Source organism: Mustela nigripes, chromosome 5 (genome assembly GCF_022355385.1).
Source record: "Mustela nigripes isolate SB6536 chromosome 5, MUSNIG.SB6536, whole genome shotgun sequence".
In the NCBI taxonomy this organism is placed as follows: domain Eukaryota; kingdom Metazoa; phylum Chordata; class Mammalia; order Carnivora; family Mustelidae; genus Mustela; species Mustela nigripes.
Genome location: NC_081561.1, coordinates 63,993,154 through 64,112,091, shown reverse-complemented (window position 1 = coordinate 64,112,091; position 118,938 = coordinate 63,993,154). Strand labels below are relative to the sequence as shown.

At 45.5% G+C, this 118,938-nt stretch overlaps 1 protein-coding gene across 1 annotated transcript; it reads right to left on the bottom strand.

Annotated features, from left to right (window-relative positions):
* Window positions 1-6,840: 6,840 nt before the first annotated feature.
* LOC132018083 (kinesin-like protein KIF6) lies at window positions 6,841-108,646 on the bottom strand. The gene is made up of 9 exons (XM_059400542.1): window positions 108,538-108,646; window positions 97,384-97,439; window positions 49,096-49,146; window positions 28,987-29,071; window positions 27,279-27,414; window positions 24,760-24,857; window positions 14,674-14,763; window positions 13,004-13,110; window positions 6,841-7,794 (listed from the first exon to the last, which is right to left on the bottom strand). Exons 1-9 carry the CDS (start codon window positions 108,642-108,644, stop codon window positions 7,784-7,786), a joined length of 741 nt encoding a protein of 246 aa, XP_059256525.1. The 5' UTR covers window positions 108,645-108,646; the 3' UTR covers window positions 6,841-7,783.
* Window positions 108,647-118,938: the final 10,292 nt, after the last annotated feature.

Sequence of the window (118,938 nt, the reverse complement as noted above, 5' to 3'; positions counted from 1 at the left end):
GGCCTGGTGGCAGAGTGTGGCCTGACATCCGGCAGTGATAAGGGACTTTCTGAGGCTGAACTAATAAGGAGATTGGAGGAAAAAGAAAAAAACAAAACCCCTCTCAGATCAATTTTGTGTACAATGGGCAGAGAATGCAGAGTAAACAGAGCAGCTGGGCCTGGGGCCCCTTTCCATCTGAATGAGCCCCGAGATAAGGAAAAGGACAGGCCACCACCCCACCAACCAACATCGGCATTCGCTTGGGAAGTCACTCGATAGGCACATATCCGCACGAGCGAGACAGGGCACGTTCCAAACCGGAACTGGAGGGAAAAGATAAGGCCCACCCGCCCCAGGGACGTCCCCTGTGGGGAAAAGGGCAAGGGGAGGAAAGGAGCGCGGGTTTCAGACGCCGCCTCCCTGTGCCCACCGGACGGGCAGCACCATGGGGCCAGAGCGGCAGGTCAGGTCCCCTGTGTGGATGTCCCCCACAGTGAGGGGTGCGGGAGAGCATCATGTCTGGGGGCAGGGGCAGCGTGGGTTTGTGTGGGGCTCTGCTCTCATGGCCAGAGAGTGGGACGGCAGGGAGGCCCGGCCCAGCTCTGTGGCCGGCAGAGAGGAGGGAGAAAGCTGAGGGGTGATTTGAGGGAAAAGATTAAAACAAACAAACACACCTGGTACTGACCTTGTTCAGATTTTCCATTGTGTTTTTTCGGAGCAGCAGGACTCCTTTCGCACATGAACTCTTTCCCTGTGGCCCAGCATGTGGCACCGTGAAGAGCAGGGCTTTGGTTGAAGTTGGGGACTGGACTCCGTCGCTACCAGCCCAAAGGCTTGGTTGCAAGAGCGCCCCCTACCGTGACTTTGAAGTAGATGCCCTTGTTCACCTTGGGCTTGCTTCAGAGCAGACCCTGACGCAAAATCTGGGTGTGAGCGTTTCACGGGGCAAGTGATGCCAGGAGGTGATCCCAAGAGACTGGGGAGGAGAGACAGGGGCAGTCAATATAAGGTGAGTTATCAAATAGGTGACCGCGGTGTGCCGCTGGGGAGCTCTGGGACACTGTGTGGGACATACTTCAGAGCTCTGTTGTCCCACAGGGAGGCGAGGAAGCTGGGGGTGTTTATCTACCAGCCCCTCCCCAACTCATTAGTTTAGGATTATTCCAGGAGAGACTAACTCCTGGGCTGCTGGTCTGCCCTGCATGTGGGCCGAGAGAGCTGCCAAAGAGAAACTTCGGGTAGAGACAGATGGGTACTTGAGACGGAAAGCCGTTGGTGTGGATGGGGACTGTTCACATGGGACCTCCGGGGCGGGGGGCGGCTGGGGAACACTGCCAGGGTCTGTTAGACTTTTGGTTCTCTGCCTCTTTTCCTGAGTCATTATAGTTGTCAGTTCTGCAGGGCAATAGCTCATCCGTGGAACTGAACTGGAGTCGTTCAGCTTGTCAGACAAATGCCCTTGGGAGATGACAGAAGTGGGAAGATCATGCCTCTCTCTTGACGGCCACTAAATTTGAGCAAGGCAGAGGGATTGGTAAGGGCTCCATCAGATACCCTGTATGAAAGAAGCCCTCCCACACCCCCTAAGAAACCCCTGTGTCTCCCTACATCTGCCCTGTGTCTCCCTACATCTGCCTACTATGGAAAAACCCAGAGCTGTAAGATGCATTGGAGCAACAGCAGAAATAAGCCCAGGAAGAATGGACCAGGGTGTGGACGTGGAGTGTTGACCAAGGTAGGGCCCATCCTGGCTGCAGGGAGGAGCGGAGCCTCCCCAGGGCCCGAGAGACATAGTGAATGGAGGAATTGAGAGTACAGGAAAGGCCAGGCCTGCTCCTGTTCCTAGAAGCAATTCGATTAAAATTGTCCCATGTGAGGTATGACTTATTGGTGAAGATTCAGAATGGAGCAGAGAGCAGGTACTCATGGATTTGTTTGTGGAGCTGTTCTTACAGCTCTGGGTTTTTCCATTGAGGGCATGTGGAGATTCTTTGTTCTACGTGAGAGTCATTTAAGTGAGTGGGTCAGCACCACTCTGGTGGCCCGGTCTTGAGCAGGGTCATGAGCGGAATGCTGCACCGCTCAGTAGAATGACCTGCTCACCAGGCTGTTCTCCTGGAACGAAGGATTGCTTAAGGGACCCCAGAACACCTCCATAGGCATGAATTCTAGAGTAGCTTGGGGCATCTGGTCAACCACCCCATGCAAGAATGATCTGAAAAGGGGCGCCTGGGTGGCTCAGTTGGTTAAGCGTCTGCCTTCAGCTCAAGTCATATTCCCAGGGTCCCGAAATCAAGTCCCCCACTGGGCTCCCTGCTCTGAGGGGAGCTTGCTTCTCCCTCTCCCTCTGACTGCCTCTCCCCCTGTTTGTGCTCTGCCAAATCAATCAATCAATCAATCAATCGACCAATCTTAAAAAAACATAACCTGAAGAAAAGGGAACAAGGCCCACATGGGCCTTGTTGATGACCCTGTTGGTCGTGGCAGGTCCCAGCACTGGAAGATTTAGAAACTTTCTGGCAAGATACTTCAAAGTGTCGGCTACTCTGAGGCATGGCCAAGGGCATCTCCTTGCCTTGTTTCTTTTTTTTTTTTTTTTTTAATTTATTTGTCAGAGAGAGAGAGAGAGAGCGTGAACACAGGCAGACAGAATGGCAGGCAGAGGCAGAGGGAGAAGCAGACTCCCTGCCGAGCAAGGAGCCCGATGTGGGACTCGATCCCAGGACGCTGGGATCATGACCTGAGCCAAAGGCAGCTGCTTACCCAACTGAGCCACCCAGGCGTCCCTCCTTGCCTTGTTCTAAGGAAAGTCATGGAAAAGGCAAACCCAAAAGATACTTCCAAGGAGACATGACACTAGTATCTCATGCCGGGGATGGAGTGCAGGCAGTATAGGGCTGCTCTAGGGAAGGGCTGCTTTCTCAAGACAAGGAAGTGAGTGAAGTGAGAGGGAGGGATGCCTCACCTGCTTTTTGCTTGCTGGTTGTTCTGAATTCCCCCTCAGTGTGCGTAAAACGGGCCTAGGCCTGCTCGCCAGCACTTGGCCATCGAAACCCAAACAGAGCAGTTAACCCTAAAAAAGTTTGCTACTTCCTCCCTTGCCCTGACAGAAGCACTGGGGGCCGTGGTCAGTGGCCACTTGCCACATTGGAGATAGAAATGCTGTTTTTCCTCCCATATTTTATATGGATATTTTCAACTTCCGACATTCACAGCCAAGCTTTCCACACCTCCTCTGCCTGGCTGCCCTGGTAGACCCCTGGACACACATCATGAAATAGTCTCCCTCCATAATCTTCGATGGCTCAGATCCCCAAAGGGCCCCCTTTGCCATGCTCCACATTCCAAATCCACAGCTCAGCCCCAGGCCTCTTCACATCATTGAACCCCTTACCTACCATTCTAGTCCTGAGCCTGACTCTCCCACCTTCCTTTTGGTACCCCGCCCTGGCTCTCATACTCTGACCTCTGACCCACCTTGACATTGAGCCCAGGCCCACCCTATCCCTTTGCAACTCTTTCTTAGCTCAGTTTCCCTTGCTTATTTGTTGTCCGTCTCCCTAATTAGAACATAATTTCGAAGATGGTTGTCACTTTCTCTGTCCTGGTCACCTCTGAGTCATTGGAATTTAGCACAGTGGCTGACACATCCTTGTTAAAAGAATGACCAGATGATTGAGTCATGTTTACATTTAAGGAATTACAAGGTACATCTTTCTCCCTATAGTTTAAACATATACCCATTGCATTAAAAAAAAAAAAGTCCCTGTCTATTAATTCAATTATCTGTGTCACTCATGGGGCTGTTTCTAATTCTTCTGACTGGTTTTTCTATGGGCTGTACTTTCTGCCTCAATGAATGCTTGGTAATTTTTTTTTTTTTTTTTACTGGGTGTCACTTGTACATTGCTAGGGGTTAGATTATTTTTTATTCATTTAATTACTTTTTTAAAAAAGATTTATTTGTTTGAGAGAGGGAGTGAGCATGGGGAGGAGCAGAGTGAGAGGGAGAGAAAAAATTTAGCAGACCCCTCACTGAGTGTGGAGCCTGATGTGGGGGCTTGATCTCACAACTCTGAGGTCGTGACCTGAGCCAAAACCAAGAGTCAGATATTTAATTGATGGCGCCATGCAGGAGTCCCTCCTTTAAATATTTTTGAGTGTTGTTTGGAAACTCACTGAAAACAGTTTGCCTCTCTTGAGGCTTGCTTTTTTGATTTTATTAGGCAGGACTGGAAGAGCTTTGATCTACAGCTAATTTGGTCCCAAGTGCATGGCAGCACCTTTATGGGATTTCTGTTCAATGACTCTTTTGTGAGAAGGTTTCTCCATGGCAGCTGTTGGGAGCACCAACTATTCCCAAGCTTGTGTTATTTCTGGAAATTTTTCTACTTGCTCCTTTCTGGTGGTTCTTTCCCCAGCACTGAGTGATTTCCTCCCCCACATGCACGGCCCAGCTGTAAGCTGAAGACCTGAGAGTAAGCTCTGAGGATCTTCGGAGTCAGTCTGCTCTCTCACTCTCTGTGGCTCGCTCATCCCTTGCCCCTCACCTTGCCAATGGAAGCCACCTTCGCCTCCCTGGACCCCTGGTACCAGTTCCTCAACTCAGGAAACTACTAGGCGCCCCCTGGTGGCCGTTTCCTGGACTGAGGCCCAAGCCCTGTGGGCCGCTAAGTTCCACCATCTTGGGCTCACCTATCTCACTTGTTTCCCTTCCCTTGGGGTCCGTGTCCTGTAACTGCCTTTTTCCATTGTTTTATACATTTTGTCTAGTCTTAAGTTATTTCAAGCAGGAGGGTAAGTCAGGTCCCTGTTGCTCTATCATGGCCATTAAGTGATGTCCTGCTTTTTTATACACAGCTTACTCTCAAGTGCAACTCTCAAGTCCTTACTCTCAGTAGGCAGCATGGAAAGAAACAGTGAACTCTGAGAAGTCCTGCGTCTAGCCGTATATCGATTCTGGTTTTCAATATCTGTGTCTGTTAGCCATTGCTACAGTTAATGCTCCATAACATATCACCCCAAGTCTCAGTGCCTTATGTCACAAGTGTTTATTCTCCTGATAGTGGAGTGTTTGGGTCAGCCGGGGTTCAGCTCATCTGGGCTAGGCTTGGCCGGGAAGCCCTGCTCCAAGCTATGGGTCAGCTGGGCTTGGCTCCAGTATGTAGGCTGGGCTCGGATCTGCTCTCCAAATGTTCTGGGATGGAAGCTGAAGGGGCAGCACCTATTCCGGGCATGTTCTTCTCAAGGCAGATCCCTGGAGTGCAGAGAGGCAAGCCTGAGCACTCAAGACTTGAATCATGCATGTCTGCTAACATCCCATGGACCAAGGCAAGTCACAGGACCAAGCCCAGATTTAAGGGGTAGGAAGTAGACCCTGCTGCCGTGAGGCCATGGCGAAGCTTTGAATGTGTAATTTTATTATAGGGGGTAAAGCCTTAAAACTGGCTATTCGATCTACCCCAGTTTCTCTATCTACCTTCTAAAAATCCCTTTTAGTAAGATCTGGGCAAGCCCTCCTCCTAGCATCATAGCCGCCTTCCTCCTCACATCCCCTATTAAGTGAACAGCAGAGCAAATTGAATTCTAGTAGGGACAGGGCTAGAGTCACTGGCCAGGCTGCTTTCCAGAAGATGGTTTGGAAAGCTCCACAGTTTGGCCTGGGGTGAACTCAGGCTTGCTGGACAGTCTTTCCAGAGCCTTGCATCCATTTCTCCCCTTTCAGAGGCCAGTGAATTTTGGCGAAGATGCACTATGGCCACGCCTGTGTCCATGTCCAAGGGCCAGCCTCCATCAGGAGGGGAAATTTGGAGAGAAGCTCCCTCTCTAGGGGCTGCATATGCTTTGTATATGACTCCCCGCAGGACGCCATGGCCCAGCTGTCTGTTTTTCTCTCTTCTTCATTTCCTCCCTTGTCTTTGTGGGTTCACACCCTGCGTGGGGCCATACCACACATCTCTGTCAATAAGGCCTTTGGATCCTGGAGATAAGTTCTCAGCAGGAGATCTAAAGTCAATAGACTCTAACCAGCTCTAGAGGGTGGCAGGCCCTCAGGTGTGCTAGGTACACTGAGGCTGTCTCTGCGGGGCTCTGGCCAACACCATGCTGCTCGCTGCACTCTTGAGAGTGTGTGTGTTTGCTACGTGTCTGCCCTGTGGCTTCGGGGAGGATTCGAGGATCATGCTGCAAGGGCTCTATAGGCTTCTATAGGCTTTATGGAGGACTTACTATGTGCCACAGAACCATGAGGGCTGGAAGTTGACCAGGGAGATTGGACTCTGCCTCAATGGGCCTTGGTCGCAGAGCTAAAGGCATGGGACAGATGTGAGCCTGAGAAATAGGAGGTCTGGGCTCCGACTCTGCTGCTCATTAATTGAAGGAGTATTTATTTGGTTCCAGCTTGTGCTGGGCACATGGCAATGAGCAAGACACACAGGTCCCTGTTGTCATGGAGCATTTAGTCTTGGGGGGATGGGGGAAGGTGGCAGGCCATAAAGAAATAAGCAAATAGAGAAAGATGATATGTCACGTAGTGATGGGCAAAATGAAACAGAGAAACGGTGGTGGCTCCTGTCAGGGGGTCAGGGAAAGCCCCCCAAAGAGGGGACACTTGCCGCTAACTAGCTCTTAGAAGCCAGCCCCTCCACTCTGTTTCAGGTTTCTAATATTATCAATGAGGGTATGGGTTAGAGGGGCTCTATGGGCGGCCTGGCTCTGAACTGTCATCATCAGCTTCTCCTGCATGATCCTTTTACCCAGTCTGGGCAAGGGGAGAAAATAAGCCACTTATATTTATTTTCTCTCAGCACTCTCTCCGGGGTGGTAGGTCTTGTATTCACAAGACAGAGACAGTGGGGGTGGTAGACGAACACTTTTATTCACTTAGCTTCATCGCAGGTGCCATTCCTCTCCCGACTCCACACCCCTCCCCACCTACAGCTGACCTGGGACCTTGCTGCTGCTGTCCAGATGCAGGCCAGGCGGCGGTTCTCCAAGGGCCCCTTGTATCCTGCAGCCAGGCCCTGGAGTGTTGGAAAGGCTCACAGAGGCAAGCCCCCAGCAGCTCTGTTTCCCTGGTGGGAGTGGGAGGTTTCAGCCCAAATCCTACAGAGCCCCAAGTGGCTGGGTGAGGGTGTGAGGCCCTAGGTGCCCATACCACCCCTTCTCAAGCTCTCTGCAGAGCTCTTGGGAGCCGTCTCCTGCTCTCGGGGTGCAGTGATGTCCTTGGACCCTACTGGGTGGCTCTCTGGAGATACGGCTGTTTCAGGCACTGCCTATGGTCACCCGGGCCATGAGGGTGATGGTAGAAGTTTGGTTTGGGAGATCAGGACTGGTCATCAAGATGCTTTGTATTCTTCTGTGTTGTATTCTGCTACCTGGCTTGCCCTAGCCATTCCTGGGCTCATACAGCTGGCTGGTAGGTAGCTTTCTCTGCTATTCTACCAGCATGAGCTTCCCCTGCCACTACGTTCTGATGGTACTATTTCATAATGTCTACTATTTCATAATGTACTGTTTATAATCAACCGTGGGAAGCATCACTACAAGAGTGAGTAGAAGCCCCTGTCCCACCCCTAGCATCCTGGCACTATCTCCAGAACCCACAGCAAGGACAGCACCCTAAGTCCTAGCCCCAGGCTCACTGGCGGCCTCCAGGACAACATCTTTAAGGAAACACAGCCCCTTCTATTGGAGCCAAAATCACTAGAAGCTCTCAGCAGCCCGCAGATCACATCTGAAGCCAGGCTGAGTGAGAAAAGGCGCCTTTCTTCATCCGTACTCCGTTCCTGCAGCTGGACACCTACTGGAAACCTGAAAGAAGACGGGATGTTCTCGGTTAGGATGTGTATCGGGGCACCAGTTTCTCTGCGGATGGAAGGGCAAGGAGCACGGGGAGGAGGCTGTAGGTCACTTCCCTCGGCTCTGGGGTGGTGTGCCTCCCAGTGCCCCGACTCCCAGGGGCTGTCTTTATGCCCCAGCTCTGCAGGATGACACCTCCTTTGTCCTCTGCAAAAGCTTAATTTCTCTGAGCCAGGACCAGTACTCCTTGTCTAAGCCCATAGTTTTCACAGACACCCCTGCTCGATTCTCCAAAAGAGTCTCTTTTTGCTTTTGGCTCCTGATGCTCATTTTATTCAGGGTGGCTCTTTCTCACCACACAGCTGGACAAGGAGAAGGGTTCTCTGGGCTAAGAGCCAGGGCCCCTGAATTGTAGCCAGGACAGTCCCCAGCCCGTGGTGTGGCTGGGCAAATCATGTTCATTCTCTGGGCCTCCTTTCGAGTATCCAGATTGACAGAGCAGGTGAGGTCCCCGGAAGAAGCAAGCTAGCTAGCATGGCTCCTTGCTTCTCAACATGTCCATCAGCAGCACTGGCATCCCCAGGAAGTTTGTTAAGAAGTGCGGAATCTCGGCCCCCAGCCCAGACTTACTGGACCAGGACCTACCTTTTAACAAAACCCCTAGATGTCCTGGCATATTAACACGTGAGAAGAAATGGTGTGAGTGACAAGCAGTTAATTTGTTTAAAGTTTGGCTATCTTAATAGGCCAGAGGGCTTGGGAAGAGAGTGTTTCAAACAATTGCAGTGGGCAGAGAGCTTGAAGGCAGCGGCCATCTGAGTGTGCCCACAGGGACCTGGCCTGGGGGCGGCCAGGGGCAGGGAGTATAGGGCGGGCACGATCTGTCTGACATTGCAGAGGACGACCAGGTCATTCTCAGTGACACACTGAATGTGGCAGGTGATGGGGAGGAAGAGGTTGAAAACAAGTCAAGGCAGTGAGCTCTTGGTCTTTCAGATCTAATTCTGAGTGCAAGATCCCAGGCTGTTTAATGAAATAGAGCTGGTCCTTAGCTTTCAGACATCCCTCGTTGTTCTTACTAAATCTTAGGGCAGGAAGGAAGACCAGGCACCCCAGGGCATCTGAAGGGATGCGTTCCAGGCACTCTGGACCCATGGTTCCCAGCTCTGCTGCACATTGGAAACCCATGCCCAGGGCATGGGGCAGGGGTGGGTGGGGGACAGTTAGTACCCATGAGGAGCCAGGGCTGAAGCCCACTGTCTTTGGCTCTCTAGTCCAAGGATGGTGAGGGCAGGTACTGGGGCTCAGCAGGCACGTGGGTCTGGCCACGTGCAGCCTGGGCCAGGATGCGTCAGCGCTGCCAATGGAAAGGGGCCTAGGGTCTGAGCCAGCTCCCGGCCAGACACTGGCCTGCAGTGGTGACTGGGGCAGGGGCGGGGCTGGGGTGGAGCGCCACAGAGCAGGGCTCGGAGGGCCCCTCAGACACAGACCTCCACCCCAGATAAAAGGTGCCCTTTCTTGATTTGATGAGCCCCGGGAAGTGGTGGAGCTGTCAGACTGTGCTGGGGTTTCTTGACTGTAGGTTCCCAGACTGGAGGGTATTGCCGCAGAGAAACCACGGACAGGAAATCATCCCTTACCGTGTGGGGCCAGTTCTTACCACCAAGGCCAGTTTCCCCACTAACGGCTCCCTGGTGCTTGGCTGCGTAGAGGGGACTTTTATGGACGTTATCTCAGGAGGGGCTGGCCAACGCAGATGGAGGCAGAATCTGAACTTGATAGATGTGCAAGGGGGCCGGGGGAGGTGATGTGCCCAAGGTCACACAGGGCTGAGGGCTTCAAGGAGTCCTGCCTTTGGGCCTCCTCCCTCACCCAGTTCTAGGTTCTCTCCATTTCACTGGGATGGATCCAGCACAGAGGAGAGCTGGAGGGTTTCTCTGGCTGGGGATGGAGGAGTTGGGGGAGGGGGCAGGAGGCTCTGAGGTCTTTGGCAGAGCCTCTTCCTGGCACCAGCTAGAGAAAAGGGCACAGTGGTCATGGGGGTCACACCAAGGTTCCTGTCCATATGCAAAAAGTTCCAAACGTTTTGCAGGGATTAAGGAAGTTTTTTTTTTTTAAGCACTCTAGAAAGGGGTTAATCTCATTTTCTCAGATTTTAAAGCCGTGCTCGGCAGTTAGAAACAGCAGATTTGACACCATGGATGACAAACGCCCCATAGGGGGGATATATACCTGTCCACACGTGCCCCTGGCAGGGATTTAAACGTTCCACAGCTTTTCCATGAATCCTAAATCAACTAGATTCATCCTGGCCCTTGGTGGAGTGCGAGAGCCGGCGGGCGAGGCGTACGTTAAATCACCTTTTCTGGGCTCCTGCTCCCAGGCTGATAGTCACAAATTCCCCATAATGAGCACTGCTGAAGAAGCCCAGACAGACAGCGCCGCTAAATTAAGAGCAGAGGGAGCCCAGGGCAGGGGAGAGGGAAGTGTTTGCTTTGGCTGGGGAAGGTGCCTGGGGCCGGTCTGCATGTTTGCCTGACGGGGAGGCCTGATAAGGGGGCTGCATGGAAAGTGCTGCCTGTTGGGTCCTGGCCATCTGCCGCTGGGCGGTGAGGCCGCACCTGCTGGCCCTTTGGCCCTGACCTGGCGGAACGGGGATCCCCCGTCACCCTTCTTCAACTTCCTTTGCAGCCTCATGGTCACTTATTTATTTTTTTTCCCTTAAGAATAAAAATTGAACCCTTGAACTTTTGTTTTGATGGATTACTTCCAGGCGACTATTTGTTTGGAGAACAAAGCTCCCCAGCTGCGGGGATGGTGGGGGCCAAGAGACTGACACCAGGCGGCCGCAGAGCGGCTTTTCAAGACAGTGTGGCCCGGGGGTTGTCCTGGCTCTGCCAGGCAACTGCTGTGTGCCTCAGTTTTCCCATCTGCCAAAAGAGGGTTTGGACTCTTGGCTCAGTACATGAAGAGGGCTCTGCCTTTCAGCCCAGCTTTCTGTACCATCTGGGCACTGTGTACGTAGCAGGACCCCATCCTCACATAGGCCTTGAGTTAATGCCTTTCCTTCTGGGAGAGGGCTGGAAAGGGCGTCTTTATCATCCAGGCAAAAGCTTGGTAAACATAACTTAACAATGTTGCTACATGTTGGCTTCCTGAGGGAATGAATGATGGTTGATGTCTACGCATTTTCTCCAGGCAAGAGGAGCCTCCCAGCTCCTAATGCCAACCGCAGCTCCACTTAAGTCCCGGCTGCCACGCCCTCTACTTCCCAGAAGAGTTTCCCCTGTAGATCTGGTCCTTGTTCCCACTTCACCCACCTCCTTTCTCCCGCTGGCCCATTCCTCTCAGCGCGAGAACACGGCTGCACAACCACTGCTTCTCCTTGGCCCCAGCTCCGGGCTGCTCCTCCTCCCAGCTCAGCCCCTGGGACAGCTGGCCCCATTCCCCATCTCCACTCAGGCTCCTTTCTTTTCTCAACAACAACCTTGGGCCTGCCTGAGGCCATGCTCACTGGATCTTCCCGCTCACCTCCAAACATCAGATTGCCCAGTGGTCTGAGCTAGACATTAGAATAACCCTATTTCTCTCTTCCACAGGGATTTCACTCAGGATGTGGCGCAATACTCCACCCAGACTCGTGTTCAGAGGCCTACTTACCTCCTGTGGGGTCTCAGAGGGCTTCTGAAACTTTGAATGGGCCAACTGGAACTCTGAATGCCCCAGCAACTTCCCTCTGGCGTCCACCCTTGCCTGCCTTTCTGTCAGTTGACATTGCTGTTCTGTTAGTTGCTCAGAGCAGCTGCCCACCGGCCCTCCTGGCTCTCCTCTCCTTCATTCACACTCATGGCCGACCTGCTGCTGGGGTCAAGCTGCCCTCACGCCTTGCCTGGACCTCCCAGGATCTGGAAACTGCTATTCCTGGGCCTCTACGGTCTCTGCTGTATACAGTGGCTGGAGTGAGCCTGCCAAAGCTCCAGTCAGACCACATCACGCCATGGCTTAAATTCTTCAGGGAGCTCTCAGAACACCTGGAATAGAAGCCAAGCCCCTTGCCCTTGCCCACAAGCCTGTGAGCTGTCTCCTGCTCTCTCTCTCAGCACCTCAAACAATCTTACGTATTTGTTGATGTCCTTTCTTTTTTCAACAAGGAAATGGAGGAGAGAAGGCAAGCTATGGTGTAAGGGGGTTGGTGGCAGAGCCAGCCTATCTCAGGTGTCAGAGGAACCCCACCACAGAGAAGCTGATCCCAGTGGTAGAGAGAGAACAGTGGGCAGGCTGGCATTTCAGTGAGGGTGCCTGCTTGCTGCTGGAAGGATGACGTGGCATGGCCATCCTTTGCTTGTGATGCTCCGTCCATGTGCAGATCTCCTAGGGTCTAAACTGCAGAGAGTTGGCCGTGAAACTGACTGTGGGCCTCTCGGGGCAGGTGTCAGTCCTGATTATGATCCAAGTCTGCCATTTCATCCATCAGAGTGTTGGCACAGGAAAGCAATGCTTGGCCCATCTGGTAGCTTTTGGCTTACTACTGGGACGAGGTTAAAAGTAGGGCTCGGGTAAGGGGTCTTGGGTCTTATCCCTGGGGGTCTCTAGGGAGAGGGGAGGCTGGAGAAGAGAAGGCCTGTCCACAGTCGGGGGGGCAGCTGCCAAGAGGAAGATGGGGGGGTGGGGGAGGAGGTGACAAAGGCCAGGGAGGACCTTTTCTTTCTCTTCCTGTTGTCTGACACGCCACCGGTATTTCTTCCTTAACTGTTACAGGTGTCCTCAGGCCTGAGCCTTCAGATGGTGATTACGTCTACAACTCACTGGTAAGAACCAGGCTCCAATAGGAGGGTGATATTTCTAGGTGGGGATTCAAGTTATCAAACCATCACTCAGCCTCTTGTATGGAAAAGGCTAAACAGAGGTGAATGGCTTTGGGAACAGAGAACACAAGGAGCTGAAGATCTGGAAGAGGGCCGGAGGCTTTGCCAGGAAGAGTGGGAGGGCCTGGGCTTGCTGCCCCCTTGGGTCTGTCCTGGTGTTTGTGATGTCGCCTCCTGGAACTTTTTCCTGGAGGAAGCAGAGGCCAGGCACATGTGAGGTGATCACAGGGTCAGTCCTGTGGTTTCAGGAATAGGCAGGAAGCTTCCTACTTCCTTCTCAGCCCACTCTTTGCTCTGGCCTTCCTCCTCCATTCCCGAGGGCTGGTGAGCAGAGCTGTGGAGGAAGGTGCACTTACATTTCTTCTGGAGAATGCTCTGTCTGGCCTTGATGAATGCCAGGATGTCGGAGTCCGTCTGGCTGTCCCCGGTGAGAGGGATGGATGACGCTGGCCTCTCAGAGATGCTGAGGACAACCACAAGTCACGCATCACTGCGACTTACATTTGGACCCCACGCTTACCTTTCCAAAGTGCTTTGCGTAGATCAGTGACCTGATCTCACCCAGGAGGTCGTGGGATGGCAGTCTGCCTCCTCATCCCTCCACTGTATCTGGGCAGAAGCCACAGCAATTCCTTCATGTGCAAACGTGTCATGTGCTCCCCTAACCCTAACCCTTAAACCCATTAGTGGCTTCTCACATCACTCTTGGAATGAAACTCAGACTCTCTTCTTGTGTGATCTGGCCCCTTGCATACTGTGTTCTGGCCACCCTGCCCTTCTTTCTGTTATTCTGTTACTCAGTAACATGAGTTCCTTCTGGCCTCAGGACCTTTGCTTTAGCTGTTTCCTTTCCCTGGACTGTTCTACTTCAAGACTTTTGCATGGCTGAATGTGCTTTGTCTGAGCACCTTCCCCATCCCTCCCAACCCCTGCCTCCACCAAGTCTGATCCACCTGGGGCTTGACTGTCTCCTTCAGCACCCAACTTAGATGGCACATCCTTTAGGACGTCTCCCCTATGTGTACCCTTACTCTACCATGGCTTCGTTAGTTGCTCCTGGGACAGATAACTATTCTCTCCTCTCTTCATAAAAACGTATTTAGCTGAGTATGTTACCATGGCTGAAAAAAAATACTACATTTCCCAGCCTCCTTTGCAGCTATGTGTGGTCAGGTGATCAGGTTCCAACCAATGAGATTTATGAGAAGTGTGGAAGTTCCAAGAAATCCCCTTAGAAAAAGGAAGAATGTTTGTGCTTTCCTCCCTCTTATTTTCCCATCCAACAAATTGTCCCTATAGAAAATTCAAAGCAGTTCCCTCCTGACTCGCCAAGCATAACCCACATCCTGTCACTCCACCCAGCAAGTGACAGTATCCACTCTCTTAGAAGGCAGTGAGGACAGGACATAATAAAGGGCTGTTCACGATCACAAGTAATTGTGTTGGCATCCAGCTGCAATCCAGAAGTGGTCCCGCGAGGCCGGCGGGGGTATAGCTTCTGTCTGGGCTCCAGGAGGAGTGTGGCTGGACCTCACCCTCGGACAGTTTGGGGGGTATGTAGGTGAAGAGGGGTGCTCAAGCCTTCTAGTTAGAGGGCACAAAGAGCACTGCTGGGGAGAGGTCTTGTCAGCTTTGTTCAGTCTGCAGTGAACAGTGCACAGGGCCTGAGGCTAGTCTTGTCAACTCTCTGTCCTTCCCTGCCTGGGGACACTGTGGTGGGACTGGAAAGACCTGTGAGCCAGCAATTCTTTCCTTTAATGGCCCTGGGTACATCTCTTTACAAGGGGACTTGAAGCAAGTCTGCCTGCATGGAGCCACCAAGACCTCTGGGAGAAAATACTCCAGCTTTGGCACTCAGCATCTATGAGAGACTCCATAGGGTACCGGGGTAGACCAGCCCTGAGCTCTGTTTGTGTGGTTACCACACAAGGGGCTCCTCGGGATGTGGGAGAAGAGAACTGGCAATTTTGACTCATCCCACGCATAGCAGGGACTGTCACAGGCATCAGAGGAGGAGAAGACAGACCTGCTTTCCAGGGAGGCGCTGGTGCTGTTGTGCCCCCAACTCTGTGGGATGGGGTGAGGCGAGGGCAAGATTTTCCTGGTGTTCACATCACTGCAAAAGAAAAAAATGACAAAAGGAAAAGGAATGGGAGGAGGTTTACAGACAAGAAATTTAGGTTTATATTAGGAGATGTATGGGTTGAATGCATGTGTCTCCCCAAATTCATCTGTTGAAGCCCTAAACCCCAGTGTGATATATTTGGAGTGGAAGACTTTGGGAGGTAATTGGGCTTGATGAGGTCATGGGGGTGGGTGACTTTGAGGGGACTGGTGCTCTTACAAGAAGAGGAAGTGAGATCAGAGTTCATTACCATGTGAGAACACAGCAAGAATGTACTGTCCGTAAGCCAGGAAGAGGGTCCTTGTCAACAATTGAATTTGTTGGACCTTGATCTGGGAATTCCCGCTTCTAGAACTGTGAGATATAAATACGTTCCTATTGTTTAAGACAGCTTGTCTATGGTATTTTGTTATGGCAGCCTAAGCTGACTACGAGAGGAGCCAGGAATCCCGTGTCATGGACAGTGTCGTGGTCAACTCAGGCTGCTGTCACAAAACATCCTAGACCTGTGTCTCACACAACTGGAATTCGCTTCTCAAAGTTCTAGAGGTTGGGAGTCTGAGGTCAGGGTACTGCATGATCATGTTCTCAGGCCGGTCCTCTTCCAGCAGATCGCCAAACTCTTCCTGTGTTCTCACAGGCAGAAAGAGAGTGAGCTAGCTCTCTGCCTCTTATGAAGGTGCTAATCTCCTTCATGAGGGCCCCATCCTTGTGATTTAAAGACCTACCTCCAAATATCATCATATGTGGGATTAGGTTTCAACAAATCAATTTTTAGAGGACACATTAAGTCCATCACATACTAACCTGCCCTCTCCTTCCACTCCTGGAAAATTCATGTCCTTCTCATGTGCAAAATACATTCCTTCCATCTCACCAGCCCCCAAAGCCTTAACTTGTCCAGCATCAACTCCAAAGTCCAAAGTCCCATCTAAATCTGATATGGGTGAGACTGGAAGTCATATCCTCCTGAGGTGGAACTCACCAGCTGGGAAAACAGACATGTGATGTGCTTCTAAAACACAGTGGTGGACAGGCATAAGTTAGACATCTCCATTCCACAAGGGAGGAAGAAGACAGAAGGAAGAGCTGTGAGGTCCCAAGCAGATATGAAACCTAGCAATGCAAACTCCATGAGCTCTTAAGGCTTGAAAATTATCCTCTCTGGTCCATTGTTCTGCCTTCTGAACTCACTGGCATGATGGTCCCGTCTTCTAGATTCACTGAGCAAAGGCCCTGCTGGGCTCTGCAGGGCTGGGGTCATGCCTTCATGGTTCTGCAGGGAGGCCCTGCCCAGCAACTTGGATAGAGGCTATCTGCTCTGTTGAAAGCAAGGCAATGCCCACCACTTTTGAAATGGAGGCAGCCGGGATGATGTCTCAATTGCCTTTGGGGTCATTCTTCCCTGAACTTGGAAGAACAGCACACGCTCACAGAACAGATGGCATTTATAGACGCTGTCTACTCACCAAGTCTTGGAAAGTGCTCTGCACACATCATGCCATTTTCTCCTGCCAAGAGCCTCATTTTCCCCATTACACAAGTGAGAGAATGGAGGCTTAGGGAGGTTAAAGAAATTCCTTACCAGCTGGCTAAGGGCAGAATCTGAATCTGACCCATGATTCTGTGAGGGGTCAGGATCCGTGCTCTCAGCCATGACACTTTATCAACTGGACTCGGCTGGAGATGCATAGCTCACCCCTTGCCACCCTAACTGACCAGCCCCTGCCCCTGAGTGATGAATCAGACCCAATGGCGCAGGCATCTGATTCATTCAGGCTGCCTGATGGGTGCGCCTTGCCTTGGATTCCTGCTTGCAAACAGCAGAACCCAACACTGCCGCTTGGGAGGTGAAGAGGCCAATGCTGTCCCAGGTGCCAGTGACAGGCTGGGATTCTCTCCTTTGCTTTGGGATGGTCCTGTCTAGGCACCATATCAGAGCTGGAAGAGACCTGAAAGGTCACCTGGTCAGAAACTTCCTTTACAGATGGGGACACTCAGGCTGCGAGGTGGGTTGGGGTTGGACAGGGGGGCTAGCTTTGCCTAGCCTGAACCAACAGTTTGAGGTGCTCCACAGGCCGGACCACCTGCTGCCTCACCCATAAATACAACACTTTCCCTCACTCTAGCCTTCTACTCTCTCCCAACTCAGCTAGCTGCTGGACCTCTTTCCCTGGGCCTGCCTCCATAGGTTCGAGACTGGGTCAAACGCATGGAAAGAGATATCAGGGCCTGCGAATCCGAGCCACCCTCACGCCTATTTCCCTGCATCCCAGAGACTCCACTGGGTGGTGGGGAGAGAGGAGCATCTGTGCTTCTGGTTGGGGTGCTGTAGAACCAGAGGCAGCCACAAGGTGGCAGGCTCTGCACGCTTTTCCTTGGAGAACAGTGGCCAATGATCAGGACTCCTGAATGGTTTCTGGTGCAGGCCTCCAGGAAGGAAGGAGAAAGAGCTTTCCATTCTATAGGAGCTTGGATTATGCCAGGCCAAAGTCAGTGTGGAAACTGTAGCAAGTCTTGCAAAATCAGGTCGCAGGCACTCAAATGGCTCATTAACTCAATGGATTCCCAGTGGGTCCCCAGAGGCTCCTTTATTTAAAAATCCAGGGAGGTCTATGGGTACAAACTATTAAGGGTTGGCAGTGGATGGCAGAGGGGTGGAGATGGATATGGACAGGGCATCAAGGTATCATGATCACACCGTGGAAAGATGGGGGTGTTCAACACCCTCTGCCCGAGCCCAGTTGCCCAGTATCTTGCCACGACTGTGCAATAGGACGGCACACCATGAAGGCTTGGGGGTCCTAAGGGAGTTGACTCTTCCAGTCTTGAAGCTACTCGAGTGCCCCTGGCTGCCACAGCTCAGTTTCTGACCCTCGGGATCCCACCACAGATTATTTTTTTTCCTCTTTCCTGACCAACCAGCCTTGCATAGTGCATTCATTTCTCATGTTGACATGCCTTCTGGAGAAAGAACACACCAGCCATCAGAATTAACTATCTTTTTCTTAATAAGGATTAATAGGTAGTATTAATAATAGGTCTCCTGGGTTGCCAGTCAGAGTGCTGGGAATTTACTGTGATTGGTCCGCAGGCCCTGGGCATCCCTGAGGAAGTTTCTTCCAGAACCTGAGGAGCAGAGGACAAGCCCCAGGCTTGCAGCGAGTCCATCTGGAGCAGGCGCTCTGGAGGTGGGGGGAGGACAGCCAGCAGACTCTGGCTCTCTTGCCCCTGCAGCTCTTCCATTCCCTGGCACATTTGTCTGTTTGTGGTGTCCCTGCAGAGGGATCTTGATGCATCTCAAAGATGAGTCGAGGAAATCCGCAAGGGGGTGTGTGGGACTGTCTTGCACAAGAGCATGCTGCTTGAAAGAACTAAAATGATGATTTGTTTCAGACATCCTTTGTGGAAGTCTAAACCGAGGGAACTCCTTGCAGGTAACCCATGGTGATGTGATGCACCCCTCTGAAATCCACTGCGCAGAGCTTTGGGGCTAAGGCTCTCTTTCACCTGAAATATCTAAGGCATGTTCAGGAATGACACTACTTCTCTCACAGGTCGGTGCTAGGAGGGGAGCATGATTCTTGGTTCCTCAGGAAGATTCTAGAAGGCCCTGCCCAGTGGCTGGTTCTTAGCCTTTTCCATGGTGGGCACTCCTTCACAGAAGCTGGCAGGTAAAGGCTGGTGGCAGAGGGGACAAATGGAAAAGCAATATGGAGAGGCAGCCTTGGCTAATGGAGAGCATGGGAGAGGGACAAAAGGTCTAGGGAGAAGGGAAAGGAAAAAAGAAGAGGGAGGAGGGCAATGGAAGTTGGGGATAAAGATGAGCAGAGCAAGAAAGTGGGAGAAAGGAATGGGGAAGAATAGAGTGCAGGAGTGAAGCCAAGAGAGGAGAAGAGGCAGGGAGGGGGTGGGGGGAGGGAAAGTAGGATGAAAGGCAGCACCACCGCTCAGCCTGGAGCCTGAAGTTCAGGACTAAGCTGTAGCTCTTTGCATTATCAATGACAGCCAGAGAAACATCCCTTTTCCTTTCTGGGCCTCAGTTAGTTAAATGAGGGGGGTGGAAATCAGGGCTTCTTGGCAGAAATGGTGGGGGCAAGTAGCACGAGGGCTGGTTTTCCAATCAGAGGTTGGCTCTGTAGGCAAGGGTAGATTTACTTTTTGAGAATCCTGGCCCCTTGAGAAAATTAGGCTGTGGACACATGGAAAGAGCAGAAGGCCCAAGCAGGAGGACCTGGCATGTGGCACAATACAAAGAAAGCGTGGTTATACAGAATAGCACAGAATATGGGCTGGAAAATGCCTCCTCTTATTAAGCAACAGAAAATACATGTGCCTCTCAAGGGCAGTCATTGAGGTGAGGAGTGAGCAAGTAGCTGGAGACTGACAGGCCTGGGTTCCAACCCTGCCTTACCACTGATTAGCTGGGAGACCCTGAGCAAGTCAGTTGACCTCTCAGTGTTCTCATCTGTAAAATGGGGACAATGATTTATGTTGCACATTTGCTCGGTGCTTGGCCTACAAGGCCCAGGAGAAGAAAAGAGAAATAAAAAGAAATAAGAGAAGAGAGCTAAAGCTGGCTCCTCAGGGGAATTTAAGGACACTGACAACTCATCCTCCACTGCTGGGTGTTGGCAGAGAAGGTCTGAGAAGCCATGATGACGTGGGACATCGTGTCCTTCCTGTCTCACTCCTGCTAGAGTCCTGTGAGTTCTTTTCTGCCAGCATTATAAAGCACGTGACAGGTGATTTCTTTGTCAGAGGTGGAGCCCCTATACCTTTGCCTTTTCAGGCTCTAGCAGGGAGCTTTTCCTCTTACCTATTGCAAACTTTCTGACTACAATTTTGGGTATCCAAACTGCTGCGTGGAGGGAGTTTAGGGGTGCCAACCACCTGCATTTGAGGTGTCTTAGCAAACACCATTCAGAACACTTGGTTATCTCAGAGGGTTAGAAGACAGCCAGAGCACTGGCTGCCACTGGGGTTGAACAGCACTCCAAGGCCTATCTGGGCCATCTCTCCAAAGACCTTCCTGCCAGCAGTCAGTGAAGGGGCTTGGGGTAGTGCTCTGGGAGCAAGATTTTGAGAAAAGCTCCCATGGGTAATCTGATACACACCTTTGAAATTCAGGGTTCTGAACTTTACTTGGAAGGCATAGTCTATTTCCACCTTATAGTCCTGGAGTGTGTGTACTGGGCCTTTACACACACACACACACACACACACACACACACACACACATGCTCACAATGCATTATCTTTGAAACTAAAGAAAACTTAAAGTTGGAGCTTCCTATTTGTTGGACAGGATATTTCTATCAGTAAGGAAACATGCAAGAGATCTGGAAAAGTGGCTGGGGAAATAGCCAGGGGTTCTGAGCCTCATCATTGGGAAGAGACCTTATTAATGCGTGAAACACACAACAGGTTCGGGACTGAGCCAGAGCAATGACCAAGGAAAGGCTGGGTCAGTGTTTTTCAGACACGTTCTGTGCAGTCCAGGAGTTTCAGGGGAAGGAGACAGCTATACAGGGGTTACAAACTCAAGTGTCCCAGAGGTTGGAAGGTACCTGAGGGAATGCACAGACAGGACCAGTGTAGGACATTAGTGCTAAGCTGCCTGTATTGCCGTAGAGCAAGTCTACTTACACTGACGTTTTAAAAAATTTAAATTTTTTAAATTTAAAATTTAAATTGATAGACTAATTTTTTTGAGAAGTTTTAAATTTTCTATAAGAGAATTTAGATCTCTGTAAGAGGTCTTGAGGTAAGAGAATTGAGCAGATGGTACAGAGAGTTCCCATATAACTCCCCTCTTGAGCCTTGTGGTTTCCCCTATTATTCATATCTTGCATTAGCTTTGTACATTCGCTACAACTGATGAACCAATATAGATACATTGTTATTAACTCAAGTCCACAGTTTATCTGGGGATTCACCCTTTTAGTTGTACAGTTCTATGGATTTTAACAAATGGGTGTTATCATATGCCCACCATTATGTATCACACGGAATAATTTCACTGCCTTAAAAATTCATGGTGTTCCCCCATTCCTCCTTTCCACCCCTCCCTTCTCACACTGGCAATCACTAGTCTTTCTATTGCCTCCACAGTTTTGCCCTTTCCAGAATATCATGTTGGAATCACACAGTATGTAGCCTTTTCACATTGGCTTCTTTCACTTAGTAATATAAATTTAAATTTCCTCTATGTCTCTTCATGGCTCAATAGCTCATTTCTTTTTAGCACTGCATAGTAGTTCATTTTCTGGATATACCACTGTTCATATATCCATTCATCATTTGAAGGGCATCTTGGTTGCTTCTAGCTTAGGGCAATTATGAATAAAGTTGCTGTATACACCCACGCATAGGTTTTTTTGTATGGACATAAGTTTTCAGCTCATTTGGGTAAATACCAAGGAGCATGTCTGCTGAATCGTATGGTAAGAATATGTTTCATTTAATAAGAAACCACCAAACTGTTTTCCCAAGGACCACACCGTTATGCATTCCCACCAGCAAAGACAGAGTGTTTCTGTAGCTCCACATCCTCTCCAGCATTTGTGGATGTCAGTGTTTTGGGATTTTAACCATTCCAATAGGTTTGCAGAGGAATCTCATTGTTGCTTTAATTTGTTCGTTTTCTCTTTCTTTCTTTCTTTCTTACTTTTTTCTTTTTAAATAAACATATAATGTATTATTAGCCTCAGGGGTACAGGTCTGTGAATCGCTGGGTTTACACACTTCACAGCACTCAATATAGCACATACTCTCCCCAATGTCCATAACCCTGCCACCCTCTCCCTACCCCCCTCCCCTTAGCCACCCTCAGTTTGTTTTGTGAGATTAAGTCTCTTATGGTTTGTCTCCCTCCTGATCCCATGTTGTTTCATTTATTCTTCTCCTACCCCCCAAACCCCAACATTGCATCTCCACTTCCTCATATCAGGGAGATCATATGATAGTTGTCTTTCTCCGATTGACTTATTTCGCTAAGCATGATACCCTCTAGTTCCATCCACGTCGTCACAAATGGCAAGATTTCACTTCTTTTGATGGCTGCAATTCCACTGTGTATATATACCACATCTTCTTTATCCATTCATCTGTTGATGGACATCTAGGTTCTTTCCATAGTTTGGCTATTGTGGACATTGCTGCTATAAACATTCGGGTGCACGTGCCCCTTCGGATCACTACGTTTACATCTTTAGGGTAAATACCCAGTAGTGCAATTGTGGAGTCATAGGGTAGCTCTATTTTCAACATTTTGAGGACCCTCCATGCTGTTTTCCAGAGTGGTTTTTCCAGAGTGGTTGCACCACTCTGGATCTTGACTGGATTATTTTTTCTTTGGGTGTTGAGTTTGATAAGCTCTATATAGATTTTGGATACTATCCCTTTATCTGATATGTCGTTTGCAAATATTAATTTGCAATTTCTTAATGCCATATGATTTTGAGCATTTTGTCATACACATATGTCTGTAAATCAACTTGGGTGAGGTGGCTATTCAGACACTTTGTCCATTTTTAAATTGGGTTGTTTTCCTTATTTGTCAAATTTTAAGTTTTTATGTATTCTGGAATACAAGTCCTTTATCAGATTCATATTTTGAAAATATTTTCTCCCAGTCTGTGGCTTATCTTTTCCTTCTCTTAGCAGTGTCTTTGCAGAGCAGTGTTTTAGGTTTTAATAAAGTCTAGCTTAGCAATTTTTTCATTTCTGTATCTACACTACCTTTTAAAACACCAGTATAACTAAACAGAACACACTTTCCCTGCTGTTGACCTTGGATTTAGGGGCTCAGATAGGAGGTGTTTCCTAAAACTGGGACATAAGTGGAAGTGCTGGCACGTAGGGCCAGCTTTGGGGGGAGGGGTGAGCAGAAGCCCAAGGAAAATGTCGATAAGGTGATGGAGGGCTCACTGGCTGACTTTTTAAATTTTCTTTTTAAATAATAGTTTCAGATGATAGCATAAGGTATAGACTTATGGAATTACTACGTTGTATACCTGCATTAATTTAACAATGTAGTGTGTCAACCATATTACAAACAGCAACAAAAACATAGTTCTAGGTTTACAGAAAATTTGTCAAGATAGTACAAAGGGTTTCCATGTCCCTCATACCCAGTTTCCCTTATCATACAATTTTACCTTGGTATGGTACACATTTTCCAACTAATGAAACAATGCCGATACATGATTATTAATTAAAGTCCATGCTTTACTTAAAGTTTCTTAGTTTTTCCCTAATGTGTTGTTCTGACCTAGGACCCCATCCAGGCTCGCAGTTTGCATTTTGTTGTCCTGTCTCCTCAGTTGCCTTTTGTCTGTCACAGTTTTTTACATTTTTCTTGTTTTTTTTTTTTAAGATTTTATTTATTTATTTGACAGAGAGAAATCACAAGTAGATGGAGAAGCAGGCAGAGAGATGGAGAGGGAAGCAGGCTCTCTGCTGAGCAGAGAGCCTGATGCGGGACTCGATCCCAGGACCCTGAGATCATGACCTGAGCCGAAGGCAGCGGCTTAACCCACTGAGCCACCCAGGTGCCCCATACATTTTTCTTGTTTTTGATGGCCTTGACAGTTTTAAGGAGGACTGGTCAGGTATTTTGTAGAGTGTCCTCTGGTTTTTTCCTCATGACTGGATTGGGGTTATAGGATTTTGAGGAAAAGAGCATAGAGGCTGAGTGCCTGGGTGGCTCAGGTGGTTAAGAACTGCCTTCGGCTCAAGTCATGATCCCAGGGTCCTGGGGTGGAGTCCCCTGTTGGGCTTCCTGCTCAGTGGGGAGTCTGCTTCTCCCTCTCCCTCTGTCCCTCTCCCTGATCATTCTCTCTCTCAAAGAAATGAATAAAATCTTTTAAAAAAGTCATGTGACATTCTCATAACATACATTAAAGATACTGACACAACCTGCCCCCCTGAACCCACCACTTCTTCCCTCCTTCCTTCCTTTCTTTCTTGATTTTATTTATTTGAGATAGAAAGCGAACATGAGAGAGACAGAGAGAGAGAGAGAGAGCACCAGTGGGGTGAAGGGGGTGGTGGGTGAGAGAGAGGGAGAAGCAGATTCCCCACTGAGCAGGGAGCCCAAGCAGGGCTCGATCCCAGGACCCTGGGATCATGACCTGAGCCGGAGGCAGACACTTAACTGCCTGAGCCACTTACGTGCCCCACTACCTCTTTCAAAAGCTCTATTTCACATTTTCCACCTTGAGAGCTCAGTCCCTGTTCCAATCCAGTCAAAGGATTGCTCCTCGGTGGCAGAGGCCAATGCCCTACTTGTGCCTCCCTGGCCTCTGTCCTGACAGTAGTGGATCTGTCTGGGAGAGGGAGGGTGGTTGAGGCCTGCGTCCTTGGCCTTACCACCTGAGTTGTGTGGTTGGAAAGGTAATCGTGTGGATGGCATAAGAAGGAACCTACCTTCAGAAGTGGGCGTGGGGTCAGAGGAAGTGGAGTCCCTTCTGGATCATGCCAGCAATCAAGGAAACTGGCTCTGGGCTGTCCTCGGGTGGAGGCTGTTCTCATGGGAGGCTGCCCACCTCTGTCCTGAGTCTGTGCTAGGACAGAGTCATTTCCCAGAGCTCCTCTGTATCCTGGCATGCCTGCTAACCTCTGATCTACCACCAACATCCCCCTCTCTCTCCCATGCCACACCCCCCCTCTACTGCCAGCCCCTTCTTCCTACCCAGGGGGCAGGACCTGGGCTTCGTACAGTTAAACCACTCGTCTCTTGTTGCCATGGCAGTAGGTCTGCTGGCTGTCAGAGCCAGGGGAGAAGGACCAAGGAGGTGTGCTCAACAACCTTTGCTCAAAACATCCGAAAGCCATTGGCCTGACGCCAACGCCACAGTACACGCGATTCATCTCCCTGGGTCAGGAGGTCTATAGAGACACACTTAAAGCAGAAAAACCGATGGGGAAGAGGTGAGGAAACTTTCTTGCAGCCTCCCTCTGTTGGTAGAGTTCTCTCCTTACCTCCTGTTAGAGACAAGCTGAGACCTTTCCTGCTGGGACTCAGGCGTCTGGGGAAAGGGCCTCATGTGGTTGAGTGAATTCGTTGCTGGCGAGTTTACCTGTTGGACCAAGAAAGAGTTTCACAGTATGACCTTTTCCCTGACACGGAAAAGAATTCCCCTAGTCAGGGAAAAGGTCCTTGATGTATTTTTTAAGGTGAAAAAACCTGCTTTCAAAGTTGCTATGTACAACATGTGTGGGAGAAAAAAATTAAGCTAGACATTGCATGGCTATGATGATGGGCATCAAAATATTGTCTCTGGTTGGCGGGATTGTGGATAATGGTTGATGTATTCTTTGTTCCTTTCTGTGTTCCGCCTTCCAAATTGAGCATGTGTTCATTGTTTGTAGGTAGGAAAAAGGGTTTAAAATGCGATCTGACAATTCTCCAGAAGTCCTCTCTGCTTTTGCCTCCCCTCGTCCCCCGAAGAGATGCTACTGGAGGCAGGAGAAATCCATTGAGCTCTTCATCTACAGGAAGAGTGGCGCCCCAGCAACCCTGCATGTCTCCACACAGGGCTTGTGAGCACGGCTTCAACGGCAGCATCTCCGAGTCTTGGCAGAGTGCCCTGTGATCCTCCCCGAATTTGAGTGGTTATTCTAAGGCCCATTCCCCACTTGCCTTCCTAGCTCCCCAGGAGATGGTCAGGGGACAACTGAGGGACAGTTTCTCATCACCTCTCATGTTCTGATGAGGTTTAAAGCTTTCTGCCTCGCTCCCCTCAGGGTACATTTGCAGGCTATAAAACCGCCTAGAGGCAGCATAGAATCGACTCCTCAGCAACGGGGTGCCCCATCTTCCCTATTGCAGTCATCTGGTCTGTTTTGTTTCAGTGACTTCCTGTGGGGTGGAGGACACGCAGAATGGACATTTTGGCGACACTAGTTTTCACTGTCTCTATGAGCAACACGCGGCCTAAATCCAGCCTTGCCTTGACTCCCTGCGTCACCCAAAGTGACCCTCGTCATCTACTATCCAGTGACTAAACGCCCCTGGGCACCAGCAGCGGTTGATGGCCTCTCCTCGAAGCGTTCTTAACCAGAGAATGGACAGAATGCAGGGCGTGCTGGGAACATGGATAGGAACCAATGACATTTTCAATTTTCCCAACTTCCACCTGAGATTTAGCATTTCTTTCAACAACACAATGTGGACAACAGACCATAGCAGTATATGTAGTATCAGTGACTTGTCACTGGTTAGAAAGCACAGATATTTTCATATCCTATTACTCCATTGCAGAAATCTTAAAATACTCTGTTCCCCATTACTTTGAAATTATGTTAAATTTTGAGCCCACCCCCTAGATCTTATTAATACATTTGTAAAGTGGTTTACATCTTATTATACTATGACTTTGCTTTAAGAATATTTTGATAATTTATTTCCATCTTACTGGATTTGTCATCTCATGTATTAAATTTTATCCAAATATTCTCTCTAGTGTCTAGTAACCATGGCTATTGGTAACATACTGGTTACTGCTTGGCTGTGTGTCATTGGCTAAATAACTTCTTGGGCTCTCTGCTTCCTTGTCTTTAGGATAAAGGGATCAGCTGTTCATCTCTGAGCATTCCACCAGCCACACTGGTGATTGGATAGTATGAATCTTGTCACTTCCATTATACCACAGCTGATGAATTACAGGACAATTGGAATTGGGGTTTTGTATTAGCTTCTTATTTTACATTTATTTAGCCATTTTACTTTCATAGTATTGTAGAGAACTTCCAGGAATCTGTCTAGTAAATGTGTGAACATTTATCTATAAATATGTCTCCAGTGTAAAACTAGAAACAACCTAAACATTAAACAGTAGAAGATTAAGCAGATTAAAATAAATTCATAGGAGGGAACAATGATGGTCACTAGAATGATACAGAAAAGTATCACAGAAGAGCAGTCATGCAATGCAGTGAGATCCACAAGCAAAAGCCATTTATGATACTTGAAGACCAATATGATTCTATATTTATAAAAATAAATGGAAATGTATGCATCAGAAAAAAGATAAAATAATCTAATCCAATAAGATAATATTGGTTATCCTTAAGTGGTGATGATTTTTACTTTGTGTTTTCCTCTATTTTTCAAAATTTCTATAGCTTATATATAAATTAGAGAAATATATATTTACATATATGTACATTATGGATACAAACACACATATGACTCTAATAAAAAACAGTTGATATTGTCAATGAGGTATTACACAAAGCAACAGTGGCAAATCTGCCGGTCTGGGCACCCCTTCCGTCCCCCACCTTTCTACGTGTCAGGCCCCAGAGCACGGAAACAGGGAGCCCCTGGCTGTGGCATTGTTACAAAGATAAGCACTTGCCTCGCGAACCAAGGCTGAGAGCACGTGGCCTGTGGGTCGAAGCCCCCACTCTTCAGCCTCTCCCCAGCCTCCCTAATATTCCCTGGGCCCTAGGAGGAGGGCGGGCTCTGGGGCAGGGAAGGGGACCTTCACTAATACCTGCAGGTTGGTGGCTTCCTCTGTCCACCATGCTTCAAACTCTTTCTGCAGCTTCACCTTGGCTTTGTCCATGAGCAGCTGCAAGTGTTCAATCTCCACCTTCAGGGCCTTCAGGCGCATGAACATTATTTTATACCTACAGTGGAATCAGGGAAGAGCCTTGAAAGTCACTGGTAGCAAGGAAAGGCCGGGAATGGAGTGTTACTGTGGGGTTTGTGTCTTAGAAGTCTGTCAGTGTCATGCTGGAACCAGGGATAGGGACCCCAGGGCAGTCCACGGAGGCCAGGGGCTGGGGACCTGGGCTTGAGACCCTCACAGAGAAGCAGACCCCATGGGCTCTGTGTATGAGATGAATACCCCCTTCTTCCAGAAGGATGGCTACCATTACTGAGCACTTACTAGGGGGTAGGCATTGTTCTAGGCACTTGGCATAACAATGGATTCAGTCCTCTGCACTGTCCTGTGAAGAAGATGCTCCACTTTACAGATCTGGGGCCTGAGGCATGGAGGTCCCATAAGTTGCCCCCCCATACATAACTTGCTCTGTGGCGGGGAGGCTAATAAACAGAGGGGCCAGGATGTGAGCCCCCACCATCCGGGTCTAGAAACCACAGTCTCAGCCACCTCTCTATTCCATTGGTTCACTTTGTACTGAGGACAGAAGTCACTCTACATTTATTACTGTGCGTATAGATTTGGGGCATGTGGCCGTGAAGCAGAAGTTGTCCAACGGGAACTGCGGACACAGTGTTGCTCCTGAGGACGCTGAGGTTGGGAATGCGGACCAAGGAGAAGACACAGGGTGGGGTAAAGATACAAGAAAAGTGGGTCAGAAAGAAATGGGGAAAAACAAACAGTGAGGAAGGAGAGCAACAGTGGCACATCTGAGAGGCCAGCCCAAGGCTTTCTGGAAGGAGGATGTGGGGAGGCCAGAATGCCTGGGTTTGCTCAGGGAGCACAGCTCCCTAGCCCAGCAGTGGCTCATGTAGCATTGACACCCTCAGCAACCCGAGGGCCCGGAAGGTGACTTTTTGACTCTCCCCAGAGCCTCTCTGTGGCCTGAAGGGCATAGCAAACATTGGTCAAATGCATCAATCAGGGAATGAAGGCCGAAGCTGGACTGTGGCGTTTAATGAGATTCTGGGGCCATCCTGAGGATCAGTTACGGCCACGTGTCTGCCGATGCTGGAGGTTTCTCGCCGCTTTGTTACTGACGTCATCTTGGGAACCTGACTGGCTGCAAGAGGGTGTGAGGTTCTCCGGATGCCCTGCAGGTGAGGAGACTCCGGAGGGAAGTGGGGGCAGACATGCAGGCCGGAGGGAGCCCTCCATGGTCATACTTCTGGGCTCCACTAGATGGCAGCAGTAGCTAAGCCTAGTTGCTCCTGAGGGGCAGCCCAGGACCTTGGGCTGGCGGTGGGTAGGATGCCAACAAGCAAACCTCCCTATGGGCTCGAGGGCCTGGCTAGGCCTTCTGCTCTGGAGATTCCAGCCTCATGCTGCTTATGGTCCCTGCATTCCATATCTGTCTGCTCAAAGGCAGCATGCCCTCCACCTACTTGAGGACCCAACCACTGGACCTGCTTCCCAGAGCAGCTCCAGACCCAGGCTGGGGAGTGGCCACCCCGCTTGGCCTGGGCCGCTCCAGGTCATCCCCGAGGGCCCTTGCAGGCTGGGGTCAGGGTGTGTGAGGTGAAAAAAAGGGTACCTTCTCTTTTCTTCCTCCAGTTGGGATCGAAGCTTCTCTTCCAGCGAGTCTGGCATTGAAGGCAAGGCTGTGTTTTCTGAGAGGCCTGTGGAAGGGAGATGGCGATGGGTTACTCCAACAAGGCAGAATGGCAAAAGATGTGTGAGATTCAGGGCGAAGGACAGGGAAATGTGAGCCCCAAGATGAAAGGGGACTCTGTGAGGACCTTCTGGGGCCTCTGGGTGAGAGTTCAGCCCCCTCCTCTGGATGGCAATCTCTGCTTGGTTGAAAGCCTCCCAGGAGAGGCTTCCATGATGATTTCCACCGTCCCTCCCCCAGTCCAACATCTGTCGCTGGAAGAGAACCCGTCCTTACATTGCTATTAATCCTTTTACTGTGGAGTTCACTTATTTCCTCTTGAATCCTCAGGGAAGATGCAAAATAGCATTTTCCCATCCTCTGCTCCCGAGCCCCTCACAAATGGGAAGACATCACTAACCCGTCTCACATCTGTCACATCTGTCACATCTGTCCCTGTACCAGTTGAGGTGCTGAGGGTCTCTGGCCTCCAATCATGTCTCCAGTTTGTGACTTCCCTCCCAAGAGGAGGTTGCCAAGCTTGATGACACTGAGCAAGGGTAATATGCAGCCAGAGCTGAGAACAGGCTCAGACCCCTGCCATGGGTCTGTGAGACCATGGCAAGGTCCTGATGAGGGCCGTGTTCCCAGGCATGCTGGGAACCCCTGCTGCTGGTTACAAAGCTGCCCACTGTGGTTGGTTGCTTGTTGGGGGCCTGGCCCCTCCCTAGCGTGCTGGGCAGTCTCTATTTATCCTCCTAGCAGTCTCCGTGGCTGCTCTGCTTTTCCTAGCCTCAGAGAGGGTGTCTTGGAAGTCACACAGGTCTGCTTTTTTACTCCAAGTAGGCGAGAATCTACTTTGGGCCAGGTGCTTTCTGGACATGATCGGACTTCATCCTTCTAGTACTCATTTGAAGCATTATCATTCTCATCTGGCAGAGAAGGACACTGAGGCTCAAAGACGTTAACTTGCCCCAAGGCCATCCGGCTAACTTCAGGAAACCGGATCCAAAGCCAGCTGTGTTTGGTTGCAAGGGCCTTGGATCCAGAAATTTCTTCTGTTAGCTTTTCTGACAGATGGTCATCTATTTTCTGCCCAAATACTTCTAAGGGTGGGGAGCTCACTTTTTGGCACCATAGCGCATTTCATGATGGGTAGCTCTGTTTCCTTTTCCTTTGAGCTGAGATCCACCCCAATCACTTCTTTCCACCTCGACTTTGGGTCTTAAGAGCGGCATAGCTTGTCTTCCTTCCTCTGATGGCTCTTTAGAGATTTTCACAATGATGACAAAAATATAATTTACCAACCATGTTTTTGGAGCTTTATTCTCAGGCTAATTCTACCCAACTCCCTCATCAAGGGCTCAGTGACATGGTTGCTTTCTGACTGACCTTAAGCATTAAGGACTAAATCTGGACATAATATTCCAGAGAGCTTTTACTCCAACTTTTAAAAAATGTGCGTTCTCTATTTCTCTAGCAGGTAAATAATGAACAATGACTATTATTGAATGCCTGTTGTCTGCCAAGTTCTACTGGGTACTGGGCTAGGTGCCAACTCACGTTACTGATTCTCAAAGTAACCCAGGAGGGAGGGTCTTATCATCTCACTTCAGTTAGATTCTGAGTTTCAGAGAGGGCGATGAATAACCCAAAGTCACACAGCTAATGTGCAGAGCTAGGATTTGGACTCAGATTTTTCTGTTTCCAAAGAGCTCATTGTGTAGACCAGGCATCCCCCCCCACCCCATGCCATTTTTGTTTTTCTGCAGTTTTGTCATTGTCATGGCCTGTCGGTTTGTCACTGGCCTCTATTAAGCTTGTGGTTCGTTTCAACACTTTCATATTTTTATGAGTGGTTGTCAAAACACATCCTATTTCAGTGCGATTGTCCTTTGACTCTAAATGCCACACTTTCGATCTATTGGGGGTTAAGCCTTCTGAGAGGTCCTTATTCTGCCATGCCTTTATTCTGTCCATTCTGTTGCCTTTTGTGCCATTATCTAACTCATTGATAAACATGCAAAGCAGATCAGGAGTCTGTCCTTTATCTTCTGGGCACTGATACTCTCTCTTCCATAAGCCAAGTGACAACTGTCTCTTGGAAAACTGATTGGATAAGTGTCTTCCTTACTCCATCTAAACATGGGAGATGCAGATACCACTCGACTTGCCAACTCAGAATGACATGTCACCTGGGCTAGTGTGATTTTTGGCCCTGATGATTTGGCTGCCTGTCTACATTGCCCATGCTCCCCCAGGCATAGGCACTGGAAGCCCCTGGAGGGCGGGGACCGGTCCTGCTGTGCATCGTATCTCCCCTGCTCTCTGTTCAGGCCCCATGTGCAGGGGACACTCAGTGCTATATGCGTGCACCAGCCCTTGCTCTCTCGGAAAAATGGTAGCTGCGATAAACCAAAGATAGTATCTTAACATCAAACTGATAATGGTAGGACTTGAAATGGACAGAATGTTTCGCTGTCTCCTAACAGTTTCAGAAATGAGCAAATCTATCTTCCGGCCTGTTGAAAAAGAAAAGCTGTGGATCTCCTTCTTCCTTTTAACACTTTTTGGCTCCGTGCCCAGGGAACCCCTGAGAAACTCAGCGAAGACCCTGCTCCACAGTGGCTGGCCGGGCAGCCCACAGATGTACTCTGTAGGAGAGGTCACGGGAGGGAGTGGGGCATGGCAGGGCCGCTGGATCAGCACAGAGACGTCTCACCCAGCCTGGAGGAGGCTGTCTCTAAGGACCTCATGCAGGGAGCCCGAGATGACCTGGTCTCCCACCTAAGGGCTGTGGTTGCCCCAGGAGGAGTGTGGAGCTCATATGCAGGAGAGGGCTCTCACCCTGCCCCATTGCTCACTGTCTTTTCATCGGGCACCTGGCAGGCTCCCCTGGCAGATCACAGTGGCAGGTGTCTTGGAGATGTGTGGGTGTCCAGGAGCCTAGGGCAGGTAGAGCATTGTTCCGAATGCAGGTGCCCCCAGAATAAGAGATGATGTCAGCTCCCGTGTGTGGGGCATGTTCTGGATTCTATCCTCTGTACTGCCTCATTTATTCCTGTAATTCTAGCTAGCAGATATGATCACCGCTGTTTTCCAGACAGGGAGACCAAGGCTTGGGGGACCAGGTGGTTTGCTTGCACCTGCCCTAAAGCTACCAAATAGAAAAGGCAGCTTCGAATGCAAGGCTGGTCATTCATTCACTCATGTAACAAATGGGCTGCCTCCACAAGGGGCAGTCTGCTGGGGAATGTGGACATTGAACCAACGAAAAACTGAGCTGACATAATGCCAGGGGCTGAAGGGCACCACGAGGAGAGAAAGCTGGATAAAGGGTGGAGGGCTGCGATGTTAGGTAGAGTGGTCGGGGAGGCATCTCTGAGGAGGGGGCAAAGACCTGAATGAAAGGAAGGAACAAGCATGCAGAAATCAGGACAGAGAGTATAGCAGGGGGTGCAAAGGGCCTGAGATACATCTGCTTGGTGCTTCTGAGGAACTGTGAAAAGGCCGGGGTGTCTGGGAAAGTTGGTAGGGCAGAGGGGTGGAAGCTGAGGTCAGATCACATAGGACCTGTAGGCCCTGATAAGGATCTTAGCTTTGAGAGAGTCAGAGGCTAGAGCATTTTGAGGACAGAAATGGCTCCATCTATTCCTTTGATAGCTAAGCCAAGCAGTTTTTTGCTGATCAAGAAAAGCTGCCCCAAACTAAAGAATGGTCCTTGTGAGTTGGTGCCAGGATGCTGTAAGCCTATTGAAAAAATGTGGGAAAGAGAGCTGGGACAAGGGACCTCGGGCAGCCAGAATGAGGGCACAACATATCCCCAAGACACAAGCTGTCCATGTTGTCATGGCAACCAATGGGTTATTGCCAAAGGTGATGTCTACTTAGTGAAATGCATTGTAACCCCAGCAGGAGACAGCCCCTGGCTGCTTCTGATGCTTCCTGAGGTTGGGCTTATCAGTCTTGTCTGAAGAGAAAGAGGGGCTGGGAACTGAAAGGAAAGGGAACAAAAAGCGGCTGAGCAAGAACAGAGGAAGAGGGAGTAACTGAAGGGCATTCGGGCTTTGTAGGTCTCCGTGCCCACTGGGACCGGGGCCAGGGACAGAGCCTCCAGTCACCTGACAGGAGGCACCGGGGGCCATCCTTTCAACCACAGGATTCTGGCTGGGACAGGAACACAGGGGGTCGTAGTCCTGAGTGGCCTATGAGGTGACACAGTGACTCTGCTCAGGCAGCCGGCTCCAAAGCAATACAAAAGAAAGAAAGAAGGGTTTCATTCCAGCAGGCGCAGACCTGAATGTCACACAAGGAGGGAGCCCTGAGTGGTTGAACAGTGTATGAAACTTCAAACAGGGCACCCCCCCGTCCCAGGCTGGCCCTGTGTCTGATGTGTCAGGTGTTCGGGAACCAGCAGCACCAGGACAAGTGAGGCCTCTGCTGGGCAGGCCGGCCTATGGTGGGCCCCCTCCTACCTGATGGGATCTTGGGACACTGAAAAGATCATTAGACACTGAAAAGATCTTCCTGCTTCCCCACACCTTCCTCATGCACCCCAAACTCTCCTACAGTTCTTCAGTGTCTGAAATGTGCAGAATTTCATTTTTTTTGGTTTAGTGGCTCTCTATTGGATGTGCACATGAGAGGCTGGTAAAAGTACAGAGAGAGTGGGGCCCTGCACTACACCTACTGAACTAGAATTTTCCAGTAGCTTCCTCAGAGACGCAGATGCTCAGCTCTGGTTAAGAACACTGCTCCAGGTTTTGAGACCAGGTTCAATGCAACAGTTCCATGCAAGCGTTACAAGGAACAAAGAATCTGCAGTGGTTTAGATGGCACAGTATATGGGGCTAGTGTGTCCATTTGCCCCCATCTGCTTTCCAGACTTTTGGGAGCCCCATTGGGGAAGAGGGGCCCAAGCGTTTCCAGGAAGACGACACACTCTTTGCAGGGCTGGAGCTGCTTGCACTTGACTCTTGTAAAGGGTAGACAAAATGTGAGCTGTGAGATCCCCGACCAGGCTCCTCTGTGGGTCAGATACTTCCTGCATCTTATCTTATATAATCTTCACGACCCCCCACTACAGATGGGGAAACCGAGCTCTGATGGGGTAATAATCCACCCAGGATCACACTGCTAGTCAGTAGAACTGGAGTCAGGACACAGCTCTGTCTCACTTCAAAGCTGGCACTTTCTCCTCTGGAAGTGATTCTGATAATGAAGGAAGCCATGGGGGAGATCATTGACATCAGTATTGACTTGTCCTTGGTATTTGAAGGCAATGCCCTTTTTCCATGAATGCCCTTCATATCTGGGGGCTGGGGCTGAAAGAAAGCCTCAGCCTCTCCTCGAGTGCTGACCTGTGAAGACTGGCCTTTACTAACCAAAACCATGGCCTGCAGCCTGATCTCACTTGGTATTTGCTGCTCACCTGCTGGGTGTGAGTTGTCCTTGTTGGAATCGGCGCCTTTCCTAAGTTTAGTTGCTGGAATACTCAAAGCCAGTCTGCGCATCTCCTAGACTTGGTGCTAGGGATCCTAAGGAAGGCAATAATGAAATTTCCAACTGGGCACCAGAGCCAAAAAGGCCCCCGAGGGCTTCTGGAGGCTTCTGTGGAGCAAAAGCTACAGGGTCCAACATGCAGTTGCTGGTCCAGTGCCCTGCATGGAAGGAAGCCATGAGTTCTGTGGCTCTACCATGACCAATAAGACCTCAGGGCCAGGGAGGTGTTCTAGCTCATCTCCTCAGCTGTCCAATAATGATTCATTTGCTGAACACCCACTCTGGGCCTTTTGGGGCTAAACCATCTCATAGAGCCATAGATCACTCAGCCTCACCTGTTTGAGAGGTCAACGTGTCTATTCTTACAGAGATTGATGGTGTCACTAGCTCAATTACTACAATGGTCAGCGGCTCAGAGGCAAAGATTCTGGCTTTCCAATCGGACCATTTCCTGTTAATGGCTCAAATTTATTGTCAGCTGGGGTGATCACGCACTGACAGGTGCTCAGAGCCACCATCCATCTTGGTGTTGATTTTGTAACACCTTAGCTGCCTGTGGCACTCTCAGGCTTAAGGGTGTGATGAATACCCTGAGGACCGATAATTTCTTGGGCACACTCACCCCTACAGACACAGGCCCACAGTCACTCAGCAAATCCAGAGAGCAGCCATGCTTTTGGACAACTGGAACTGTTGGGTAAGGCTTTTTAGAACAAAATGCAGACATACACACTCCCTGAGAAGGCTGCTGTCTCCCGCTGCTCGAGTAACCTCCCCTGTTCTACTCTGGGCTTCTCTGCCCAAGATCTGCTGGCTCTGGGACGGCGGCCCCTCTCCTGCCTTGGTTTCTTCTCTCCTTCTGTGTTCCCTGTCGGGGGAGGTGAACTGCTCAGAGAGTCAGTGTGCAGCAGAGACGGGGTGGACTTGCAGGTACATCCCGGGAGCATACTGCAGACACAGGAAAGACATTTCTATTGCCATTACTTGCTTAAGCTTGGCACCGGGTCCTTTCCATGTTCACCTCTGTTCAAAGAGGATCTCCTCTCTCTCCACCGTCCTTTCTGTTGGAGCCCCAGATCCATCTGTGGTTTGCAGTCAGTGTTCTCTGGCTGCGACCACTCAGAGCCTGGCATGGTGTCTCTCCTTTGGAGGGTCCGGATGCTGCTCCCACCTGCTTACTGGCCCATCAAAGCTCCCCACTCCTCAGAAGCAAGCTCATATTTCGGAACATAGGATTTCTCTCAAAACCCAAGTCCCTTGGTGAGTCTACTGTCTGTCACTGCAGCCTCCCTGACCAGTGGTGTCCTCAGTCTGAGTGGCTTTTCCAACAGAAGTTAGCAAGAAGTTGGCATCCCTAAAACTCAGTCACATCTTTGTCACACTGGAACAAGCCAGTCTGGAGCATTCTCGGGACACATACGGTCTTGTGGGAGGGCAGATTTTCTCATGCCTCTAACAGTAAGCATGGGCCTTCCTCCTCTAAAAACCCCTAATGATGATGGTTTGCAGGATTTAGTTCAACTCGGTTGATTGGCTTAAAAGAGACGTTTTAGGACTTTTAGGAATTGAGTTGAGGATCCTTAATAAAACCATCTCCTGCCACTTTGAGGAAACTTATCTGCTACTAGCCAATTTGTAAATCATCTGTTCTTTTCCAAAAAGTTTATTACACACTAGAGTCAGAAGTGAGTTCTAAGATGGACCACACAGTCAAGCTGGCACATTTTCAAAGTACGATGGCAAGAGCTTGCAAGACAACCAAAATACCCCACATCGAGACAAGGGCCAAAAGAAATTTTTGGAAAGAATTTCTCTAAAGAAAGTTGGCAGATTGCTTTAAGTCTGCCTTACCTTCTTCATGGGGGGCAGTGTGTGTGGAGGTCCTTCTCCCTCCCTCAAAGGTCTTGAGGGGGTTTGAAGATGCTCAGAAAGATTGGTTAGAATCCTCAGGAATCTGTGCATGTGTGTGGGGTGTGCTGTGTGTGTGTGTGTGTGTGTGTGTGTGTGTGTGTATACATGCACAGTGGACAGAAATCTGATTCCCATTCAAAAACTCTCTAGCAGGGCATAGGCTGACGTGCTGGGAGCAAGACCAGAGCTGCAGCTGTGCTCCTGTGGAAACAATGTGAGGTGTAAATACTCCCATTATAGCTGATTTCAAGCTACCAACATGATGTTCCTGAATTCGGGGCTGAGAAGAGATGTACACGGTCAACTCTCACAAGCCAATATAAGCTGACTCTGCACACCACTTACACCCTCTAGCACACACTTAAAACTCCTATCAGTTTTTTTTTTTTTTTTTCAGTGCAAAAATCTCAGATCCTTTTTAGTGGGACAAGTCAGAAGGGCAATGGGACCTGGGTAGAAAGAAACTTGGCAGTGGACCACAGAATGCTTGTGGGCTGAGTCCTGTACCTATCTATTTTTCTCCCCTAAGTTCCCCCTCCATCTTCTTCTACTCTTCTGCTACTTGCCCTGGGAGGCTGGCTGGTGGAACAATGGGCTCCTTTACCCCTCACTTCTGGCTGGGCTCAGCCAATGGTGAGCATGGGCAAGTGACTGGAAGTGGGGGAGGGGAGAGAGGTTGAGGGGCCATGAGTTGGATGCACTGCTTGACTGAAGGTCACAGCTCCTATCAGATGGCCTGAGCCTTTCTGCACAGCCCTTTCTGTCTTTGGGTTCAGGTAACTGCTCACTCTTCTTGCCCCCTCAGGTCTAGGGGCAGCAATGTTTCCTGTCCTGCTGGTTATGACCTCTGTATTTCCCTGTACTCTGCTAAGACCTTTGTTAATAGGTTTTTATTCAACTCTCTTTACAACATCTAATTTGAATTTTTTTTCTTTTTTTGAGAAAGAAAGAGTGCAAGCAGGGGGAAGGGACAGAGGGAGAAAATCTTAAGCTGGCACCACTTCAGCACAGAGCTGGAGATAGGCTCCATCTCCTATCTCTGAGACTATGACCTGATCTGAAATCAGGACACCTCACTGACTGAGCCACCCAGGTGCCTCACATAATTTGATTATTGATTTGAGTAATCTGTTTTGTGTTTAGAACCTGACCCATAAGGCTCAAAGTGGGTAAGCAAATGTCCAATCAGGTACATTCCATCAGGTCAAGGGACCTGCTGCTGAGGGACCTCCAGGGACACAAGAAGGTACTCAAAGTGAGGAGGAGTCAGCTTGGAACATCTGCCTGGCCCAGAGAGCACAAAGCCATGTTACAGAGTACCAGTCAAGTAACAACTTTACCAACTGCCCTTCCTACTTCTCTCCAACTCCTTCTTTGGAGTCAGGGGAAATTGAGCTCATCAGACTGAGGAAGGAAGTGTCTTAGAAAGAGAAGGAGCTGACTGTATCCCTTTCCTCCCAGGATACCCTATCCTTCCAGGAATACCTCCTCCTGAATTCGGAGTTAGCCTTAGCTGGGGAAAAGGAGAGAAGTCTTAGCGTTACGTGAAATTTGAATTGTTGAGACTGTAGTTAAAATATAAAATGACCAATATTTTTTGGTACTTGTTTGCTTTGTTTGTAATTAGCAATGAAAGAGCAATTGAGTTACTGAGCTGTCCAGTTTCCAACCAGGGCAGAGGCCAAACTGTCACGACTGTGAGGACTTAAAGAGATGGTAGAAGAACAACAGAAGGTGGTCTTACAAGCACTTCCCCCGCATTGCTCAGTGGGTCAGGCACACCTTCTTTAGCTATGAAGTCCCTCCTAGAGGACACAAGGTACCTAGAGAAGGGAATAAGAAGTGGCAAATTTTCTGTTCCCATCTTTAAGTGAAATGCTCCTGACACAAACGGTAGTGAGGAAATGAAGGTTAATCAGAACTGAATAGGGATTTGGGTTTTATAACCACCGCTATTATGGGGATTCCACTAAACAGTAATTGTTTGATCTCTGAATCCTTGGAATCTAATCCTTCATCGAGTTCTGGAAATTATTATAAACCATTTCAAACATAAAAAAATTTAGAGAATGATATAAATAACACCCACATACCGCCTCCATGTTTTGAAAAATCCCTATAGTACACCATAGGTGCCTCCATGTGTGTGCATATGTGTTGAACAAGAACGGTGCAGAGCTGGGAGAGGCCTCCGTAGCCCTCCTTCCCATCCACTATCCCTGACCCCCAAAGATAACACTATCCTGATTGTACTGCAGACCTCCCCTTCCTGCTGGCACTCTCTTACCCTGTATCTCGAACATCCCTTAAAATTACTTCATTACTTAGCTATTTTTTGACCTAAGGGGAGGTGACAGAGGGGTTCTATTTGTAAGTATTTGTTGGATTGTACATCTGTACATATGTTTTATGCATTTTTCTGTACTTACATTATCTTGCACCATAACACAAAGCTCCCACTCCCCTCCCCCTGATACACAATATCAGCAATTTTAGAATTTACATAAAATGGCATCATTCCACAATATCCTTCAGCAATTTTCTTTCTTGCAATCATCATTGTGTTTCTGAGATTTATTCATATTGCTACATGTAGTTCTAGTTTATTCATCTTTAATTCTCTATGATGTTCTATTATATGAATATGAATTATATGCATATATCATAGTCCTAGATCATTTATCTACCTGCCTACTCAGGGGACCTTTGGGTTATCTTCTGTCTTGTTTGTTGGTTTGTTTGGCTGTTTGCTATAAGAATGATGCTGGTTTCCTGTTGGTAGGTCTTCCCCAAACTCAAACTCATGATCAACTTCTTTGGGGAAATGAGTGAGCTTTTGGGGAAATGAATCTTACCTAGCTCCATTACTATGCAACAGAATTGTTCCTAGGGAACCCCAAGACTTTTCTTGGGCTGGTACTTGTCAAGAACAAATGGTGATTTTTATCACCATATCTAGCTGTCTTATGTCAGTTAGAGGGGCCAGCCATGATACATTTTAGCCTACCAGATGACATCAAGAGGTTAGAATTTTGTCTTCTATATATTTGACTGGTTATATGTTTATTATCTGTTATATATGTTGCACATATTTGTAATATATTATATATTTGGATATGATTGTCTGTATGTTTGTTTGTGTAACCCCAAAATTTATATGTTGAAATCACATCCCCAATGTGATGGTATTCAGAGATGAGGTCTTTGGAAGGTAATCAGGTCATGGGGGTGGAGCCCTCATGAAGGGGATTAGTGCCTTTATAAAAAGAGTTCAGAGAGCTAGCTCACCCCTGTTCTGCCATGTGAGGACACAATGAGAAGCTGGCAGGGTGCGACCCAGAGGAGGGCCTTTACTAGAACGACCATGCTGTCACACTAATTTCCAGCTTCAAGCCTCTGGAATTGTAAAAAAATAAATTCCTGTTGTTCATCGTGCAACTGGCCTACAGTACTTCGTTAAAGCAGCCCCAACTAACTAGGACATTGGTCAAATGCCTCATTAATTCAAAGTATCATACATGGTTCCCGCACATTTACATGATGAATAAAACTGCCCTGGCAACTGGTGAGAGGACCATCCTTAATCAGTGCTCAATGGGAGAGACAGTGACTGTATTTTTTCAGGGTAGAGTGATTAATGGGGCCTGTGAGCATATGTGGGTGGAGGGATGTGGTGAATGCAGAAATGTGGCGACCTTCACCAGTTATGCCAACTGGTGCTGTTGGCCCAGAGCTGTGGTCTGTTCTGTAGCTGGGGACTGTGTCTGCTGCCTGGCATCTGGTTGTCTGGTTCCTGGCACTCAGAGATAGGTTCCATGTAGATTTGCTGAGCATCTACTCTGTCCTCAACTCTGTCACACACGCATTTCACCTGGTACTCAGACCAGCCCTGGGGAACAGATATTCTTCTCTTATAGACAAGGAAATGGAAAGTCAGGAAGGTTGATGGACCAAGGTCACATGACTAGCAAAGGGTAGAGGTATGATACAATCAGGTCCCTCCTGATTCCAAGGTGAGTGTTCTTTTTAACTATACCACAGCTGTAGTTCAAGGCCGGCACTAGGGCTGATGCCCAGAGCCTCCTTCTGTTCTCCAGAATGGCTGGTGGGGAAGTCTGGAACTACTCAAAGGGACTGGAGCCTTGGAAATTGGGAACTCGGCAAGGAATTGGGGTGGGAACTCTGCAGGCTCCAACTTGAGCCTGGGAATCTGGCCAAATTTGGCCTCATGTCACAGAAGCTCGTCCTGTATTCACAAGCTACTGTGTATTAGGATTGACTCAGGTGGACAGAATTTATCACTGTTCTCTTACAGAGCCAACTGAATCCTTCTGGAACCAACTGTGATGTCATCTCAACCTCTGGGACAGCTGCTTCCTTTACATTCTGCCTTACTCCAGGGGTTCACATTTTGATCATTCCTTTCTGAGAGGAAGAAGACACCTATAATCCAAGCCTTCATGTATCTTTTCACCAAGGCTACCTTTCCTGCATGTCTTAAGGAAGTGTGCATTCACAAAGAAGTAAAATCATGGCATCTGAGGGCTGAGGAGTGTTAGATTTGTTTATTCATTCAATAGGCAACCAGCAAACGCCAGCCCAGTTTCAGGATGTGCTGGGCACAGGATGTCAGTTGGTCCGACCACCTCATATTATGGATGTTGGAACCTTGGTGCAGAGCAAACCTTCATGGAAGACCTACTGTGGGCCTACCACTGTGCCCAGTGTTGGGGAAATAAAGATCCTCTGTCCAGTGGGGGAAATGAAAAAAAAAAGGCTGATTAGTTATCACACAATGTGATAAGTCCTATCAGAGAGGTACAAGCAGAATTCTGTGTGAATCCAGAGGACACTCAGAGAGTTCTTGGGAGGGGAACTGGGTATTTGCCTCTGGAAATATCTTGGAGCCACAGGTTTGAAGCAAGATGTGTTAAACGCTGCAGAGCCTTTTTTTTTTTTCTTCAAACAAAGGCTTCATGGCAAAAAGAGAAATAGCAGTTGCTTTGGTTGAATCACGGTGGACAAAAATCCTGGGGTCTTGCCATTTGCCTCTCTCCCCTTTGCCTCATGCTCCCCAAAAACACATAGGTCCCAGAGAACTCATTCTGAAAACCACTGAGCTAGAGAATGCAGGGAGGCCCCTCTAGTTCCATGCCAATCAGTGGGTCCTCCCCACAGCCTGGACTTCCTGCTTTCACACGCTGTCTGGACCATCGGAGGTGCTCAGTGAAGTCTGATATAGAAATGGATGACTCTCACGTTTGTTATCCCCAGGAACAGAATTCCAAAAAAGTGCCAGATTCAGTCTTTAACGACAGTTCAGAGGGGCAGAGGGATGGCAGGGCCCTCCTCTAGAGAGTGGTGGAGATGGCTCAAGAGGCCACTGTGGGAATTCTGTTTGGGAGAAGAGAACCCCTCGGCAGACTAAGCTGGAACAACATGGTAGAATAGGCTGCCTCTGGCCTCAGTGGCTCTCCCAACCCTCCTCAAGTCCCCTGCTGGGGACGAGGAGCTGTCACTGCCCCATTTTCAGGGTCAGGGAGCATACACCACCCAAGGAGCAATCCAAGGGTCCATGTGGCACTGCAGCCACAACAGACTGTTCTTGGGGGCTTCTTTTGTTCAAAGGATCTCTGCTTCTAGGGTGCTGAGAGGGATGGGGGAGGGGAGAGGAAGACTAGTGTTCAAGAGGCTAGTATTTGGGGTGGGGGCAAACTCAGGATGCCATTTGGAACCTGCCAATGCCATGTTCATGAATTTTTATTTATGAGTCACTATTATTTTTATCTTCTGTAACAGTATATAAAAAAACATGCCTACACATAGAGGTAATGGAATGTTCCAGTAGGTTATGTTTTCACAGAAGCTGGGTCAAGGGATAAATGCAGAGAAAGGTGTGGTGTTACCCAACATGGACAGCTTGTGTGGGGCACATCTGTGAGCTTCTCAAGGGCAGTGATCTCCCACTTCCATCAACCACAGAACAAAAGAATGGATTGACCACCTACTCACAAAGGACTGGGCCAGTGCTCAGGACAAATGGTCAGTGTGCCACTCCCCGGGACATCATTATATCCCAGGGGGTGAGGTTGCCAACAGATTTACTAAGATAGCCAGACATCCTGGAGACCCTCCCTGAGCTTGGGCCAGAAGCATGTGTGCCCAGAGGAACAGCTATCGTAGGGCAAGTAGGCAAGGGGCTGGGGGTGGTGTGGTACAGATTATTTACTCATCAGTGAGTCAGAAATGCTGAAGGATTGGAATGGCTGCTTGGGGGCTTTTTTTTTTTCTTAAAAGGCCTCTTTGACCAAACATTCCTTGCTAAAATGATCAGATTCAAGGCTCTCAGTCAACTGGCCCAACTCCCCATTTTAGATTTTTGCCTCCACTATTTCAAATAACTTCTCAAGAAAGTCCTCTCACTCTACCCCTGACACACAAAAACACATACCCCACACAAAACATACAGCCCCCACATAACCGCACACACACCCTCACATACCAACGGCACACCATATACACACATACCACACACGCCAGACCTGCACACACACACTACACACACACACACACACACACACACACACACACACGACAACTACCTCCCCACTCCGCTCTGAAGTTCTGAATCCTGCCCGTTCTTCATGGTTTGGCCTAGACCTGTGGCCTTGGTGACAACTGCTGGGGGTCACTCCCTCTGGGAAGTTCCCAGAGCTCTCATGGCCTGGCTCTCTCACCTGACACATTTCATATACTGCTAGTACCATGTGTCATAGATCTGAATCACTGGCATTTGGTAGAGTTTGGACTGTGAGCAAAGCAAGAGCTTGTTGCTGACCAAATATTGCTCAAAAGAGACACTTAAGAGAGAGGCCATGGCCCACCTTCCTGGGGCTGGCTTTTCCTGGTTTTATTCCTGCTCTGTGCAACCATCAGAAACCAGAACACCTGCAGCAGAGGACTTCAGCCGCTCACATAAATGTTTTCGATGAGTTATGCTTTAATGTCAGGCCTCTTGCTTTTATTGAGGGTCGATATAAGAATCATCTGGTAGAACAACATTTCGGTATCTTTTTAAGACTGCGGCTGAAGACATTGTTCACTGTGTCACTCAGTGCCTTTTAATAAGAATCTGCCCAATAAATTCTGGTTTGTGTTTCGTTCCAGGAAGAAATTTCATTTCTGCAGATAAATTAATTGGTACGCTTCCTGTTGTCAGAAAATAAAAACTATGTAATACTGGGTGCTTCTCGTTTTGCTTAGTGACTAGATAAGAGGGAGTCAAATTTATTGCTCCTGTATTGTGATCAGCTCAGCTGTGGGGTCCAAAAGCACTTACTCCTTCTACTTCTTTTAAATGGGCTTATTTTATTTTATGTTCAAATGCCTCATTATACTTTTGCAAGATATGTGAGTCTGGCAGTCATCTGGAGAAGCACTGATTCGCCCTATTTATCACCTGCACTGGCTGCGAGGGGTACAAAGATTAATTCGAACCACCCAGCTTTCCAGGAGCTCATGTTTCAGCATGGAGAATACAGCTATGGAAAATATACATTACAAAAAAAGGCTGATGCCTTTTGGAGGTGTGTGAGATTAGAGGACAAAGCAGGCTTGGGGAAAAGGGGCCAGGCAAGGCTTCATGGCAGAGGCCGAGGCTGAATTGGTTTGGGGCTACAGTGGGATGAGCACAGTGAATAGCATAATATGTGTAATTAAATACAAAATTGGATAAAGAGTTACCTTTTTATGTGTATTTCCCCTTAAGCTGGCTAGAGTAGAAACCCTCTGAGAGTGGACCTTGTATCTCCGTCCCTCTGTGAATGCTACGATGCCCTTCACAGGGCTGAGGGCAACACGGTACGGGGGTTACCGCACAGGCTCTGGACATGAGTGTCCATTTGCATCCCTGAGCTGAGCAAAGTTAGGCAGGTTCACATAACCCCTTTGGGATTTAACTGTAAAGTGTGGGTAACAGTAAAGTCTCCCTCATGGGGGTTTGAGGAACATTAAAGAAGAAGCTACACATAGAGAGCTTAGATCCACGCCGAGCACACACCAGGTTCTCAAGGAACATTAGCTGACCAGCCTCGTCTGCGTTACCGACAACATTAAACTGTTCAGGGCGGCCAGTACAATGAAATGGGAGAACAACACACAACTAAATGAAGCAAAGCCTGCTCAACCCAACCTGCTGAATCTAGTTCAATCAATACCAGTTCCAAATGAGGCCTGGTTAAAAAGAGCACTGTTTTCTTGTTTCCTGAAATGATGTGTGGGAGTAGGCTCTCCTCTAAGACCAGGGGAACATGTGTTTGTTGATGTTCATAGAACTGATCATTGGTATTTCTCTTAGAGGTCCCAAGACTCTGGCTGTTACATTGAGGGGCCCTTTGGGGCCAGTGCTTCTCCTGGCCCACATCTGTCTTCCCTGGTTTCTCTGTCTACTCATTTTCTAAAGGGCCAGGTTTCCCCAGGGTAGGCAGTAAATGGAGAACTGTCATCTAGATAGTGAACCAGGAAGAGGAGAAGAAGTCTTCCCAAGAACATACATGTGCACAAAACTGTCTTCAAATGGGTGCTTATCAGGATGCCATGGTGGGGAAAAAAGTGCCCCAATTTATAATAAAATTTGTCAATTTCTGTGGTGTAACTAGTCCCACGAGGCTGGTTTCAAGCTGCCGGAGTGACGTTACTGCATGCAAAATTAGGAAGAGGTGCACAGTAGTGCCCCCTAAGACAGTATTTCCATGATATAGACACAGTGGCAGCAAATAACCCCAAGGGCAGAAATAATAGTAAAATGTAATAAATAACAGATGGTCACTAACTTACCATGGTTCAATTTAGGACTTTTTGGCTTTTGGATGGTGCAAAAGCGATGGCCATTTAGGAGGAATACTACTTTGAATTTTGAGTTTTGATTTTTCCCCAGGCTAGCGAGAGAAAGCATGACGGGCAGGCTTTTGTGATGCTAGGCCATGGCAGGGAGACCCCAGCTCCCAGACTGCCCTGTAAACACCTGGTAAGCTTGCAACCACCCTGTACCAAGACACCCATTCTGCTTTTCACTTTCAGGACAGAATTCAATCCATTACAGGAGCTACTCAACACTTTATTATAAAATGGGCTTTGGGTCAGATGATTTTGCTCAACTGTAAGCTAATGTAGGTTTTGTGAGCATGTGTAAAGCAGCTAGGCTAAGCTAGATGTTTTGTAGGTGAGGTATATTAAACACATTTCAAGTTAATGATATTTTCAACAGATGATGGGGTTATCAGGATGCAACCCCACTGTAAGTCGAGGAAGATCTGTAATTAGGAGGTGATACATTTTGAGATTTGTTGCCTTTGTTTTTTAATAGAACTAACTTAGTTGTAAGTTTCTATAATTTAATTTTTTAAATGATTTTTAAAATTTATTTGAGAGAGAGAGAAAGCATGCGTGCAGGTGCAGGATACGGGGATGCGGGGATGGGGAGAGGAAGAGAGAGAGAGAGAGAAAATCTTAAGCAGACTCCCCGCTGAGTGCGGGGAGGGTCGATCCCAGGACCCAGAGATCGTGACCCGAGCTGAAATGAAGAATTGGATGCTTAACTAAGCCACCTAGAAGTCCCTCTCTAATTTAATTTTTAACAACAGTCGTGTCTTATCATGGCTCCCCAAATAGCTGAAATGGTGACAGTCGCTTCTCCGATGGGTGCAGAGCTGGCTCCAGCACATCACTGGCCGACAGCTTCTTACACGTGGCGTTTCTCATGCTACCATGAAGTCTGTGCTCCATTGAGATATGAGATTGCCTTCACACACGTCTCTCTGGGGCATACATCCCCTCATCCATACACAGATCTATTCTGACACAAAATACATGAGGAAACCTCTCTTGCTCAGCCTTGCTCATTACCTCCTCTGTTCTTCCCCCCAGAACAACCAACCAAACTGACCTACACTTTCATGGAAACCTCAGAGCATGGAGGCAAAAGAAAGAAACAGTACCGAAAGGGAATACTTAAAATGGAGGGGAAGTAGAGAGAAGGAGACAAAGGAAAGAGAACAGAGGGCAGGGAGGGAAAGGTCAGATGTCATGCCTGCCCTGTTCCTCCAACTGGAAACCCCAACTATGGAACACCAGGACATGCGGAACATCAAGTACACTGAGCTGCTTTGTGTCTCACTGGAGCCCTGGTTCCCAGCTCTCAGCCCCAGTGTGGGCCTGAGGGGCGAGGGTGAAGGCAGGAAATGACTCTGGAAACAGTCTGTTGCAGTGAGAGGTTTCTCCCCATGAGAAGAACTCTGAAATGTGGTCGCCAGGGAACCTATGAGCGCCGGTGGTTCCAAAGCTCTGTCAGACAAGCTCCTGAGAAGTGTGGACTAAAAACATGACATTTAAGCTCAAAATGGCAGCTGGGAGATGTTAACACTTCTTTTCTAATTGGGATAGTATGCTTTTAAAATAAATAGGTATTTCAAATGCTCTTAATTAGACTTCCATCCAGAGTGTTTTCCATTTGAAGTCTGCTGATTACTTCAGGCAAAGCTGGGCCCTGTTGAACCTGACACCTGCTGTAATTCAAGAGAAGGCTCCCAGACAGAGGAGCAAGAGGAATTGCGGAGAAGACATGCAGCCGTTTCCCACAGGCCCAGGACTGTCTGGGATTGGGGTGGGGAGGCGGTCAGAGAGGATGGAACATCTCTTGCTCTGACGGCCCCAGGAACTGACCAGTGTTTTCCAGTCATTGTTTCTAGTCACACAACATCATGAAGACTGGAGAAGAGGCCACACGGCAGCCCTCAGATACAGGGTCTAAAGGCAGTCCTTAGAGATGCTGCCCTACCCAGTGACTTACTGGTGAGGCCCAAGGATCACCTTGGCACAGCTTCCCAACAGAGGTCCTTAAGACCTTCCCCAGCCCAGCCCTATGAGCTGGGGCCCTGGGGGAGTCCTGGCTGCTTCCTGAGAAGCAGTCAGGAGCATCTCAGCTCTGACTCCCTGCTTGCATCTCTGGCCATGGGAGGGCCAGCCTGGCATGTTGACCTGAGCTCTCAGCGCCAGGGTCAATGGTGGGAAGCTCAAGTTCTGGTCAGTGTGCCTCAGGCTTCCTTCTTCCTTGTTTCTGATGCAACCAGTGGCTCTGTGATGTGTTCATTATTATTACTGAAACTAAACAACCCACCTTCCTAATAATCCAAATTACTGGAGTTCAGTAGGTCATCTCTCTGACTCTGGGGCTCTCCTCCATCTCCCCTCTAGAGGTCCTGGGTGTTGGAATTCTCTAATTTCAGGAGGTTCCAGGGGCCAGGCCATCTCAAGGGAACCCTTTGTTTGGAGTACATGAATTGCTTATTTAATCAGAGCACTCTAAGCACTTGGTCCCAGGCCAGCTGGAGAGGAAACAAGGTGGTCGTGCCCAAATACCTGCTCCACCAGCCTTTCCGGGAGCTGAACTCTCCCCCCAAGTGACTTCCTTGGGTCCCCTATCAAAAGGGGGGAGTTTTCTGCAGAGGTCCACTGCTTGAAAGGGGCCAAGTTCCTCTTAGAATATCACTGTTTTGGTTAGCGTTTGCATTATTAATGTATTAAGTGAGCCCATCATTGTTGGCAGTGAATAGCATGGGGGCTGAGAGCACCAGGTGTGTACTCAGAGACCTGGGTTCACATTCTAGTTTCGATGATTTCTAGCTATGTGACCCTGGGCAAGTCATTGAGTCACCTGCATCCCAAAAAATGCACTTACTTCTAAGGACAGTCGCAAGGCAGAAAGGAGGCCGTGCATACACAGCAGCGCCCGGGGTGGTTCAGAAAACATGATTTCTTCATCACCCATGGTTGCTGTTAGGATTAGTTAGTAGCAGCTCTGGAAAGCTCAGAGTAGAGCCCTGAGGAGCTGGGACCTAGGGGTGAACTTAAGTTGGGGTGTGGGGTGGAAAGGTCAGGGGGATGAGGCAGCAGCTGGGAAGGTGGAGTGCCAGGCTGGAGGGCTGGGAGCAAGCACACAGGATGGGGGTAACTAGTCCCAGAGAGGAGGGACATCCAGAGGAAGCTTTACTGACAGCAAACCTTGCTTTCCTTAACCTTCTTGAGGGTTCTAGATGCATTTCTTTTTTTAATTAATTATTTTTATTAACATATCATGTCTTATTTGCCCCAGGGGTACAGGTCTGTGAATCATCAGGCTTACACACTTCACAGCACTCACCATATCACATACCCTCCCCAATGTCTATAACCCCACCACCGTCTCCCTACTCCACTCCTCCCAGCAACCCTCAGTCTGTTTTGTGAGATTAAGACTCTCTTATGGTTTGTCTCCCTCCTGATCCTATCTTGTTTCATTCTTTCCTTTCCTACCTTCCAAACCCCTCACCCTGCCTCTCAAATTCCTCATAGCAGGGAGATCATATGATAATTGCCTTTCTCTGATTGACTTATTTTGCTTAGAATAATACCCTCCAGTTCTATCCACGACATTGCAAATGACAAGACTTCATTTCTTTTGATGGCTGCATAGTATTCCACTGTTTATTTATATACCACATCTTATTTATCCATTCTAGATGGATTATCTTTTAGCTAGGTTTCCAAGACCACACAGCTTGTCTTACCTTCACCTTTTTCCCGCAGACTTCACTTTGTACCTACCTAGAGCTACCTGCTGCATATGTCGCTGGGTGATTTCTTCCTTCAGGCGACCTGTCAAAGACACAAAGGAAAACCATTAGTGAGTTTCCTGCAGGTTGGAGGAAGACTTTGCCTCCAAAGCATGTAAGCAAAAAAACAAAAACAAAAACAAAAACAAACCAAAACCATCCAAACAAACAAAAAACCCCAAACAAACAAACAAACAAACAAGGTAGAGTAAGGAAGATAAAAGTGGGCATAGCTTCCAAGAAGAGCCCTCCATGCACTGGATGGTGTTGGAAGAACAGGCTGGCATGCTGGATTCTTGGCACATCGATGCAAATACACATTTCACTTTTGGGTTCAATTCATCTTTGGGTTCAGTTACCGTAGGCTGTCACTCTCAACATTTGTTGGGGTCCTAGTCTCCTCAGTAGTTCTGTCTATTATTAATGAGAGGGGTGGCAGGATTGGATCTTGTAATAATGTACAGGGCTATTTTTAAATCTACTTTTTTTCAAATCTACTTTTTTTCTTTTAGGCTGTATGAAACTGTGTCAAGGAATAAATATGGTGGTTTTAGAGGTCTAAGGTCTAAGGTCTAAAGGTCTAAGGTCTAGTATCTAAGGTCTAGAGGTCTAAGGTCTAAAACCTTAATATGAACACAGCAGTTGATCATTTACTATGAAACATATATTATTCTAGGTTGCATTAATAAAGGTATAGTGTGCAGTTGAAGGGAGGTGATGGTGGTAGACCCTGCATATGTACTCTGTCATGGTCAGACCACAGTTGGCATTTGTTCTGGGAGTTTATTCTTCATAAGGAATACTAGTCAAATAGAAAATATTTATAGAAAATGGTTAGGGGTCTAAAACCATGCTATATGAGAAATATTTGAGGTAATTTGAGATGTTCAGATGGAGAAGGAAAGACTTGGAGGGAGAAGAGTCTCAGAGATAATGGCTGTCTTTAAAAATCTGAATGTTGTTGGGGTGTCTGGGTGGCTCAGTCAGTTAAGCATCTGCCTTTGGCACAGGTCATGTTTCAGGGTCCTGGGATTGAGCCCCATACGAGGCTCCCTGCTCTTTTCCTTCTCTCTCTGCCTTCCCCCCCATACTCATGATTTTTCTCTCTCTCCCAAATAAATAAAATCTTAAAATCCAAACCTTGTCATCTGGATGAGAGAAGAGATTTTTGTCCCACTGCTGAGGGCAGAAGTCAAGTTGAATAAAGACCAAGTAGGGGCTCCATATGAGGAAGAAACAGTTCACAACAAACACTGTCTCCACATGGATTGAGTTGTCTCTAACTGGACTACATTTCCTGGCAGAGCAGCGAGGGCCTTCCTGACAATGTTAGAGCACAGGCTGGGGGACAGTTTGTGGGGTGTGAGAGCAAGAACTCCTGCCCTGGGGAGGACTTGGGGTGAAGTGGCCTTCAGGCTTCCTCCATCTCTATGATACGGCTATGAATTCCTGCTGGATGGTGGAGTGAAGCATCCTCCCCCACCGGGGTTTGTTCATATCCAAGGGCTCAGAAGACTTGTTAAAATGTCAGTGCCGTCTGCATCACGTGTCCCATTTGGGAGATGTGATCAGGCTCCTGGGGACCCTGAGAAAGCCTGGGAATTTCGCTGCTCCCTGGTCTAATGTATTCATTTCTTCACATGAGGTACATTGGACACCTCAAAGGTGATGACTGACCTGAGTTTTCAAAAGATCAGTAGACAATGAAGCAGTCACAGAAGACCCCATCACTCACAGAAAGTTTCTACAATACTGTGACTGGGAGGCATGGCAGAAGTCATTCACTTTAAGGTCTCACTCAATTCAGGAGTCCCTGCTACTTGTATGTGTCCAGGCTGTTCCACTGATTAAACTGTATATAAGGAGTTATTGATATGATATTGACACCTGCTTCCCTGTAACTTCCAGATTTGGACCTGGTTGGTTCTCTGGAACAGCACAGAAGAAGGATCCTCTCTCATTGAGAGTGAGGGTCTGAGGATGCCATGATTTCTTCACTTGGACTCGTCCTCTCTGGGTTAAATGTCACCTGTCCCTCAGCTCCTGCCAGAGTGCGAGTCTGTGCCTTGCCTTTCATGTGTCCCCACTGGAGAGGACTGTGAAGAGAGGAATCCAGGAATTGGGCATATGCAATATTGCACCCTGATTCGAAGTGAGGGTGAGTAAGAATTTAGGGAATGTATTGGATGGGGTGGGGGGAGAGGTGGGAAGTAGCAATCTGGCCCATGGGTGAGAATTTGACCAGCCTGACGCCAACAGGAAAATGACCTGAAACCCAGGCCAGCCACAGCCACAGATGGGATCTTGTTCCCACTCTCAGCAATATGACCTTTATTGTCTACATCAGTAGAGAGAAGAAGATGGGGGTGCAGGGTGGTGCTGGGCTGAGATTCCAGTCTATGTCCAACACCACTGAACTGAATTGTAAAGAAGCATAGCACATGTGTTTTTCAATAAAAGGAGGTAGTGCTGTGACAAATGCGACACACCATTTAGACACAGCCCTTGGTGGAGAGTAGGTCATTAAGGGCTTTCTTATGCCCACAGCAGGAACAGCGAATGCCGCTGTGGTGCCTGGTCTGGGTCCTGGGTATCTGGCATAGGCACCTGCCACCACAAGCCTCGTCTGTGCCTGGCTACCTCCTTCCTGCTGACACTGGATGGGGACTTGCTCCTTTGGAGGACACACTGGGCTGCGTTCCTCCTTGAGAAACTATCCCCCTGACATACTCCCGACAGCTTGTCCCCCTGACCATGGGCCTCCCCAGCAGTAGGTCTCCCCAACTACGTAGCTCCCATGCTCATGCCTCACCCCTGTAGGTACTCAGTCTAGTGTGGCATGATTTCCCCTGCTCCCAGCAGAATGATCCACTGGGCTCCCTTCTGCAAATCCCGGGGAAGCAGGGTTAGAGATTTTCCGGCGGTCCCCAGCAAGAGCTGCTCCGGTAAGTAAACAGCGGGATTTGCCCCCAGGACTGCGGTTCTATAAACTCCGCAAACAGAAATATCTATTTCCAGAACAAGGAGCCATCCTGACGGGATGGGTGGGTCTTTATAATGCTTTATAATGCCCCTATTGAGAAAGGTAGGTTTAAATTGTGCGTATGGATGTTCAATTTGGGTGGCTCGGATAACATTGGCCTCCACGTGGCGATCTTTGTTTCTGAGATGTTCCCAAACAAGCATCTAAAAATAGCCTTAGAGCTGATACCTAATTGCATTTTCTACCAGAGCCATTCTTCATGTGAAGATAACAGTCTCTGTAATCGGCTGGATCTTGCAGTTCCACAGGTTTTGGCAAAAGAAGGAGTTGAGGGGGAAAGCAGAATTCACTCAGCATGCGGCTTGCTGTCATTAGCATGGTGATAAATTTGCTGGTTTTGGCTGGGGTTCCTGGACACATCTCCATCCTGAGGTATGGAAAAGAGATGAAACGGAAACAGAGAACTCCCAGCCTGAGGCAGGACATGGTCAAGGAGGGAAGCTGGGGTGCGGTGGGGGCGGGAGGGAGGCTCGGCTTCTACGCAAATGGTGGTAATTAGTAATTTTGTCTCCAGTACCTTACAATAGCGTATGCCAGAAACACATTCTCTCCCTTTCTGATTCACTGATGGCTGGAGTTGGGGTGTTAGCAGGGGGTGGAGGGGTACTTGGAACACGCAATCACCCACGGAGAGCGCCAGTGGAGATGCCTGGCCTTTGTAACTGCCACATGTTGGGTAGCGTGGTTTAGTGATTTTCTGTACCAAGTAGTTCATATGAAAAGTATTATCATCATCGTGAAGAAGCAACACTTATTATTATTTTTTACAATGATAGTCTTTTGGATACAACAATTTTCCTTACATTTCACATTTTATTTTGCATGCCTGGTAGTTTGAAGTTGGTCACCAAGGGAAAGCTGCTTGAGTGGGATCTGGAGCAAGCCCTTCACTTTGACCCCCACCCAGAATAGGGCCCTCAGGCAGGATGCTTGCACAATTTGTGTGATGTGGTGCCTTACTGAGGATGCTGATGTCACTACCAGGCAGTAAATATTTCTCGCTCATGAACTATATGTTAAGCACCATGTTCTAAGTGCTGTGGAATAAATAGACTAGTCAAGAAGTCTCTTCTAGGGTGCCTGGGAGGCTCAGTGGGTTAAGCCTCTGCCTTCGGCTCAGGTCATGATCTCAGGGTCCTGGGATCGAGCCCCACATCGGGCTCTCCACTCAGCAGGGAGCCTGCTTCCTCCTCTCTCTCTCTGCCTGCCTCTCTGCCTAATTGTGATCTCTGTCAAATAAATAAATAAAATCTTAAAAAAAAAAAAAAAGAAGAAGTCTCTTCTAGTTTGAGAAAGTTAACCTGATACAGGGGACCATAAACAGGGCACCTGCATGTTCTTCCTGTTAAAAGCTGGACCCCTGGCAGACCTTGCTCTTCCTTCCTGGACGGTTTGTGTTCCTGCTGAGCCTGGGTTTGGCTCTTCAACACAGCACTTTGGGCAGCTATGTCTGATTGCTGAGAGTTGGCATTGAGATGAAGCGAACTTCTTTGCCATTTTGGTTAAACTAGAAGATAATTACAAACTTGTAGTTCTACAGATTTTAAGTTCAAATCCCAACTCTGTGACTTCTACTAGAGTACGTTACTTAATGTCTCTGAGACTCCATCTTATCACTTGAAAAATGGGTCACAGTAAAATAACTGGGATAATATCTGTTTTACCATCTCTCAAGACGTTTGGGAGGATAACGGATAATGTGTCAGCATATGTGGCACACCAGACTAGTTTTAGTCATGAAGGCACTTTCAGACATATGGAAAGGTTATTATAGTTACAAGATGACTGGCCTGAAGGACGAGTGGTTAAATGTCAAATCAGTGGTAAACCTGAGTTTAGAGGAGGAAAGGTAGGTTAGCAGCATTAGGAGAGGCATCATCACTAATGGTGAGCCTTGGGTGGATTGTGAAGGGAGCAGAGATGTTAAGGTGAGGCTGGGGAAGGCATGGCAGTCAATGGCAATGGTGGGGGCCACAACGGTGGAGAAGGCCAGGCATGCCCTTGGTTGGGGTGGAGGTTGGAAGGGAGGGCTTGAATGAAGGAGTAGGGCTGGGGGGAGACTACAGTTCAGGGTCCAGGGTCATCCCTAAAGGGTCTGGACCCCAGTGAAAATCTGTTCTTCTATTTGACTACTACTACAGCAATTCAGTAAATCAAATTAAACTTCAGTAGCAGGATTGGGGTGTGGGAAGAGGACACAGAATTGTGTTGCCTGCCTGAGGGTCCTCTTTGAAAGGAAAGTCTAGTTTAGTGGGTATGAACTCAGAGTGTGGATTATAGCTGTGACGTGGGATGCCAGTTTCTTTGTATTCTAACACAGAGGACTGTGATTACAAAAAGGTTAGACTCCCCAAAGACCATTTGTAAGTCTATTTGTAAAATTAATGGGCCCAGCATAAATTATGTGTGTAATGCTTAGATGAATTTCCAACAAACAAGAGTATGCAAATCCTTTGAAGTCTTAAAATCAGGCACATTCATCTCCTTCTTGCTACTCTTTCATCAGGTTGTACCTAAACTTGTTTGGATAATTTGAAAATCAATTGAGGCAGCACCCACCTCTTCCCACCATAGCAATAGTGAAGAAAATAAAACAAGAGAATATTAAGGAGACTTTGCTGGATTAGCTTTCAAGACAGATTTCTGAAGATTTGAAGTGGGACAGAAATGAAGAATGGTTGGAGGAGCCCAAGATTTTGGCTGGCTGGGTTCCAGGTCCAGAAGCAAGAAGGTGACTAAAAGTGCATCTGGCAAGCAAGACACAGTCTGAAGCAGCAGGGTGGGGTGAGAGTCCCCCACCACCCAACCTGTGCCTGAAGGGGGACTGAGGAAAAAACGTGCTGCTAGATGTTGCCTAGGGCTATAGTTCATGTCCTACTGCAAGCCCAAGGAGGAAAATAGGGTACACCTGCAGCTACCTTCAGTTGCCCACCAAGCTGCCCACTGATAGTCTGTCTGCCCAGGTGGGCCACATCCCAACATTGCCATGGAGCAGTCACTCCCAATTGTCTTCCTGATGGGGGGCCTGGAGGGCCTGTCAGATAGAGAGGGATGAGAAAAAATGGACAAAGGGAAAGAGAGAGAAATAAAATGGGTTTCATTAAAAATGGACCTGGCCACAAAAATGCCAAAATGTATGAATAAATCTAATGCTAAAAAAAGATAGTAAAATTAATAGCTGGAACATGAATTCATTAGAGATGAAAGTAATTTTCTGGATAGACAGCTACAGACACTTATTGATGCAGAATTACAAAGGGTTGAATTAGTCTTATTCTTTAGTTAACAGCACATTATCCTTGTCAGTATGGATAAAGCCCCGCGTGTGTGTGTGACAGAGAGAGAGAATATGTATATATGTGTGTTTATCCCCATACCTTATGCCCCATCTGCAATTCCCCTACTGTTATGCCTCTAATAGGTGGCCATTCTGATTGGTTTGATACATACTCTTTTATCACATATATTCTTATAATTTGTGTTAATGTTTTCTGTGAAGTTTTTAAGCTATGAAAGAAATACTGAGCTACAGATCTCATTGTGTTTCCCATTTATTTGCTAGCACTGTGTTTTTGACAACTACCCATTTTGCTATATGTGCATCTAGTCCTCAGTTTCTAACTATTGCATACATTGCATAGTGCATTTTACTTCCCTTCCTCAAGTGTAGGACAACTGGATTGCTTCCCACTCCTGCTAACACCAGCAGTGCTGTGATGGCCATGCTGGAATATGAAATCTTATAGGTCTGAGAGAGAAGCCCCTGCTGGGTCTCAGCAGATCCGTGTTAATTGGAGGTGTTGCCTCCATAATGATCGTACCACTCTAGGCTCCTGAGATAGACTTCAAAGTAAGTATGATGAGAATACTCAAAGAGATTAGTGACAGCTTATGTTTTCTTTGAAAAGAATAAGAAATCATAGAACAAATAGGTATGAATAAGAATGAAACCAGAATAATAGGCAGATAGGAGAGATGTTTTGAAATGAAAAATAGAGTCATTGACCAACAACCAAGAACAATAGAGAGAATAAGGGAATAAACCCCAGACTGGACATAGCTTTTAAAAAGACATTTATTTATTTATTTTTTTAGAGCGCTAGTCAGGGGAAGGACAAAGGGTGAGGTGGGGGCAGAATCTCAAACAGGCCCCATGCTGAGCATGGAGCCCAAGGGGGGGGATTCACCTCACAACCCTGAGATCATGATCTCAGCCAAAACTAGGAGTTGGCTGCTTAACCAACTGAGCCACCCAGGCACCCCCAGATGTATTTTAAAGGTGAATTAGCTTTTCACCTTTTTTAAAGGTGAATAAGCTACTGAATGGCCCTGTGCCTCATTTTCTCTTCTATGAAACAGGGTTAGTACCAATATCCGGTGTGAGGACTGAATTAAGTCACCTATGCAATATCTTTAGGAGAGTGCTTAGGATATAAGAACCAAATAAGTGTAAAAAGTTATTATGATGATCAGCAAGAAGAAAAATTAATACAGAGAAATATGTAGGAAATATGTAGGAAAAAGAAACAGTGATGAGCATAAAAAGAATAAGTAAGAATACTTAACTACTGACCACTACTAACCATAAAAGCCCTGTATGTGAGTGTGTGTGTGTGTGTGTGTGTGTGTATGAAAACTAAAACATGAAGCCATAATAATAAGATAGAGATACAGTGAGGGGATGTTCAAGCTACAGCCCTGGAGGTAGATGGTGGAGGGTATATTTGCAATAACTATAGGCATCGTTATAGTTACTTTTAAACTCTAGAAGAAAAAATACATACTCTAACAACCAAATCAATAGAGGATCAGGAAAAAGACAGCAGGGAGGACTGTAGGGAAGGAATGCCAAAATTTTGATGATTCAGTAGATCAGGGAAAGAGAAAAATGAAGCAAAGAAGACAATGGGGGAAAACGGTGTAAAAGATCCTGCATTTGATCAAACAATGGATATAGAACTCTCTGTGTGTGTGGCACATACACACATATGTGGCCTTATTAACATGGAAGCACTTTTATTTTTAATTAGTCAATTTTTAAGAGAAAGTGCACAAGGGGGTGGTGAGGCAGAGGAAGAGAGTAAATCTTAAGCAGGTTCTGCACTCAGCATGGAGGCTGACTCAGGGCTCGATCTTATGATCCTGAGATCATGACCTGAGCCGAAATCGAGGCAGGCACTCAAGGGGACCCTCAACCCACTGAGACACCCAGGCATCCCTGGACATGGAGGTATCGTGAATGGGTCCCCATAAAGCTGTTACAATGAGTTACCCGAGTGTGGAGGATGAATTGGGTCAGAAAGGTGAGAGCCGAGAGAGATGAAAAACAAACAAACTGCTATGAATAATATTATGATTTATGTAGAAGTCTGTTTATGTGTATTTATAAAAAGAAATTAAAATTTAAAAAACCACTACAATTTGCTTCCTTAAAAGGGAATGGGATGTTCCTCCCGCATGTTGACAGTTGTTTTTGGGTACTGTCCACACAGTGACACTCATCAGTCCTGTGTGCTGACTGAAGATGGTCACAGCCTGAGTCCCACCCACTGCCGGGCTGGGGGTGATGAGGAGTTCCAGCTTATCCCCAGAACTCTGTTCCAGGTTATCCTCAGCACACAGGACCATGTGCAAGAAAGGTGAGGATTGAAGGAGGATAGTCAGAGGAAACCCAGAACAGCGGCAACAACCCAAGGGATTTTGACAAGCTTAGGCTGGGGGAGGTCCCCGAGAAGCCTTCAACCCTCCCTGGGAGAGGGAGGACAGGTCTTTTCCTGGAGTCCGTGAAGAAAAAGGTTCAGTGACAGGGCACTGAGTGGGAGACCAGGAATGGTCTAAATGTTGGGCAAATGTTTTTAAGCCTTCTCATTCCAACATGACATTTCAATTTTCCAGATTCCAAGACTTTTCTTCCACTTGGTAACATTATTAAGTCACGGAGAGAGGAAAAAAAAAGCAGCTCATTCTTCATATCAGTAATTTCAAGAAAAACACATTGTAACCTGCCTTGATTTCCCCCCACCAGGATTTTCTCAAAAGCACCCCATCACCTTGGCCTTATCTTGCAGAGGAGGACATGCCCTGTAATTGATGAGCATTTCAGTTCAGGATGAAAACACCAGACCGCAGTCTGGGCTTCAACACAGCTCCTTTCTTATCAATAGGACAGTACATGATGATCACATTTTGGGGGAATGCTCTCATTTATAAAAAATGACCAAATTATACCATGTCTGGGAGACCTGATTCTTTTCCTGTGGGATATTCATTCTGGTTACCCACGTAATCATAATAATCATACGAGATTAGCACATTCTGTCTGAAGCTTAGGCATTTGGCTATTGTATCCACTTAATTAAGCTAAGGAGCTTACTGGTATCACTATTCCAGTAGGTGATAATATTCCATAAACATATTTGGAGAATTAAGTAAATAAGCACATTTGTTAAAAGCTCAAATAAATGTGCAAGTAGGTAAGCAGAAGGAAAATTTTCAGCTCAGCAACCAGCATGAATTGTTAAATACTAAACATCTTAGGGAGCTGAGGGCTCATGATTGTGTTGGCTTCCATTCAAAAGATGTTACTTAGGTGCTTGGAAGTTCTTAGCTCAGCAAGGGAAAGATCTAACCACCTTTCAAGACCTGCCCTGGAAGAGTAACATAGATCACAATCCTTCTTTCCATTTGAAGATGTGGCTCTGGTTGCCAAGGCTGCTATCTGGGGCAAGGAGAGGGTCCACAGCATGGCCTCTGACTTCCATCCCAAAGCTCCAGAGGTAGCCCAGGGGACACACCCAGGGGACACACTCAGGGGACACTCCCAGAGGTACCTAGGCACATTCAAGCCTCTTCTGCTCCAGTGTGGGTGGAGCAGGTATATTCTACTTCTTAGTGCCCCCAGCCCACACAGGAGGATAGTTTGTACAAGCCCCTTATTAACTGTGGATATAGGGAGCAGGGCTCATTTAGGAATATAAAGTAAAGCCCAGGCACTAAGGTGTTTGATTTGGCAGTGTGTTTAGTTTTCAGATGAATTAAAACATGAAAATTTTTTTAAACAAATGTAGGGATCCCCCATTCTAAACCTCTACCTTCTGATCATTACTCACCCTCAAATTCACTATTACTTACATTAATATCTGGGTCTTTCATATTCCTTCATAAAATCAAAGATGATTGATTTCCGTAATTGGAAATAAACGACTTTTTAATAAGCTTGCTTGAAATGCTGGTGGTAACAGTCTTGTTTTCAGAGCCTGGGATGATTCCTACCCTCATCCTTTTATTTTATTTTTCTTCCAGAAAATAAGCACCAGAAGTCTTCCTCTTTTTGTTTCTGTTATGGCTAAATATTCTCAAAGAGGAGAGGGGAAGAAAGAGAAAGGAAGAGACTTGCTGACCATCTTGCAGAGGATGCTTTACAGAAATGACATGGTTCAGGGAGAATATAGTTTTCCCTCCTTGAACTTGAGCTCTGCCTACATGAAATGCTCTATTTCTGTCGAGATTTCTATCCCAGGTACGCATTTGGGGGATAAGTGGAGAAGAAGGAAACCAAGGGACTTAGGACTAGAGAAAGGAGGAAAGCAGACAGCAAAACTGGAAGGGAGGTTTTGCGGAGAAGCTTTGGGAGAGATAAAGGAAGTTGAATGGTAAAGTCCACCTAGCCTGAGAACTACCTTCTTCACTCATCAGAATGGGTGAGGAGAGGGACTGGGGAGTTGGAAGGGGTGTGAGTAGGATCCATGGCACACGTTTTGATGCTGTGTCTCTGAGGAGTACTGCTCCAAGTGATAACAGCAGGCAGGGAACACTCAGAAGAAAAACAGACACAGAGAAGGAATTGCCATAATATGCAAAGATAAAAATAACTTACAAGCTTCATGTTGAAACTTCTGGGGAGAGAGATCCTGAAAAAATTTCAGCGTATTAAGGAATGATAAGTGGAAGTTAAATATACACAACCCATTATGACAAGTTGAAGATGAATTAGATGCTCTTATATGCTCTTTGGTGTCTTGGTTTTACTGTTTTGTTTTGTTGAATATACAAATACTGTAGGCCTTTCATAAATTTACTTGCAGACTCCATCTTATTTTTCATATAAAGGCTTACTCCTTAATTACGGCTTTTCTTATCACAGGGGTGTTCTGGTCCCTCACGGTTGGGGATGGATGGACAACTGCACTCTACAAATCAGAAGACAAAGACAGTGTATATCCTAGGGTCCAGCAGTTGTTGGGAACTCTCATTTCATCAGAAGCTGTTTTCTCTTCAGCTCGTGGAGTGTATTGGTCATTAGCTGCCCCAGGGGACTAACAGGGGCCAGGGCAGAAGACCTTCATATTCTTTGAACTTGGGGAAGTTAAAATTTTCAGAATTAGGAGCAGTTTCTGCCTCTTATGGGGGAGTCTAGATATCATTCTCAAGGCAAACAGTGCTGTTTGAGATAATCTAATCATTTAATGGACCATTTGAGGTCCCTACATATAAGGCTAAGCTCCACTATTCTTGGGGAAGATCTAAAAATGGGATAAGCCAAATGCAGGTGTTTCAGGGTAAGAATTAGGTGCTCTATGTTCAGAAACACAATGGATCTGTGTTTCTTTAGCAGAACTGTGTCGGCGCAGCTACAGAATTTTATCCCCCTCCTAAATCTCAATGTAGGTTGTCATATGCCTTAGAAGTACTGTTTGTGCATAGACCATGTGATGGCTCATTTTATGGGCCAACTTGGCTGAGGTATGCTGTCCAGATGTTTGGTCAAACACCAGTGTAGATGTTGCTTTTAGATATCAGCAGAGTTTGAATAAAGCAGACTACTCTCCATCATGTGGATGGGTCTCACCCAAAGTTTAAGAGGAAAAAGACTGAGGTTCTCTGGGAAAGAAGTACTTCCAGAATGCCTTGGGTCTTGAGTTGCAACAGCAACTCTTCCCTGGGTCTCCGGCCTACAGACTTAGCCTACAGATTTGCACAGCCTCACAATCACATGAGTAAATTTCTTAAAATAAATCAGTGTTTCGCCTCTCTCCCTCTCTCTCTCTCTCTCTACACACACACACACACACACACACACACACACACACCTCTATTAGCTCTAAGTCTCTAAAGAACTCTGACTAATACAGGTGGCGTGGGTGTGTGTTCTTGTCCAAGCACTTGCTTTAGCACTTTGGAAGCAGAAGACAGACCACGGTGGGATAAATGTCCAGGCCTATTCTGGTCCTCACCTTGCACATGAATGGTGTCTCTCATTTAGAAGCCGAACAATGATCATAAGACCAGGGGACAGACACAACTAGTGTTTAGTGAGTGGAATCTGGTCCTGTGCAGCCCACTAGGACTAGCCACTTGCTTGTGTCCTTTAAGACTGAATAGCCCAGGTGTGGGGAAACCAAAGTGCTATGAACTATTTGTCAGGGCTCTGAGTCAAGGCAATGACCTAGAGAGAGTGAGTATGTAAAGAGGCAGTTGGGCCTGGAGGCCAAAGAGCCCAGAGCCATGGGTGACTGCCCTCTAAGAGCCCCACTTCCAGAAAGAGACATTATCTCCTGTTCACTAGTCTCTGTTAGCGCAAGCTCTGGTAAGGTCTTATAAAAGTCTTCCTGGCCTAGTCAAATGTGGTAGTCAAGGAAGCAGGGTGCCCAGGGCTGGAGCAGTGGCCCGCAGTGATGCTGGAGAGCAGGCCCAGCATATAGCAGTCCCTGCAGTGCGTGGAAAGGTGAGGAAGCCAGGGAAGACGAGCGATCCTGGGCAAGTACCTGGGCATGAGAATTCAAGAGGCCGTCCTTGGAGACCCTCTCAGGATCAGTTTGGGGACTTGTTTTGAGACAAGTGACTAATTTTTAGCAAGAAAGCTTCAGAAACTTCAACCTTAATAATTTGGGAATAAAAAGGAGACCCAGCTTTGTTGGGCCATCACTGGCTGGTGAGGCCAAGGGTACACGAGACTCACTGGGAGGGGTGTCCTCTGATGCTATCCCCTCCAGAAATGAGAATGGAAGCCTTCTAAGGGCAAGTGAGATGTAAGAAGGCCATGTGAAAAGGACAGAATCTTCCAGATATGGCTGGATGATTCCATTCCTAACCAGCACCAGTCTGCACTCCCTGACTGCTGAAGAAATGAGATCTGGTTAAATTTGTTCTTTTTCACCCTCCTTAGAAATATCAGAAGCTTATATTTTGCAGATGGCTTTATGCTGGCCACGCTGGCCAGGCTTGGTGAGGTCCAAAACAAACATACCTGACCTACATTTGGTCAGCATTGGGAGGCCCAAGGAGGCCAAGGAATTAACAGAAGAATTCAAGGATTGTTCCTTATCCTGAAAGTCCTCAACTTGAAATAGCTCTTGCTCTGGAGGACTTGGGTGAATGTGTGGCAAGGAGAGGGGGCAGGGCTGTGGGAGAGAAGCTTGTGAATCCATTCAGGTTCATATAAAAGGATTTTGATGCTGATCTGTCATTGGAAAGAGATCTGACTCCTTCTTCATGGGGATGAATATAATCTTTTTACTTCATAGTCAAGGGTGTAATGAAGAGTGAATATGGGTGACATGCAATTTTTGGTGGGAACTTTGGTCTGGGCCTGAGGATATTGTCTACTGCAGACAATATGTTTGAGGTAATAATTTTCGGTACCCCAGAATCACAGAAATCTGTTTTCTATAGAAGACATGTTAGCAGACTAACATGAATGATCCTCTGGGGGTTGTTATTTTAACAATTAGGGGGCGTTTAGTGGAATTGGTGGTCTTTACCTAGATCTCAGGAACTCACCAACTATGCCAATACAACAGATGAATGATGGTTGAGTTAAGATCTTTCACGTACTGAGGAAACAGCAAAGCATCTGGCTGGCAAACAGGCACCCTAATTTCCTAACAGTGTGATATTATCAATACTGACAGGACTTCTAGGAAGCTCTCAAGGAGTGCCTGAGGCCTTCCTGCAGTTTCCCAGTCCACTTCCGTGCTCCTCCATCCAGCCTGCATAACCCTGATCACAGTTTTTTCTGTCTTCCCTTGACCATTGGAGTCGTGGAGACCCCCTGTCTTAACGTGCAGTGGAAGGAAGGCAGTGATGTGCGGCTATGGCAGTAGAAGTCACTTTGGCCTACCCTTGCAGAGGTGGACACCGGCTGGGGGCATGAAGGACCAAGCCATTTCAAGGACTCATCTCTTCCAGGAGCAGACCCCAGGACAAGTAGCTTATTTGGAAAGTGAGCCTTGGACAAATGGATAAGAAAGAGGGGAAGTGAGTCAGGGAGGGAGAGCAGTGAAGGGAGCAGTAGGAGCCCAGCTGTCAAGTATGGGCAATGCAGCTCAATCGCACTGGGCGCCTCTGGGGGACAGTGCAGGACCCACATCTCCAAGTTGTCCCTCCTGGGTCCTGAGGGGGGCGGAGTGGGGAAGGTGTTAATTCCCTGGCACTAGTCTTTTCTAGATGGCCAGGGAATGCTCTTAGGAAGACAGGAAGGTGCTAGCAGATGAAACCATGCTAGTGTACACACATTGTACCCAAGGGCATATGGGTTAGGCTCTGACAGCATCTGGTCTAGCCTTTGTTTCTCCTTCTTCATCCTCCTTGGCTGAGAAAGACCAGTACCTCCTGCTGTTAGTATAGTTTCTTACAAACAGAGCTAATTCTCTGGCAACCAAGCCAACCAATCGAGGAGTGACAGGTAAAAGAAATGAACTATTCTAGCCAGTCCATTGCCCGATTCCTTATAGGCCTGGCTAGTATCTTGGGGCCAAGTTTATTTTCTGACCTGGCAGATAGGAATGCCTGTAGCAGCCACTTGTTTTCTACTGACCAGATTTTAATAGAAACCAGATGTCTATGGGTGCTGGGGTGGCCCAGTCAGTTAAGTGTTGGCCTCTTGATTTCAGCTCAGGTCATGATCTCAGGGAGGTGAGATTGAACACAGAGTTAGGTTCTGTGCTCAGCAAGGAGTCTGCTTCTCTCTCTCTCTCTCTCTCCCTCTGCCCCACCCCCATTCTCTCTCTCTCTCTCAAACAAACAAATAAACAAATATTTAAAAATTTACTCATTTTCCAAGTATGAACTTTGGAGGGTTTATATTATTTATTTATTATATTCTGAATATAGGTCTTTTATCAGATATGGTATTTGAAAATATTTTCTCCCAGCCTGTCACTTGTCTTTTCATGCTCTCAACAGCATCTCTCATGGAGCAAAAGCTTTAATGATGATAACTGCAGTATAGCACCTTTTTTTCTTTTGTGGACTGTACTTTTGGTATATCTAAGAACCCTAGTCATGAAGAGCTTCTCTAATATTTTCTTCCAAAATTTTGTCGTTTTACATTTTATATTTGGATCTTTAATCTATTCTGGCTTAATTTTTCTATGTGGTATAAGAACATAGTTTTGTTTTGCATCTGGATGTCCAATTGTACTAATATTGGTTGTCAAAAATGTGATTCTTCCCTCTTGCACTGACACCTTTACTGAAAAGTCAATGGATCTTCAATGTGTGGGTCAGTTGTTCAGTTTCTGTATTTTCTTTTTTTTAAATTTATTTTTTATTTATTTTCAGCATAACAGTATTCCTTGTTTTTGCACCACACCCAGTGCTCCATGCAATCTGTGCCCTCTCTAATATCCACCACCTGGTTCCCCAAACCTCCCACCCCCCCACCACTTAAAACCCCTCAGATTGTTTTTCAGAGTCCATAGTCTCTCCTGGTTCACCTCCCCTTCCAATTTCCCCCAACTCCCTTCTCCTCTCTAACTCCCCATGTCCTTCATGCTATTTGTTATGCTCCACAAATAAGTGAAACTGTATGATAATTGACTCTCTCTGCTTGACTTATTTCACTCAGCATAATCTCCTCCAGTCCCGTCCATGTTGCTACAAAAGTTGGGTATTCATCCTTTCTGATGGAGGCATAATACTCCATAGTGTATATGGACCACATCTTCCTTATCCATTCGTCCATTGAAGGGCATCTTGGTTCTTTCTACAGTTTGGTGACTGTGGCCATTGCTGCTATAAACATTGGGGTACAGATGGCCCTTCTTTTCACTACATCTGTATCTTTGGGGTAAATACCCAGTGGTGCAATGGCAGGGTCATAGGGAAGTTCTATTTTTAATTTCTTGAGGAATCTCCACACTGTTCTCCAAAGTGGCTGCACCAACTTGCATTCCCACCAACAGTGGAAGAGGGTTCCCCTTTCTCCACATCCCCTCCAACACATGTTGTTTCCTGTCTTGCTAATTTTGGCCATTCTTACTGGTGTAAGATGATATCTCAATGTGGTTTTAATTTGAATATCCCTGATGGCTAGTGATGATGAACATTTTTTCATGTATCTGATGAACTTGAAAGAAGTTGCTGTGGCTGATATCAAAGAGATTACTGCCAGTTTTTGTATTTTCTAACCTGTCCCATTGATCTGCATGTTAATCTTTTTGCCAATGTCAAAATTGTCTTGATTACAGCAGCTTCTCAAAGTCTCAAACTTGGATAGTGCAGCAATACTCTTTTATAAGATTGTTCTGGCTATTCTAATTCCATTGCCTTTTCATATAAATATTAGAATCACCTTCTTTGTAACTACAAACAGTTCACTCAGATTTGATTAGAATTGTATTAAATCTAAAGATAAGTTAAGGAGAACTGACATCTTTTCTTTTCTTTTTTTCTTTTTCTTTTTTTAATTTTCAGCATAACAGTATTCCTTGTTTTTGCACCACACCCAGTGCTCCATGCAATCTGTGCCCTCTCTAATATCCATCACCTGGTTCCCCCAACCTCCCACCCCCCACCACTTCAAACCCCTCAGACTGTTTTTCAGAGACCATAGTCTCTCATGGTTCACCTCCGCTTCCAATTTCCCCCAACTCCCTTCTCCTCTCTAACTCCCCTTGTCCTCCATGTTATTTGTTATGCTCCACAAATAAGTGAAACCATATGATAATTGACTCTCTCTGACATCTTTTCTATATTGATTCTTCTAATTTATGAACACATCATGTCTCCATTTAGTTAGTTCTTTTTTGATTCCTTTCATTAGAGTTTGGTAGCTTTCCTTCCATATGTTTTACTAGTTTTATACCTATTTCTTTAGTTTTCAACATCTATAATCATGTACTAATTAATATATGTTATATAACTATGTATTTTAAGGTATGAAATGATAAATATTTGGTTTTTGTTGTCAATTATTTGTGATTTGTATATAGAGTATAATTAAATTTTTAAAAAGAGATTTTATTTATTTATTTGGCAGAAAAAGAAATTACAAGTAGGCAGAGAGGCAGGCAGAGAGAGAGGAGGAAGCAGGCTCCCTGCTGAGCAGAGAACCAGATGCAGGCCTTGATCCCAGGACCTTGAGACCAAGACAGAGAGGCTTAACCCACTGAGCCACCCAGGCACTCTAGAGTATAATTAACTTTTGTGCATAAACCTTGGATCATGCAACCTTGTTAAACTCTATTGCTTCAAGGCAGTCTTATAGATTCTTGGAATTATCTAAATAGACAAATATGTCACATGTGAATAGGGACAGTTTCATTGTTTCTTTACAAATTTTATGCCTTTTTAATATTTTTCTTATTAAATTGCACTGGCTAGAACTTTTGGTATTAAACTAAATTTTGGTGTTACATGGGCATGATCTCAATTGTTGCCAATTTTAGAGTGTTAAGACATCCACCAGTAAGTATGATGCTAGCCATGAGTTTCTCAAGAGTTGCCCTTCATCAGACTTAGGAAGGTCCCTTCTATTTCTAGTTTCCTAGAGTTTTTGTTGTTAATGAATGTTAAATTTTATCAAATATTTTTCTGCTTCAATTGGTATGATCATGTGTTTTTCCTTGGCTTGTTAATATGGTGTGTTATATGGATTGATTTTTGAATACATCAAAATTGTTTTCCTGAGGTAAACCTCATTTAGCTGTAGTATGCCATTCTTTTTATACATTGCTGGATTTTATATGCTGGTATTTTAAATGTATGTTTATAGAGGATATTAGTCTATAGTTTTATGGTGATGTCTTTGTCTGATTTGGCATTAATACTGTCCTCATAAAATGTGTTGGGAAATGTTCCTTCTTGTAGTTTCTGGAAAAGGTCGTGTGGAATTGTATTATTTATTTTTTAAATGTATGACAGAGGGACGCCTGGGTGGCTCAGTTGGTTAAGCAGCTGCCTTCAGCTCGGGTCATGATCCCAGCGTCCTGGGATCGAGTCCCACATCGGGCTCCTTGCTCAGCAGGGAGCCTGCTTCTCCCTCTGCCTCTGCCTGCCATTCTGTCTGCCTGTGCTCGCTCTCTCTCCCTCTCTCTCTCTGATAAATAAATAAAATCTTTAAAAAAAAATAAATGTATGACAGAATTCTATAGTGAGACAATCTGGGCTACTAAATTTCTTTTTGGAAGACTTTTAACTACGAATTCAATATTTAAAATAGATACAGAAGCATTTAGGGTATCTAATTCTCCTTGTGTGAGCTTTGGTAGTTTGTGGCTTTCAAGGAATTTGTCCATCTTATCTGAATTGTGAAATTTGTATAGATTGTTTGTGATGTTCCCTTATCCTTTCAATAATGTAATGATATCCCTCCTTCATTCTTGTTATTGGTTATTTATGTCTTTTTCTTTGTCAATCTAGGTAGATATTTATCAATGTTACTGATGTTTGATCAAAGAACCAGTTTTGATTTCACTGATTTTCTTAATTTTCTTTTTCATTGATTTTTGCTCTTATTTTATTTCCTTCCTTCTGCTTGCTTTTGAATTATTTTGTTCTAGTTTCTTAAGGTGGTAGCTAAGGTTGTTGATTTAGACCTTTTTTTTTTAGCCAATAATATATGTATTTAATGCTATAAATTTCCTCCAAAGTACTGATTCAACTAAACCCAGAAATTTCTATGTGTTTTATATTCATTTTCCATCACTTGAGAATATTTCCAATTTCTCTTGAGAATTTCTTCTTGATTCAGAGGGAAGCGTATTGTTTAATTTCCAAGTTTTCAGAAACCTTCCATTATCTTCTGTTATTGATTTCTAGTTTAATTCCATTACTTTAAGAGAATATCTATTGTATTATTTCATTCATTTAAATTTGTTAATGTTTGTTTTATAACCTAGACTGTGGTCTCTCTTGGTGAATACTTCATGCACACCTGAAAACAATATATATTGTATTATTTTTGGGTAGAGTGTTCCATAAATGTCACTTAGATATTGGTTGACCAAGCTGTTCAATTCTTCTATATCCTTGTTAATTTGAAGTCTATTTGTTCTGTTGATTACTGAGAGAAGAGTATTGACATTTCCAACTATAACTGAATTAATCCAACTCTCCTTTCAGCTGTACCAGTTCTTGTTTCATGTATTTTGAAGTTCTGTTTTTAAATATATATGTGTTTAGGATTGCTAGGACTTCTTGGTGAATTGTTTCTTTTATCCTATGTCATGTTCTTTTTTTAAAAAAAATTTTTATTTTTTAAATTTCTTTTCAGTGTAACAGAATTCATTGTTTATGTACCACACCCAGTGCTCCATGCAATATGTGCCCTCGATAATACCCACCACCAGGCTCACCCAACCTCCCACCCCTGCCACTTCAAAACCCTCAGATTGTTTTTCAGAGTCCATAGTCTTATGGTTCATCTCCTCCTCCAATTTCCCTCAACTCCCTTCTCCTCTCTATCTCCCCATGCCCTCCGTGTTATTTCTTATGCTCCACAAATAAGTGAAACCATATGATAATTGACTCTCTCTGCTTTACTTATTTCATTCCACATAATCTCTTTCAGTCCCGTCCACGTTGATACAAAAGTTGGGTATTCATCCTTTCTGATGGAGGCATAATACTCCATAATGTATATGGACCACATCTTCCTTATCCGTTCATCTGCTGAAGGGCATCTTGGTTCTTTCCACAGTTTGGCGACCATGGCCATTGCTGCTATGAAATTTGGGGGTACAGATGGCCCTTCTTTTCAGTACATCTGTATCTTTGGGCTAAATACCCGGTAGTGCAATTGTAGGGTCATAGGAAAGCTCTCTTTTTAATTTCTTAAGGAATCTCCACACTGTTCTCCAAAGTGGCTGCACCAACTTGCATTCCCACAAACAGTGCAAGACAGTTCCCCTTTCTCTACATCCTCTCCAACACACGTTATTTCCTGTCTTGCTAATTCTGGCCATTCTAACTGGTGTAAGGTGGTAGGTCAATGTGGTTTTAATCTGAAACTCCCTGATGGCTAGTGATGATGAACATTTTTTCATGTGTCCAATAGCCATTTGTATGTCTTCTTTGGAGAAGTGTCCTTTTTATCCTTGTAATTAAATCTGAGTAATTTCCTTGCTTCACATTTGATATGAATTTAATATAGCCATGCAATATTTCTTTTAAATAGTGTTTTCATGCCATATACATTTCCATCCTTTAATCTATCTCCTATTATATTTAAAATAGGGTTCTTGTAAATAGAACAATGGTTGGATCTTTTTTAAAAATAGATTTTGCCAATTTCTCCCTTTCAGTTGGTATGTTCAGGCTGTTTATATTCAATGTAACTACTGACATGTTTAGATTTAGGTATTCCATTTTCTTGTCCTTTGTTCTTTCTGTTTTTCATTCTCTCTTCCCTTTCTTACCTAATTTTAATCTGAGTGTTTTTGAATTCCATCTTAATTTATTGATTCAATGTTTGATTATATTTCTTTGAATACTTTTTTAAGTGACTGGTTAGGGGTCACAATATAGTTACTTCATTTTTCAAAGTATACATAGAATTAATACTTTACCACTTTGAGTGGGATTTGTAGAAACCTTATCAACAGCAAGAAGCAGTGAATCTCTGGTATGCTAAGGTTCTATACATATAAAAGGGGTGAGGCACTGCAGTGACAAAACAAGCTGGAGAATGATGGATTAAACAAAACTGTTGCATGGGGAGATTTCCCAGAGAGACTTTGAGTAAGTTAGTGTACAGTATGACTCTTTAATGGGGAGGGTAGACTATTTAGCATCTCTCAAGCTTTCTGATCAGAGAAGCCCTGGCTTATGGATTTTCCCCAGGACTATGCTTTACAGAAGGCTGCCTTCTATGTGGGTAGGTGCTCCATATTTTTTTTAACTGAATTGACAAAGGACAAGTCTTACCCCTTTCATTTGATATTTAAGGACAGCCTATTTCTCCTTGTTTTTTTTCTTTTCCATATTAACTATTCTCTTTAGACTTTCTTCCTCTGTAATTATTACCATTCTTTCTTATCATTGCCTTATTAAGTCTTTCTGCATTCCACACTGTAAAAACTGGGAAGGCAGTTTCACCACTTATCCCCATGAGCTCTCTCTTTTGGGTATGTTTATGAACAACCTTGAAGAACTGGGTATCCAGAATGAACCTGCCATGTCAGAGGTGATCCAACCAAGGCAACCCAATGGGTGAAAATGTCACTATTGCCATGCTTTGGACACTGACTTTCTCATCTGTCCAGGATCATTTGGCTTTGTGGGCAGCCATCACATGATCCTGCTGACTCACACAAAGCTAGCAGCTAACTGGGATCCCTGGCCTTTCTATATAGGGAGCTGCTTCTCCTGATACTCCTGATACTTCTCCCTACTTTTGCCATTTTCTTTTTGTTTGTTTGCATGTTCAAAACAGCTTTATGGAGATGTAACTCACATAGCATAAAATTCACCCACTTGAAGTATATAACCCAATAGGTTTTGGTATATTCACAGTTGGGCAACTATTGCCACAATTAATTTTAGAACATGTCCATCATGACAAAAAGAAACACTGTACCCTTCAGTTATTACCTCTGAGACCCCCCAGTCCCTCTGGACATAGGCCACCACTAATCTACTTTCCGTCTTTATAGCTTTGCCTATTTTGGGCATGTCATATAAATAGAATCATATGTGGTCTTTAGCGACTGGCTCTTTCACTGAGCATAATGTTTTCCAGGCTCATCCATGTTGTAGCATGTATCAGTAACTCATGCCTTTTTGAATAATATTCCATTGCATGGCTGGAGCAGAATTTGTTTATATATTCATCAACTGATGGATATTTGGATTGTTTACTTTCAGCTATTGTGGAGAATGGTGATATGAGCATTTGTGTACAAGTTTTTATGTGAACATATGTTTTCAATTCCTTTGGGTATATACCTGTGAAATGGAATTTCTGGGTCCTGTGGTCACTCTATGTTTACCTTTTTGAGGAACTGCCAGATTATTTTCCAAAGTGACTGCTTCATTTTTCATTCCCACCAGCAGTGTACCAGAGTTCAAATTCCTCTACATCCTCTCTAACACTTGATGTTTTGGAGCTGAGCTGTTGTAAGATGTGTGATGTGGTATTTCATTGTAGTTTTGATTTTCTTTTCCCTGATGATTAATGATGTTGAGTATCTTTTTATCTACCTATTGATCATTTGTACATCTTCTTTGAAGAGATGTTCATTTTAATCCATTGCCCATCTATTAACCGAGTTTTTGACTTTTTATTGCTGAGTTAAAGTATTCCTTTTACATTCAGGATAACAGACCTTTCTCAGATATTTCATTTGCAAATATTTCTCCTATTTTTAAAAATTTTTTCTCTTTCTTGTTTGTATCCTTTCAAGCACAAAAGTTTTGAATGCTGGTGAAGTCCAATTTATCTTATTTTCTCTTTTTCTGTTTATGTTTTTCATGTTATAACCCCCAAACCATTGCCAAATCCAAGGTCATGGAGATTCACTCCTATGTTTTCATTTTAGCATTCTGATCCATAATGAGCTAATTTTTCCATATAGTGTGAGGTAGGGTTCTAACTTCATTCTTTGTAATGTGAATATCCACTTGTACAAGTGCCATTTGTTGAAAAGACTATTCTCCCACCTCTTTAATGGTCTCAGTACCTTGTTGAGAATCAACTGACCATAGATGCAAGGGTATATTTCTGGACTTCTAATTCTAATCCATTGGTCTGTATGTCCATCTTTATAGAATTACAACACTGTCTTGCTTACTGTTGCATTGTAGTAGGTTTGAAATTGGGAAATGTGAGTCCTCCACCTTTGTTTTTTTCTTCCTAAGATTGTTTTGGCTAACTTCATCCCTTGCATTTCCCTATGAAGTTTAGGATGAGCATATCATTTCTACAAAGAAGCCTGCTGGGATTCTGATAGAGATTGCATTGCTTCTGAAGATAAATCTGGTGAGTATTACCATCTTAACAATATTAAGTCTTCTGATTCATAAACATAGGCTCTTTATTTAGATATTTCTATTTATTTAGATCTTTAATTTCTTTCAGCATTGTTTTGTAGTCTTGAGAGTATAAGTTTTGTACTTCTTTTGTTAAATTATTCCTAATATTTTTTAAAAAAGATTTTATTTATTTATTTGACAGATCACATGTAAGCAGAGAGGCAGGCAGAGAGAGAGAGGAGGAAGCAGGCTCTCCACGGAGCAGAGAGCCCAATACGGGGCTTGATCCCAGGACCCTAGGATCACGACCCGAGCCAAAGGCAGAGGCTTAACCCACTGAGCCACCCAGGCACCCCTATTCCTAATATTTTATTCTGGATGAATTTGTTTCTTAGTTTTCCTCTGTTCACTGCAAAGTATATAGAGATACAATTTGAATTTTATACATAATCTTGTACCCTGCAGCCTTGATGAACTCTATTAGTTTTAATAGTTTTTTTTTAGTGAATGTCTTAGAATTTTCTATATATAAGATCATTTTATTTATGAATAAAGATAGCTTTACTTCTTTCTTTCCAATCTAGATACCTTTTATGACTTTGACTTCTTAATACTAACAGCAGAATTTTACATTTATTCCTATTACATTTAATTTTGTTTGTTTTAACCATAGCTCAGTTCTCTTAATTTGGATGGTCTTCTAATGCATTTTATTTGCAATTCATCTTTTTACCCCAGCAGTTGGCACAGTGTCTTGTGCTTTGCATTCAATAAATGTTTGCAAGATTAAGATTATGTTATGGATCTGCAGTTTTGGCAAGGATGTCTTCTTAGTGTTTTTTACTGTGTTTATTTATTTACAAGTGTCAAGCAACAGGGGTGCCAGTAAAATTTCTAGGGCCCCAGGATATCAAGGTGGTGGCAGTGGCATCAGAAGCTACACTTTCAGGGTACCAAGAGGCCACACCAGAAGCAGCTTCAAGAAGCAATGGGGACATTTGTACAAGTACACTTGTACTTGTAGACACTAATTCCAGAGGACAGAGGTGAGGTATTCTCACTTGACTCAGGCAGCAAATGGTACCAAAGAGGTCAGAGCAGGAAAGGAGGATAATAGCTATCATGATGTAGCGGGAGAGACCTTGGTCATGTGCAAATGTGAAATGCTTTCTATGGACCCTTAAAATTAATGGAGGGGAATACTCTCAGTGGTCTGGGGACCCCAGAATAAGAAGTTGGGATGAGAGTTAAATGTGAGTCACTCTGTCTCAGGCAGCTGTGGTGTGGGAAAACTTGAGCTGTCCATGCAAAAGTCTCTCTGTCACAAATGGTTTCTTTGATTTTTCCTTCCCTTCAAAATGCTACATCAAAAACTAATGATGGGGCACCTGGGTGGTTCAGTTGGTTAAGTGTCTGCCTTCAGCTCAGATCATGATCCTGGAGTCCCAGGACTGAGTCCTGCATCAGGCTCCCTGCCCAGTAGGGTGTCTGCTTTTCTCTCTGACCCTCCCCATCTCTGCTCTCTTTATCAAATAAATAAATAAATTCTTGGGGGAAAAAAACCCCTAATGATGTATTAGACATCAGCTAACTTAACATAATAAAAGGAAATGCAGAATGATTTTTCTTTTCCTCTTTAATATTAAACCCCTAACCCCCTGCTATTCTTCTTCAGATCCCACACTGTCCAAAACATATTGCTGTTGGTTTCAGTGCCTACCATCTACCAGATCTGCCTGCAAACCCTCTGATTCCACTCTCCCATGACAATCAGTCGATGTGTTCACGTTTTTGAAAACATTTTTTCTGTCTATTATTTGGATTAGATAATTTCTATGGTTCCCTCTTTAAGTTTTCTAACTTCTCCCTATGTCTTCTTCATTATTTTCTTGAGTCCATTGGCTATTTTATTTTTCATTTATAAAATTTCCTTTTGGTTCTTTTTATGTTTTCTGTATTCTTGTTTATTTATTTATTTTTTTAATTTTCAGCATAATAGTATTCATTATTTTTGCACCACACCCAGTGCTCCATGCAATACGTGCCCTCTCTAATACCCACCACCAGGCTCACCCAACCTCCCACCCCCCCTGCCACTTCAAACCCTTTAGATTGTTTTTCAGAGTCCATGTTCACCTCCCCTTCCAATTTCCCCCAACTCCCTTCTCCTCTCTAACTCCCCATGTCCTTCATGCTATTTTTTATGCTCCACAAATAAATGAAACCATATGATAATTGACTCTCTCTGCTTGACTTATTTCACTCAGCATAATCTCTTCCAGTCCCGTCCATGTTGCTGCAAAAGTTGGGTATTCATCCTTTCTGATGGAGGCATAATACTCCATAGTGTATATGGACCACATCTTCCTTATCCGTTTGTCCGTTGAAGGGCATCTTGGTTCTTTCCACAGATTGGTGACTGTGGCCATTGCTGTTATAAACATTGGGGTACAGATGGCCCTTCTTTTCACTACATCTGTATCTTTGGGGTAAATACCCAGGAGTGCAATGGCAGGGTCATAGGGAAGTTCTATTTTTAATTTCTTGAGGAATCTCTACACTGTTTTCTATATTCTTTGTTTTTTTTTTAATTTTTAAAATTTATTTATTTTCAGAAAAACAGTATTCATTATTTTTTTACCATACCCAGTGCTCCATGCAATCCGTGCCCTCTATAATACCCACTACCTGGTACCCCAACCTCCCACACCCCTGCCACTTCAAACCCCTCAGATTGTTTTTCAGAGTCTCTTATTGAGACTTTTTATCTTTCAGTTTGTTTCCAGAGGGTTGTCTTTAATTCCTGAAGCATGGTTTTAGGAGCTGCTTTAAGTCTTTGCCTTTTAATTTCAACACTATCCAGTTGGGGCTGGTCTCCAATGATTGACTGTCTTTTCTCTTTTGAGTTAAAAATTTTTATTCTTATACCAGGTAATTTTCAGTCACACCCCTGAACATTTTCAGGGTCTTGTTTAAATTCTAAGAAGACCATTTTGTTGTTGTTGTTGTTGTTGTTTCTTAGTTTAAGCAGTCAGTCAGTCTGGCTAAGGTCAGGTCACAAATTCCAATAGTTTCTTTCACCTGTGGTTCCAGTGTCAGTTCTGTTTTTGAATGCTTTGTAGTGATATTCAGATTTGGCTCATGTGTGTGCCACTCAGTGGCCAGTATGGACCTGGGTGTTGATCTACCTTATAGCAGGATTGTTAGAGCCTTTGGATTCAAGCATGCTCAGCTTGAAAGTAAGGAGAGTATGTAAACAACTTTATGGAATCACTGTCTTGATTTCCTTCCTCTCTGGGATCTATCTGCCTGACACATGCACTCCCTGAGGCCCACTTATGGACTCCTCAATTCTGCCATGCAATTCTCATGACTATATCTACATTTGGGACCAAGTGGTGGAAGGATGGAGAGAAGATAAAGCCATGGATAGTCTTCTCATTTTTGGTACCACAGCTCCTGTGTTCAAAGGAATCTCTCTCCATTAGAGTTTTAGGCTTCTGTTTGTCTGCTTCTGCTCTCACTGCCACCAGAGGATTTTCTGAGTGGTGTTGACTTGATGGTACTTTGAATTCTGGTCTCCTTCTCTAAGTTGCCTGCTACCATTTATTCTTCTGAGTTCTTAGCTAGCTGCTCCATTCATTCTGTCCATGGTTTACAGTTCCTTCCAGTGGGAAAGACAAGATGGAGTGTGATTACTCTGCCTTCCCCAGAACTGGAACCTTACACTATTTTTTATTATAAGCAAATATCCATCTCACTGGCCAGTTGTATGGTTCGGTCTGAAAAGTCTCATCTATAACATTTACCTCATTTCTCTTTCTCATCATATGGCCAGATACAATCTCCCTCCTTCACCAAGTTCATTAGCCAATTCTATTTATATTGTACTTAATGCTTTATCACTCCCGAGATATTTATGTTTACATAATCCTTGGACCTCCTCATCAGGCCAATGCTCAAATACAGAATCTCTCCATTACCTCTCCTGCCTCTGGAGCACTATGGATCTCTCTCATCTCAAATTCACGTTATGGAAATTCTAACAGCCCAAATAAGGTGATATATACAACCCTTACTGTATTCATATGATGTCTTCTGTCATTCTAAATTATGTAATCTTAAGCTGTTTTCATTATGCTCAGGAACAAGATCAGAGAGGCTGTTACTGCTATGAGCTAAGAGTGAGCAGCTGAATAGTGATTCAGAGGCTCCAATGAATATAATAAGAGAATAAAATATTGAGTGTAAATATTGGAAAACAATTTTTCTTTTGTGATGAATAGGACTATATTTATGGAATTCTCAAGAAACTATAACAAGAAAAATCCCATTGAAATTAAAAAGGGAATTTGGTACGATGACTAGGTATAGGAAAATATTTTTTAAAAATAGATTTTTCTACCCCAGGAAGTAGAAAAATATTCCATTCACAAAAGCAGGAAAAAAATATAACATACTTAGGAAGAAATCCTACTCCTTGGACTCTTACTCCAAGGACTGGCAAACTGGGGCTGGCAGGTCAATCTGTCCTGCGGTCTGTTTTTCTATGGCTTTGGACTGAGAGCTAAGAATGGTTTTTAAATTTTTATGGGACTGTGAAAAGAAGAATATGCAACAAAGACCATAAGAAGCCCACAAAGCCTAAAATATTTACTACCTGGTCCCTTATAGGAAAAGTTTCCATAGAAGTAGAAATTCCAGTATAGAAGGATATATGTGGATACTACAGCATAGTTTCAGAAAAATGGAAATAAAGCAAATACCTGTCAGGTAGAAAATTATAGAATATATTATGCTACAACCATTCTGTAGAATATTATGCAGCCATTAAAAGGAATACAATATAGCCATATATGAAATTTATATATATGAAATTTAGGATGTAGTGAAAAGCAGGATACAGAAAAATTGTACATGATGATTTCTATCTTTTTTTTTGTAGGACAAGCAACCTAATCCCCCATATAAGTAAGTGAATGTTAATATAATTATATCAACATGGATACAGAATCTGAATGTTAGATTAAGGGGCATGAACATTTTTGTAGGTCTCAGAGGTTTATGAGTGGGAGTGAGGAGGAGAGAGATTGGCTGCAGCTGTGGTTTAGGGATATGAATATAATGCAATCTTTATTACTTATTACCTGATTTTCTAATATTAAAGGTGGCTAACTTCCTATTGGCAGACTACTGCCAAATCTGCTGTTTCCTTCACCACCAAACCTTCTCCCAGTGGATTTCTTGTTTAGAAACAGCATCCATGGATTATTCTCTAGCATTTGAATAGCTCTGTGGCTTTGGCAGCAGTCTGACTCAACCCTGACTCTGAACTTCTTCCTCTGCTGCAGCCTATCATTTCCCCCTAGGTGACAACAGAAGAAAGGTATTGCCATTACTGTCCTGTTGAGACCTGTCTGCCTAGGGAGTCCCCATCACACATGGATTAGTGGCTGTTAGGCCAAAGGCCTGCCTCTCCAGTTCAGCTTCACCCCTTGTGGATATGGTATAAGGCCTCCCGAGTATTGGACCCCTTTTTGCATGGCATCACCTCTGTCATGGGGGCTAATAAAGGTTTTGTTCTAGTTATCTCACTGTGTATAAAGCAAAGCCAAACCTTCATGACTCCTCTCCATGACATATATACAAGACTGGAATATTTACCCCTGCAGGAAGGAGTATATCATTTCATAACTTTCAGACATAGATCTACCCTTGCTTTAGGTTATTGGTGCAGGTGATTAGTAAACTTTTTGTCTTTGATGTCCCTTGTCTATTAAGTTTACTTGGTACATTACCCATTTCTGTAGCCATTCCTTAACTATATGCTTTTGTCTTCCAGCAGAAGGGTCTACCCAAGGACCTTGCTATTTGCTAATGAGTTGCTAGGTACTGCTATATTCCAATTATTTATTAGGAGGTTTTCTAGACTTCAGCATCATCTCAACATGTGTTAATAAGTTGTTTTGCAAAATACAATAAAAATTTAAAAATATTCAGGCACCATTAAAGATAACTTCAATAAAGATTAAATTAATAAAATTAGTCATTACAAAGCTTATGTCTTCAGCAATAAAATCACCAGACTAGTGGTCTGGTAAAAGGTTTAACATTCTGTATGCAGGGGTCATGTACTGATGTAGTGGTCAGTGGCTACAAGACAAATGATCTGAAATGGTCATATCCAGTTTGGGCCCATATATGTTTTGGTGAGTGCTATGCAGTGTGATCACATTACCCTGGATATCTTCTCTAGGGCAGTGCTATGGTTAGGCAAGGTGATGGAGAGATAGATAAGAGCCGATCTGTGGTAAGGTAGGGTGGATAACTCCCAGTTACAGGCAACTTCCAATGAAGAAGAGCAGAAAAACCAGTCTTACCCAAGGCATTTTTTTTTTAAGTTAGGGAAAAGCAACTGTCCTAGAGTTCTTCAAAAAATCTTAAGAAAATTAAAACAAGTGGCAGACTGGAAGAAAAACATCTGCTATTTACTCCATTGACAAAGGCCCAATATCCAGAGGACACAAAGAACTCCTACAAATCAAAAAGAGCAATTCAACCAACCAATGGGCAAAAGATATGAGACACATGAAAAAGCATTCAATTCCACCAGCTGTCAGGGAAATGCAAATTAAGACAATAATGAAATACCATTTTTTGCTCTCCAACTGGCAAAACATAAAATGACTGATATTATCATGTACAAGTAAGGGGACAGGGGGATGGGTACTGTCACACACTGATGGGAACACAAACTAATAAAATCCTCTTGGGAAGGCAACTGGGGAGCACTCATTAAAATGAAAAATACACATCCATCATTGTTTTCTCCAACTCTACTTCCAGGCATATAACACAAAGAAACAATCACATTTGTACACAAAAATGCATACAGTATTTGTGACACAAAAAAATTGGGGGAAAAAAGTGAAATGGCCATTACAAGGGAGTAGCTAGATAGATCATGGTTTATTCATACTTACAAATAGCCCCATCAAAAATAGTGAGCAATAGACCCACACTCACTGGTACATGAGAAAAGCAAGGTGTGAGTAAGATGTACATTATGGTCTCATTTATGCAACAAAACTCTCCTCTGGTTACTCCCCTCTGGGGAGGGGCTATAGTTGGTACTGGGGAAAGGAAACTAAGAGGGCTGTCACATTTTGATTCGTATATTAATGTAGTGTTTGAACATTCTGCAGTGAAACTACATCCAAGAATCCTGTGTACAATTAAAAAGAGACAGAAACTAAACCTCCAAGCAATTTATAACTTTCTAAACTCCACATCAGGGGAGAGAGCCTAGGAAGGTAGGCCTGCTCTGCCTTGGCTGACTTAGCCCTTTTCTACCTCCTGCCAACCTCTCTGTCTCCTTCCCTTATTATGTTGTTGAAAGTAAAGAGGGGGGTAAAGCCTTTCTTTGCTGGCTCCTTTTCCTTCTTTTTATCATTAACTTGGACTCAGAGAGAACATGTGACCTTCCTGGGCACTTACACAACAGGAGCCTAACACCTTTTTAGTTGTGTTGTGAATTCTCCTGCTAACCGAAGGTGTTGGCCTTGGAGCCCAAAAGAAACTGGTTCCAGCTCTGGCTCTACCCCTCACTAAGTGTGGTATTATTGAGCATGTTTATTAACCTCCTTCAGTCTCAGCTTTTTTATCTATAATAACAGGATAATACTGTTATTTTTTTAATCTATAATAACAGGATAATACTAGTATCTCTACCAAAGTTAATTATTATTACTATCATGGTGGGGACTCTACCTCTTTGACTCTTGCTGGCCCAAAGTCTGTGCTTAGACACACAATGGTTGGCCTCAAGTTTCTCTGTTTATTCCCATTCCTTTCAGGCAACCCCAATCTGTCCAAATATTGATCCCAAACTTCAGGGAGTCCCAGTGGTACTCCTGCTGGTCCTGCTTATGGCTGCCCTTTCAGGTTTGCTCAGCCAGGTGCCCAGGGTCCTGTTGTTACTATTTTCCCCACACAAACTGCTAGGGCTGGGCTTTCGTTCAGGAGATGCCTGATTAGTAATGCAGTGTGAATGTGCTTGGGAAGATCTCAATTTTTTAAATGTTGCCCAACAGCAGACACCTACCTACTGGAAGAAGAGTGCTGAGTCCCTGCAGCAGAGACAGATGTCTCTGAATGGCATCTGGTCCCCGCTCTGCAGGTCTGTGCTTTAACCAGCACAGCTTGTGGTGGAGCTGCCAATGCCTATTTTTAGTCTCACTTTGGTAAGCTGTGGTGCAGACTGTATGTTGGGGGTATGGCTGGTCCACAGGGTCGTGTTACTACATGAAGCCAATAGCAAACCCAAGCTGTCTCCCCACTGAACAGAACGACCACTGTGGGGGGAGGAACCACCCTTGCGTGTCTTCTGCTTTTGAAAGCTTTTGCTGGTTTTTAGCGGGGAACGCACTAGTGTTTTCAGGGCGGTTGACAGGAGTCATGGCAAACCCTTTGCTAGGTTCAGCTCTTGCCTGCACAGCATCATTGGCAAAGGCTGTACCCAATTCTAAGAGAGCTATAATTATTTCTCCTGTTTAATCAATGTAAGATAATGTAACTCACGTTTTCTCCTTAGAGGTGAAACAACATGGTACCATTTATCTTCCCGAGCTCGTGCTGCTGGGTTTAAAGATAACCTCCTTAAAAGAGCCCAGATGTCTATCGACAGATGAATGGTTCAAGAAAATGCAGTAGGCATCTACAATGGAATACTACCCAGCCCTCAAAAAGAATGAAATCTTGCCATCTGCAATGACCTGGATGGAGCTAGAGGGTATTATGCTAAGCAAAATAAGTCAGTCAGAGAAAGACAATTATCATATGATCTCACTCATATGTGGAGTTTAAGAAACAAGACAGATCAATGTAGGGGAAGGGAAGGAAAAATAAAATAAGATGAAAAGAGAGAGAAAGGAAAACCATAAGAGACAGTGAACTCTAGGAAACAAACTAAGGGTTGCTGGAGGGGAGGTGTGTGGGGCATGGGGTCACTGGGTGATGGGCATTAAGGAGGGTGGTTGATACAATGAGCAATGGGTGTTCTATGCAACTGATGAATCACTAAATTCTACCCCAAAACTAAAAAGATACTGTATTTTAACTAAACTGAATTTAAATAAAGAAATTAAAGGAAAAAAGGAAAGCCTCCTTCCTTCACAGGGTTTAGAGAGGGCCCTTAGACTGCACGGATCACCCACTTACAGATATGTGCCCACCACTCCCCCTCCATGAACTTCCTGGTTTACATAAAAGTTGGCACTCCTCTGCAGGCTTATTCTGATATCCAGATAATAGTATTGGCTGGCAAAGTTATTTTTGTAATACTTGTAAGAAAATTATCATGTCGAGGATGTACATCACTGCTATGATGAGATTAGATGCATCAGCTGCCTTCTGAAAATCTGAAATGACTCTCTTATGAGGGGAAGAAATTTTATTTTAAGGCATTTCATTAAACCAAATAGGTGTTGGGAAAATTGGTTCTTTGCAAAAGATTCCACTTTGAGCCTTAGCTGATGCCATATTCCACAGTAAAGCCTAAATTAGTTGAGTGTGAAAAATAGACAATAAAAGAACTATAAGAAAATTTAGAAAGCTTTAAACAAATACTCAGCAATGAACAACCCGTAGTTATTATTGTTCCATTGACCCTTTCTAAGTACAAAAGCAATGAAGAAAGTCATAAAAGAAAAGATCAATGGGTTTGAGTATATAAAAATAACAAAATAAAACCCTATATATTATAATACACTTTACAAAGATTAGTCACTAGTACTGTTGGTAAACCATAGGCAAAATGGTGCACTGCTTCCTTCAGAACTTGCAAATGAAGGAATTGATCGAATCTTGTAAGAGCTGAACTAGCAAACATCTGTACACAACTGTAAGACAAAGCCCAGAGGATACAGGACATCAATCCCTGTGCCTGCTCTACCAATCCTCCTTTAAAAAAAGAAATCTCTCCTGCTGTCTAGGTGGCCTTTTTCTGAGACCTCTTTTCCTCCCTGGCTGCCTGGACCAGCAGTCGGTTTCTGACCTCAAGACAGCACATTCTTAAGCTGACCTGCAGCTGCTGTCCTGGAGGCGTAGAAAGTATAGAGCAGGCCACTCAAGTTCTCTTTCCTGTAACTCTGAGCTAAGAAATAGGCAAATAATGAGCCCACTCACCTTGGGGACAGAATGTTAAAGGATGCTTTCAGGTCACCTGGGGCCAGAGCAAACCAAAGATGAGAGAACAAGGCCTATGGTCAGCAAAACCAGCAGGTTGCAAGAATTGGCATGAGAGAGGTGGCAAGAGACCCTGAGGAAGGCCTGGGGAGGGTGCACTGGGCTCTAGAGCCAATCTGGTTCCTGAAGTCCCCCTGGGTCCTGGTTCTGGCTCCCCTCAGTTTGCACAGGTCTCAGCTCTTATTACTACATATTGAGGAGATTTTTGCCTCCTAAGCCTGAGCTAGGTGAGGTTTTTAGTTCTGAAAATTGAAAGAACCAAACTAAAAGGGATTGTTTCTAGGACCCAGAGCACAGTTCAAAGTGATGTGGACTTCATCCTTGAGAGACGGGTATGGGAAATAATTACAGGAAGTAGCACCCTAATGAATGGTATTTTATCTTTTCTGGAGAAAGGGTTCTTCTGCACAGAAGGGGTCTGGTCAGCCTGGAGACCAACTGTAATTGCTATAGGGATATTGGCTCCTGTGGGCAATGGACACCCTGGGAGGCTTCACCACGACTGTGAGAACTTGTCTTTCAAAGCTTTTTTCTTTGTTTTGATTCTGTTTGTGCTGAGGGCTGCCTATTTGCCAGCCTTCCAATAACTAATCTACTTTGTTTCTTAAGAGAAGATGCCCCAGACGGAGGCAGTTTAAGAGCTTCTGTCTGTAAAGGAACATCTTCCATGGTCCATTTAACACTTGCTTCTTCAGTTTATAGTGAATTTGATTGGCATGACTTTCCTGAACCCATCCAGAAAGGCCAGATCCCAGATGCTGGTCCCTTCATTAATGTAAGACCACCCTGTCAGGATGCCAGGAGAGCAGTCATCCATCTTTCTTGGCTGTCATTCGAACCAAATCATGGCTTCCTTCCTTATACATGACAATTATTAGTGTTACCTCTTGTCATTTAACATACTCTACAGCTCTCCAGCTTGCTCAGATCATTTTTGTTTGTTTGATCTCCAAACTATGACAGCAGAGCACTCAGTCCATTCCGTGAAGACATCAGTCATGCTGGTTATGGGCTGTCACTCGTAACTGCCTGTCTTGGAGTTTCAGTGCTCCAGATTGCTGCAGGAGGGACCTCGAGAAATCAGCTTCGCCCTTTTTGTTTCTAGCTGCCCTGAGCCATCTCACAAAGAGGCCCACCTCTCCTGTTTCTAAATAAGATTCCTAGAGTCTCTATCCATTTAATTACGACAATTAAAAACACAATGTCTTTTCCCACGGTGAACTGTGTTTTCTTCAATACAAGTGAAAATTATCTTCTTCCTTTTTCAGACCCTTGAAAGGTGAATTACGACTTGTTGGTCCCTCTGTATGACATTGTGTCATATACAGTCAGCTCGCCTGTATGACTTTGTTCCTTTGGCAGAAATCCATATCACGCAGGAGACTCATCTGCTCATAAAGGATTTTTTCACTAGTAAGTTAATGTTTTTGCACAACCAGGAAAAATGTCACCAAATAAAAAGCCAGCTTGCAGAGCTGAGCCCCCTTGGGCTGTAGAGAAGCAAGGACTGTACACAGCGTTTCTTCTCCTGGTCTAGCATGGTCAGTGGGCTTTCTTGTTGTGCGGCAGTTCCAGTCTTTGTGGGTATTGGTCACATTTCCGTAACTCAGCACCTCAACCCTTCCTGATGGCCCCTCTTCTCTCGCAAAGCCTCAAACTGGACAACAAATCGATGTTTTAGATAGTGTTTCCTTATCTAAATTTAACACTTCCTTCTGTTTATAGCATTATTTTTATTTGGATTGTAATTGGTTTCATTAGAGCTCCAGTTATAAAGTTACATGGGTTTTGAGAGGTCGCCCCAATCTCAATTTTCTTGCCAGCCTGGTTATTTTTTCACATGCAATTCTGCATTTCTTCCATCATAATAGAAGCACTGATACTTAAAACAAACTTTTTAAATTTCCTGTGCACAGATATCTTTTGTATAGGATAAATCACTTTAACTGTTATCTTTTCTCATAGGACCTACAATTCATTCCCTTACAGATATTTTTCTGTTTCAAACCACAGACACATTTCTGAAAGGTCTGTAGTGAACTTGGTTGTTGTGTGCCCAGCATTCCTTCCTTTGGAGAAAGAAAACTTCAATTCCTCACAAATCTTGTTCAGTTTATGTGGTGCAGGCGGATTAACCCTCCCATCCCTGCAACCCGAGGAATGGGTGGAGCTTCTGGGCCCAACCAACAAACATGTTTCATTTCCCTTGGCTGGAGGGATTGCTTTAGGGATGGACACATGACTTAAGTGAGGCTAAGTGTCCTCACTCCAGGGACTTTCTGCCAATTTTGTTGGGAAAGATTGCATTTACTGGGATTATGAATTCCACAGGCCATGTAAACTGAGATTTTTCAGGGGTACCTTGTCACTAAGTGGGGTTAAGCCATTAGGGAACTTAGTCAAGTAGAACCGAAGGAGGAGGAATGGAAGGAGGGGTAGGCAGGGGAGGAGAAACAGAAAAGGAAGAAGAGGAGGAGGAGGGAAAGAAGGTACATGTGAAGCCAACTGTACTTCTTCCGGGTTACATGAGACAGTAAATTTCCTTTCATGCTTATAGCCAAACATCCTGGCCAATACAAGTTGAGCATAAATGAATGGAGTTTTTTTTTTTTTTAAAGATTTTATTTATTTATTTGACAGAGATTACAAGCAGGCAGAGAGGCAGGTAGAGAGAGAGGAGGAAGCAGGCTCCCTGCTGAGCAGAGAGCCCGATGCGGGGCTCCATCCGAGGACTTGGGAGTTCATGACCTGAGCCGAAGGCAGCGGCTTAACCCGCTGAGCCACCCAGGCGCCCCTGAATTGAGTTTTGTTGATAAATGTAGTTTAAAACAATCACACAAATACTTTAGAGCACAGACAGAGCTTGTTATTTAAAATAAACATGTGGTGAACTGTTTCATAAAGCCAAAGATCTACTCATTCCCTCAGCTGCTTTTCTCTGAACCATCTCTCTCCTCATGGAGCAAATGCAATGTGCACAAGGAAGTGCTGGGCAGAGCGGAAGTCTTGGCTTCTGCGTTTCTTAGTTTTGAGAATGTAGTATTTTCTCACTTGGTGGTAACATATTTTTATCTTGTGGTCACTCATGATTTCTATGCCTTTCCTTAATCAGGCTTTCTCCAGTGCTTATTGGTTACTGTTTTACATGAAGCATAAGTACTTCATGACACTCATTCCTACTACACCTCATCTAAGTTACTGCTTTAAATTCTCTCATGTTTCCTGAAGCATCAGTAAACCCACTCAGTTGTACAGAGCTTGAAAATACAACCCCACTATTTCATTTTCTAAACCACTGAAGAGAATGGTTGAAACCCATGTGGGGCACTGAATCCTACCAGGCTTGCTGCAAGTCCATAGCATATCTTTCTGCAAACCAGAAAAAGTCATCCCTTCCTAAGAGCAGACACAAGCCTGGGCTGGTGCACATGGAAATGACAGCAAGGGCAGGCTGTGTTTCAGGTACCACCCGCCCCTGCAACTGAGCCCCAACAGGCACAAGACAACCTCTCGTTAATCATGTTACAAAGACCCTTTTCACCTTCATGAGCTGTGTGTGCATGAGCTAGACTGAAGTTTGAGTCTTTTGTTGGGTACAACGGATAAAGGCCAAAGAGAGACCTGAGTAACAGCTGAGTAAAATTTTAAACTCAGAAACAAATGTCAAAGTCAGATTAATCTGAATTTATGGAGATCATAAACTGTATTTAAAAGTTTTGGAGGATATTAGGAGAAGGAAAGGAAAAGTGAATTGGGGGAAATCGGAGGGGGAGGTGAAGCACGAGAGACTGTGGACTCTGAGAAACAAACAGGGATTTGGAAGGGAGGGAGGTGGGAGGATGGGTGAGCCTGGTGGTAGGTATTAAGGAGGGCATGTATTGCATGGAGTGCTGGGTGTGGTGTATAAACAATGAATCTTGGAACACCAAAAAAAGTAAAATAAAATAAAGATGTTAAAAAAACGTTTTGGAGTTGGACAGAAATGAAATTTGATTCTTACTTAGTCACATAGCAGGAAACCTCACTGAAACTTCATTTTTTAAAAAATCTGCAAAATAATGATAATTCCCTATTTCACAGAACCTAGATTACATCAATGTTAAGACTCATCTTCATTCTAGAGGCTTGTAAACTGTGAAAAAAATGGCCAAATATATCTTGATTTTCAGATGCATTAACACTAAAAATCATGATCTATAATATATGACATAAGGTAATACTCCTGTTCCCCTGTAGGTCATGGCTCTTCTTTGTGAGGATTAAATGAGATAGCGTATGTCAAATTTTGGCACGACACAGTCAGTGCTTAATACATGGTGGAAGCTGTTGTTAGGGCAGTTGTTAATTGGGACTAGTGACAAAGAGTAACAAAAGATATACTTAATTCAGGTCTTCATAAGCTAGCAAAATGACCCAGATGTCATCTTTCCCCTACTCCTGGATAAGCTACTAGAAATCAACATGCACCAACAGGTCCAAAAGCAAACCTCAAGGGAAGATCCCAGGACAGAAAGGCACACAACTGAAAATCATCCTATTTACCCTGCTGATGGAGACCTGGATCTGAGAAATGATTTTTCTTAATGCCCAAATATGTAAGAGAAACATTTTATAAAAGAGTGTTCTTCAAATGTAGGGAGGGGTGGTTGGGGTTCTTTGAAGTTGAGTTAGAAGAAAGAAACCTTCCAGAGCATTTTGTTAGCTTTCTAGCATTTCCCTTTACCTCCTGCTAACAGCTACTGCCATTACATTTTTTGTGACTTTTGAATTGATCACTGATTGGCCCACTAGTGAAAACCCTTCTGTGTGGCATCCTGTGATGTTAGTTTTCATTTAGGCCTGGAGGGGTCAGTGGAAGATGAAGAGGTTGTCAATCAAGCTCTTTCCTCTCTCCTAAAGGAGCTGACTCCTGGACTGGTCTAGGTGTGGGCCTCATGCCAAAGGACAGCCCTTCATTGTTCCTTGTTGCCAAAGACAATGCTGCCTGTGGTAGAACACTGATGTAGAAGAAGGAATGCCAGAATTCTAGCAAGTGAAAAGTGGCTTGGTTGATGCCACTGCTTCTCACACAGTCTATCTTCCTTCCCCTCAGTTTGGACTCAATTGCAGTGTCAGAGGTATGATGAATGGAAGCAGGGCATATGTGAATGTGTCAAATACACAGCCCAGGTGGTGAAATGCAGTCTAATGCTCTTGTGTATGGGACACATAAATACAATGAAGACACCTCTTCTACAGAAACAAAGACTCTACATTTTTCGGGGAGATTCTAAATTGGCTATTTCTTCCATTTCTGATTTCAACTGATTCGACATCAGAATTGATGTAAATGGTGTACAGAAGAGGGACAGAAAAGGATTTTATGGCAAGAGTTTATCCACCTAGTTTGTGTTGGCTTATTACAAGAAAAGAAAATAACATGGGAGTTTTGGTTGACATTATGCCATGTAAAATTAGATATTATGTGGTTATAACTGAATTGTTAGCCTTTAAGAATTTTTGAGGATGACACTCAAGTGACAGTTCTAGATCACAATATCAGAGAAAAATTACCCAGGAAGGAACCTGAACTTGAAACAGATGGGCTGGGTAATCTGTAGTTCACAAACAGTTTTCATTTCCTTTCTGCAGGCCAATTCCATGTGTACTCCACAGCATCCCATTCCTGCCTCAGGGTCCAGAGGCAGGATGTGGCACAGTTTGGGAGTGGAGCTGAGTCACCATACCACACATGTGATGGTACAACTGTGCCAAGCTCCCACCTCCTGACTTTTAGATTCACTAAGTCTAAGATTTCAGTCACTGGGGACTAAAAATTCCACTTGATTTAATTTCTCCCTAGGAAAAAGCGTGCTTAGAAAGGTCACAAATCTCCTGAAGTCAGTTTCCTTCAAGACTCCCTTGGAGATTTTAAATTTAAATGTGTGTACAAGTTCCACCTAACACTTCCTTAATCTTAACCTTGTCTCTGACATGCAGTGATGGCAGGCTGCTTCCTTAAGTCACGGACCATGACAACTTGTTCAGTAATAAGGCTGAATATCAGTGATCCATCTCACCTGGGCCACCTTGGATCAAAAGCACATTAGGAAGTTGGGTGGCCAGGGGATGGGTTTTAGTCTTCTCTTTGCACAAAGTAAGGGAAAAGTGACATTGGGACTATTGGGACAACTAAACTAGCTACTTTCTTGGTAGTGGTGAATGCTTGAATCTCAACACTGGTATGAGCTCTGCTTGTTATGACCCAGAAAAAAACAAAGGTCCACTTCCCAGGGTTTCTGCTGACATATCTGGACCCTTTGTGTGTCCAGATCATCCTCACTGAGAATAAATTACAGCACCCCCCCTCGGAACCTGGACTTGGACAGGGCACAACCTACAGAGCTGTAGGTCAACGTCTGACTTGCCTCCTCTTGAGAATGTGGCAAACCAGATCTATGAACATACGATATTGCACCAAAACTAGGGAGAAATTCAGAATTATTTGTGACAACCACCTGTACTCACAGTGAAAAACTATATTAGTATAGGCCATTGGTGTCTTTCATCATGAGTCTATTTCACTAGTGTTGGAATGAACACTTTGGTTTATTTTGGTTGAGAGAGATATTTTTCTTTTTTCTTTTTTAACTCCAACCTATAATTATTTTTATTTTTATTTTTTTAAATTTTTTATAAACATATAATGTATTTTTATCCCCAGTGGTACAGGTCTGTGAATTTCCAGGTTTACACACTTCACAGCACTCATCATAGCACATACCCTCCCCAATGTCCATAACTCCACCTCCCTCTCCCAAACACCCTCTCCCGAGCAACCCTCAGTTTGTTTTGTGAGATTAAGAGTCACTTATTGTCTCCCTCCCAATCCCATCTTGCTTCATTCATTCTTCTCCTACCCCCTTAACCCCCCATGTTGCATCTCCACTTCCTCATATCAGGGAGATCATATAATAGTTGTCTTTCCAATTGACTAGTTTCGCTAAGCATGATACCCTCTAGTTCCATCCACGCCGTTGCAAATGGCAAGATTTCATTTCTTTTGATGGCTGCATAGTACTCCATTGTGTATATATACCACATCTTCTTTATCTATTCATCTGTCGATAGACATTTAGGTTCTTTTCAAAGTTTGGCTATTGTAGACATTGCTGCTATAAACATTCGGGTGCACGTGCCCATTTGGATCACTACGTTTGTATCTTTAGGGTAAATACCCAGTAGTGCAATTGCTGGGTCGTAGGGTAGCTCTATTTTCAACTTGTTGAGGAACCTCCAAGCTGTTTTCCAGAGTGGTTGCACCAGCTTGCATTCCCACCAACAGTGTAGAAGGGTTCCCCTTTCTCCACATTCTCATCAGCACCTGTCATTTCCTGACTTGTTAATTTTAGTCATTCTGACTGGTGTGAGGTGATATCTCATTGTAATTTTGATTTGTATTTCCCTGATGCCAAGTGATGTGGAGCACTTTTTCATGTGTCTGTTGGCCATCTGGATGTCTTCTTTGCAGAAATGTCTATTCATGTCTTCTGCCCATATCTTGATTGGATTATTTGTTCTTTGGGTGTTGAGATTGCTAAGTTCTTTATAGATTTTGGAAACTAGCCCTTTATCTGATATGTCATTTGCAAATATCTTCTCCCATTCTGTCAGTTGTCTTTTGGTTTTGTTAACTGTTTCCTTTGCTGTGCAAAAGCTTTTGATCTTGATGAAATCCCAATAGTTCATTTTTGCCCTCGCTTCCCTTGCCTTTGGCGATGTTCCTAGGAAGATGCTGCTGCGGCTGAGGTCGAAGAGGTTGCTGCCTGTGTTCTCCTCCAGGATTTTGATGGATTCCTTTCGCACATTGAGGTCCTTCATCCATTTTGAGTCTATTTTTGTGTGTGGTGTAAGGAAATGGTCCGATTTCATTTTTCTGTATGTGGCTGTCCAATTTTCCCAACACCATTTATTGAAGAGGCTGTCTTTTTTCCACTGGACATTCTTTCCTGCTTTGTCGAAGATTAGGTCTATTTCTGGGCCCTCTATTCTGTTCCACTGATCTATGTGTCTGTTTTTGTGCCAGTACCATGCTGTCTTGATGATGACAGCTTTGTAATAGAGCTTGAAGTCTGGAATTGTGATGCCACCAACGTTGGCTTTCTTTTTCAATATTCCTTTGGCTATTCGAGGTCTTTTCTGGTTCCATATAAATTTTAGAATTATTTGTTTCATTTCTTTGAAAAAGATGGATGGTATTTTGATAGGAATTGCATTAAATGTCTTTAGGTAGCATAGACATTTTCACAATATTTATTCTTCCAATCCAGGAGCATGGAACATTTTTCCATTTCTTTGTGTCTTCCTCAATTTCTTTCATGAGTACTTTATAGTTTTCTGAGTATAGATTCTGTGTCTCTTTGGTTAGGTTTATTCCTAGGTATCTTATGGTTTTGGATGCAATTGTAAATGGGATTGACTCCTTAATATCTCTTTCTTCTGTCTTGCTGTTGGTGTAGAGAAATGCAACTGATTTCTGTGCATTGATTTTATATCCTGACACTTTACTGAATTCCTGTATAAGTTCTAGCAGTTTTGGAGTGGAGTCTTTTGGGTTTTCCACATATAGTATCATATCATCTGCGAAGAGTGATAGTATGACTTCTTCTTTGCCGATTTGGATGCCTTTAATTTCCTTTTGTTGTCTGATTGTTGAGGCTAGGACTTCTAGGTCTATGTTGAATAGCAGTGGTGATAATGGACATCCCTGCCGTGTTCCTGACCTTAGCGGAAAAGCTTTCAGTTTTTCTCCATTGAGAATGATATTTACGGTGGGTTTTTCATAGATGGCTTTGATGATATTGAGGATGTGCCCTCTATCCCTACACTTTGAAGAGTTTTGATCAGGAAGGGATGCTGTACTTTGTCAAATGCTTTTTCAGCATCTATTGAGAGTATCATATGGTTCTGGTTTTTTCTTTTATTGATGTGTTGTATCACATTGATTGATTTGTGGATGTTGAACCAACCTTGCAGCCCTGGAATAAATCCCACTTAGTCGTGGTGAATAATCCTTTTAATGTACTGTTGAATCCTATTGCCGAGCATTTTGGTGAGAATTTTCACATCTGTGTTCCTCAAGGATATTGGTCTGTAGTGCTCTTTTTTGGTGGGATCCTTGTCTGGTTTTGAGATCAAAGTGATGCTGGCCTCATAAATTGAGTTTGGAAGTTTTCCTTCCATTTCTATATTTTGGAAGTTTCAGGAGACTAGGAATTAGTTCTTCTTTATACGTTTGGTAGAATTCCCCTGGGAAGCCGTCTGGCCCTGGGCTTTTGTTTGTTTGGAGATTTTTGATGACTGTTTCAATCTCCTTACTGGTTATGGGTCTGTTTATGTTTTCTAATTCTTCCTGGTTCAGTTGTGGTAGTTTATATGTCTCTAGAAATGCATCCATTTCATCCAGATTTTCAAATTTGTTTGCGTAGAGTTGCTCATAGTATGTTCTTATAATTGTTTGTTGTGATCTCTCCTCTTTCATTCATGATTTTATTTATTTGGGTCCTTTCTCAGATTTTCTTTTTGATAAGTCTGGCAGGGGTTTATCAATCTTATTAATTCTTTTAAAGAACCAGCTCCTCTTTTCATTGATTTTTTCTATTGTTTTTTTGGTTTCTATTTCATTGATTTCTGCTCTGATCTTTATGATTTCTCTTCTCCTGCTGGGTATAGGGTTTCTTTCTTGTTCTTTCTCCAGCTCCTTTAGGTGTAGGGTTAGGTTTTGTACCTGAGACCTTTCTTGTTTCCTGAGAAAGGCTTGTACCACTATATATTTCCCTCTCAGAACTCCCTTTGCTGTGTGTCCCACAGATTTTTGAACCATTGTGTTTTCATTATCATTTGTTTCCATGATTTTTTCAATTCTTCTTCAATTTCCTGGTTGACCCATTCATTCTTTAGAAGGATGCTGTTTCGTCTCCATGTATTTGGGTTCTTTCCAAATTTCCTCTTGTGATTGAATTCTAGCTTCAGAGCATTGTGGTCTGAAAATATGCAGGGAATGACTCCAATCTTTTGATACCAGTTGAGACCTGATTTAGGACCCAGGATGTGATCTATTCTGGAGAATGTTCCATGTGCACCAGAGAAGAATGTGTATTCTGTTGCTTTGGGATGAAATGTTCTGAATATATCTGTGATGTCCATCTGGTCCAGTGTGTCATTTAAGGCCTTTATTTCCTTGTTGATCTTTTGCTTGGTTGATCTGTCCATTTCAGTGAGGGGAGTGTTAAAGTCCCTTACTATTATTGTATGATTGTTGATGTGTTTCTTTGATTTTGTTATTAATTGGTTTATATAGTTGGCTGCTCCCATGTTAGGGGCATAGATATTTAAAATTGATAGATCTTCTTGTTGGACAGACCCTTTGAGTGTGATATAGTTTCCTTCCTCATCTCTTATTATAGTCTTTTACTTAAAATCTAATTGATCTGATATAAGGATTGCCACCCCTGCTTTCTTCTGATGTCCATTAGCATGGTAAATTGTTTTCCACCCCCTCACTTTAAATCTGGAGGTGTCTTCGGGTCTGAAATGAGTTTCTTGTAGGCAACATATAGATGGGTTTTGTTTTTTTATCCATTTTGATACCTTGTGTCTTTTGATTGGGGCATTTAGCCCATTAACATTCAGGATAACTATTGAGAGATATGAATTTAGTGCCATTGTATTGCCTGTAAGGTGACTGTTACTATATATTGTCTCTGTTCCTTTCTGATCTACTTCATTTAGGCTCTCTCTTTGCTTAGAGGACCCCTCTCAAGATTTCCTGTAGAGCTGGTTTGGTGTTTGCAAATTCTTTCAGTTTTTGTTTGTCCTGGAAGCTTTTTATCTCTCCTTCTATTTTCATTGATAGCCTAGCTGGATATAGTATTCTTGGCTGCATGTTTTTCTCATTTAGCGCTCTGAATATATCATGCCAGTTCTTTCTGGCCTGCCAGGTCTCTGTGGATAAGTCTGCTGCCAATCTAATATTTTTACCATGGTATTTTACAGACTTTTTTTCTCGGGCTGCTTTCAGGATTTTCTCTTTGTCACTAAGACTTGTAAATTTTACTATTAGGTGACGGGGTGTGGACCTATTTTTGTTGATTTTGAGGGGGGATCTCTGCGCCTCCTGGATTTTGATGCTTGTTCCCTTTGCCATATTAGGGAAATTCTCTCCAATATACCTTCTGCTCCTCTCTCTCTTTCTTCTTCTTCTGGAGTCCCAATTATTCTAATGTTGATTCATTTTATGGTGTCCCTTATCTCTCGAATTCTCCCCTCATGGTCCAGTAGCTGTTTGTCCCCCTTTTGCTCAGCTTCTTTATTCTCTGTCATTTGCTCTTCTATATCACTAATTCTTTCTTCTGCCTCATTTATCCTAGCAGTGAGAGCCTCCATTTTTTATTGCACCTCATTAATTCCTTTTTTAATTTCAACCTGGTTAGATTTTAGTTCTTTTGTTTCTCCAGAAAGGGCTTTTATATCTCCCAAGAGGTTTTCTCTAATATCCTTTTCTAATCCTTTCTATCCTTTCTTCTAATATCCTTCCATGCCTTTTTTGAGCCCGGCTAGAACCTTGAGAATCATCATTCTGAACTCTATATCTGACATATTACCAATGTCTGTATTGATTAGGTCCCTAGCCTTTGGTACTGCCTCTTGTTCCTTTTTTTGTGGTGGGTTTTTCCGTCTTGTCATTTTGTCCAGATAAGAGTATATGAAGGAGCAAGTAAAATACTAAAAGGGTGGCAAAGACTCCAGGAAAATATGCTTTAACCAAATCAGAAGAGACCCCAAATCGTGGCAGGGGTGGGGAGAAAGGGGATAAAAAGAAGTTCAGAAAAAAATAAAAGAAACAATTAAAAAAAGAAAACAAATAAAGAAAAAATAAAAATATATATATATTAGATAAACTAGTTAAAAAGTTAAAAAAGAAAAGGTAAAATTTAAAAAAATTTAGCAGAAGAAAAAGAAAAAAAATTGAATAAATAAAACAAAACAAACAAAGAAACAAAAAACAAATTAAATTAACTGCAAAACTAATGAATCATGGGGGGAAAGCCATGAGTTCAGTGCTTTGCTCTCTGCTCCTCTGGAATTCTGCTGCTCTCCTTGGTATTGAACCTGTACTCCTTGGTAGTTGAACTTGGTCCTGGCTGGATTTCTTGTTGATCTTCTGGGGGAGAGGCCTGTGGTATTGATTCTCAAGTGTCTACGCCCCAGGCAGAATTGCACCGTCCTTACCAGGGGCCGGGCTGAGTAATCTGCTGGAGTTCGTTTTCTGGATCTTTTGGTCCCTGAGCGCTTTCCATAGAGTTCCGGAGGATGGGAATGAAAATGGCGGCCTCCCAGTCTCCGGCCCAGAGGAGCCGAGAGCTCAGGGCCCTGCTCCTCAGTGCGCCCTCAGAGAATAGCACCCAATCACTCTCGTCTCCCTGGCCTCTGGCTGCGCTCCGAGCTCACCCAGGCTGTGACTGGTTCAAGGTAACCCCAAATTGAGAGCTCACTCCTCGGCTCTGTCTCTGTAGCTGGCTTCCCCATTCTAATACCTATAAGCTCTGCAACACTCAGACACCCCCAATCCTTCTGTGATCCTGTAGGACCTGGGGCCACACTGACCCCACGTGGGCTTCACCCCAGTTTAGCCTCTGGAGTGATGTCACTCAGCGGAACAGACTTTTAAAAGTCCTGATTTTGTGCTCCATCCTTCCACCGCTTGCCGGAAGCTGGCCTCGCCTGCCACGGTCTATCTTCCCGTCGCTTTGGATTCACTTCTCCGCCAGTCCTACCTTTCAGAAAGTGGTTGATTTTCTGTTTCTAGAATTGCTGTTCTTCTTCTCTTCGATCTCCCGTTGGATTTTAGGTGTTTGCAATGTTTAGATAAGCTATCTAGCTGATATCCTGCTAGCTGAAGTAGTCTCAGCCTGCTACTTCTCCGCCATCTTGACTCCTCCCCAGAGAGAGATATTTTTCAAGAGAAAAACTTCATATTACTTTTTGGGGAGAAGCAGTTTATAAAAGGTCTTTCCCTCTTATCCCTCCTGGGATAAAAACAGACCACTGGATCCTTTGAGTCGCATAAGCCTGCTAATTCCACCCCGGATACACTGAGGCCTGCTTCTCCTTCTCTCCTTACCTCCCTTTCTTCCAGGTCATCAATCCAGGTGGGCCAGAATGGTCCTGCTGCTGGGCCTGGGCTGCTCCTTAGCCCTCAAGTCCTGGCATAGCTGATGGGGCACTGCCATAGAGCCAATTTCCTTACTGGTTTGGGTCACTGACCCTTCTGATAATCAGACCTCTCCAGAAAAATGTACACACCCTTAACATCCAGTTTTCTTTTTCATGCAGTTTTAGGGGTTTGGAAATCCAGGTCAAGAAAGGAGTTTGTAATCTTTGTTTTTTGCCAGGGATCCTTCTGGCAGTCTGATAAAACCATGGACCCTTCCTCAGAATGATGATTTTTTTGGTACATAGCATGGGGAAAAAAAGGATTTTAAGAGAAATGAGTTATACTGAAATAGTTATCCAAATTTTACTTTTTGTGGTACAGAAATATCTATATGCTTTTATATAAATGCATCAAATAATAAGATCAAATGCTGAGTCTAATAACTACCATAATTTTGAAGTCCTGATGTGTATAAAAGATATTTTTTGATATCTGCCACACTGGGCTGTGGAATGAAAATGTCTGCAATTTCCATGGATGACAGGTGTTGCTAGTCCTACTGGGGTCAGCTGCCTCCATTCATCCCTGAAAATACGCTTAATTGCAGTTAGAGGTTGGTGAAAATAAAGGCTAATTTTCCCCCTGTCCGAGTTCCCAGATCTTAGGTTACGAACCCCTAAGACTATAGAGATTCTCTGCATGGTGTTGGGCATGGCCCAGGGCCTGGCTGCCTCAGGCAGCAGAGAAGAACGTAAGACTCCTATTTAGGGACTGAGTGTTTGAAGCTGCTGTAATTTTCCATATTCTGCAGGAAAAGCCAATGAGGACACTCACAGTGGCTTCTGTCCTACCCTCATGTATGAGGGGAGGAAGACGGGGACAAGGGAGATAGATGTAGGAAGTCAGCCTCTCTGACAAGAGGCAAAGGCACTGCTCTGCTCTGCTCTGCTCTACAGAGCTGCCCCAGCCTGGGAGATGGGTCCCTAGGTGTCTTCTAGTTTGGGATAAAGGCAACATTTTCCTCTCACTTTGAGAAAAATATGAAGCATACTTTAATTGAGTTTGCCTCCTGCCTTAACCTCATCTTTCCAGGGATGTTCACCTACATGGCGGGGCCCTGCTGGGCAGCCTGTGTCCTGGCAAGGCACAGAGGCTCATTTTCCTTCTCCTCCTTCCACGGGCTTATTGAATGGTGCTGAAAAATGCATGCCTGTGCCAAAAATGCTAAGTATAAGCTTTTGGGGGGGTGGGTGTAGAAGTGTTTCACAGCACTTGAAAATATGAAACTTCACTGTAGTCTTGCCTTTATGACTAGTTGAGCTATTGTTGAGGAACACTGGGGGAAAAGCAAAACTTTCTCATTGGGATGCTAGAGCTCAGGCCTTCATGAGGATGAAAAGTTCAAGTTCTAGACAAAAGAAAACACTTTTCCTGATGGATGGTAGGGGAGATGACAAACTTCCAAGGAAAGGCACTCTCAAAGCGGCTTCCTTGGCAGGGATGTCCTGAAACTCGGCCTGATGGTTATTTGGAGGGACATCATGACCTGATTTTCATCAGGAAAATGGTCTGTGAAAGACGCTTACAGAATAACATCTGCTTACCAATTTTGCTTCTTGTTTCATTTATACTTTCTCCAAGGGCCTTCGCTTCAGAAAATCTGCAGGGAGAAAAAAAAAAAAATTGCCGATTTCTGTTCATCCCAAATTATGCATTAAAAATAATAATTTCTGGGAACTCTCTAAAATAATTTAAAACTTTATGGAAAGAGATAAAAGAAAATCTAAATAAATGGCATACATATAGTGGGCTTAAAAATAGAGCTAAAATTTGTATTAATTACTGGTACTGTGAATTTTTACTTTTTTATCCAGCACAGAATTATGACTTACAATTTTGAGTGTTTTATGATGCAAGGGTACTGGAATAAAGCACTGTAAGATGTTTGTGCCCTGCTCTTCTCTATTAATCACATTATCGAGAGCTTTTAGTTATAGTTGAGAATACATGCTTACTATAACTTAAATAACATTTTCTTCTGATTATTAATTAATAGGTCCGAGGCTGGCCAATTATGGCTGGTTGTGAAACACATCCAGTCCTCCACCTACTTCTGTAAATAAAATCATATTGAACCAGAGCCACCACGATTCATTTAGATATTGTCTATGGCTGCTTTCAGGTAGTGTTGGCAGAGCTGAGTAGTTGTGACAAAGACTGTATGGCCTGTGAAGCTGAAAATATTTACTATGTGACCCTTGACAGAAGGTTGCTGACTCCTGTTGCATATGATGTTAAATTACACTTTGAAAGTATGAAAACAAAACAAAAAAAGATTCCTAATAACCCCGCCCCAGAAACCCGCTCATTTTGAGCTCCAACCAGTCTTTTTTCTACTCACTTTTTATAGAGTTAAGATCATACCATCCCCATGATTTTGTGCATTGATTATTTTTTACATAACAGTACTAATCCCTCTGCACATCATTAGAAACTTGTCCATTATCTTTTTAAAAATTTTTATTTATTTTTTTGATTCCAGTGTTCCAGAATTCATTGTTTATGCACCACACCCAGTGCTCCATGCAATACGTGCCCTCCATAATACCCATCACCATGTTCACCCAACCTCCCACCCCCTGCCCCTCCAAAACCCTCAGATTGTTTTTCAGAGTCCACCATCTCTAATGGTTCATCTCCATGTCCATTATCTTTGATGGCTGTCTATAGTCTGCTGGGTGGTCGTGCTGATGTTTACTCAATGACTTCTACATATTTGCCAACAAATATGTATGAGATACCTGCTGAGAGCCCAACATTGCGCTGGCAAAGTGGCCTAGGATCTGGTCTATGTGAGAAACATGCGGTCTGGTCTCCTATACATGGGGGACCCTTAAGAAAGAAAGGGAAAGAAGCCTTTCCCTTCTCCTCTCTGCCATGGAATTTAAAGGGCAACTGAAAGGCTATGAAACAAATCCATAATAAATGGCTACAGTAAATCATTGCACCACCGTGGCTAACCCTGGCTAAGCCACTAGGGTATGACTGGGAGGGGCCTTTCCATAAGTGGAGCGTAGTCAGGAAAGCTTCATGACAAGGTAGGATTGACCCGGCTTTCATGGATGTATAGGACATATTAGAAAACTCTACCCACCATCATGCTTCATTAACTATAGACACGAGTCAATTTGATTTTAACGATCTCTTCTCTCCGCATTCCCTCCCCACCCCCCAAATCTTTCTGGATCCCATATATCCCAGGTATCATGTTGTTTTGTCTAAGTTCTTTAGTGGTGTAGGATTTTGTTAGAGGAAGTAGGAAGAGGAGGGCATTCCAGGCAGGGGAACAACGTGAGCAGAGGCCAGAGTGCCGCGACGGCCCTCTGCTTGATGAGGGAGAAGTGTGAATTATGTCACTGCTATTTTCCGAGTCTGGCTGCTTGGCTTGTGACTGCAGATGGGAAGTTTCCAAGGAAGGGGACTAAATTTCCTCTCAGTTTAGGCTTCTTGGGTCTCCACCCCAGTTCCCTTATTAGGGTGTTCAGGCTTGTGACAGATTTATGGATGTGCTCTCTTCAGCTAGGGCCTGTCCCCTTTGGGAGAGAAATGCAGGAACATTTGATGCCACTCAGACTGAATTCGGTTCAGCAGACATTCTCATAAGTCTCTGTGCTGGGCTCTGTGGGCTCAAGCTGGCCTTTGCCTGCCAGACAGGCAGCATCTTAGCTGTGGGCCAGGCCACTCAGAAGACGGGGCTATTTTCATCCTGTAAGTTCTGCCAAGCGGGGGGACTCTAACTGTCAGATTGTTGGCTCTGTCCATCCCCAGAACCTAGGACTCCACAGGGCTTGATAATCCTTCCCTGCTTGGTGAAAGACTCCTCGTAGTGCCTGCTCCCATAGCGTCCACTCACCCATTTGGATTTTCGAGAATCAGGAAGATATAAGAACAATGTTGCAGAGCTGCTGAAATTCATGTCAATTCTGGAGAAAACCAGAGTAGAGAAAGAAAAGGGGAGATACTGAGGCAGTCCAGGCTGTCTCCACAGTGACTCTTCAGAGAAGCCCTGACAGAGGGCCTGGGCTGGAGTCCCCCAAGCCTTGGTGGTGCCCACATTTGTCCTGGAGGGAGCTGCTTTGTGCTGAGGTGAACCTGCTCAAAAGAGCTGCCGTGCCAGGGCTGGCAGACCCAGCGCGGGAAGCCATGAGCTGTTCCAGTCTCTCCCCTGCAGCACAGCGCTCAGCTAAAATGGACTTGCCCACTGAAGAGGTGTGCGCCGAGGGCCGTGCTGTCCACATGGGACCATTTTCCCTTAACTCTGCACTTGTCACTGCTCCAGGCCACCCCACCCACATGTGTTCCTGATCTCCAGTTGTCAAGACAAACTCTTCCCTGAGAAAGCCCAGCCCTGAGGAGAAGAAGAGAGTGCAGGGGAGGCGGAAGAGATGAGAAAGAAGGTGACCCCCATTTCTGCCACATTCTTCCTTGCCCACCTGCATCTCTGTACCTGCCCAGCCCACACCGCCCTCAGCCCCCCTGCTTCCCCTCTCTCAGGCTCCAGACTGAGTTCTGATCATTAGGAAAGGGAGACTCCTGACTCCTTCCTGACCTGACAGAGGCACATTCCCTTAATGAAGTGGCTCAGGAAGCTAGTCTGGGTCCCTGGTGCTTGGACCTGTGCTGACTTTCTCCAGGGTGCACTGTTCCTCTGGAGGACAGCCTCAGCTGCTGCTCATGGGGAGGAGGCTAGGTCTATGTCGGGGAGGCTGTACCTTGGGCAGGGCCAGGGACAAGGCTCTGTGACTCAACCCGGGCGCTCCTGAGGGTCTCCTCCTGGCACCAAGGCACTCCTATCTGGGAGTCGTTGGCTGCACGGCTCATTTCAGGAAGGCAGCTTTGCTGAGGGGGTATTTCCAGCATGGGGGCTGGCAGGCGGCTCTGTGCACTGCTCAGAAATCTCCACCTCGGGGCAAGGCCTGGGCTTGGAAGGGAGAAGGAATGCAGTCCTCTGGCTGCTCTTTCACAAGCCTGGTTTCCCGTGACACTGAGCCGTCACTGATCCCACAGCAGCCATGGTGCGCCCAGGGCCGTGCAGGATACTGTCCGCAGAGTGCAAACCCTTCTCTTTCTTGGCTTCCACGTCACATCAGCCCTCTCTCGCCCTGGTTGCTCCTTCTGTCTCCTCTTCTGCAGCTGTTCCTTAGACGCTGCGAATCAGGTGTGGGCAGGGTTTTGTCGTGACCCTCTCCCCGTGTGACCTCTTCTCCCCAGACACCCCATCACACCAGTGCCTTCACTTGTCATCCCCACAGACAGCTCCCAGATCTCCCTCCCTGTCCTGGTTTATTTCTTTATTTCTTTTCTTTTCTTTTTTTCTTTTTTTTTCTTGACAAACACACTTGAGGAACTGATCATCCCCCAACCCCCACCCCGCTTCCCCAAATCCCTCTCCTTCCTCTTGCTTTTTCTCATCTCACCGTCCAGGATGGGCACTCCCCCACGTGCTCCTGCCCCTCCCTCCACTGCCATCCTCACTCAACGCATCTATCCCCTGTCCTCCCCTCTGTCCTCGTCCTCTGTATCTCTCACAGCATTCCACCTGGTTTCATTCTTCCTCTCATTGCCTCAGAGAAGGAACAGTTCCCCCACCCCATTACGTCCAAGGGACAAGGACTTCAGTGGCTCCCTGCATTCATGCTATCTGCCTTCAGGCCAATTCCCACACTTTAGCTGGTGTAAGCCACCTTCTTCTTCTTTTTTAAAAAGATTTTATTTATTTATTTGGACAGCTCACAAGTAGGCAGAGAGGCAGGCAGAGAGAGAGAGAGAAGAGGAAGCAGGCTCCCTGCTGAGCAGAGAGCTGGATGCAGGGCTTGATCCCAGGACCCTGGGATCATGACCTGAGCCGAAGGCAGAGGCTTTACCCCACTGAGCCACCCAGGTGCCTGGTGTGAGCGTTCTTAAATGCATACCTGATCTTATTAGTCTCCTGCTTAAAACTCTTCAAGGGCTCCCCAGGGACCACAGGACAAAATCCAAATTCCTTAACAGGGCTAAATAAACTCTTCATACTCTGGCTGGTGTGGACTTTGCCAGAATCTTCTCTAACACCCCCACCCCCGGCCTTTTTCGGCTGGCCCAAATGGTCTCAGTTCCATCAAGTGTCACACTGGTTCACCTGAGGGCTGTTCCCTTTGCATGGGATGTCTGGCTAATTTTGACCTAACCCTGCCGGTGCAGCAGAGATGTCTCTTTCTCTGTAGGGCTGTGCAGATCTGCAGCCCCATGTGTTCCAGAGAACTCTGAACTTCTGTCATCATGGGCAAACCATTGGGAATTGCCTGCTGACATGCTTTGTCCCCTTTCTCAGTATTGTAAGCGCCTCGAGGAGAGTGACCACAGCTGTTTAATTCACACTTCTCTCCCTGGAGCTTAGACCCGGGCCACGTACTACGTGAGCATACTATACCTATCTGTAGCATGCAAGTGGCAGTGTGTGAGGGAGCATGTCTCACAGGCACGGTGTGCAATGTAGACGGCACTCCCTGGGGTGCAGAGACTTGGACTTGAATGTCTAGATAAATCTGAGAGCCCTTGTTTGTAAGATTAATATGAGACGGCTCTCCGGGGAGGGTTGATGTGGGAAGTACATGCATACAGATGTTCTTTGTACCTAGATCATGACCACTGCCTGGCAGTGTAGGGACCTGCTTGGGTGATGAACTGTGATGTGGGATTGAGTGTTGGAAGCAGCAACCACAGACAGGAATGATGAGTATCATCTTCTCAGCAAACCAAGGGGTCAGAGGAAAGATCCTTGCAAGTCTGTGGTCAAGGACACCTAGGATAGTTGCTGAGTTTCTCAATCTTCAGGGGGAATAAAAGGGATGGGAGTTGAGGTCGAATGTCATATGACTTTCAAGACCAGCAGTTCCTGGGAGAATTCCATCCTGCCCTTGGTGTGTGTCAGGCAGAGATAAATCCCCAGGGCTGAGGAAGTAGCTGAGGAGTAGCTGAGGAAGCAAGACACGTGGCTCTGCCCCAGGGCAGTTAGAACCACAGACAGTTTGCTGGGGACCAGGGGCAGCAGCTGCTTTAACCTATGGGCTAAGACGAGGAGCTGGTATTCATAAGTCACTCAGTCTCTAAGAGCCTTTGCTGTCTATTCCCTGTCACGTCATCTGGGAAGGTTTTTTAGGCCAGTGGGGCAAATATGTCATTGGAGGGCAAGGGGGTTCCTCTTAACACCTTTCCTAGTCTTCTTGTCTAGAGCAATTAACTTAATATGTTGATTATTTACAGAGTGAACATGCAATACTGTTCCCTATCAGAGAGGAAGAGTAGGCCTGCATCTATGCATTTCCTTCCTCTGTAGACCCATCCCTGACATGGCACCTTAGCTCTCTCTGTTGTATTGCCGTGAAGATCCACCTTTCATTTCCCTTAGCCTTTTCCTTCATACCAATACTTCTTCTCTATTCCATCTTGTTTCCCATCAAGATGGCAGCCCCCTCCTGTGTCTTGTTGAGCTGATCCTTTTCTGAGTCTCGAGAAGTCTGCCATTGCATTCTCTTGCTTCTAGGAAGTAGGTCTTGAGCAGTCTGCTTGGCTGCTAAGACTTCCCAAAGCCAATTTCAAAGTATCATTCTCGAGCCAAAGAAGTATTGTTGAGTACTGTTTTTGTGGCCAGCACTGTGTTTAAAAACTATGGGGAGGCTGGGAAGATTCTAATCTAATCTCAGCTCTCAGAGTCCATAATTCTATTTCAGGAGACAAGGTGTAAATACAAAAAACAAATGGAAAAATAATAAAAGTTAAAATTGGAGTCTAATAGGAACCAGGGAACTCCTATTTGTCATGGATGTTATTTCCAGATGGTGCCATGAGATTGCTCTCCAGCCTCGGTCCGGTTTTCCTGTTGGTTTTAGATTGCTGTTGTATTCTGTGTCTGAAGGATCCAGTGGAGTGAAGAGACGCTTTTCTGGGTTGAGTTCACACTATCATTGCCTTTGTTTGCAATTGCAGTTAATCTCCCTATTTATCTCTTCTTTTGTTATTTAATGGAAGTCTGTGACAGAGGGACTCAGTTTGTATCAAAGACCTGCCACAGAAGAAGGTTAGCTGTGTGGTGCCTGGGCACTGGTCTTTGCCAACCATGGGGTCTCCAGCCTCTCTTCATATTACCATGTACTACAAGGATGAGTCTTTCCTGAAAAATGTGATTTTGAGTTGTAGTTGTCTTCCACTGAAAAAATCCAGCTTAAGAATTGGCTCACATGCTCTAGTTCAGCAAAGGGTAAACACCCCATTAATGTGCCAGTGTCTTGTTTTTCTTGTCACAGACAGGCAGCACGAACTCCCCCAGACTGGGGACTAGGGCTAGGAGATCCTAGAAATTGCCTGGGAGGACAGCAAAGGGTCCAGGTAAGATGGGGAAGAAAATCTTTCCATCCAGTAACATGGGTGGACCCCCCATGATGGACCCCTCTTGCAGCTCCAAGTCAATCCTTGCACTCTGGGGGAACTGAGCGATCGCAAGGGATCCAGGGCCACCAATGGTTCCTTCATTTGGGCTTAGAAGCCCCTTGCCATGGTCTAAAGAGGCTGAGCTGCCCCCAGGCTCTTGTGTGGGTGCAATGAGTCCCTTTGCCAACAATGTCCCAACATTGGAAACCTGGATGGTAGAGTGATGTGATGTGAAAAGTTGGGAATGAATGGCAGGCCAGGAGGATGGGGTCTCGTTGCTGGGGGCTAGCAGAGAGTGAGACTTTCTCTGAGGAAGTCTCCTGGGAGCAGAGTGAGGAAATGCATTTAGCACCATCCTGACTAAAATCTTGGGGAGAATGTCTGCATTCCTAGGACCGGCCAGCCCTCCTGCAGATGGGGTGCATGGTGCTTCCCGTCACCAGGGAGACCAGCAACAGATGCTTGGAGGGGATAAGGGTTATGGAAGACTGCTTCCTGAGGTAAGGGCGGTGTGGAAGTTGCACCTGTGGGACCCGTTGGCACCAGTGGGACCCTATTCTGATGTATGCGGTAAGAGCGGGGCTTTAGCTATTTCTTTTCACAGAAAAACATTTTCTTTTAGTCTTCTGCCTCAAGCAGCTATGAGCATGTAATACTTAGTAACTGAATACTCTCCACGAATGCAAACAAAAGCTCCAATCCTGAGAAGGGAGTAGACCCTGGGTTACACCCCTTCGGTACCAAATATTCATTTAATGATTGTTATTACAATAACATTAAACAGATGTAGACATTTTTTAAAAATGTGGGCTTGGTCTTCCTGACATTTCATTTGATTTAAAAAGACTGATTAGCTGCTGGGAAAAACCCTTTCAAAGCTTTGTGTGAGTTTCATTAATTCCTTTGCTCTATGGCCACAAGCAAGATGGGACCACCAGTGTTACCAGCTCATCCTATCTGATTGGATATGTTTCAGCCCAAAAGCACATTTGTCACAGGGTTGTCAGAACCTTACTAGAGTTAAGTGAGCTCTGTATTGAGAGGCTTTCAAAGACCACATCTTCAGCCCTGCCATCCCAACCCACTCTCCCGCTGGAAACAGACCTGAACTCTAGTATAAACCAGAACCAGGAAACATACCAATTCCAGAATAATTCCTGGGGTGCCTGGGTGGCTCAGTCAGTTAAGCATCTGTCTTTGGCTCAGGTCATGATTCCGGGGTCCCAGAATAGAGCCCCAGGTCAGGCTCCCTGCTCAGTGGGGAGTCTACATTTCTCTTCTCCCTCTGCCCCCGTCCCCTGCTCATATTCTCTCTCTCTCTCTCAAATAAATAAACTCTTTAAAAATAGAATTCTTTTTAAGCTTGTGTTTCTTAAACTCAAGTGTACAAAAGAATCCCTTGGGAACTGGTTTTGTCTGTAGAGTTTGGGGATCCTGCCTCAGAAGTTCTGGAGCTCCAGGACTCTGGACACTGTTCAGCTGGTGGTTTTCAAACCTGCTTTCATGTTGAAATCTTTAGACAAATGGATGCTTAGCTCCTACCTAATTAAATTAGAGTATCTGAGGGATGAGGCCCAGTGTTGGGAACTTTTACAAGCTATGTGGCTCATTTTCCTATAAAGTCAGATTTGTCAGGCACTGATGTAAGCTCTGAAGCCCCAGGGAAGGACAAGGCTGAGGGCCCCGTATTGGATGAGGCAGCTAGTGTGACATGCTCATCTTCAGACAGACAGGTGTTTTGCTCCAACACATCCAACTGACGACCCCAGAAAATCATGGCTTACTGTGGATATGTGTTAGAAGGTTTGTGAAACCCCAGGGTTCATTTGCTAAAAGTTGTGTGGGTGAGCATATAGCCATTTTTCCAGAGGGAGTGTCCTCAGCTTTCACTAGAGGTACTTTATTTTCTCCCCCAGCCCTTGTCTTATTCATTTATTCATTCCCGCCACCCCGTCCTGCTCTCATTCTGCTCCCTCACACAGCTAACCATTCTTATGGTTAAAGCATGTGACAGTCTATCTTTACCTTTGCCTCTTCTGTTTGTTTTGGGTGTGTCTATTTATTATCTCCATGAATTGTGCATTCTTAGTGCTGTCTGTGCTGGTGTGTGTATATTCATCCATTGCTCCTGACTTCATGGGCAGCTTCCCTGAGATTTTATCTCATTGCTTCCCCGGGGATGGACACCCAGGCTTCGGGCTCTCCTCAGCCACAAACTGAGCTGCTGAGAACATCCTCGTGTATGTCCCTTTCGGAGCCCACAGGAGAGCTTCCGGGGAGATAGACCGGGAAGCAGAAGCACTGGGCCGCGGGGGCCGCATGTACTTGCATGGACTAAGGGGGCTGCACAGCGCTCTGGAAGGCTGCTCCTGGCTACACCCCTCCCACCATTGCTGGATTCCTAAAGTGATCTGAGACCCCCCCATTCACAAGGCACCAAAGTGAGAAAGCCAGTGGTTAACCATCAAGCTGGGCCCTCCGTACTGCTTGCGCTTTTCTTTTTTCAGCTCTACCTTCTTTCCTGTTCCCTATGACATCTGTATGAAACCTCTGCCACCACATCTGCCACTACCCTCACGACTCTTATTCCACTTCAACTTCCACAGAGAAAATAGAGGCCATCTTTAACTCCCTCCCTTCGCTTCCAAGGGCATCAACAGCAGCCCTGTCTTGCCTCGTTTTTCTCTCCAGGCTCACCTCACTGGGATCTTTGAGGCCTTCCCTCCCCAGACCTTCTCCCTGAGGCCTTGCTGCATCAGTCCTTCTCCTTCTGTCCGTCTGTCTGCCTCTCTCTCCACAGGCTTGCTTCTGCGGCCTGCAGTGTTCACCACTTCTCTCCCGTTCTGAAACAAACCTCTCTTCTCCTGAGGCCTCCCTTTTCCCTCCTTCGAATGTTTGTCGTCTATCACAGACTTTTTTTTTATTTTTTTAAGATTTTATTTGTTTATTTGACAGACAGAGATCACAAGCAGGCAGAGAGAGAGGGAAGCAGGCTCCCTGCTGAGCAGAGAGCCCGATGCGGGACTCGATCCCAGGACCTGAGATCATGACCTGAGCCGAAGGCAGCGGCTTAACCCACTGAGCCACCCAGGCGCCCTATCACAGACTTTCTGAACACATGTTCACGTGTGCTCCATTTGCTCAGCTCCTTTTCACGTGCTCCCTCAGTCCCAGCCCTCCGACCCATGGTCCATGGTCGCCTGTTTGCTTGGTGCACTGGGTCCAGCCTCCCCTGCTTCTTTCTTTCTGGTGTTGGACACCACTCACAGCATGCTTCTTGGAGCCACTCCCCTCTTGGTTTTCAGTTCAACATGTTCTCCTGGGTCTCCTTTGCTTCTCTCTCTGTTTCTCAGCCTCCCTCTGCTCCTTAGAACTCCCTGGATCTCCCTCGCTTCTCTCTCAGCCTCCCTCACAGCCTCCTCTCCCTCCCTGTCCTTTAGAGCTTTTCCCGTTTCTACCCTCTAGACCCCTGCATCTCTACCTGTTTTCCTGAGCTTGGCCACTCCTTAGACTTCCTTAAAGCATTGATAAACATATGACTCCCAAACCTGGATCTCCTTTTAATTCAATGCATTGGTTTTGAACATTTTCAAATGTTTGTGTGCTAAGATCCAGAATCACGTGTGACTCAGTTTAAGAGTTCACAGGCTAGGACATTCTCTTCTGAACTCTGGACCCAGGCATCTGGCCATCTTTCTGTCTGCCACAGTCTGCAGCTATGCATCTAAACTGCGTATGAGCTGAAACGAATTATGTACCCTGAAGTTTTTTCTAAAGGTTCCAGAGGCCAAATTGACAGTATGTCAGCAGACGCTGCTGCCCGCTCTGCTTCTGGCTGGAGAACGCACCAGAGGCCTCTGGGTCACAGGCTGTGCACACGTTTACTCCCTTTGAGTAGGAAGCACAGGGCTGCAGCAGCTGGAGGGTCCAGAGTTCTGAGATGATAATTCGGTCTACAGACTTTTTTTCCTTTGCCTTTGGAGCAGTATGACATGGACAAAGTCACAGGCAGATAGGAATTAGTGTAACAAGGGAGAACTGGAGACAAAGTTGGTGCTATCAGTGTCAGATCCCGCCCTGATGTTGCATACCCCAGTGGTACAGGGATGAGGAGGTTCCCATGTAGGAAAAGTCCTGCCGGGCTGGACACAGTTCACTGTGAAGCTAAATACACGTCAGGCCCTTCTTTTAGAAGTTAGGTTAAGCAAGTTAGGGACAATGGAATAGCAAGTTTCTTTGAGACTGGCCCAGCTAAGCTTCGGGGGACCAGTGGCCCTGTGAGCCAGCCTTACCTCTGCTTCAAAATCTGCTTGTTATCTTCGATGGTAATGCTGTCAGCGTGGTCCCTCTTGAAGATTTCAAAAGCCTCTTGTCGTCCTAAGGACATTTCTTCTCTCATCCCTGTTTGGAGACACGGGGAAATGGCCTCAGTCATGGCATCAGGATCCCATTAATTTCACTGTCATTTTAGGTGGACCACAAAGCCAGCCCTGGCTCCAAGAGGCTCACAGCAGAGAGGCTCCTGACCAGACAGGTGGCCCTGGCCTCTTCCAGCTGGCCACCGACCCAGCAAGGAGGCCCTTCCAGCGACAACCTGCACCCTGCAGGGCTGTGCCTGTGCAGGCATGTGAACTTGTGGGGGGTGGAGTTTGGAATGTTTGGTCGGAGGAAATGAGAACCAGAGTGCCAGGCCCTGGATTGCCGAGAACATCTGCAAATGCACTTTCTGCCATCATTCGGTACCACGGCTCTCCCCATTTTCCTGCTATGCCCTGTTTTGGTTTTCTGTTCAATTTCATGCTGGATTTCCAGGCATTTAGTTAAAAGTGGTACAGTCCAGACTGAAAGATACAGAATCTAGAAAATTCTACTCTTAGTCTCCATATAATGACTCATCCTTGTCTCCTGTGTCTAGAGAGGGGCCTTGGTGCTTACTCTGAGGATAGATTTTCCATCGAAAGATCCATGAGCAGGTTGTGATGGAAGCTCCTAGGCCATGTCTAACTCCAACATTCTGGGTTGCTATCCTTGCTACTGGGCCCTGCTCAGGAGCCAAATTCTGAAATCCAGAGTCAGGACAGCTAGGGATGATGTAGTGAACAGGTGGCATTTCTGCACCATAGACCTCTTTCTCCCAGCCTCCCAGAGGAAGGGTCAATGCTGGTGCATGCCTGGGATCCCTAAGTGACAACTGAATACATAGCTGGATTTGGGGTGAATCTATAGACTTTTTTTTATCCTCTTTTAAGTTTTGGTTCCTTTTCCCCATGTTTTCATCCAGTTAATTCTACTTATCTTTGAAGCCCTGGCTGAGTGTTACCAACCCCAAAAAGCTTTCCCTGAGGCCCAGGCAGCATGAATCCTCCCTCTATTATGTACCTATCAATGCATCTGTAACACGTACAGCCCAGTTGACACTGTCACTTCACATGACAATCTTTTCTGGTGACAGGCATGTTTCTAGGAGGTAGAGATTACATCTTTGTGAATCCCTAGTGTCTTGTTCAATGTCTAGCATTTAGAAGGTGCTCAACAGATGTGTGTTAAATGAATCAGGTCAGGAATGAACCAGGAGTGAAAATGAGCCTTGCTCTAATTGCCACATGAACATGATCCAGGGTGAGAGGGGTTTGCTGTGAGGCCCCAGGTTCCGGAGACCCATACATATGGGCCACATACCACATCTCCTCCTGCCTGGAAAAAATCCCGTGGAGTCTCATCACCAGGCCTCGGGGTAAGGAACCGGACCAGCCCATCTGACACCAATTTAATGATTACCGTTGATAAAAATAGCACCATGAAGAATGTCTAAATGGTGAGGCACACAAGACGCCCCACCCTTTTCCAATCAGAAGCAAATGGGCACGTCTTGGCTTTGTCTCCACATCTGCCCTGCACACTCCAGAACCAGGCCGGCCTGGGAACGGGTTTGGGGGGGACTCGGAAAGATGAGCTCTACTGTACAAGACGCATTAACCAAGGGGCACTTTTCATCCAGCAAAGCCCACAGGGAGCCGAGGGACTCACGCCATACCTCTCCCTGCCCCTGATCTGTGCCTAGTTCTGACAATGTGTGCTTTTCACTGCTAATGAAACAGCAACAGGGGGTAGAGGGAGCAAATCTCTCTGGAATGGAGTGGGGGTTGAGGAGAGCGCCACGGAGACCACAGGAGAGCCTGCCTGGGGGATCCCCCAAATTGCTTCCCACAGAGGAGGTGATGAGAAGGCAGCAGCAGGGGTGAGGGGCGGGGAGAGGGTTGTTCGAAAAGCTGCAGTGAAGGAGATGGGTTCATGGCCTTTTCTCTCCCAGGCTCTGCTTTCTTTCAGAGCTGAGAGTCCAAAATCGACAGCTGGGAGCAGTGGCCATGCCGAGATTTCTCAGCGCCCATGGCACTGTTATAGCAGCCGGTCCTGGAAGAACTTAGAACCAACTGAAAACCCTGTTGCATCTTCCTTGAAGTGCAGAGGGGGCCTGGGTAGTAGGAACAGAAAGGATGTGGGGTGAACAGGAGAGAGAAGCTCAGGAAGGTAATTTGCTTTCACTTTCCAGAGGATCTTGAAAGTCTTGCTAAAAAATGTGGGGCCAGCGCCGTATCACAGTATGTGGGTGCCACCAATTTTCCAAGACTTAAAAGTCAGTGAAGTACATGTTACGAGAAAGAAAGTTACACTGGAAGCACTTCATACTTTTGATTTAAGAGGTCCTTGGGGTCCTGCAGTGCTTTGGGCGTATTGTCAGGAACATGGGATCAGCTTTCCTCCAGTGACGATGGAGTTCTCTGATGGTGGTGAGCTCAGGTGAGTGGTCGTTAATGTGAGGGCTCTAATTGTGGCAGCTTGTGTTCCCCATGTCTGCTCAGGGAGGCCAAGGAGTGGTGGCTGTGATGCCCAGCTTCTGAAGGCAGAGAGGCAATGTAGGGCCTGGAAGCCTACTAAACAGTTGTTTTCCCCTCTCAGGATTTAGAAAACAGCTTTCTTATATGGCAAGCTCTGGCCTCCAAGTACACAATGTCCCCATTAGAAGGAGTAAGAGCAGTTGGAGCACTAGAGTGACTAAAAGCTAATGAGATAATCATCTATTTATTTATTCTCTCCACCAATATTTATTTCTCCTAGGCACTGCGGTTGGCATGTGGCCGAGCTATAAACTTGAACAAGAAGATTAAAGCTTTGATCCTTGCCCTTCAAGAATTGAAAGTCTAGTGAAGGAGAAAGAAACGTGAGTAGTTGCCACAAAAGCTGCTATTTGCTGTAAGGCAGGCATGTGTCCAGCACCAGGAAATAAAGAGGAGGAAGGTCAGCCCTGTCGGGGAGACTGGGGAGGATTCCGAGGGACAAGCAGCATTTGCCAGGTAGAGCAGGAGTGGAAGAAGATCCCTGATGAAGGGGGAAGAGGAGGATGGAGCAAAAGGGCAACTTGATTCAAATGCACGGTTCTGCCACAGAACAGGAATGGTCTTTGGGGAGAATAAAATGAATTTCTTACGTACTTTACACTAGTCACCGTGTTAAGTGTTTCCTTACCTATTGTATCAGTTAAACTTCTCCATGATCCCAGGTCAGATACCATTTTACAGAGGAAGGAACTGAAGCTCAGTTAAAGAAATGTTATAAAGGGGTCAAAACAGCCCGGCGTTTTAGAGGAAGTCAGTTCTGCTCTCAGATCCACTTCTCCAGGGAGTCTGAGAGAGGAGGCAAGTGGTAGGCCTCAAAGTGCCCTGCTAAGGGTGGATCTGCCCATGTCCATGGGATTTCACTCTCATTACTGTCTATCTTGTCCAAAACCCTGAATGTTCTTTACAGTATCACAGAAAAAACAGAAGCACAAATTTTGTTTTACTGTTTCTATTATTATTTCTAGACTATGTGCACTCCATGGGGCAGTGATTTTTGTGAGTTTTGTTTGCTGCAGTATTTCTAGCACCTGGATGGTACCTGGCATGTAGGAGGAGCTCAAATTCTTTGGAATGAATAAATGAATGTCTTATGTGCTTAATGTTCTTCCTTCTAGCATAGCATACTGTAACATGACAGGGTAAGCGCTCCCACGGCTCTTCCTCCCTCAGCCACCACACCCCTGGGTGGGTGCATCTCCTGTATAGTGTGATTTTAGAAATTCACACACACACACATGCACACACACACACACACACACACACACACACATGAAAATCAACACCATCTTTTCCCACTACATGTTATTATGCTTCATAGCCCGCCCTTAGAGATTCCAGCTCCAAGAAGCTTTTATAAAAATGCAAATACTCTTGAAGGCATCCCTGTCTTGGAGCTAGCAAAGACAAACTCCACAATCTGTTGACAATTAGCTAACAGGTTCTGCAAAGACAAGACATAAGATGGTGTCTCAGGCTGGTGCCAAAATGGGGGAAAATCTGAGCCTGAAAGGGAAGGCACAATGGCAAAGACCAATTGTGCCTTCTCCCCAACTTTGTTTAGTCTGTTAGACTCAGCTGCGCATCAAAGCAGAGGACCTTAGGAGTTCCTGCTTGCCCTGACCATTTCTAGTTCGTGGTTGTTTCCTTTTAGTGAATTTCAGTCGTAGGTCACAGTGTCGAATCCCAGAAAGCATGGATGACTCAGAGGAGCCTGCTGGCTTGCTGAGGCACAGGACAGTTTAAGACCCAGAGGAGAGCACATAAAATATTACAGGCCAGGATAAAATTTCAAACGAAACAAAGCAAAAACCAAAAGACAAACAAACAAACCAAAAACCCTAAAGAAGGAGAGGAGTTTCTCCATCTCAGTCCCCAAAACGCGACATTGCAATTCTAGGTTGTGAGCTAGATGGAAAACACTTCCAAATCCTAAAGACGTAGCCTCTTCTGGATTTTGATAATTCTTATGAACAGCACTTTGGTAGAAATGGGAGACAACAAGGCACTCACAAAATCAGCCTTGACATGTAGCTTCTGATACTGTTAGGCATACAAAATTCTTCGGTTCTTGTCCCTCACCCATTTCTAAAATGTGCGCGCTCTCTCTCTTTTGCCATCCTGAAATTTGGCCCTTTGTTTTGCTGGAGAATATGCATCAGTCCTGTTAGAAGCTCTCCCCGCCCCCAAGACAGGATCCCATGGAAACCAAATGGAAAGGAAAAACATCGGAAGTGGAGAGTTTATGCTCCTGCCTTTGGGCCTGCTGTCTGATTTCCTTTAGTCTGGAGCACAAGGGCCAGAGCTCATTTTCCTGGCTGCCCCAAACAACCTACTGCTGCTTAAGCTATTGCTTAAAAATTGACAAAGGTAAAATGATGGAGAGTTGTGTTATTCATGCTGAAAAATGGATTCCCTGGTCAGAGCCAAAAATCTGTTTTCCTTGGGAATGACGTCCATTCATGTGGTGCCTCAGTTCCCTCTGACTGAAGAAGGAAGGGGAGAAAAGAACACCCACAGGGAACGAAGAAAAGTGAGCCATGGGGTGGGATTCTGACAGGAATGGGGGCGTGGATCACACTGGTGGGGACTAAAAGCAAGAGAAGGCTCAGAGCTGGGTAGGAGGCATTCAAGGCTGAGACAGGGAGGAAGCTGGATGTGGGGCATGATTACATGACTTATGGCTTGGTAGCAGAAGTTTTTGAAACCACAGGTGAGGGAGTGGCTTTGATATAGTGGCATGAAGAATTCCTACAATATATAGGACATGGAAGTGCAAACAGAAATGAGAAGCAACGGGCAGAGATAGAGTGTGGTTTTGTACAGTATGTGATACAAAATTCTCTAGGCACTGAAATTTCTCAGCAAATGTTGACTTAGGTGAAATATACAAAAGTATCCTCCTAGGACACCTGGGTGGCTTAGTGCGTTGGGGCCTCTCCCTTCGGCTCGGGTCATGATCTGAGGGTCCTGGGATCAAGCTCTGCATCGGGCTCTCTGCTCTGAGGGGAGCCTGCCTCCTCCTTTCTCTCTCTGCCTGCCTCTCTGCCTACTTGTCTGTCAAATAAATAAATACTATCTTAAAAATAAGTATCCTCCTATAAATAATTTTAAGAGAATTCCATCCTTTGGTGTATAGAGAAGTTAGAATGAATGGATCAGTAGGAGGGAGAGGAAGGAGGAATTTAAATGAGAGGAAGGGATAAATCTATCAAAGCAGCATGAAACATAAAACGTCAGGAGGGAAATGAAGGAAAGCTCAGTGGTCCAGCACTCTTGGGAACGATGTCTGGAATAAAGATGTCCCAAGAGCCATCGAATGGAAATGATGGCTACAGCCAGAAACTCTGCGGCGAAGGACAAGTCAGCAGCTTCTAGCATGGAAAGCAAAGTGTCCACTGCTGCTGGACTGAAAACACGCATGAGATGGGGAGGTGCTAAAAGATCTTATAAAGAGAAATGGCCCATTTTCCAGAAAGATTCAGAGGGACATTTGAGACATTTTACCTTCCTCCCCTCACTGTGGGGCAGATGCTGCGTTTAGGAAGGAGGAGGTTTCTGGAAGTTATGTGAAAGACCTGCATGGTGCATAGGTAGACACTGCCTTCCCATGTTCCTTCCTCACACTCACGGAAGGCATTTTCAGGCAGCCTAAGTCACTTGTCTCCTTTCACGCATGGCTCCCAGATTACCATGCAATCAAATGACAACTGTTATTAACTTTTCTCATTCCTATGTTTCTGGGGAAAAATAACAGCCCAGTTCTACCACCTCTGGGGCTGACATGCAGGGGATTTTCCCCAGGGAGCAGCATCATGCCCCAAGTACTGGAGTCACTGAGAGGGGCTGTCTGGGAGCATATGCCAAGGAGCCCTCTGTCCATGTTTCCCCGCCACCAGAGCGGTGGAGGCCACCATAGGAAACAGTGTCATGTGCCATGGGTCTGTTTACTTTAAGGACCAGCTCAGCTACAATTTGAGGGGGTGCTGGGCGGGTGCAGCAGGGTATGGAATCTGAGGACGAGGAGAAGACAAAACCACTTAGCCACGGCCAAAGTGACTGCAGATGTGAAGACCAAGAGTAGATCTTTTGGGGTGACCAAGGAAGCTTGCCCAACCTACTTCCTGCTTTTCAGTGACACTTCTGGAATGAGTTGGTGCCCTAGGCCTTGGGGTTAAAGGCCTATGTTCAAACCAGAAGATACCACCTGGGCTGAAGTCCTCAGATTAGGACTGGTCTTGGAGTTTCCTAAACTGCCACATGAAAGCCATCAAAGGAGAACCTTTAATTTGTAGATTCTTAGGGCTGGCTTGGACCAGACTGAAGCATGGTAAGCTTGGCAGAGGCTCGAGGGAGTGGAGTAAAGGGAAAATCTGAAGTGGAAAGCCACGGAAACCTTAGGAGACCCACCCAGTAGTGGCACCACATCTAAATAAATCAAATGGGCTCCTGGTTCCTGGTGCCAGAGATCACACATACCACCAGCAAGCCTTGTAGGCCCAGCAGCGCAGACCATGTGGGCTGGGTGGACTTAAGGGGCAGTGTTCGAAGCTGGTTGTGTTTTTCTTTCGTCTTGGTAACCATGTCTGATTCACCCTCCTGCTGCAGCTGCATGCTGGATGTTAGTCTGAGAGGGTGCTGAAAGGCCTAGTGTGCCAACTGAGTGGACAGACTTGGAGCACCTAGAAGAATGGCAGCTGCTTGAGGGCAGTGGCTCATTTCCAACAGTCACATTAAGTCTGTGGTCCTGAAGGTCATCTGCCGAAGACCTTGCATTTCCTAACCCGGCCTCTCTGGGGTTTTTCTTCTGTGAGCGTTCTTATTCAGGACAAAGTGCCCATGTGGGTTGCTTAGAAAAACCCATGGACAGACACAGGCATGGAGCTTGGAGAAGAGCCTGGGTCATGTTGGCATTTCTGCGTTTTGGAGTTAACTCAGGAATCTGGAGGCTAGCAACATTTCCATTAAATAAGACAGCATGGCGTGGCTCCTGCTGCCAGGCGAAACTGGATCTATGGAGTCTTTTCCATCGATTTCAGTCAGCCTTGGTGTCCAATTCCATGCCCAATATTTGGACCAACACTGGAAATGTGGGTGGAAGGACATGTGGGCTCAAGCCCTTTATGGGCTAAAGGGCAGTTGATGGACTGGCCCACTGAATTGAAAGGCAGCATTTCTCTTCAGCTAATAAGTGGCTCCAAATGCTGCAGAATCTGAAAAACACAGGATTCCCTGAGTTTGAAATGTCCTGACCATTTCCAAAGGCCATGGTCAACAGGGTTCTGTTGGCTGGCTTCTATGTCATCCTGTGCTTTGGGGGAAGTGGTTAGAGCATTGCTCACATGCCCTATTGTCTGACAAATGAAGGCAGATTTCTATCTACTCCTGAATTAGGAATGAATTCCACTGTACTCTCAAATTTATTCTGCTACATTCTTAAAAGAGAATTTAAAAAAATACATTCTAGACTAGTAGCCTGTTCCCTGAAATGCATGTAGATTTAAATAAAATTCTGTTTCTCTGGCTTGGAAGTAAGCAAAAGGTAAAATGGAGTTTGGGGACACTGGTATTCATTTTTGGGGGGCAAAAAACAAGGAAGGAGGAAATTACTTGTTGTGTGTCTTCTATGTGGCAGGCACTCTTTCATGCTTCACAAATAAGAAATCACAGATATTTACTAATCTCACAAGTCTATTGGTGGTGATGGGGGGGATCTAATGCTTATTGAGAACTTTGCATGTGCTAGAGGCATTACGTATGTTGTCTCATTTAATTCTCACAGTGACCCTATCAACTAGGTAGTATTGGGCCCATTCTACAGGTAGGGTAATTGAGGTTGAAAGAGGTTAAAATGACCCCAAGACAACAGTTAGCAAAATGGCAATGCCATAACTTTATCTCAGCTTTGTTTCACTCTGGAACCCTTTCTCTGCATGCCGTGTTAGAAGAAAATCACTCGCCTAGTAGAAATGACCTCACGAATACCAGCAAACCACTGAGGTCAGACCTAAGGGGTCAGGAGGTCATGAGAAAAAGACCGTGTTGGGAGGGTTGTGTGTTGGGTTTTGCACTGAAAACCATGAATGCACATGGCAGCTCGGGAGAGCTGGAGATGTTCATGAATGAGAAGCTTGGGCAGGCACCAGATGGCCAAGAAGAGCTGCTCCACCTGGAGCCCCAGGGCCTGGGTGAGGATCGGAGGGAAAGGGAGGGTTGTAGGGGAGGCTTAGCTCTCTGCCATAAGGACTTTATTAGTTAACCAACTAGGTCGGACCCATGTAAGTATCTTTCCCTAATCTATATGGAGCTTCAGTTCTGAAGAGTCTCCATAGTCAAAGAGTTTATGCACTTAAAATGATGGTGTTGGACCAAAGCAGGGGGATACTATAGAGAGAAGGGGTAGGGTCCAGGTTCTGAGAGTGTGGACTTTGGCAGAGAGTAATTTCCTGTCCCCAAATGAGCAACAGCCATGAGAAAGAGATGAAAAGGATCCAAGGGGTCATCATTTTCCCTTTGGCCCCTCTTTATCCTGACTGCTTTTCCTCTAGAAAGAATTTCATTGTTTAAATGTAACATTTGTTTATTCACTGAGACAGTGAGACAACTGGTGAAGTAGACCATCTGTCAGTAGTACTGAGTATCTGCTCTATTGACAGTCCTCTTCTATGGTTAATGGTACAGATAAATAGAAGAAATATTGTCCTTGACATTGTGATAGAAAGCACTGGGGGTGTAGGAAGGTCAAAGCTTACATTAGAAAGCTGGCAAACACTCATAGACAATGCATTGGTGGTAGTATGGAGCAAGTGGTGTAGATGATCACAAGAAAGTGAAAAAAGGACCGTGGTCAGATTGCAGAAGACTTTTCAATAAATGTGCCACCCAAGGCAGGGATTAGGGAAACTGAGGAGCAGGAGCTGGAGGAATGGAGGCCAGTGTCACTCCTTGCATAGGGAACACAGAGAGGCAAGGTCATAGGGGCGGGGAGGGGCCCACCATGTTCAGGGACAGGCACAGAGATCGACTAAAAGCACCTTGGGTTTCATTTTTTTTTTTTAAAGATTTTATTTATTTATTCAAGAGAGAGCACAAGCAGGAGGAGCAGCAGAGGGAGGTGGAGAAGCAGATTCCCTGCTCGTGGGCTCGATCCAAGGACCCCAGCACCATCACCTGAATCGAAGGCAGACATTTAACTGAATGAGCCATACAGGCAGCCTGAGAATGACCTTGGGGTTTCCTCTGACTGTGGGGGGAAGTGGGGCCCAGTGACCTCTAGGTCCAGACACCACACCCTTAATGAGTTCCCTGCATTCCCAGGACATTCCCAGGAGAAGCACACTGGAGTTTTCCACAGACTTGTCAAGCTACTCTCCTCCCTCAGATGATGGATGAATACCTGCTTTAGAGTATAACTCTGGGCTACTCTTCTGCTCTTGTGCAGTGGTTGGGAAAAGGTGATAGAATTTCAAGTAGGCAGACATGGGTTTGAGCACTGGTTTAACTCACTAGCTGTATGACCTAGGATCTGCCATTTAAATTGCGGTAAGTCTCAAGCTCCTTGTCTATCAAATGAAGCTAATAAAAACTTCTGTCTCTTAATGTTACTGTGAAGTGTTAATGAAAGATGGTGGCACTTGGAGCATCTCTCCATTTTGGAACCGGTGAATATCTTTGCCATGAACTATCTGCATGACTACCATATCTGCCCACCTTCTTCACCCCTCAGGCTCTGAGTCTCCAAAGGCACGTGGTTTTTCCTTATGCATTTGTAGCCCCAGCTCCAGCTCGGTGCCTGGAATA

What these genes read in the sequence shown, in the direction of transcription:
- LOC132018083 (XM_059400542.1), bottom strand. Translation starts at nt 108,644, where the DNA reads ATGAGAGAAGAAATGTCCTTAGGACGACAAGAGGCTTTTGAAATCTTC. An exon ending in TGAAACAAGAAGCAAAATTG is followed by an intron (nt 49,147 to 97,383) that starts GTAAGCAGATGT and finishes TGTCTTTGACAG; the next exon opens with GTCGCCTGAAGGAAGAAATC. An exon ending in TATGCAGCAGGTAGCTCTAG is followed by an intron (nt 29,072 to 49,095) that starts GTAGGTACAAAG and finishes TCCCTTCCACAG; the next exon opens with GCCTCTCAGAAAACACAGCC.